Source organism: Globicephala melas, chromosome 20, assembly GCF_963455315.2.
Source record: "Globicephala melas chromosome 20, mGloMel1.2, whole genome shotgun sequence".
NCBI classification, from domain to species: Eukaryota; Metazoa; Chordata; class Mammalia; order Artiodactyla; family Delphinidae; genus Globicephala; species Globicephala melas.
This window is the reverse complement of record NC_083333.1, coordinates 28,360,465-28,482,360: the sequence shown is the minus strand read 5'-3', so window position 1 is coordinate 28,482,360 and position 121,896 is coordinate 28,360,465. Positions and strand designations below refer to the sequence as shown.

General features: G+C 52.1%; 8 protein-coding genes and 1 non-coding gene across 22 annotated transcripts; 7 read left to right on the top strand and 2 right to left on the bottom strand.

Annotated features, from left to right (window-relative positions):
- The first annotated feature begins 478 nt into the window (after positions 1 to 478).
- On the top strand, positions 479 to 17,357 carry EVPL (envoplakin). The gene is made up of 22 exons (XM_030837727.3): positions 479 to 728; positions 3,043 to 3,142; positions 3,479 to 3,633; positions 3,744 to 3,870; positions 4,625 to 4,750; positions 4,951 to 4,989; positions 5,124 to 5,285; positions 5,366 to 5,473; positions 5,670 to 5,765; positions 6,728 to 6,850; positions 7,527 to 7,673; positions 7,983 to 8,137; positions 8,300 to 8,397; positions 8,704 to 8,876; positions 10,205 to 10,383; positions 10,471 to 10,609; positions 10,741 to 10,934; positions 11,484 to 11,634; positions 12,392 to 12,475; positions 12,623 to 12,733; positions 12,839 to 12,931; positions 13,661 to 17,357. The coding sequence occupies exons 1-22, from the start codon at positions 631 to 633 to the stop codon at positions 17,099 to 17,101; spliced, it is 6,099 nt and encodes a 2,032-aa protein (XP_030693587.2). The 5' UTR covers positions 479 to 630; the 3' UTR covers positions 17,102 to 17,357.
- A 320-nt stretch (positions 17,358 to 17,677) lies between these two features.
- Positions 17,678 to 21,360, bottom strand: CDK3 (cyclin dependent kinase 3). Of its 2 annotated transcripts, none has more exons than XM_030837733.2 (7): positions 21,058 to 21,360; positions 20,638 to 20,715; positions 20,438 to 20,558; positions 20,173 to 20,343; positions 19,989 to 20,090; positions 19,517 to 19,720; positions 17,678 to 18,514 (listed from the first exon to the last, which is right to left on the bottom strand). In XM_030837733.2, exons 1-7 carry the CDS (start codon positions 21,222 to 21,224, stop codon positions 18,365 to 18,367), a joined length of 993 nt encoding a protein of 330 aa, XP_030693593.2. In that variant the 5' UTR covers positions 21,225 to 21,360; the 3' UTR covers positions 17,678 to 18,364. The 2 variants fall into 2 exon arrangements, with proteins under 2 accessions (XP_030693593.2, XP_030693594.2); XM_030837734.2 differs by having other exon boundaries at positions 17,678 to 18,381; positions 21,058 to 21,355.
- Positions 21,361 to 21,384: 24 nt separating this feature from the next.
- Positions 21,385 to 37,945, bottom strand: TEN1 (TEN1 subunit of CST complex). Of its 2 annotated transcripts, XM_060291258.2 has the most exons (5): positions 37,691 to 37,945; positions 32,000 to 32,096; positions 28,265 to 28,422; positions 27,881 to 27,937; positions 21,385 to 22,211 (listed from the first exon to the last, which is right to left on the bottom strand). In XM_060291258.2, the coding sequence occupies exons 2-5, from the start codon at positions 32,089 to 32,091 to the stop codon at positions 22,090 to 22,092; spliced, it is 429 nt and encodes a 142-aa protein (XP_060147241.1). In that variant the 5' UTR covers positions 32,092 to 32,096; positions 37,691 to 37,945; the 3' UTR covers positions 21,385 to 22,089. The 2 variants fall into 2 exon arrangements, with proteins under 2 accessions (XP_060147241.1, XP_030693596.1); XM_030837736.3 differs by lacking the exon at positions 27,881 to 27,937 and having other exon boundaries at positions 21,392 to 22,211; positions 37,691 to 37,937.
- On the top strand, positions 37,695 to 60,540 carry ACOX1 (acyl-CoA oxidase 1). Of its 3 annotated transcripts, none has more exons than XM_030837730.3 (14): positions 37,695 to 38,194; positions 38,470 to 38,629; positions 43,240 to 43,400; positions 51,978 to 52,085; positions 53,267 to 53,386; positions 53,527 to 53,642; positions 54,056 to 54,225; positions 55,144 to 55,306; positions 55,899 to 56,089; positions 56,357 to 56,536; positions 56,675 to 56,780; positions 56,914 to 57,057; positions 57,204 to 57,410; positions 58,411 to 60,540. In XM_030837730.3, exons 1-14 carry the CDS (start codon positions 38,086 to 38,088, stop codon positions 58,459 to 58,461), a joined length of 1,986 nt encoding a protein of 661 aa, XP_030693590.1. In that variant the 5' UTR covers positions 37,695 to 38,085; the 3' UTR covers positions 58,462 to 60,540. The 3 variants fall into 3 exon arrangements, with proteins under 3 accessions (XP_030693590.1, XP_030693589.1, XP_060147240.1); XM_030837729.3 differs by lacking the exon at positions 43,240 to 43,400 and adding an exon at positions 49,225 to 49,385 and having other exon boundaries at positions 37,697 to 38,194; XM_060291257.1 differs by lacking the exon at positions 37,695 to 38,194 and adding an exon at positions 49,225 to 49,385 and having other exon boundaries at positions 38,490 to 38,629.
- A 2,866-nt stretch (positions 60,541 to 63,406) lies between these two features.
- Positions 63,407 to 89,443, top strand: FBF1 (Fas binding factor 1). 9 transcript variants are annotated; one of them, XM_060290342.2, is made up of 31 exons: positions 63,410 to 63,537; positions 63,973 to 64,038; positions 65,093 to 65,176; positions 65,881 to 65,908; positions 66,704 to 66,745; positions 68,893 to 68,986; positions 69,616 to 69,676; positions 70,575 to 70,625; positions 72,487 to 72,628; positions 73,157 to 73,234; positions 73,776 to 73,895; positions 74,273 to 74,375; positions 74,500 to 74,633; positions 75,231 to 75,330; positions 75,600 to 76,034; positions 77,338 to 77,436; positions 77,781 to 77,869; positions 78,039 to 78,097; positions 78,919 to 79,074; positions 79,217 to 79,317; positions 79,445 to 79,651; positions 80,333 to 80,440; positions 80,522 to 80,661; positions 80,745 to 80,863; positions 82,197 to 82,319; positions 82,454 to 82,639; positions 83,087 to 83,263; positions 83,343 to 83,480; positions 83,593 to 83,710; positions 84,074 to 84,183; positions 84,777 to 89,443. In XM_060290342.2, the coding sequence occupies exons 3-31, from the start codon at positions 65,174 to 65,176 to the stop codon at positions 84,858 to 84,860; spliced, it is 3,405 nt and encodes a 1,134-aa protein (XP_060146325.1). In that variant the 5' UTR covers positions 63,410 to 63,537; positions 63,973 to 64,038; positions 65,093 to 65,173; the 3' UTR covers positions 84,861 to 89,443. The 9 variants fall into 9 exon arrangements, with proteins under 9 accessions (XP_030693578.1, XP_060146325.1, XP_060146324.1 ...); XM_060290341.2 differs by having other exon boundaries at positions 74,237 to 74,375; positions 75,603 to 76,034; positions 84,777 to 89,442; XM_070044442.1 differs by having other exon boundaries at positions 74,237 to 74,375; positions 84,777 to 89,442.
- LOC115842801 (U6 spliceosomal RNA) lies at positions 81,192 to 81,296 on the top strand. Its single transcript, XR_004035481.1, has one exon. It is a non-coding gene; the product is annotated as a U6 spliceosomal RNA (small nuclear RNA).
- An 805-nt stretch (positions 89,444 to 90,248) lies between the features above and the next one.
- MRPL38 (mitochondrial ribosomal protein L38) lies at positions 90,249 to 95,246 on the top strand. Its single transcript, XM_030837714.3, has 9 exons — positions 90,249 to 90,386; positions 90,503 to 90,682; positions 92,020 to 92,154; positions 92,234 to 92,442; positions 92,992 to 93,064; positions 93,235 to 93,280; positions 94,180 to 94,338; positions 94,528 to 94,664; positions 94,887 to 95,246. Exons 1-9 carry the CDS (start codon positions 90,320 to 90,322, stop codon positions 95,021 to 95,023), a joined length of 1,143 nt encoding a protein of 380 aa, XP_030693574.1. The 5' UTR covers positions 90,249 to 90,319; the 3' UTR covers positions 95,024 to 95,246.
- A 148-nt stretch (positions 95,247 to 95,394) lies between these two features.
- TRIM65 (tripartite motif containing 65) lies at positions 95,395 to 101,839 on the top strand. Of its 2 annotated transcripts, none has more exons than XM_060290609.2 (6): positions 95,395 to 96,924; positions 98,429 to 98,524; positions 98,771 to 99,004; positions 99,089 to 99,263; positions 99,400 to 99,465; positions 99,988 to 101,839. In XM_060290609.2, the coding sequence occupies exons 1-6, from the start codon at positions 96,586 to 96,588 to the stop codon at positions 100,560 to 100,562; spliced, it is 1,485 nt and encodes a 494-aa protein (XP_060146592.1). In that variant the 5' UTR covers positions 95,395 to 96,585; the 3' UTR covers positions 100,563 to 101,839. The 2 variants fall into 2 exon arrangements, with proteins under 2 accessions (XP_060146592.1, XP_030693572.1); XM_030837712.3 differs by having other exon boundaries at positions 95,395 to 97,200.
- Positions 101,840 to 110,338: 8,499 nt separating this feature from the next.
- On the top strand, positions 110,339 to 114,752 carry TRIM47 (tripartite motif containing 47). The gene is made up of 6 exons (XM_030837710.2): positions 110,339 to 111,031; positions 112,057 to 112,152; positions 112,424 to 112,654; positions 112,829 to 113,027; positions 113,471 to 113,545; positions 113,820 to 114,752. The coding sequence occupies exons 1-6, from the start codon at positions 110,339 to 110,341 to the stop codon at positions 114,458 to 114,460; spliced, it is 1,935 nt and encodes a 644-aa protein (XP_030693570.1). The 3' UTR covers positions 114,461 to 114,752.
- Positions 114,753 to 121,896: the final 7,144 nt, after the last annotated feature.

Sequence of the window (121,896 nt, the reverse complement as noted above, 5' to 3'; positions counted from 1 at the left end):
CGGTGGAGGACGTGGAACAGAGACCTGGACGCCCTGGTGGTGAGCAGAGAGCCCGGGGCCTCCACCCACCCTGAGCTGGCAGGGAGCAGCCCCCCCACCCACCCCCGGCAGGCTGCGAGCCGTGGGCAGGGGCGTGGGCAGGTTGGAGGTGTTTATTAACCTGGAGCCCAAGCTCTGAGGTCGCCTGGGTCCCTGAGCCTGCGCGTGCATATGCACGCACGTCTGTCTGGAGCCCTGTCCCTCCTGGGCCCCGCGATTTCCGCATCTGGGTGTGATCTCTGCCGACTCCCCTGGCTCTGGGCGTGTGAGTGTAACAAGTCCAAACCTCCTCTGAGAGTCGGGGAGGCTCGGGCGCCCCACCCTCTGGGCTGTGCCCTTTCCTCCCAAACTGGTTGTGCAGGAGCAGGCGTGAGTGGGGTGTGGGCAAGCGTGGGTGCATGCGCACAGCCCCGGCCACTGGCCTGCCTCACCTGCAGGGAGAGGCCGCACAAAAACCGCCTGCCCAGTGCCCGGCCGCCCCACCTCGCCAGAGCCCAGCTGAGCAGCCAGCGAGGACTCACACCTGCTGCCTGCCACCCGCCTGCCATCACCGGCCAAGCCCAGCCCGAACCCGCACCTTCCTTCACGACCATGTTCAAGGGGCTGAGCAAAGGCTCCCAGGAGAAGGGGTCCCCCAAGGCCTCCCTGGCCAAAGGCTCCCCCAAGGGGTCCCCCAACAAGCACAGCCGGTGAGTAGGGCCGGGGGAGGGGCTGGGGCCCGGGTGGTGCCAGACCCAGGTGCTCCAGCCACCTGGGGGAAGCAGCCCAGAGCTGGGGCCAGCCTAGTGCCGGCATTAGGTGTCCTGAGGCCGAGAGCCTGGGGCTGGACTCTCTCTCACCGGCGCAGGCCAAGCTCCAGCCCCGGCAGGAGACCAGAGATGGCCTGGGGCTCCCCACGTTCTCCAGGGGGCCTGAGGGCCACGGGTTAAGGCTGCTCTGCAGACGTGCTGGATGGGGGCCTGAGCAGCTGCCTTCCTCTGCTGGGAGGCTGGGGGACTGTCTCCCTGTCCATGGCTCTGCCCTCAAGGCTCCGCTTGGATTGTGATGACCCTTGGGACCTGGGCACAGCACAGGGTGGGCAGAAGGACTGAGGCTGGAGAAGCCGAGAGGTGGCAGATGGGGTGCCCGGAGGCAGGGCTGTGCTGCCCCCACCTCCAGGCTGCAGCTCTCCCCACCCGGCTCACGCCTCGGGCCTTGAGAGTTTTATTAGAGTTGAGATGATACCTTCACCCTGTGGGTGTGTGGAGGGGGTGCTGGAGGGAAGGCGGAGGGGCCCGTGGGCCCCGGACATCCTCAGAGCCTCTCTCAGTTCCCCCAGCTCCCGGCAGGGTCCAGCCCGGCTCTCCAGAGCTGCACAGTCTGCAGACTTGGCTGGCCTTCTCCCACTCACTGGCCATCAGGCCCCTCTGCAGGGTGGAGGTGGCGGCTCGCGGGGTCCTGGGTGTGGAGGCGGGAGCGGAGATGAAAGGCCCATCACCCCAGTAGGGATCAGGGTGACGACTCCGAGGCTGGGCTTCTCGGCAGACGGGAAGGACGGCAGTTAAGACTCACTGGAGTGAGCTGTCCTCCCTGGGGCTCCTGGGCCCTGCCCAGGGTGGAGTGTGCTTCTCCCAGGGCTCAGGACCCAGAGCTCCCGTCCCCAGGGAGGCTCCCAGGCAGCTCGGTCCCTAGGGCCCTGTCCTCTGGCTGCAGCCACCCCAAGAGGGCTCATCATTCCCCTCGTGCAATCTGCTTGTTCAACACATATTTATTGAGCACCTACTGTGTGCCAAGACTGTTGTAGGCCCCGGGGATGCCATCGTAAACAGAACCGACAGGTCCCTCCCTGCCTTCAAAGCGCCTACATTCTAGGGGAATAAAAACTAACACTTACTGGGTGTTGACTCTGCACAGGACACTTCAGATGAATCAGTTCTCTTAACACAATGACATGGTGAGGTAGATATTACTAGAGCCTTACTTTACAGGTGAGGAACCTCAGGCACAGAGAGATTAAGTAACTTGCCCAAGACCACACAGCTGTAGTGGAGAAGGATAAAAACCAGGCTGTCTGTCAGAGTTCTTTCAGGCTGTGTCTTTGCGTCACCGCCCCTCTGCTTGGAGGAGGCTTATCCTTTGCCCCCTCGTTTAAGGCCCAGCTCGTGAAGGTTTACCTTCCCCAGGACTGTGACCTCACAGGGTGCTGTGCTCCTGAGGCTTAGACCACTCTGCCTTTTATTAGGTCTGCTCGAGCCTCTGGGCTCCAGAGTGAGCTCAGTTCCACAGCAGGCGCCCTACAGAGGCTGGGAAAGGACCCTGGCAGCCCGGTTCAGGCTCATACTCTGCTCCTGGCTGTGTGGCCTGGGGCAAGTCAGGTCCCAGTTTGGGCTCTGAACCCCCAAATCTGGAAAGGGTTGGGGTGCCCTGGCAGTCTCATGGCTTCCCCCTGCCCCGGTGCTGTGTGTCTCCTCTGGAAGCTTGTTAGCCTGGGCACAGGAAGAGCCCAGGGCAGCGGTGGGGAGACAGGGTTGGCGTGAATGGAAGTTGGGCTGGGGGACACGCTGCTGCTCCCCTGTCCCCAGCCAGCCCAACTGCCCCTCCCCAAGATCCAGCCATTCCATGTCAGGTATTAGGGGCTGAGCCAGTGATTCACTCACTCCCCTGAGGGCTGCCTGCCCTCCATCCAGAAGGAGCAGCAGGGAGCTAGGCGGGGTTGGGGACACACTTCCAGGACAGGGAGGTTGGTTGGCTCTGCAGTGCCGCGCACACCCGGGACCCCCATTTTCTGAGCCTCCTGTGGAGGCAGCGCTTACCCGCCCAGAACTGGGTATCTCACAGAGCTTCCTACAGAGAGGCCAGAGCTCCCCAGGTCTTGGACTCCTCCCTCCAGGGCAGTGAGCCCGGCTATAGGGCAGGACGGGGCAGGCGGAGGAAGGGACACCACCCAGGTGGGCAGACCTCTGCCCAAGGGAAACAGAGGGACCTTCTCTAACCACGCTGCCCTCTGTCCCCACCACCCGTCAGAGCTGCCACCAAGGAGCTGGCCCTGCTCATCTCTCGCGTGCAGGCCAAAGCCAACCAGGTGGAGAGGGACATCCTGGAGACCCAGAAGAGGCTGCAGCAGGTGAGGCCTGGGGGCAGATGACGGGGCGTGGGCACGTGGGAGGCCCATGGCCATGCCTGGCGGTCCCTCCTGTGCCCACTTGTCATGGTGAAGGTGGACAGACAGTCCAGTCCTTCCCTGGCCACTCTCCAAACACAGTGGGAGAGAGGGCTTATCCCTCCTTCTCTGTCGGGCTCCTAACCTGGAGGGTCAAAGGGGCGGGGCCCAGGCCTCCCCTGTGTCCTGAGTCCGCCCCGCAGGTGCCCATGCCCTGCCCTCTGCCAGTGTGGCCAGAGTCCCTCAGGGCGGGGCTCAGGCAGCAGCGGCGGGCAGTGAGGATGCCATCTGCTGCCGCAGGACCGGCAGCACAGCGAGCAGGGCCAGGCCCTGCAGCACCAGGGGGAGGTGGGCTGTAGCCTGAAGGAGGCCGAGGAGCTGCTGAAGAGCCTCTTCCTGGACGTGGACAAGGCCCGGCGGCTCAAGCACCTGCAGGCCGAGGAGATCGAGAAGGAGTGAGTGGGGTGGGGGCGGCGGCGGGGGGCTGGGGCTCAAGGATGGAGGCGCCGGGGGTGCGGGGGGAGCCCCGGGCCCAGCTCCGACCTGTTGGCCACTTCCTTGGCAGCATCAAGCAGCTGCATGAGCGGGTGGCCCAGGAGTGTTCCGAGTACCGCGCCCTGTATGAGAGGATGGTGTTGCCGCCAGACGTGGGGCCCGGGGTCGACTGGGCACGGGTGCTGGAGCAGAAGCAGGTCAGGAGCCATCCCCAAAGTTGGAGACGCCTCAAGGAGCTGGAAGTCACACCCAGCAGCAACCACAGGGCAACCCAGAGCTGCCTTTCGTCAGGGGCTGATGCGTGCTTGGACCTGGGGGCAGCTAGCCATCTGGGAAGGGAGTGGGCAGAGGCGACGGTGCAGTCAGGGAAGGCTTCCTGCAGGTGGGAGGGCTCGGTTGGGTTGGGGTGAGGTGGTGAGGAGAGGACATTCCAGAGAAAAGGAAGAGACCTGGAGGAAGCCTGGGGTGCGATGGGAAGTGGGGTTTTCTGGGCAGGTAGGCAGAACCAGGTCACGGGCACCCTGAGCATCACGTGAGGAACTGTGCTTTGATGTCACGACAGAAGGGGTGCTGTGATAACAACGAGGGGACAGGGGAGCATGGACAGGGCAGGGTGTGCACAGGCTCCTGGAGCCAGGCTGGAGGTGTCCCAGCAGGAGGCAGGGCAGAGCGTGGAGACTTTTCAGAGGCTGAACCCTGAGTCCTGGGGACCAGTGAGATTCAGGGTCCTCAGTCATGCAATGCTGAGGCCTCGGCCAGGGCCACTGGAGAATAGCATGTTCCCCAGGGTGAGCTGCAGCCATTCACCCAGGCGCCCACCTCTCCACCCTCTGCCCCAGTGACCAGCTCCACCTCTGCCGATGGGGATGCCAGGGGCCAGGGGGAGGGTAGGTGCAGGAGGGCTCCCGCCCCAGGCCCTGCAGCAGACCTGAGCGGCCAGCCTTTCTGCAGAAGCAGGTCTGTGAGGGCCTGTACGGGCCGGGCATGGTGGAGCTGGAGCAGCAGGTCGCCGAGCACAACATCCTGCAGAAGGAGATCGAGGCCTATGGGCAGCAGCTGCGGAGCCCCACAGGACCGGTGGGTGAGCTGTCGGACGCACATCCCTGCTTGGCCCCAGTCCCAGTTCCCTTTCTCCCATCCGATCCTGAGTGAGGCCTGGCTGGCCCTCTAGGGCCAGGGATGGAGGAGGGGGCACGGGAGGCCCAGGACGTGGGGACATTCTCCCCTGCACCCCATCTCTCACTACGCTTGTGTTCTCTCTCCCTTGGTCGAGGCAGGACGCGGCCAGCATCCAGAGGCAATACCAGGGTCTCCTGGTGAGCAGGGCGGAGGGACAGGCTGGCGGGCTGGCGGGCTGGTGGGCTGGCGGGCTGGCGGGCTGGGAGTGGGGCACAGCGTGACGGTGCCTCTTGCTACCCCTTCTCTCTCCCTGCCTCTTGCCCGAGCACAGAAGGCAGCCTCGTGGCGAGGGCAGAGCCTAGACAGCCTGTACACACACCTGCAGGGCTGCACGCGCCAGCTGAGCGCCCTGGCCCAGCAGCAGCAGCACATCCTGCAGCAGGACTGGAGTGACCTCATGGCAGACCCCGTGGGCGTGCGGAGGGAGTACGAGGTCAGTGTGCGCAAGTGGGGGCGAGGTGGGGGGACGAGGACATCCTCGTCCTCACCGCCCGCTCCCCAACTCTCTCCCAGCACTTCAGGCAGCACGAGCTGCTGAGCCAGGAGCAGTGCGTGAACCAGCTGGAGCGTGACGGGGAGCGCCTGGTGGAGCTCGGGCACCCGGCCGTGGGGCCCATCCGGGTGCGAAGGCCCACACACTCCCTGCTGCCTCGGGGACCCTAACTCCCTCACTTGGGGAGCTTCCCAGGGAGGCTGGGAAGACGGAGAGGGAGACACCAGCCGGGTGGGGGACAGTGGGCAGGGCCAGCAGAGTGGGTGGGCGGGTGGATGGACCAGGTCGGGGCACGGTCTGAGGACTCCGTGCTTCTGCCCCCAGGCCCACCAGGAGGCCCTGAAGTTGGAGTGGCAGAACTTCCTGAACCTGTGCATCTGCCAGGAGAGCCAACTGCAGCACGTGGAGGATTACTGCCGGGTGAGCCTGCGGACAGGGCCGGGCAGGGGGACGGGGGTGTGTCTGGAGGACGCCGGAGGACACGCTCTCATCTCGGGTGTCAAGGCACCGAATAAAAAAGAGAGCTGTGTTGTTGTGACTAGTTCCCAGGGGGAAAATAATGTCACACATACATTCTCAACAGGGTGATATCACTCCTGGGGGATGAAAGTTGGTTCTCGTGGGCGGAAAAAAAAAATCTTTTTTTATGCATAAATCACAGATATACATACGTAAAGGATATACAACATATCTATAATACTAAAATTTCATGGCGACAATGGGGAAAGTAAGGAAAAAAATGTCTAAAAAACTCCTTAGAAGGGACAATAATGAAACAAGGGTTGACAAACATTGATATAATAGACTTACAGATAGAAAAAGAAAAAAAGAAAAAAATTTAAAAATGTATATATACAACAGGGACTTCTTTTTTTTTAATAATTTCCAGCTAAAATGGTTTATTATACTTTGAGAAAGACAAAATCCAAGGATTTTTTTCTTCCCTTTTCTTTTTTTTAAAAGGCATTTTTCTATATATCCACAATACCAGTATCACACCCACTGATGAGAATTCCGTAATATCACCCAACTGTAGGATGTTTCTTTAAAGCACACTCCCAGCTTCTACTCTGAGGCACCCTGGGCACCCGGGGTCCCAGCCAGGACTCCAGGTGCTAGAGTGAGGCGGGAGGGGCACTGCCCTTCATCTGTGCAGGAAGGACGAAAACCAAAGTGTTTTACGACACTAAAAGAAATTAAGTTCAGTGACCTCAAAATGCCTGATTTGCAGAGCACTTTAGTTAAAAAGACTGCACTGCCTGGGTAGAAAGACCGACAGCAAGTGGCAGTTTGGGTTTAAGCGGTTTGCATTTAGCTGCTTTGCGGGGTGCCCTAGGGCAGCGGGTGCCCCAGCTCTGCCCCTGACCACCCACCGACCTCAGTTCCAGGAAGAGGCCGACTCTGTCAGCCAGACCCTGGCAAAGCTCAACTCCAGCCTGGACGCCCAGTACAGCCCTGCCCCGGGGGGCCCACCTGGCGCCCCAACAGAGCTGCTGCAGCTGGAGGTGAGATGGCCCCACCCAGCCCCTGCACCCACTCCTGGGAACGGGGCCTGCCTGTGTGTCTGGGCCTCAGGCCTCCCGGGTACGTAGTCCTGCCCGGAGCCCCAGCCTCGGGAGCAGGAGAAGGAGGTCTGCTGCAGCAGGAGGAGCCTGGTCTGTTACCACCTCTGGACCTCAGTTTCCTCATCGGCAATGTGACAGGGGCTGCCCAGAAGAGCTCTGAGGCCCCTCCAGCTCCCACTCTGCAGGCCTGGGTGATGCTGGGCAGCCCCCTACCCCACCCCACCCCAACCAGCAGGCCCTAGGATCCTGGGTGCCCTGGGAGGGGCTCCTTTTACTTTGCTAAGAGACCCTGTCTTGGGCTTCCCTGGTGGTGCAGTGGTTGAGAGTCCGCCTGCCAATGCAGGGGACGCGGGTTCGTGCCCCGGTCTGGGAAGATCCCACATGCCGCGGAGCGGCTGGGCCCATGAGGCATGGCCGCTGAGCCTGCACGTCCGGAGCCTGTGCTCCGCAACGGGAGAGGCCACAACAGTGAGAGGCACGCATACCGCAAAAAATAATAGTAATAAATTAAAAAAAAAAAAGAGACCTTGTCTTCATGAGGGCCAGACCCCTCCCCGGCCCTCCTGGGGGGCACGTATGGGGCTGGCCTGAGCCCCCATTGTCTGGGTCCCTGCAGGCAGAGGAGAAGCAGCTGGCTGTGGCCGAAAAGGCTGTTGGGGACCTGCAGCTGCGGAGCCGGGAGGTGGCCCCTCTGCCGCAGCGGAGGAAACCACCCCAGCAGTCCCTGCACGTGGACAGCATCTGTGACTGGGACACGGGAGAAGTACAGTCTCTGCCTGCCCAGCTCCTCCGGCCCCGCCCACCCCACCCCTGCCCCCTCCAGTCCCTCCCCTCCCCATCCTACCCACTCCTGCCACTGTCCCCGCCCCCCCACCCCCCACCCCTGCCCGAGCACTACCCCTCTCCAAGCCCTGTCCTGCCTCTAGCTTGTCCCTGTCCCTACCCCAGCACCCCTGCCCCAGCTCCTGTTCCTCTACCTGTCCCCGTCCCCAGCCTCTACCCACCTTGGCCTTGATCCCTTCTCCATCCCGGCCCCTGAGCCTGCATAAGCCCCTCCCCACCTGCCCCCTAGGTGCAGCTGCTGCAGGGCGAACGGTATACGCTGATGGACAACACTGATCCGCACACCTGGCTGGTCCAGGGCCCGGCAGGCGAGACCAAATGTGCCCCAGCCGCCTGCTTCTGCATCCCAGCTCCGGACCCTGAAGCCGTGGCCAGGGCCTCCAGGTGAGTCTGCCTGGGGATCCACAGGGGCAGGAGGCAGGCTGTGGGCCCAGAACGGGCCCTGTGGTTTGAGGCCATTGCCCGGCCTTCGCCTGGACCAGTGACTGCTGGGGCCGAGGGGAGAGAGTGGAGGGACGTCCTTCTCTGATCTCCTCCTTGTTCCAGGCTGGCCTCGGAGCTGCAGGCCCTGAAGCAGAAACTGACCACAGTCCAGAGCCGCCTGAAGGCCAGTGCTGCGGAGCCCTTACAGCCTAGCCAGAAGGGTACCGAGGGCTGGCCAGGGAACAGGGGGAGGCACTATTGGGACAGAGGGAGTAGACTCGACTCTGGTCACTGTGAGGGCTGCCATGGGCAGGGGGTGACCCTGAATTAAGGGTTTCTGCTCTGGGGATTCCATCTCCTGGGTTGGCAAGCCCCTGGGGATGTCCCTCCCTCAGTTAGGCCCTGCCCATGGCCCTCCCACCCTACCCCACACAGGACCCTCTGCAGGCACTCAGGGAGGGGCCAACCAAGCAGACAGGCAGACGTGAGGTAGGCTCTGGACCCTCACAGGCACTCTTTTCCCCCAGCTCCAACCAGCTCAGCCCCAGCCGACCCACAGGCCCAGAAGCTCCTGACACAGATGACCCGGCTGGAGGAGGACCTGGGGCAGATAGAGAAGCAGATGCTGACCTGGATCCGGGCCCCGTTGAGCCACACCACACCACTGGAGGACCTGGAGGGCCGCATCCAAAGCCACAAGGTGGGTGAACCAGGGCAGCTGGGATAAGAAGTGGTCCGGCCCTGGGGGCGTGCACAAAGTAAAGACGAGGCAAGTGTGGGAGCAGCCATGGGGCCCCGAGGTGGAAGAAGGGAGTGGACAGTCCATAACTCACGCAAGCTGGTTCCCATCCTGGCTCCTCCACTGACTGGCTCTGTGACTTTGGGCAATTCACTCAGCCTCTCTGGGCCTTGGTTTCCTCATCCCTGAAAAAAGGCACAATAATACCCAGCTCGTCTGGGTGTCCTGAGGATGAAGTATAGCAAGGCCCAGGAAGGTTCTAGAGGGGCAGGGCTCAGAGTAAAGGCCCTGTACCCCACGCTGGAGGGGTGTTCTGGCGAGAGTCCTGAGAGCAGCAGGAAGCCTGGAGCATCTCAGGGGTGGTTTCTCCCGGGTGGCTGGCAGGGAGCCTCCCTGGAGAGGCTGCAGGAGTATAAACATGATCACAAAAGGACTCAGAAGTGCTAACAGTAAAAGCTGCCCCTCCCCCCACCTGGGGGGCAGCAGTTTGGATTGTATCCTTCCAAACCGGTTTCTACTCAAATATATCGTTTGGATATAGTTTTTAAAAAGTTGAAGCACGTTCACGTTATTGTGCAACTTGTTATTTTCACTCTGCAGTGTTCCGTAGCATTTCAGCTGGTTCAGAGCGCTGGCTGGGGGCGGGAGGGCTCCAGAGGTGGGAAAGGTGCTGCAGATGGGGTCCTGGGGCGGCACGGGGAGGAAGCAGGAGTGGCAGAAGGAGGCACTGTGTGGTAACACGGCCTCAACGATGCCTCTGCCCACGCCAGGCCCTGGTTACCACTGCGCTGGGACATGGCAGTCTCCAAATAGGTCCTTAGGTTTTGAAGTCACAGCGTCAGGGGTGTCGGGGGTCCAGTTTACCTGGAAAGGAGGCAGTGCACGGCATGGAGTCGGCACCAGTGGCTTATGGACTAGATGAGTGAATAACTGATAACAGAATCAACGCAATAACCCCAAGTGGATGGAGCTAGGGCTTTGCTGCCTGACCTGGAGCGAGGGGGCAGGGAACTGAAGGTTTTGTGAACAGGAGAGTGACATGAAGACCAAGGTGGGCAAGAGCTCCTGACTCACAGGGTCTCGTCTCAACCTCCCATCGAGCATTCTGTAGATGAGGAGACTGAGGGTCAGAGAGGTTAACCGCCCACGGTCATCTACCTGGGAACTGAGACTGAGCACATCCGCACCACACTCTCGGGCCTCATGGGCAGAGTTAGGTTGACATGGCAGGAGGGCTGGGTGGAAGCCACCCGCCCAGAGCAGAGATCCTGAGCCCCGCCCCACCCCAGGGCATGGCCCAGCGGCTGCAGAGCCTGGGAGCAGAGAAGGCGGCAGCCCAGCAGGAGTGTGAGGCGTTTCTGTCAGGGCAGCCTGCGGGCCCCGCCGCCCTGCACCTACCCGTGGTCCTCAGCAACGTCAAGAACAAGTACAGTGACGTGCAGGTTCTCTGCAGACTCTACAGGGAGAAGTGAGTGCTCTGGGGATGGGGGCCGCTGGGCGAGGTCATATGGGTGTGGCCAAGGGGGTGTCTGACCCTTGGCCTCCTCTGTGGCAGAGCCAAGGCTGCCCTGGGTCTGGAGCGGCAGATCCGGGATGCGGACAGGGTCATCCGAGGCTTCGAGTCCACCCTGGTGCAGGAGGCCCCCATCCCTGCAGACCCAGGCGCGTTGCAGGAGAGGGTCAGCGAGCTGCAGGTGAGGGGCTGGGTGGCCCCCTGGCAGAAGGGGGCCACAGCCTGACCAAGCATTTGAGGGCAGGTGGAGGGTGGACGTGGCATACGACCGAACCATAAGGGTGCCTCGCGCTGTGTCCCCTCCTGCCCCAGCGCCGGCGGAGGGAGCTGCTGGAGCAGCAGGCCTGCGTGCTGGGGCTGCACCGCCAGCTGAAGGCCGCCGAGCGCACGTGCGGCACGCTGCACAGTAATTTCCATGAGTTCTGCCAAGACCTGCCGCGCCAGCAGCGCCAGGTGCGGGCCCTCACGGACCGCTACCACTCCGTGGGTGACCAGCTGGACCTGCGGTGAGTGCTGGGCCATCGCGGCTCATGGCACAGCCCCACGGGGCACGGTGGCCACGGCTGGTGAGCTGTGTAACCTTGGACTGGCGACTTCACCTCTCTGAGGTTCAGTTTCCTGACCTCTAAAATGGGATGGAGGACTTCCCTGGCAGTCCAGTGGTTAAAACTCCACGCTCCCGATGCAGGGGGCCCGGGTTTGATCCCTGGTCGGGAAACTAGATCCCACGTGCCGAAACTAAAGATCCCGCATACAGCAACGAAGATCCCATGTGCCACAACTAAGACCTGGCACATCCATATAAATTAAAAAAGGAGGAAAAAAGGGATAATAACGGCACCGACCTCCCAGGTGGTACCTGGCAGAGAGTGTCCGGTCCATCTCTGAATGCCCAGCTCCAGCACAGGGCCAGAGTTAGGGGATCGGCATGGTGGGTCACTCAGCCCTCCTGACCTGTCCCAGGGAGGGAGGCACCCACCAGCCTCCTCCGTGCACCCCTCACCTGTCCCCTGAGGGCAGCTCTCACCTCTGCTCTGGGCCTCGTCCTCCTGCAGGGAGAAGATGGTGCAGGACGCTGGCCTCACCTACCAGCGGTTCAAGAACTGCAGGGACAACCTGAACTCCTGGCTGGAGCACCTGCCCCGCAACGAGATGCGGCCCAGAGACGGGCCCAGCCAGATTGCCTACAAGCTGCAGGTGCAGAAGGTGAGGATCTGGGGCTGCAGGCGACCTGGGGGCCGGTACCCAGAGCTGGGCCCTCAAGCCACATCCCTTTCCCGGGCCACCTCCCCATCAGGGAGAGCTGCCTGTGTGCACGTGGCCCTCTAGTGGCCAGTGTTTTAATGACCTCAAAGCTCAGACCTCAGAGGCCTTGTGTCACACCCGCCACCCCAAATGCTCCAATTTGCCCACAGAAACAGCCAACCCTTCTCTGTCTGGTCCGAGGTGGACAGCGGGCCTTATGCTCCTGAGGGTTCCAACTCCTACTGCATCCTCTTCCTCATACTTGCCAAGCCCCTATTACATGCTGGTAATGACCCAGGGGCGGGGGTACAGCCCGGCCCTCGGGCAGCCCCCAGTCTGAGGCGGAGGCCGGTGCATCCCAGGCCGGTGCATCCAGGCCCACTGCTAAGTACTTTGGTGGAGAAGCCAGAGCGCTGTGGGAGCCCATTGCGGGACATGCAGGGGCGTCGGGGCAAGCAGTCTGGAAGGAACTGACACCCAGGCTGAGGCCTGAGGAATAACTAGCATGGCCAGGTGTGTGTGTGGAGGGGTGAAATGTCCTGAGCAGAGGCCACGGTGGAGCACACCGGGAAAAGGCAGTTTCCCGCAGAGCCCTTCCCGCCTCTGGGCGGTGCTGGCTGCCTGAGGCCCTGGAGGCGCCGGGCTGGAGGAGAGTCCAGGTGAGTGGAGGAAAGTCCAGGTGAGCGGTGTTTCCTGAATTTCCCTTCTGCCTCGGCAGAGGCTGCTGCAGGAGATCCAGGGCCGAGAGCAGGACAAGGCCATGGCCTCCCGCCTCTCCCAGCAACTGCAGGCGGCCCTCCAGGTAAGCAGTTACTTCAGCTTGTCCCTTTTATCTCCCACCCACCCACCCTCCCTCCCTCCCTCCCTCCCTCCGACAGTCCCCTCCTCCCCCTCCCCCCACCTCCCCCACTGACGGCCAGCCTGTTGTCCTTTCCCCCCCGCTGCTCAGGACTATGAGCTGCAGGCAGACACCTACCGCTGCTCCCTGGAGCCCACCCAGGCGGGGTCGGCCCCCAAGAGACCCCGAGTGGCTCCCCTGCAGGAGAGCATCCAGGCCCAGGTGAGCCCGGGCTCTGTATCCCTCATTCCTCAACACCGCCGGGCTCCGCAGCCTCTCAGGCGGGAGCTGACACCGCCCTCCCCCACCTCCCTGTGGCCTCTCCAGGAGAAGAACCTGATGAAGGCCTACGCTGAGGTTGCAGCCGTGCACCAGCAGCAACTGCACCAGCTGGAGTTCGCCGGAAAGATTCTGGAGAAGGTATGGGGGTGAGGCCCATCCGCTCCCGCACTAGGCAGCCTGGCCCGGTGGCTGACCTGGCAGACGCCCCTTCCTCCCCCCACTGCAGCCTGCAGCCCCGGGACAGCTCAGCAGCCTGAGGGAGGGGCTGCTTCCTTCCTCCCCCAGCAGCTCTTACAGGCTGGTGACCATGTCAGAGTTAGTACCAGGAGATGTCATTCAGTGCGGTCGCAGCTTCGCCACTGGGCAGTGCTCCGGTGGGGACGGGAGAGAATCCCCACGAAGTCTTCAGCCTAGGATCCAGCCCCAGTGGGCGAGAGGCCACCTAGGTCTCCATCCCTGAGAGACCAGGAGCCAGGTGCTCTCCGTGACTCTTGGTGACTGGCCAAAGGACTGGCCAGCTTCTTCCCACCCAGAGGTGTACTCCAGGGTCCCCCAGAGGAGTGCAGGCCCATTTCTGGGAGCCTGGGTGGAAGTGGAAGGGGGAAAGTTGAGGAAGGGAGGACCTTCCTATTTGCACGTTCTAGTGCAAACGCGGCCTGAACGCTGCCTTGAATCCTAACATCCTGGGCATTGATGGAGCCTCTCAAAATCTCGCCTCCAAGCATCCCAGGTCTTCAGTTCCACCTCCCAGGACCTACTAGGAAGTCTCAGGAAGCAGGGGAGGGTCCTGATCTCAGGAGGGTGTGGTGGGCTTATCCCTTTCCTCCCCTCACCCCAGGACTCCCCCCTCTTCCTCTCACCCTGCAGAAGGAGCTCAGTGAAGACATCCAGGTGACCCGTGACTCACGGCAGGGGTCCGAGAGCCCAGCCCGAGCCCGGAGGGAGTCAGAGGCCCTGAAGTCCCAGCTGGAGGAGGAGAGGAAGCGGGTGGCCCAGGTGCAGCGCGAGCTAGAGGAGCAGAGGAACCAGCTGCTGCAACTGAAGACCCAGCGGCCCTTGGAGAAACTGGAGGAGAAGGAAGTGGTGGAGTTCTCTCGGGACCCCCAGCTGGAGAGCAACCTGTCCAGGGTGAAGTCCCAGGTGGAGGACGAGGGCAAGAAGCGGGCTGGCCTGCAGGCAGATCTGGAGGCGGCGGCCCAGAAGGTCATGCAGCTAGAGAACCAGAGGAAGGCCACGCAGCCTCACCTGCTGACCAAGGAGGTCACCCAGATCGAGAGGGACCCTGGCCTGGACAGCCAGGCGGCCCAGCTCAGCAGCGAGATCCAGCTCCTGCGGGGGGAGAACTCCGCCGTCTTGGCCCAACTGGAGGCGCTGAAGACGGAGCTGCTGGCCCTTGAGCAGAAGGAGGTGAGCGTGAAGGAGAAGGTCGTGCTGAAGGAAGTGGTCAAGGTGGAGAAGGACCTGGAAATGGTCAAGGCAGCCCAGGTCCTGAGGCTGCAGGTGCAGGAGGACGCGGCGCAGAGGAAGGGGGCGGAGGCAGCCGTGGCCGGGCTGCAGGCTCGCATCGCGGAGCTGGAGCAGGCAATCCGCGCCGTGCAGCCGAAGGTGATCGTGAAGGAGGTGAAGAGGGTGGAGCAGGACCCAGGCCTCCTCCAAGAGGCGTCCAGGCTGAGGAGCTGCCTGGAGGCGGAGAGGCGGGAGAACGAGGCGCTGGCCGGGGAGCTGCAGGAGCTGCGCGGCAAGCACAGCGCGGAGGAGAAGCAGAAGCCCAGGGTGGATCTGCAGGAGCGTGTCCACGAGATCTTCCAGGTGGATCCGGAGACGGAGCAGGAGATGGCGCGGCTCAGGGCCCAGCTGCAGGAGACTGCCCGCAGGAGGGGCAGCGTGGAGGAGGCGGCGGGGCGGCTGCTGCCCGAGCTGGCGGTCCTGCGGGCGCAGAAGCCCGTGGTGGAGTACAAGCAGGTGACACAGGAGGTGGTGAGGCATGAGAGGAGCCCGGAGGTGCTGCGGGAGATGGACCACCTGAAGGCCCAGCTCAACGAGCTGGTCAACGGCAGCGGGCGGGCCCAGGAGCAGCTCATCCGGCTGCAGGGGGAGCGCGACGAGTGGAGACGGGAGCGCTCCAAGGTGGAGACCAAGACGGTGAACAAGGAGGTGGTGCGCTATGAGAAGGACCCGGTCCTGGAGCAGGAGGCCCAGCGGCTGCGCCAGGAGCTGCGGAAGGCGGCCCAGAAGCGACGGACGGCCGAGGACACGGTCTCCGAGCTGCAGAACAAGTACCTGCTGCTGGAGCGGAGGCGGCCCGAGGAGAAGGTGGTGGTGCAGGAGGTGGTGGTCACCCGGAGGGACCCGAAGTGCCGCGAGGAGCACAGCCGGCTGAGCCGGAGCCTCGATGAGGAGGCGGGCCGGCGGCGGCAGCTGGAACGGGAGGTGCAGCAGCTGCGGGCCGCTGTGCAGGAGGACGAGGGCCTGCTCAGCTCCCGGGAGGACTGCGGCAAGAAGCTGGCCGTGGAGACGGAGCTGCGGCAGCTGACCCTGAGGGTCCAGGAGCTGCAGAAGCGGCCTCCCGCAGTGCAGGAGAAGGTCATCATAGAGGAGGTGGTCCAGCTGGAGAAGGACCCGGACCTGGAGAAGTCTGTGGAAGGCCAGCGGCGGGACCTGGACCAGGAGAAGACCCAGGTGACCGAGTTGCGTCGGGAGTGCGAGAAGCTGCAGGTGCAGATCGACGTGCTCCAGAAAACCAAACCGCAGGAGAAGACCATCTACAAGGAAGTGATCAGAGTGGAGAAGGACCCGGTCCTGGAGGGGGAGCGTTCCTGGGTGTGGGAGATGCTCAACAGGGAGCGCGCAACCCGGCAGAGCCGGGAGGAGGCGGCGAGGCGCCTGCGGGAGCAGATAGAGCGGGCGGAGGCGCTGAGGAGGACCTGGTCGCAGGAGGAAGCCGAGCTCCAGGAGGCCTGGGACCAGAAGAGCCAGGAGTGCAGGCAGCTGCAGGAGAAGCTGCGGGAGCTGGAGACGCAGAAGCAGCAGCAGGTGCTGAGCCTGCAGGAGGAGTCGAAGCTGTTCAGCCGGAAGGCAGAGAGCGAGCGGCAGAGGGCAGCCCAGCGGGGCCACGAGCTCTCGCGGCTCGAGACGGCCATCCTCCGCGAGAAGGACCAGATCTACGAGAAGGAGAGGACCCTCCGGGACCTCCACACCAAGGTGAGCCGGGAGGAGCTCAGCCAGGAGACCCAGACGCGAGAGACCAACCTCTCCACCAAGATCTCCATCTTGGAGCCCGAGACGGGGAAGGACATGTCCCCGTACGAGGCCTACAAGAGGGGCATCATCGACCGAGGCCAGTACCTCCAGCTGCAGGAGCTCGAGTGTGACTGGGAGGAGGTCACCACCTTGGGTCCCCGTGGGGAGGAGTCTGTGCTCCTGGACCGCAAGAGCGGGAAGCAGTACTCCATCGAGGCCGCCCTGCGCTGCCGGCGCATCTCCAAGGAGGAGTACCATCTCTACACGGACGGCCACCTGCCCATCAGCGAGTTCGCCCTGCTCGTGGCCGGGGAGACCAAGCCCTGCTCCCCGCTCTCCATCGGCACCATCATCTCCAAGTCCCCACTGGCCTCCCCGGCCCCCCAGAGCACCAGATTCTTCTCTCCCAGCTTCTCTCTCAGGCTCAGCGAGGACAACTTCCCCATTGCCGGCGTCTACGACACAACCACGGACAACAAGGTCACCATCAAGATAGCCGTGGCCAAGAACATGCTGGACCCCATTACCGGGCAGAAGCTGCTGGAGGCGCAGGCAGCCACGGGGGGCATCGTGGACCTCCTCAGCCGGGAGCGCTACTCCGTGCACAAGGCTGTGGAGAGGGGACTGATCGAGAACAGCTCCTTGCAGAGGCTGCTCAATGCCCAGAAGGGCTTCACCGGCATCGAGGACCCCGTCACCAAGAAGAGGCTGTCGGTGAGCGAGGCCATCCAGAAGGGCTGGATGCCCCAGGAGAGCATGCTCCCGCACCTGCGGGTGCAGCACCTGACGGGAGGGCTCATCGACCCCAAGAGGACGGGCCGCATCCCCATCGCGCAGGCCATGCTCTCCGGCATGATCAGTGAAGAGCTGGCCCAGCTCCTGCAGGACGAGGCCAGCTACGAGAAGGATCTGACAGACCCCATCTCCAAGGAACGGCTGAACTACAAGGATGCCATGGGGCGCTGCCGGAAGGACCCCCTGAGCGGCCTGCTGCTCCTCCCAGCCTCGCTGGAGGGGTACCACTGCTACCGCTCGGCCTCCCGCACTGGCCTGCACTCCCTGCGCTGACGGGGGCCAAAGCAGTCACAGGAGCGTGTGTGAGGGGGGAGGGTAGGATGCATGCACCCCTGCCCCCAGAGCAGCCCGATCGAGGGGCTGGGTCTTCCCTCTGTCTGACTCTCGGTGTTGGGCTCCCGCCCCTGACTTTGGTGCCCAGTCCATCCCCTGACCTGGATGGAGATCAGCAGTTCTGTTTTCCTCTCTCCTCCCTCCTCCCTCAACCCAGTGCTTCCAATAAACGAATTCTCCTGGCGTCTTGTTCACATCTGGGAACATAAGAGTCGATTCGTCTGCAGCATGAGCACGAGGGACAGCACTGCTTGGGTCCTGGGGAGTGGACACGCCCAGCTGGCCCTGCTGGGGACGGGGTGCTTTCGGAGGCCTGTGGCTCCTCTGACTCTAGGAAGGACCCGACGGGGGCAGGCCACGGAGGATGATGCCCTCCCCCCTCCCCCTACCCCCACTCCCCACCGGCTCAGGGCTTCTCAGTTCAGGCCAGGAACTGTCTTCAGCCCGCTGTCAACCTCCCCCTCGTCAGCAAGTCCCTGGTGTCCCCCTGAGCAGAGAAACACTGGAAAACTCAGGAATGCATCAGTTTTATTTTCTGTTCTTAAAGCCAGAAGCAAACAAACGTTAAGCATATCCCAGGTGACGAGACAACTAGTTAGAACACCCAGCCTGCCCCAGGATCAGGAAAATGTCCTCTCTCCCTCACCCCGCTTTCTGTTTAACTTGGGACCCTTAACTGGAACTCAACTCTTCCCCAGAACATTTTAAATCCAGAAGACCAGCCGGGAGAAACTCTTTCCCCCGGGGTCTGGCTCTGCAACTGACGGCCGGGCAGCGGAAGGGCACTAGGAGGGCTTGCTGGAGGCCCGGGCAGGTTTCCTACTCTCCTTAGCACCTGCCATTCTGGTGCCAGGGGACCCAGCCTCTGACAGACCCCCTCGGACATGGCGCTTCTGTGCCCCCATCTTGAAACGGCACCGGCAAACCCAACAAACCCAGGAACTCGCTAACCTGCTGGCAGGACAAACCCAAACTCAGCCCTCTGACGGCTGACGCCAAATTGCTCTCTCCCCAGATGTGTCCTCTTTCTTGGGAAGTGAGTAGGGAGGCAGGGGGGCAGCAGCTGGAGAGAGGCTTTGAGGCCTCACACCTTCTCAGCGGCAGAAACCCTCCAGCACACACTAGCGCGGGGCCAGGGAGGCCTCGGTGGACGAGAAGTACGGATGCACAAGGGCGGCCTTGGCTGACATGCGCCGGCTGGGGTCATACTGCAGGAGTTGCTGCGGAGGAAGAGACAGACTGGGCCCGGGGGTGGCCAGGGCCCCAAGCCCCAAAGCAGAGCTGCCGCCACACCCAGACGGCACAAAGCCAGTACCTCCCAGCTTGAGAACCAGTTCTGGACGCTCCCGGAATCTGGGGACAAAGACTTCATTCTAGTCCAGCCCTAAGTCACCCCCTGTCTCCTTCACATTACTGAGGCCGAGTCAGGCTCCCCCCTTCCTCAGGGAGCCTTCCAGGCTCCAGCCTAGTTCTAGTTGAGACACTTTTCTCTAGGTATCAGGATGAGGGAACCAAACCTGTCCAGGGAGCATGTTGAGGGTGGGGCAGAAACACAAAAATCCCTAAACCTGGCCAGGCTGTGGAAGGACCCCCCTGCCTTAGAGTAGCCAGGATGGAGGGCTAGGAGGCTCCATGGGAAATCCACTCCATCCTCCTGGCCCTGGGTTGGGAGACGCACACAGCCCTCTGGAAAGCTGGATACAGAGCCTGAAGATGAACCTCCTGCCCTGCCTTCCTCTGACCCAACACCAGACTAAAGAGAGAAACGTGCTCTGAGTCTTTGTGGGCAAGAATGGCTAGCTCTGCCTGAGGCCCTCTGGGCAGCCTGGCCTGGGCCAGCCCAAGGGGTCAAGAGGGTACAAGCAGAGGGGTGAGTGAGGACTGGGGCAGGGGCCGTGGCGAGCAGCGAGCAGCCTGCTCTGAACAGCCTCGTGTGAAGAGTAACCGCTGTGGAACGCACTGCGGGAGCACCGAGGCAGTGGGCGGTGTGGTCCCTTCTGGGAAAGCTTACAGCTTAGATGGGGTAATAATGTCCACGAGAAAAAATTACCAAAACACAAGGCAACTAAGAAAAAGGGCACATAGCACAGCATAAAAACAAAGCTAACTAGAGGAGAGAAGTTTTAAAAGGGATGATGAACGTTGGACCTATCATGGGAGAGGCTTCCAGGTGGAGCAATGGATACACATGGGGACAAGCGAACTCTGTATAGGGGTCAGCAAAGAGACGAGCTGGGACTCAGAAGGAACCAGGGCTGCATAAGAGGCTGGATGACAAAGGGGACACTTCTAGCAAGAGCAGCAGCTGGCGTGAGGAGGTCTTTCTCAGCCTCCCTGCCGCCCACCTGTACCTACCATGAGCAGGTCCTTGCCCTCTGGCTCCAGGTGGGGCACGATCTCCTCCAGCCCCTTCCTGGTCCACTTGGGGAAACTGCCCTTATAGTCAGGCAGCTGGGTGACTCCTGGCCACATGGCTTCATTGGGTGTCCCCAGGGTCCGAAAGATACGAAAGAGTTGGTCAATCTCAGAGTCGCCAGGAAACAGGGCTTTGCGGGTCACCTGGAACGGGGAAGGGGAGAAGGTGTGGGGTCTACTCCCTTGTCATGCAGAATCCAATACCAGAAAAGAGGCCAGACCAGGGAGGCACCTCCAAGATATCTTTCCCAGGGCTGTGCTAAAAGTCCTGGCCTTTTCTGGAAAAAGACCTTAGCCAGTCCCAAACACCCCTTAATCCACTTCTAACAGGAGAATCAGAGCCCCTTCTACCCCCCACCCCAGAGGACCCTGCCTGTGGCCTCCCTGGGGCCATGTCTGGCCCTCTCTCTACCATCTCTGCAAAGATGCAACCAATGCTCCAGACGTCCACAGCTGTCGAGTAGAACCTGCTTCCCAAGAGGATCTCGGGGGCACGATACCAGAGTGTCACCACCTGTGGGGACAAGAAAACAGCGTCATTCAGGGTAGCTGGGTGCACGGGTGACATCCCTTCTCTCCCCTCTGTCCTGCGGTACCTCATGGGTGTAGGAGCGCAGGGGCACCCCAAAGGCCCGAGCCAGTCCAAAGTCAGCCAGCTTGATGGCTCCCAACTCATTGATGAGCAGATTCTGGGGCTTCAGGTCTCGGTGGATGACCCGATGCGAGTGGCAGAAGTTCACCCCCTGCAGCAGCTGGAAGAGGTAGCTCTGGAACAGCAAGCATGAGAAGGAGCTGGCTGAGCGGAGGCGGGGCCGGCTGAGCAGGCGTTCGCCGCAGGTTGCCCCGTCCCGCCCCTGGTACCTTGACTACATGCAGGGGGAGCTTGGAGGCTGGGGTGGAGTCCATGTACTTCTTCAGGTCCTGGCTGAGGAACTCAAACACCAGGTAAAGCTTCTTCTCGCTGTGCACCACATCCAGCAGCCTGGCCAGGCGACACCAGTCAGCATGCGGCTCCCAGCCGGGCTGGGAGAGGCCCACTTCCCCGCTCCTTCAGGCCTCACCTGACGATGTTGGGATGCTTAAGCTCTTTGAGCAGGGAGATCTCCCTGATGGCAGTGCTTGGGACCCCCTCGGTCTCCCTGGAGAAGAGAGTGGTACAGCAGTGGAGGCAGCAGCTGAGCAGGCCCTTCTGCTGGGGGGCGGGCGGGGGGTGTCACCTGTGTTCCTTATTCCCTAAGGATGCCCACCCCCTCCCCAGCGATGGGGCTCTGTGCTCCTCGGCACACACCCATCACCCCCACCGGCCGGGGGCAAAGCCTGGTCGGGGTGAGGACGCATGAGGGCTGCACCTCCGTGGCCCCCGTGTAACTGGGGAGCACTCGGAAAAGGAGTGGAACACAAAACCCTGTGATGAGGGACGGATGGGTGGGCTGTGGGTCACCCCTGGACCAGGGGGTCTCAGAGGCCGTCCCAGAACTCACAAATCCAGCCTGATCTTCTTGAGAGCCACGAGCTGCCCGGTCTCCTTGTTCTTGGCCTTGTACACCACCCCATAGGTGCCCTCTCCGATCTTCTCCACCTTCTGGAACACATCCATGCTCGCAGAGCCGCCCTGGAAACAGAAGGCGCCTGGGGCGTTCGCCCCCATGCCCAGCACCCCCGCTGCCCCTCCAACCTCCGCGGCACAGCCTGTCCAGGGCCCCCAGCCCCGCCCCCCGTCCCGGCTCCTGAGGCCTGGGGCCCCCAGGGCTCACCCTGCTCTGCCTGCCAGGCCGCCCAGGCCCAGGCCCGGCTCCCACCACCCACCAAAGCCCCAGCCCCAGCCCCAGCCCATGCCCGAGAACCTGGTGTGGCGCAGGGATGCCCCTCGCCCAGCCCAGGCCAGGCAGAAAACCCCAGGCCCCAGGAAGCAGCTGCCCTGAACCGGGCTACGGAGCACAGGAGGGCCCAAACTTCTTCTGCCCCAGCCCCCGCCCCTGCCCAGCCAGGCCTGGACCCCGGGGGGAAGAAGGCTGCCCAGAGGGGCCGCCCAGGGGGGGCCGGGGTCAACTCAGGACAGAGGTCAGAACCTTGGCAGGAGCAGCACCCACTGTGTCCCGGGCCCCCCACCAGGTCCTAAGCGTCCCCAGCGCCCTCCCGTCAGGCCCCCAGCCCAGAATTCACCACAAACCCTGCGCTCCCGCAGCCTCACTGCCGGGCCGGCTGCCTGCTCCGAGGTTCCCCCTGCTGGCCCCTGCCGGCGCTGCACCACGTGCACGCACTGCTACGTCACACCACATGGCTTTATTCACGAGGACCTTCTGCAACCCTCCAGGATCCACACGGGGCCCATCCCCCAGGGCCCCAGAGCGCGGCCTCTGATCTCTAGGCTTCCATTTCTGGGGCAATCCCATTGAACAACCCCTCCCCTCTTCTCTCCAGGAAGCTCCTGCATCTTCTCGGCGGCAGCTCCAGCGCGGGGGCGGTGGCGGGGAGGGGGTGGGGCGGTTTGCCAGGAGCTGCTGTTTCGCTTTCTACTGGCTGCTGTCCCTCTCTCGTTGGTACAGCCTCTGCTCCCGGATGGCTTGTTCTAACAAGGGGAGATTCATTCCTTCCACACAAGTCAGCACCCGGGCCTTCACCACGCAGTCTCCATCTGAAAGACACAGACACCAAGGCACAGGCAGTGTCAGCAACACACCCTGCAGATGCATTCCAGCCGTTTCCCCTCGACTTGTTCTCGGGCTTGGGTTTTGACAGAAGAGTCTGACAGGGCACAGGTGAGAAGGATGGTTTACAGGATGATGACCATTTGTCTACTTGGGCCTCAGAACTGCGGGCCCACCATGCACTACAGGCACGTGGCTGAAACTCAGGGGGTAGCCTGAAAATTCCACTCCGGCCCAGAGAGACGTAGCCTCTACTTCCCTCTTCTGTCATCTTAACTCCTGCCAGCTTCTCTGTAGCTCCCAAGTGCCCAGAGTTGAGGAGCAGTCTCAGTCACCACCCTAGTTCCCCATTTGTACCAGGGGAAGGGCCCCTTGGCTTCGTGGGGCTCACTGGCATTGGAAATTGGAGCAAAGAGAACCCCATATTTAATCAATCCAAGGGGAGAGTCTGGGCAAGTCATCCCACCCTGGCCAAGGGGCTGCGGGCGCTTCTAGCAGATGCTGTGGTGAGCTGATGGAAAGGTTTGTCAATGTTCAGGTGACACCAAATAGGAAGGACATCTGGGGTTCGCCCTTATAGGTTGTTGTGGGGTTTTTTTGCACTATGTTCTCTCTGCTCTCTGGGCACGTCAATGAATACATTCAGTGTTCTAGAACATTATGCCGTCCTCTTTTGATGCCATTTTGAGATAGAGGCTCTCCCTGGTTAAAGTCTATGCCTAACTTTTCCTCTAGTCTAGGCCACTTTACTGATTTAACAGAGCCCGGGGGCAGAATTCAGAGAGCTGGACTGTGTAGATTCCAGGCTTCAACACAGAGAGATGAACTCATTTGAAACATGAGGTTGCCTGTGTGTCGTCAGCTTCTGTCGGCCCCAGCGCTGGACTGCAGGGGCTGCATGGCCTAGAGTGGGGTGGGGGGGAGGGCATGGGACAGTATGTGGATCTGTGGATGGATGTAGACTGTTGATTCTCATCACTCAGGCCTCTTCAGGAATAACTGGCTCATCTATACTAATCAGTCAAACAGGATATTTGCCTAAACTTCATTTGGCACTGAAAGGCCTAGACCTTTTCTTGTGACACATGTGGCCCTAAATGGTTTTCACAGAGCAGCTGCATGTGTTCAGGATGACACAGGGAAAGCAAGGACAAAATCAGAGTGCTCTAATTCGCAGTTAAAAATCTCAAAATAGAAGCATAGGTCAAATGTTTCCAAACTTCCTGTATGAAGATTTTCTTAGTATTGGACTTAATTTCACAGAACTTTCCTTACAATAATAATGCCTGTCAGCTCTTTCCTCCCCTCAACCTGGGGAAACGTTCCCTTCGAGATACAGATAGTGGAACACGTTTCTTCCCGTGAATGAAGAAAAGTTATTAAAAATGGAAGTGAACTGTAGAAGTATGATTATCACAGGAACAAATTTGGCAATTCTGTTAGTCCATCTGCAAAAGGTCTGTGTAAATGGAATAAAAGAACGGCATTTGAAGAGTGCTGCAGGGGAGGAGAAAGGAGTTTATGAAGCCAGAGAAATAGCCATTTAGGGGAATCTCTTCTTGCAAAGAAAAAGAACCTGCGGCAAAGGAGAAGGGCTGAGGGAATTCCCTGGTGGTCCAGTGGTTAGGACTCTGCGCTTTCACTGCCGAGGGTGTGGGTTCAATCCAGAATGCAGCGGGTTGAGGTGTGAGTCTGAGATAAGGAGGGGTGATGTGGAGAACAGATCTTCTTTTAGGAAGTTTGACTGTGGAGGGAGGAGGGTCACAGCTAGGTAGGGATAGAGCTGAACTTGACATTATTGTTGCTATTATTTTAATACAGAAGAGGCTTGAGCGCTTTATATGCTGGGAGGGAAGAACCAGTGGTATCAGGTTAAAGATTCAGCTGAGAAGGCAAAGCCCCTGCAGGAAGGCAGGCATGCATCACAGCACAGGGGCTGCACCGCAGGCAGGAGGGACCCTCCTCTCTCCCAGACTGGAGGAAAGGGGCTACTGATGGGTGTGGATGCATATAATTTTAGGAGAGGCTGCAGCTGTGGCCTCAATTTTACCTGGGATGTAGGAGGTGAGGTAATTTGCTGGAAGGGACAGGGAGGTGATGACGAAGGGGGTCCTGCGTGAATGCCTGAAACAGCTGTTGCGGGTCAGGGGGAGGGGGGACCAGCCAGGACATGTGGAAGGAATTCTAGGCAGCGTGAAGGGCCCGGAAGAGATAAGAGACCTTGAAACCGTTGTGCTAGGAATCCCTGGAGCTTTGTGAACTTTCTCCATCAACAGTTGGGTGGGACCTGAGAGGGTGGGGATTGGGGTTTAATCAGGGAGGAATGATGGAAGACGAGTTGGAACTTCTGCCAGGAAAGTGGTTGAAATGATAGTGAGGTCAAGCTGGAGAGGAGAGAAGGTGGTCCCGATGGGTGACGAGGCAGGATACTGAGGGTGGAACCTAGTTTCAGGCAGCAGAGGGTCCGGGTAAGTCAGGCAGCAGTGGGGCAGAGGTGGCAGAACTGGTGCTGCAGGAGGAGCTGGCAGGATTTCCACCCCACCTCTGGGTTCTGTAATGGGGCCTGGGAGGCTCCACATGGGAGGGCAGGAGGGGAACTGCTGCCTGGGGGGGAAAGCCAGGTTTCAGGCAAGTCCCAGAGAAGAGGGCTTGAAGGTTTGAGAGGACACAAGGAAGGCCTGTGAGGGCAGGAAGCAGTCAGGTGAACGGAAACCAGAACAGGTGGGATTTATGGTGAGAGCTCTGGGGCAGCTTCTTGCTGTAGGCGAGTAACCTTCAGCCTGGTATTCCACGCGGGCCCCTGGAGCAGAGCGGGGCCGAGGCTGTGTCCTCACATCTTAATCCCTGGACTGGAAGCCCTCGGCCCTGCGGGGTGTCCTGGCCAGCTGGTGTTGGCACATGGCTGGCATTTCTTCTCTTTCGTGTGCAAACATTTCAGAAAGGTGCCTTGAGGGGGCCTCTAGTCCATCCTCAGAACTGCCAACCTTGCCACGGGGCAGGATCCGTGTGTGGTTGACCTTTGTGTCCCCACAGGACTTCAGACCTGGCCGGGGGCCAGACAGGCCACTGCAGGTTGGAGGTCAGCGACGGCTGCCAAGCTCAGCCCACACTCTGCCCTCCCTCCTCACCGTCGTCTTTCTTTCCTTGTGCCAGTCTCGAATGACAAGCATGTAGTCTCAATTAGAAACTGAGGGGAAAAATTTTTTTTAAGGAAAAAAAAACCCTACACATTGTGATGAAAATAATGGTGAATGGTAAACTTGCCAGAGCCTAGGAAGAATCCTGCTGGGTCTGAGGCTTGACTACTGAGGTTCCATGTTTTTTGTTTTTTGGCAAGAACACGTCAGAGCAGTACTGTCTGTGCTCTCCTGGTGCATCACACCAGAGGTACACGATCGATCGGTCCGATTTTTGTAATGTTTGATCACCTGAGCTACAGTGTTCCCGGCAAGCTTCCACCTAATGGTTTGAGCGGCCAGTGATAACGATCGTTGCCTGGATTTATTATTTCCTCGGGGCTTTTAACATGGTGACTTTAGAATTTAGTTGTTTCTCCTGCCTTTATTCACTGTGATTCTTCTCTAAAGAACGTTCCCTCCTCCGAACATTTGGTTTCCCTGAAATACAATCTGTTCAGAAAAAGGTAGGATAAACTCAAGGGAAGGAAGAGCAGGTTTAATGCAACCAGGAGGAAGCAATTAGCTAATTCCAGACCCAAGTTCTCCAATAAATGGCATTACCAAAAAGAAAAAAGGAAGACCAGAACCATTATAGAGACTTGGGATATGTAACCCAAAGGCAATGCACGGACTTTGCCTCCTGCTTTTAAACTAACTTTTTGTAAAAAGCCATTTTGGGGCCGAGGAGGGGAATGAACACAGACAAGGTATGTACTAGAGTATATTAAGGAACAGCTATTCATTTTGTTGGGCGTGATTGTGATGTTAGAGATAGACATTGAGGTATTTATGGGTAAATGAAATGATGTCAGATTTGCTCTAAAATACACCAGCAAAATAAGCAAGTAAATGCGGGCGATGATGACACAACAGCGGAATGTGGATCACTGCTGAATTTGGGTGACGGGGACATGGAGGCTCATTCTACTTTTGTGCTTGTTTGATTTGAAACCATTAAATTGAAAAAGTGATATGGGTTGAATTTGTAAAGTTTTTTCCATTTTTCTTCCCACAAATAATTCTAAATGTCTTGTCCACGTCCCACCCTGGTCCTGGCCTGATGTCCCACCTTAGTATCAACCCCTCTCTGTATCTGCAATCAGACCTTTGAGTTACAGATACTGGGCAGTTGGCTCCTGAGAGCTCCCAGGACTCCCTGTAGGGGCCAGGAGTGCAGGAGAGAGTCTCAGGTGAAGTGGGCTGCAGTCAAAGTGGAAATGATTTATTCAAGGCCCTTTGTACCCATTTCCACCCCTCCTCCTGATACTTCTCTCAAATCAATGATGAAGGCAGGGACTCTGAGCTCAAAGGCTTAAGCCTGAATAAAGATTAACTTTTATCAAATCAAACGTAATTAAAGTAAGCACCGTTTACTTTTTTTCTAGTGCATTTCATCCAGAGTTAAAAACCACTGCAACTTTTAGAAGGTAAGTTGGGAGTGTAAATCAAGAAACATAAATGTTCATATCTTTTAATGTAGCAATTCCACTTTCAGGAAACTACCCTAAAGAAATCATCAGCAAATGGACAAAGTTTGGGAATAGTTAAAGGCTATTAACTACAGCATTTTTAATATATATCTAGATAGATTGTTTAAACTGTTTTTTCCCTCTGGCTATAAAGCAATACATTTTCATTGTCAAATAATAAAAGTATAAGGAATCCCACAGCCCCACCACCCAGAAATAATTACTATTAACATTTTGGTAAATAATATTTCAAACTTTTATGTGTATAAAAAATGTCTAGGGCTTCCCTGGTGGCGCAGTGGTTGAGAGTCTGCCTGCCGATGCAGGGGACACGGGTTCGTGCCCCAGTCTGGGAAGATCCCACATGCAGCGGAGCGGCTGGGCCCGTGAGCCATGGCCGCTGAGCCTGCGCGTCCGGAGCCTGTGCTCCGCAATGGGAGAGGCCACAACAGTGAGAGGCCCGCGTACCGCAAAAAAAAAAATGTCTGTTTAACAAAAATGAGATCATATGATACATACTGTTTTGTAAACTGCTTTTTCTCAGTAAAATACTACGAACATCTTTTCATGTCAACTGATATAAATTTACAACACCGTTTTTGATGGCTGTATAATATTCTCCTGGCTGAATATCTCATAGTTTCTTTAACCAATTAATGTACAGTGTACTTATAAGAGCAAAAAATGGAAACAATACAAATGTCTAATGCTTGTGTGAATTAGTGCACACATCTAATCTGTAAAATATTATATAACCATTAAATACTATATCTAGAAAAAATTTTCAAGACATGGGGGAATGCTTATGATATAATGTTAAATTAAAATAACCAGATACAACATGTTATAGTTACATAAAGCATGTGAAGGAAAATGGCACAGGGACAGCCAGAGAGGGAAGCAAAGAATACAAGTACCTAGGTTTTAAAGGGCAAGCTTCAACCCTTGATGCCATAGAGATTCTCCCAGGTTGCTTCTGTTCCTTCCCTTGTGTTTTATTTCTCTTACCCTGACTTCCTGGCCTGTTACTCCAGCCCCATCCTCTCCGAGCCTTAGTTTTCTCACCTATGGAATAGCCATAAGATGACTCATTAAGGGCTGGTGAGCAGATTCGAAAAGATTTAAGCAAACCTCCTAGTACCAGGCCTGGCATGTTGTAGGCCTTCAGAAATTAATGATTTCTCTCCCCGCTTTCTTGCTTCCCTACGGCAGGTCCACCTCAAGCCCAATCACGTCTCTTTCCTATGAGTCCCTATAACTCGTGGGCTGATTTGGAAGGAATGTTAACCCCAATGAGGGACCCCTGCTGGGTCAGAAGCCAAGCCCAGGCACCCAAAAGACTGCCCCACTCAGGACCCAGAGTGAAAAAGGGTGTGTGAAGCCAAGGCTTACCCTTCTGGTGCTCCAGCTCCCCAAGGACCATGTAGAGGGAGCCCACCTGGGCTTGGAACGGTTCCACCAACTTGGTACAGACGAGGATTGGGTGCTGGTCAGATCTGTGCTGAGCCATCAGGGTCACTCGGGACTTTGTCATGTCGTAGCTGTACAACCTGGAGGTCAGGTAAGTGTGATCATTTCCATCCATAGACAGAACCAACCCAAAGTTCTAAAGGTTCTGGGAGGCCAATACATCCATTGGAAAATGTTCAGCCTCACTCGGATCAGAGAAATTAAAGTGGCAGCAACAGAAAAGGTTAATTAGGTCTACATAACTGAGGTATAAATTACATGCATTAAAAGGGACCTGTTCATTGACTGTTGACAGACGTATACACTGTGTAACCAGCACCCCCATCAAGCTTTGGTACATTTCCATCACCCCCAAAAGTCCCCTTGTGCCCCTCTGAACTCATTTTCCCACCTCCCACCCAAGGCAACCACTGATCTGCTCTTGGTCTCCACAGGTGAGTTTTCCTACTCAAGCACCTCATGTAAATGGAATCCTGACAGCATGAATTCTTCTGTGTCTAGCCTCTTTCACTCAGCATAATGCTGTTGGGTAAATCAGTAGTTTGTTCCTTTTTATTGCTTGGTAGCACTCAGTTGAATGGATCAATAAATTATTATTATCCTCACCAGCTGATCTGGTTTGCTTACGGACTTGTGCTGACATATGTTTTCATTTCTCGTGGGGAAATACCCAAGTGGGATTTCTGGGTCATATGGTCAATCTGTCTGTTTAAAGGAAACTGGCAAATTGTTTTCCAAAGTGGTTGTGCCACTTTCCTTTCCCCCCAGCAACATATGAGGGTTCTAGTCATTCCAAATCCTTGTCAGCACAGGATACGGTCAGTCTTTTTAATTTTAGCCACTCTAGTGGGCATGAAATACCGTACCATTGTGGTTTTAACTTGCATTTCCCTAATGACACATGATGCTGAACAAATTTTCATGTGTTTATCTGCCCTCTGCATATCTTCCTTGGCAGTGTCTTGTTTAAATCTTTTACCCATTTAAAAATTAAGTTCTTTGTCTTCTTATTGGGTTATATGGGTTCTTTGTTTATTCTAGGTACAAATCATTTGTTGAATATAGATAATATACACACACATGTTCACTTATTTTTTACCAGTTCGGGGCTTACCTTTTAATCTTCTTAATGGTAGCTTTTGATGAGAAGCTTTTAATTTTGTTGAAGTCCAATTTATTCATTATTTTTCTTTTATGGTTTTTGTTTTGGTTTGTTTTGAATATGTATTTATTTATTTGGCTGCGCCAGGTCTTAGTTGCGGCCTGCAGGATCTAGTTCCCTGACCAGGGGTCGGACCTGGGCCCCCTGCATTGGGAGCTCTGAGTCTTACCCACTGAACCACCAGGGAAGTCCCTATGGTTTTTGTTTTCTGAGTCTAAGAAATCTTTGCCTATCTCAAGGTGTATGTGAAGGTTTTCTCCTGTTTTCTTCTAAAGATTTTATAGTTTTAGCTTGTTCATTTATGATCCAGTCAGAATGATTTTTTTTTTTTTTTTGGTATGCTGTGGGGTAGGGATCAAGGTGTTTTTTTACCCCCATAAAAATATCCGGTAGTTCCAGCACCATTTGTTGAAATGACTATACTTTCCCCACTCAATTAAATTGATGTCTTTGTTGAAAATCAATTGCTTTTGGTTAAATAAATAGATGTGGTTAAATAAATTATGGTATGTCTATGCAATGAAATAAAATGGATCTATTTAAAGTGATGATATAGATTTACATATTTGGCATGGAACTAGGTCTACCATACACAGTTAAGTATGGTACAATATAGTAATATAATAGGATCTCATCTAGCTTAAAATATTTATACATGTATGTATATATATATGTCTCCAAGATGGTCCGCAATGATTCTTATCTCCTGGCATCCGCATCCCTGTGTAGTCCCTACCACCCTGACTAGCGCTGACCTGTGTAACCGATAAAACATTGCAGAGATGACCTAGAGTGATTTCTGAGGTTAGGTCATTGACATTGTAGCTTTCTCTTTGCCCTCTCTGTTGAGTCACTCCTTCTGGGGAAAGCCAGCTGCCATGTTATCAAGACGCTCAAGCAGCCATATAGAAAAATCCGTATTGAGGAAGTGAGCCTTCAGGTCCACGCCAGCCTTCAGATGCTGGCAGCCCTGGCTAACATCTCGACTGCAATCTTCAAAGTCAATCTGAGACAGAACCACCCAGCTAAGCCACTCCCACATTCCTGACACTCAGTAAGTCTGAAAAAATAAGCATTTATTGTTATTTTAAGCCACTTAATTTTGGGGTGATTTGTCACACAGCAATAGGTGACTAACACAGTATATATGCATATACACATATTGTGTATATACACACCCACCCACATATACACACAAACACACATGAAAAAGCAAGTAATCACCAAAAGGTTAGTGGTGGGTGGTTGTCCACACAGTGGAATTACAGGTGATTTTTACTTTCTTTCTTTCTTTCTTTTTTTTTTTTTTTGCTGTACACGGGCCTCCCACTGCTGTGGCCTCTCCCGTTGCGGAGCACAGGCTCCAGATGGGCAGGCTTAGCGGCCATGGCTCACAGGCCCAGCTGCTCCGCGGCATGTGGGATCTTCCCAGACCGGGGCACGAACCCGTGTCCCTTGCATCGGCAGGCGGATTCTCAACCACTGCGCCACCAGGGAATCCCTTTACTTGCTTTCTTTACACCCTTGTGGATTGTCTACATTTTTTACAATGAATATGTATTAATTTTTTAGCATTTAAAAATTATTAGGGACTTCCCTGGTGGCGCAATGGTTAAGAATCCGCATGCCAATGCAAGGGACATGGGTTCGATCCCCAGTCCGGGAAGATCTCACATCCCGCGGAGCAACTAAGCCCCTGCGCCACCAACTACTGAGCCTGTACTCTAGAGCCCGCGAGCCACAACTACTGAAGCCCGCGCGCCTAGAGCCCGTGCTCCGCAACAAGAGAAGCCACCGCAATGAGAAGCCCGCACACTGCAACTAAGAGTAGCCCCCGCTCGCCGCAACTAGAGTAAGCCCGCACGCAGTAACGAAGACGCAATAAATAAAAATAAATTAAAAAATTTATTTTGAAAAACAAAAATAATTAGATAAAAGTATGACTATTTTAATTTTTAAAATATTTTTTAAAATATATAATAATAAATAATTTAAAATGTAAAAATAAGTGATTTTTTAGTAATTAAAAATATGTACTTTAGGGGACTTCCCTGGTGGTGCAGTGGTTGGGAGTCTGCCTGCCGGTGCAGGGGACATGGGTTCCAACCCTGGTCCGGGAGGATCCCACATACTGCAGAATGGCTGGGCCCATGCACCACGGTGGCTGATCCTGGGCAGCCGCGGGCCACAGCTGCTGAGCCTGCGCGCCACAACTGCTGGGGCCCGTGTGCCTGGAGCCCGTGCTCCGAACGGGAGAGGCCACCGCAGTGAGGGGCCAGCGCACCGCAGCAAGGAGTGGCCCTGGCTCGACGCGGCTGGGGGGAGCCCGCGTGCAGCGGCGAGGACCCAACGCAGCCAAAAATAAATAAATAAAATAAATTTATAAAAAAATATATATATACTTTAAAAATAATTTTTAAAATATTATAATTTTTAAAAAAGACTTTTAAATTTTTTTAAACATCCCCCCCACCATGTGAAAAAAACATTCTCACCTGCCAAACGTTCTCAGTGTGTCCCCATCAGGAACTTGGCCGGCACTGACCTCCCAGGGGAAGTAATAGATCCCAGGTTTGGGCAGCATCATTGCTCCTGTAACCAAATAGTTGAGATGGGTTTTTGAAGACTCCTGACAAACCAAGCCAACCACAAGATGGAGATTAACAGACACGAGACCAGCAACAACTGAAAAGGTAGTTCCAGGGGATGATGTTTTAAAATTTAAAAAGATTTTTTGATAGGTTTATGCATTCACATATTAAAAAAAAAAACCAATATACAAAAGATCTCTGTGGAAAGTGTATGATTCCCACTCTAACTCCCATGTGGCCCGTTCCCTCCCCAAGCCCCTAAACCTGGGATCGGTAAAAAGGCAGACAGTGACATATGACCTCTGTCACAACTACCAAACTCTGCCATTACAGTATGAAAACTCGCAAAGACGATAAATAACGAATGCGTGTACCTTATTTCCTTCAAACTTTATTGACAGAAACATGTCGTGAGTTGTCTTGGCCTTTGCTGCTGTTTGCCAAGCCCTGCCCTGAGGGGACCATTTCCATCAATTTGTATTTAGCTTTTCATTATGCAAATAAGGACAAGTATGCATATATATTTATTTCCCTTCTGTACTATAGTATACATACTGTTCTTGATTTTCTTTCACTTAATATATTTTGACACTTTCATAGTTGTATATAAAAGGAGTCTTCACGTTTTTTAAATAAACTTTTTATTGGAGAATGGTTTTCATTTATTTTTTTAAATAAACCTGTAAAGAGGGTACAGAGAATTCCTATAAACATCACACCCAGTTTTCCCTATAATTAACATCTTACATTAGTATGACACATTTGTCACAATTAATCAGCCCGTATCAATATGGTACTATTAACTCAACTCCATACTTTATTTGGATTTCACTGGTTTTTCCCTAATGTCCCTTTCCTGTTCCAGAGTCCCCTCCAGAATCCCACATAACATTTTCTTTTTTTTAAAATAAATTTTATTTATCTTATTTTTGGCTGCGTTGGGTCTTCGTTGCTGCACGCGGGCTTTCTCTAGTTGCGGCGAGCGGGGGCTACTCTTCGTTGCGGTGCGCGGGCTTCTCATTGCGGTGGCTTCTCTTGTTACAGAGCACGGGCTCTAGGCGCACAGGCTTCAGTATTTGCGGCACGCAGGCTCAGTAGTTGTGGCTCTCGGGCTCTTAAAGCGAGGCTTAGTTGTTGTGGCCCACGGGCTTAGTTGCTCCACGACATGTGGGATCTTCCTGGACCAGGGCTCGAACCCATGTCCCCTGCATTGGCAGGCAGATTCTTAACCACTGCGCCAGCAGGGAAGTCCTAGAATCGTTTTTAAAGTAATTTTTCTACTCTCACCACGTATAAGCTAAGCTATAAGTAACTATATCATTAAATTTATTTTTTTAAATTACCATGCAGTAGCATTTGACTCTTTGTGGGGTTAGGGTTGGGGGAGATACTCTTTTGGAAATTTTAACCTCAATTTCTTCTTCAAACAAAAGCTGCTATGTGTTTGTGAAGACACTTCTGTTAAATAAGCACAGCTGGCTCCATCAATCATTATCCATACATTATCACACATTCAAGAAAGTTTCTGAGAAGACATATCAGGACAGGCTTCTCTTGTGGGCCAACTGGATTTCAAATACTCTCTCTAGGAGTCTGAGTAATGGTACAACCTGTACTTCAAGCCTTGCCCTTTTCATTCCCCAAGGCAAAATATTCTAGGAGAAAAAAATCCCTGGTATGAAGAAGAGAAATAGGCTTCTTTTTAACAACTGGGAAGTTTGAAAATGCTGTACAGGAAGGACGGTGAACCAATCTGACTGCTGCTTTCATCTTTTCTGAAGAAACTGTCAAGATTGCTGTAGTGGGATTGAAGGTCAGAGAAGTAACACTTATAACTAAGTTCATCATAGCTTTTATCGGCTTTGGGTTTGTTTCTTGGGGACAAGAAACTTGATGGTATATGTTTACCACCCCAGAATTAGAATAGGTTACTGGTTTATCATAAAAGGATATAATTCAGGAACAGCCAGAGAGAAGAGGTGCATAGAACACGGTAGGTGGGGAGGGGTGTGGAGCTTCCATGCCCTCTCTGAGCTTTGCCACTTTCCCAGCCCCTCCCTGTGTTCACCAACCCAGAAGCCATTCATCAATGTGTTTAAAGTTACAAGTCTTTGTTAGTCTATATTATACAATGAATCCCCAACATTAAAACTCGAGTGATGCCACATGATTTGACCTATGGCCTCAAAAGATTCTATCACCTGGGGATTATTTCCAATTTTAAGTGTAATCTCAACTAAATGAATTTTACAGTAACCAAATAAAATGATTATTTTACTATGCCTTTAAAAGTTTTGCAATCACCAGAGTAAAAATGAATTCAGGGAAGAATCACCACTGGATGCAAAAAGTACTGGGTAAAAGTTTGATGAAGAACCGGCATATTTACATGGTCTCAACAGTATCTCCCCCACCGATTACTTATTAATTACAAAGGAAAAAATGGTCCACTTCACAGTGAAGAAAATTAGCAAATACAGCCTTCATGTGCCTTCTGCATGTGATGCACTAAGAAGGACACATTGTTTCTGTGATATTCCTGTAAAAAAAAAAAGTATAATCTGAATCTAATCACCAAGAAATATCACACAAATCTGAATTGAGAGACATTCTACACAGCAACTGGTTTATATGCTCTAAAAGTGTCAAAATCACAGAAGATAAAGAAATTGCTCCAGTTAAAGGAGGCGAAAGTGATAGGACAACTGTTATGGGTGGAACTGTGTCCCCGCAAAAAGAGATGTTGAAGTCCTAACCCCCAAGGACCTCAGAATGTGACCTTATTTAGAAAGAGGGTCTTACAGAGGTAACCAAGTTAAAATGAGGTCACTACGGAGGGCCTAATCCAATATAACTAGTGCCCTTATAAAAAGGGGAAAGTTTGGACAGAGACAGACATGCACAAAGGGAGGAGGCCAGGTGAAGGTGAAGGCAGAGATTGGGGTGATATGTATACAAGCCAAGGAAGGCCAAAGATTGCCAGCAAACTATCAGAAGCTAAGAGAGAGAGGCACAGAGCACATCTCACTCACAGCCTCAGAAGGAAGCAACTCTGCCGATGCCTTGATTGTGGACTTCTGGCCTCCAGAACTGTGAGACAACAAATTTCTGTTGTTTAAGCCACCTGGTCTGTGGTACTTTGTTATGGTAGTTCCAGCAAATTAATACAACTAAATATAATTCATGATCCTGGATTGGACCTTGGCTGGGAGAAAAACTTGTGATAAAGGACTTTATTGGACAATTGTAAATCCACCGAAAGGTCTGTAGATTAGGTAATAGTATTGTATCAATGTTAAGTTTCCTTAATTTGATAACTGCTGTTCTCCTGTTCCCTTCGTCCATTTAGGTGGGTCCTTGGGAGGGAGAGGACGTAGACACAGGAGGACGATGTTTTAACCAGAACCAAGTCCCATGGCTTTAATACCACCTCCAAGCCACCCTTCTCCATCCCTGATCTGCTCAAGCCCAGGAGTCATTCTTTGTTTTTGTTTTTTTTTTCCAGGAGTCATTCTTGATGTGTCCCTCTCTCTCATGGTTGCATCCAATCCATCACAAATTTCTGTCAGTTCTACCTCAAAATACATATTGAATCTATCCACTTTCCTCCATCTCCATGGTCACCACTCCATCCAGGCCTTCACCACCTTTATAACTGGTCTGTTTCCACTCTTTTCCTTCTACAGTCCATTCTCTTCATAACAACCAGGGTGATATTTTATTGTATTTTTTAAATAAATTTATTTTTTATTTATTTTTTATTTATTTAGTTTTGGCTGCGTTGGGTCTTTGTTGCTGCACACAGGCTGTCTCTAGTTGTGGCGAGCGGGGGCTACTCTTTGTTGCAGTGTGTGGGCTTCTCATTACGGTGGCTTCTCTTGTGTGCAGCATGGGCTCTAGGCGCTCGGGCTCAGTAGTTGTGGCTCACAGGCTCTAGAGCACAGGCTCAGTAGTTGTGGCGCGCGGGCTTTGTTGCTCCGAAGCATGTGGGATCTTCCTGGACCAGGGATCAAACCGTGTCCCCTGCATTAGCAGGTGGATTCTTAACCACTGTGCCACCAGGGAAGTCCCCAGAGTGATATTTTAAAATAGAAAACATGCCACAGGAGTATTTTTTCCTAAAGCCTCAAGCCTGAATCTTATAAAGCCTCTAGATCTAACCAACAGCTTATAGAAAATACAGAAATAGAGGAACGTGTTAAAGATATCACAGAGAGGGAAATTGTGGGCAAGTCACAAGAAAAACAACCTAGTTTTTTCAATAAATAAATCGGAGAAAAAAATCAATGTCTAGTGGAAACCTATACATTAAAAGAAGCTTAAGATTCTTACCAGCCAACTGCAATATGTAGACCTTGTTTGGACCCTGATTTGAACGAACCAACTGCAGACAATTTTTTACAAAGCAATCAGAGAAATCTGAATACTGATTGGATCTGTTGAGGAAGGAGATAGATGGGCCCCTGCGCCGGACAGCTGGGGTTTGTCAAGTGGAGTAAAACTGAATCTTTGTTCTCACCCAGGCACTCCAAGAAGAAAGCTAGTGGCAGAAGCTGAGCTCTGCTTAAGTAAAGAAATAAGATGACCACTCCTGAGGTCAAGGAAAACTTCCCTGTCTGCACATGCGCAGGAAGGCTCCTTGGGATTCAAAAAGGGAAGGGGTGGCGCAGCGGTTGAGAGTCCGCCTGCCGATGCGGGGGACGCGGGTGCGTGCCCCGGTCCGGGAGGATCCCACATGCCGCGGAGCGGCTGCGCCCGTGAGCCACGGCCGCTGAGCCTGCGCGTCCGGAGCCTGTGCTCCGCAACGGGAGAGGCCATAACAGTGAGAGGCCCACGCAAAAAAAAAATTGATGCGTCAGTTTTACAAACAAGTTTTTTTAAAACTATTAACACTATTAAAAGTGTATAGTTTTAAAACGGGATTAGTATGTTGTTTAAAGTTACAAAGGTAAATGAGAGATAAAGGAGATGGGTAGCGTGCCACATCTTCGTTACCATGGCATGAGGTCAAAAGGTAACAAAAATGAGCAAATCAAGAAATAGCTTGGAAGAATTTTACTTCGATGTTCTTTAGGAAACAAAACTAGAAACAATTTATTATGGTTAAAGTGGCTGCCTCTGAGGATGGGGAACTTCTGCTTTTCATTACAAATCCTCTTATACTAGCTTTTTTCAACGTGTGCTTTTACTACTTTGATGACGATAATTGTGAAAACAAAAAAGTCTCCTTTCAAAGACCTCTAAGCACACTGCAACTCAAGTCCAATTCCACACTCAGCTCCCCGCGGCCCACGCCTCTGGCAGCAAAGATGCCGTTATCTTAACAAACGATAGTTGGAGCCTCTACCCGGTGCGACCCTTGTTCCCGTCCATTTTTTCTCCAATCTTGGAAGGTTTGGGGAAACGCTACAACCTCCCCGATAACTCCGACAAGCACGAGGGTTCCCCGCCCCAAGCCTTGAGTTTCCTCCCCCATCTCATTCCAGGGGATGCCTCGGCGCGCGGACCCGGAAGCGGCGGCGCGGCCGCGTCCCGAGGCTCAGGCGCAGTCCTCCTCAGCCTCGTAGTCCCGCCCCTTCCCAACCACTCGCGAACCTTTCTGGGCCTCCTGGCCTTGGGTTCCCTCTTTCCGCCCAGCGTGGCCACGTGACGAGGGAGGGGCGGGTTGCGGAGAACGCTTCGCTTTCCCCCCGGGGCAATTTCTTGATCTTCTTCCAGGGTCTCCTAGCTGGGCGCCGCTCAAAGGCTCCCCTGGCCGAAAACAGGGGACCCGCCCGCCCCGGCGCCGCCTCCGCCTCGGCCGCGCTCTGTCACGCGCGGAGGGGCCGCGGTGAAGGAGAAAGGGAGGGCCGGGGCGGGCCGAGGCGAACGGGGCGGGGACTCGCGGTGTCCTGGGGAGGCTCTTAGGGCTGGGCCCGCTCTGGAGGTGCGGACACTCGCTGTCGCTGCTGCCGCCGCCTCGGCCTCAACTGCCTCTGCTGGCCGTCACCATGAACCAGGACCTGCAGAAGGAGCGGGCCGCCGCCAGCTTCAACCCGGAGCTGCTCACGCACGTCCTGGACGGCAGCCCCGAGAACACCCGGCGCCGTCGAGAGATCGGTGAGGGCGGCGGGCCAGGCCTCCTTCCTTCCCCGAGCAAAGCTTGAGACTCCCTCCGGGAGGAATCGGGGGACGCTGTAGGGCGTAGGCCGCAGCCTCTGGTCCAGCTTTAGGGGAGCCTGGACCCCCATTTCCAGGGGCGGCTGTGGCGGGGGGAATCCCCTATAACGAGAGGGGACCTGTGCCCGTGAGTCTGAAACCTGCTGTGACCCAGGGAGCTTTAACGGAGCCCTGAATTTCTGTCTTCCTCTTGATATCCTTTAACTCCCTACCAGAGAACCTGATTCTGAAAGACCCAGACTTCCAGCATGAGGACTTGAATTTCCTCAGTCGTAGCCAGCGTTACGAGGTGGCTGTTAGGAAGAGTGCTACCATGGTGGAGAAGATGAGGAAGTTTAACATCGCAGACCCTGCTGAAATCATGTGGTTTAAAAAGTAGGTATGCCTTAGCTTAGATCGAGTGCCTAAGCCAATACTTCAAATCCGCAATCTGCGGTGTCCTTTTTCATCGTGCTTGACGTTTGAAGACTCGAATTGGCATATTTTCACGCCATTTTAAAGTTATTTGTGTCGAAAATAATGTTTACTTTTGTATTTAAGCCTTTGAAAGGGGTGGCATTTGTAAAAAGTTGATCGTGGAAATGCTATAATTTTCTATCTCAAGAATCATACAAATTCGGTCCAGATGTCTCAATTTTGAGTGATTTAAATACAGAATGACTTTGCTTTTTGTAAGAAGGAGGCCTGCTAAATTTAGAAGCTGCATTTGGAAGGATGTTTTCAGTTGCAAGGACCAAACATTAAATATTTTGGAGCAGTAACAGGTCGTATTTTCATATGCGTGTAGATCTTGAGTTTAAAATAATGGAAGATGTGGGTGGAGGAAGAAGAACTTTAGTCATACCTTAGAATGAGTATAAAATTCTAAGAACCCAGCATTGTTGAATCTGGTGATGGTATTTAAATGGCTCCCCTGTCATACAAGACCTCATAAAAACATGCCTTGGTCCTACTGCTGAAAGAGTATGTTCTTTTTTCAGACCATCTGCTTTTTGTTGTGTTTTTAGAAATAAAACACACTTTTTTTTTTACCTTTATGTAAATAAACAGTATAATTATATGATCTTAGTACAAGATTTCTTTGACTTTAAGCATCTCTTACACTTCTCACTTATTCCTGGGCATTTCCTGTTTTAGGCCTCTACATTTTAGAAGAACTCCAATATTTTCATCAATAAAGAATAAATGGTGTGAATGGTACATATTTAAGAGCCAAGAAAAATGAAATATGTTACAAGTTCTGCCTTTATGTAGCAATAGGCATTCCTCCCCATACTACTGCTGCAAATACATATGGTATATAATTATTTTCTATTTGACCTGGTTATTATTGTCAAGAGGAAATGATTTACTCCAGCCCTTAGGACCACACTCAGAACTCCTTTCCATTTTAGTTACAAAAATACAGTTAATTTGGTAGTCCAGTCAGAGTACTTATTAACTTCCAAATGCTTTTTTTTTATTTTTAAAGTTTGTAACTCATGGCTGTGAGGATATTGAGGTGGAGTAACTCCTAGAAGATTATGTTTCTAATTTTCCTGAGTTCGGTCTGTGAACTTTAAAAAATTAGTAAGATTTTATTCTTCCTTAAAACAACACAAAAGAGGAGGTTTGTTTTGTTTTACTTTAAAATGGCTGATGCCGTGTGTTTCAGAGTTGGTTAGAAGATTTCATGATCTGTGGTGGTGCACAACGTGTAACCAGACTCCGGTGAAGTCACAATGAAATAAAGTCTTTTATGTGAGTTAAAGATCAGTGGACACCAGCCAACTGTTTTGCGTATCATTTTGTATGACACAGACCTCACTATTGGCGAAATACAAAGTACAAACTTTGGCATACCCTTTGACATCTTTCCAGTATTTCTGGGATGTGACAGGGAGATCCATGTATGTTAGAGAAGGGGATTGAAAATTAGTCTTGGCAATTACTGAACGCCATCGATTGTCACTCACACCCATGTCTTATGTATCACTAACAAAGTTAACTATGATGTACCATTAATTGTGAGATGCATCAGATTTCTTAAATGCTAAAATTGGCTGTGAGGAGAAGGATGCTATAATTAATGAAATATAGTAATATTTCTCTGGGAATTTGGGGCATTTACTGGTCTCTTTTACATCCAATTTCTCTATCACAAAATAAAACTCATGAGAGTATGTTGAAATTGACTAAAGTATTAGTAAAGTACTTTGAGATTTCTCAACTTGAGCAGTGAAAGAATTCATCTCTCCATTCCTTGAGAAAATAAGACTTTGCTGTTTGGGGAATAGGAGTTACTTTCCTAATCCCCTTTCCTGTAATTTTGTCTTTTAACTATACTATTTGCTATGCAAAAACTGTAAAATATTCTTAAAAGTACTTTAAAATTCTGATGAAAATCATCCATGGTTTCTGTTATCCTTATTAGGTTTTTAAAGCTAGTTGCTTGAAAAGCATCTTCAGGAGGGATTAAACATAACTTAAAAACAAGCACTGAGATTTTGTTCTTGAGTTAACTTTCTTTTTTTTTTGCGGTACACGGGCCTCTCACTGTTGTGGCCTCTCCCGCTGCGGAGCACAGGCTCAGCGGCCATGGCTCACGGGCCCAGCCGCTCCACGGCATGTGGGATCTTCCCGGACCAGGGCACGAACCCGTGTCCCCTGCATCGGCAGGTGGACTCCCAACCACTGCGCCACCAGGGAAGCCCGAGTTAACTTTCAAGTGGCTTCAAAAAAAAAAATCTCAGTATGTTTATGAAAACATAAGTATTTGACAGTCTTTATTTTGTGTCATATATTTTTCCCTCTCAGTTTCCTAGAGTTAATTATTTCGTGTCAGTGTCATCATTTTACCAACCCAGAGCCTCCTCAATTCCGTCAAGGGATTGGGAGTGTCTTATATTGCCACCATTTTTAGCACCTAAATTACTGGTTTTATTTCTCAGAAATTCTCGCAGGTTCATTTCCTCCTTTAGTAAAGCATGGTTGTGAGGGAGTGCTGTGGTGCCCTTGCCGTTGAGAGGCCAGTTTCTACATTTATCTCCTCGTTACTTGTCTCCACTTTAGTGATGAATATGTTTTGCAAAGAGCCTTACTTCTCTTTGTAGTACAGCAGCAGGAAGTTGCTGCGGATTGGTATTCCTATACCTCCTTTCCCCTCTTTCTCTCCTTTCAGTTTAAGGTTGTTTTTTTTTTTAAGGTATTTTTTTTAAATTTATTTAATTAATCTATTTTTGGCTGCGTTGGGTCTTTGCTGCTGTGCGTAGGATTTCTCTAGTTGCGGCGAGTGGGGGGCTACTCTTTGTTGCGGTGCACGGGCTTCTCATTGCGGTAGCTTCTCTTGTTGCAGAGCACGGGCTCTAGGGCGTGCAGGCTTCAGTAGTTGTGGCACGTGGGCTCAGTAGTTGTGGCTCACAGGCTCTAGAGCACAGGCTCAGTAGTTGTGGCACACAGGCTTAGTTGCTCCACGGCATGTGGGATCTTCCCGAATCAGGGCTCCAACCCGTGTCCCCTGCAATGGGAGGTGTATTCTTAACTACTGTGCCACCAGGGAAACCCTCAGTTTAAATTAATATTTGATATTTGTGTGAAAATCATAGAACCTTAGGGTTAAAAAGCATTTCTGATGTTGACTAGTCCAGGCATTCCTTGGATGTTTGAATCTGTCCCCAGCACCCCTGAAAGGTGGTGGGATGGTTTCAGGGCCTCCCCAGATGTGAATTGGCAGCCTACCCGCCCCTTTCCCTTAATTCATGCTCTGCTTGTTGTACAAGCCAGGATAGGCTGGCAGTGACACTGCTTCCAATCCATCCCTTGAAAAGTCATGAGGGTCAGTTAGGTGGTACTTACTTTGTACCCTAAGCTCTTTTATTTTTTTTTTAAATAAATTTATTTATTTTTATTTTTGGCCGTGTTGGGTCTTTGTTGCTGCGTGCGGGCTTTCTGTTGCGGCGAGCGAGGGCTACTCTTCCTTGCGGTGCGCGGGCTTCTCACTGCGGTGGCTCCTCTTGTTGTGGAGCACGGGCTCTAGGCGCGTGGGCTTCAGTAGTTGTAGCACACGGGCTCAGTGGTTGTGGCTCACGGGCTCTAGAGTGCAGGCTCAGTAGTTGTGGCGCACGGGCTTAGTGGCTTCGCTGCATGTGGGATCTTCCCGGACCAGGGCTTGAACCCATGTCCCCTGCATTGGCAGGTGGATTCTTAACCACTGCGCCACCTGGGAAGCCCCTGAAGCTCTCTATGTAGATAGATCTGACAGAATAGACCCCTAAAAAAGCTACAGCACAATGTAGCCGAGGCTGACTAGTGTACGTAACTCGTATTTTGATCATCTCACAGATTCTCTTTTGTGAGAAAATCGTTGAAGACTGAATTTCATTATGATTAGAGTTCCCTTAATCTGGAATAATTTTCAAAGACCGGTTGTGATAAATTTTTAACACTCACATTACCTACTTAGCCGTTTCTAAGCTCTGAAGACCTGTAGAGATGTGTGCTTTGGCCCCAGAACGTATATGTACCATCCTGGACATTTGCTTCAGTTACTAGGGAAAGATAGTATAAATTATTCTTCTTTGGGACATTTTGTTAACAGGTCAACAAATAAGTGTTCTGTGGAGTGTCTTTTGATTTTCAAAACAAGTAAAACCTGAAAATAATCCAAAAACAAATAGGCAGACCCTCCAAAAACTCAAACCAACAAATAACACCAACAGTATGATAAACAAAAGGGGGTTGAGGCTAAAACATGGTAGAATTTGCTTCCTGGATTAAGTATGAAATTCAGAATTCTGGCCCTGAAATGACTAGGGGGAGAAGAGATTCCACTAGATTCTGCTGTTGGCTTTTTAGGTAGTAAATGATAAATATTAGTCTTAATTTCCTAAGAAAGAGGTTTAAATTTTTCTAACCTTCATCCTCAGGGCCACAGCCATCTGGCAGGATTGGTAGTAGAATGCAGTTTCCAGAGTAAGGCTGAGATCCTTTTCTTTTCTCTCCCGTAGACTACATTTGGTCAATTTTGTGGAACCTGTGGGCCTCAATTACTCCATGTTTATTCCTACCTTGCTGAATCAGGGCACCACTGCTCAGCAAGAGAAATGGCTGCTTTCATCCAAAGGACTCGAGATAATTGGCACCTACGCCCAGACGGAAATGGGCCACGGTTAGTCCACGTTTGAGGCTCAGCGGGTAACCCACCTCAGGACTGCAGTTAACAAATGACTCCTGGCAAAACGAACAAACAAAAATGACTCCTGGCATTTGACTTTTTTCTGCTGCTACACATTTGGGGTTTTATTTTTAAATTGTTAAATCTTAAATAAAATTCAGCCTCTTATTTTCTGATAGTTTCTTTCCCCTTAAACTGGTCCAAGACTCTGGCCTGAAGCATCTGTCATTGTTATTTTTTAAGGCTCGTTACCATTGCTGCATACATCCGTTAAAATGGGTGTTGAGCAGTTTGGAAAGATGGGGTTGAAAATACGGCAAAGCGCCCCATTGTATTGGTGTCTGATTAAAGACTTAGTTGCAAATTCTTAAGAGGGTTCATGCCTCAGCAACATCTGGAAGATGCTCTGCTTTAATGAAGTTAAAGATGTGGATTTTAAAGGGGCAGAGGGTTAGAGTGGTGAAGGTTGTGAGATGGTTTGGGAAAAAGTCCACGATGCTCTTCATTGCTTTTTATTCATTTTTCTGTTCATGTCCATGGACTTTATATTACCAGTAATTCTTGGTTAAATTGTTCCTAAAAACCTGGCTACTTTCAAAAAGTTTTGTGTTTAGTCTTGTGAAACAGGTTTGTTTTCATAGATGAGGCCACTGACAGGTTTGAGTGTCTTGGAATTTGAGCTGCCCGGTTCATAATGCTTCCCTTATGTAAATAAAGGAAAGTAAAGAAAAAGAATGAGAAAAGGATGCAGATATCAGGAAGACTTCATTTTTGTGTTTGATTTGGTGCTTTTTGGTTTGCAAATTGGTTTAAGGAAATGTTCTTTCCCATAATGCCTGTGGGAACTGCAGATTCTGGTCATGGTACAGTTTTATGAACACCCTGCCAAACACCCATGGCCATCTTCAGGATGGTCAACACTGAGATGACAGACCTGAAGGAAGGTATCCTAACGGAAGGAATATCACATTCCTACAATGTTCCTCTCTTGGAGTGTGCCCTCGTGTTTTGTTATCTTGAGATAGCTTTGAAATAGGGGGCATAAGATGTAAACTGTTGTGAGGCTAAGTGAGTCTGATCTGTGTATCTCTTGTTGGTCTAATCCTTCTGCCTCTATCTATAAGGTACATTTCAAATGTATATTTGAAGGAAGAGAGGAGGAAATGAAGACTTGAACTTCACTGGTTTGAGGAGCCCAGAACGTTGGACTGAGGTCCTTTGTTGCTCTGGGCGAGTTTGTATTTGTTAGAGTTTTCTTTCCCTTATTCCTTCTAGTTTTCGAATGCTTTTTTGTATTCGAACCAACTCTGTCTCAATCTTTATGGTTTATTTAGAGAACAGAGTTTTAAGATTAGGTCTTGTTTCTTGCTGGAACTTTGTCAGTTCATATTAGTTGTGCTTCACTGACTGCTGTTCTTTTCCAGAGAAGCCAGTCAGTTTGTTGGCTAATTTGCATCCTGTGACAGTACGGTCTTATGTAGAATATATAAAAAGTACTTCAACACCAACGGGATTGGAAATAGAGCAACTTGTACAGGATGAAGATTTGACCATTTAAATTCTGAGACTTTGGAACATTGGTCAACAGTGATTATCTAAGTGTTCTCACAGAGTTGGCTATAACTTCGAGTTTGGGATTCTTTCACCTCTGGGTAGCCGCTGAGAAGTGAGAGACTCAAAATTTCTCAGGCTTATTCCAGAATCCTCAAGAATCTTAAAATTCAACCACTTGCAGAAAGTCTAGGTCACCAGTTTTCTCTCTTCCCTCGAGAATTGTGTCTTCCCTCCTCTAAATACACACCTGTCTGTATAGGCACACAAGCCCCAACACACATGTGGTCTGTGAGTGCGTGAGCCTTAATCAAAGGCAGAGGCCTGGGCCAAGGAGGGCACCCTCTTCCTGGGGTTCTGGTGTTAAAGGGACAGTCTGGGACGTGGTCCAGGGGTATCATCCTGACCATACGTTTCTCCAGGTCACAAAGCAAGTAGTGTGTTTGGTCTTCACAGGTATTTGATCATTTCATGTTCTGGCCACGTAATAGGAATTCTTCTTGCCTTTTCTATTATTGTTATTGTTATTTTAATTATTAAGGAAAATAGAGCTTATGTAGTACATACTTACCATCCTTGAAGATGGTGGTGCAGATTCTTTGCAAATTCCCATCACTAATACTCAAATGTGAAAATACTCTTCCTTTGAAACTTGAAAAATAAATAGTAAACTCGATTTTGTAAGTCACTAGTCTTTCTCTCCCTGTATCTCACTGCTCTGTCTCTCCGAGAGTCTCCTGTCTTCTTTTTCCAGGAGGGATTCTCTTACCTTTATGGACTTCCCATGAGACTTGCTCCTTGGGTATTCTAATTTCCCCACTGTCAGTAATAACAATATCAGTCTCTTTACAGAAACTGTGTTCTTTGGGTTATGCCTTTGGAATATCTTTCTCAGAAATGAATTACTACATCTGAAGGGAATGAACACTTCATAGCTTCTGTTGCTCAAGACATGGAACAAGTTTTGATGTACTTAGTGAGTTCGTGTCTCCATAGTCCTATCAACGTGATTACTTTGTTTTTTTCTACTTTTATATATATCTAAGAGTTAAAGTTTTAATTCTTCCAGTGCTATGAGCCTGGATGTTACATGTTTAGCTTACTGTAAACTGGGTTTTTCTCCTTTGAGTATTGAATACATAGAATCTGCATATTGATCTTACAAGATTTTATTGTATCCTTCCAATATTTCTTTCTATTGCCTCTGTTTGATTAAGCATTTTGGCCTTATGTATTCAGTGCATCCTTCTCTGAATAGGTATAAGTTTTCTTTTTCCCGTATCTTGGATAATTATCTTCTATTTTATTCCCTTTTTTGTTTGTTTGATTTGTGTTTAATGCTTTGACTTGTGTATGATACAGAGATGAGTGAACCCCATACTATTTTTGTGTTTATTAACTAGTAGCTCTTTCCCCTCGTTATGTTCTTTCTGGTTCATCTTAGAGTTTTGTAATAGTTTCAGTTTATTTATGGAACCTTAAATATATTACATTAATTTTTTTCTTTATTTTTCTCCTAGCATCATAAGCTTGGCTCATTGTTGCTTTTTAAGATATTTAAAAATCTGATAGAATAAGCCTACTATTGCTATATTTCAATTTATATGTATTTGGTGTCCTTGCATACTTATTCTCCTAGATGAATTCTGATTTCAATTTGCCAAGTTCGAAAACATATCCTGTAGGAATTTAAAACCCATTGCCTTAAATCCCTGTATTTTCTTGGGAAGTATTAATTTTATTTAGTCCTCTCAGCCAAGAATTAGCAATTTCTTTCCTATTGTCCATTTTCATATCTTTTATTCATCCTGTTAGGCATTTATATTTTCTCTTAATTAAATCTGTAATATTCTGAGCTAAATTACTTAACAGATTTTTTAAATATTTTGTTGCTGTTATAAATCACCTTTCTCTTTACCAGGGTTTTCTATTTGAATGGTTCTAATGGATAAGAATGAGTGATTTTTTTTTTTAATCCTGGTTTTTCTAAATTCATTTATTATTGATGGTGTTTTGTTTTTGTTGATTTCCTAGGATTATAATCATATTGTCCGTGGAGATGCTATTTTGATTTCTTCCTTTCTCATATATTATTAATCTAATAATTTTGTCCTCAGTATTGACTGCTAGCCTTCCCAGCCCTGTATCATGTAGGAGAGCCTGGGAAGGCCTTCTGGTGTTACGGTTTTGAAAGAATCGACTCCAGCTCTTTACCAAGCAAAATGTTGGTGCTTTGCAATTTTAAAATAAATTAATTAAAAATAATATATGATCTTTATCATGCATAAATGGTATAGCAAATACTTGATTTAAATCAAAAACTATCCAGGTCACTTTCTCCTTGTAACATTTCTGCATTTCATCCACTTCTGAATAATCCTTATCCTAGTCACAAGAGACATTTTTCTCCTGAAAACATTTTTTTGCTTCAAGACAGTTTCTGATTATAAGTAGTTTTACCCCTGCCCTCCTGAGTGTACTCTGTGGTAACCCTTGGTGCCCCTCATTATTCCCGAATACACGCCCACCCATGACGAGTCTGGGCGCCTCTGAATGGCCTCTCCTTCACCAGGAATCGCTCTGGTTTCTAGTCATGGAAAGTAGCCTCTCAGCACCGTGAGTGGCTGGCCCCAGGCCACAGCTTTCAGTCCTACTTCAGAGTTTTCTTCTTTTAGCTCCTAGGCGCACATTAATTTTTCTTCCTACACATCATTCTTTTAAAAACAGCACAGTTGACATTCCTGTCTGTGCGTGAAAAGTACTCTCTCATCCCTGGAATGTGTTTTTCCAGGGATTTCCACTTTTTTTCTTTTTTTTAACTTTTTATTTTGAAATGATTACAGATTCATAGGAAGTTGCAAAAATAGCACGGAGCCGTCCCGTGAACCTTTCACCCAGTTTGCACCAGTGGTGACATCTTACAGGATTTCCACTTTGATGCTTCCGAGTCTAGCTGTGATTTTGGCAAGTCTTTCTAGTGTCCCCACTGTTGTCCTCAGCCCAGGTTGCACTAGAAGACGTGATTAGGAGATGAGATTCTTGTCCTTGTTTTGCCATTATCTTTTTGACCTGAAGACACATAATTCACCTCAGCTTTAATTTCTCTGTAAAATGAGGAAGTTATTCATGCATTCTTCAATCTTTATGTAATTGGTTAGCTGAAAGCTCAGCCCACCCCCCGCCCTCTTTGGAAAACATCACATGTCAGCCCCTGCCTAGAGCACCCTGTCCTGATTATTCTCCTCCTCAAGTGGAACAGTTGGAGAAATTTTGAAACTGAAATGTTTAGGCTCATTTCTAAGATAATGAGCACAGGAAGAGTAACATAGAATTGATTAATTTTGAGCTGGAAGTTAAATAAAATGCCAGTAGCATGCAACAATACAAAGCCATATAGAACTATTTCCTATTAGAAATAAATTCACATAAAAGTCTAAGGCACCTGCAAATTTTAAATGGAAAAGAATGACTTTAGAAAGTGGATTTAAAATGACAACTAACATGTTTATTATCATTTGTGATAATTCCCATATAATTGTAATGGAGAGCTTGTTATGCATGAATCTGTTATTTGTAAATGTTACGGTCTTCACTAAAAATCACATGTCTTTTTATTTCTGAAATTAATTATTGGGATGAAGAGCACTGTCAATTTTTGTATTACATTGTTTCAGTAGCATGTGGCTGGATATTTGTGATGGATCCAAATGAAATGACCAGAATTATGTGAGGAATGCGGATTAATGCTGGATGCTTTATGGACAAACAGAAAAGATTCTAGCCTAGAAGCATTATTGGAATTAGATCCTGGAGAAACTTTTGTCCAAGAGAACCACTGTGTTCTCCTGTCTCAACTTTTCATTAGACTAAATAAGTCACTGTACAACTTAAATTCTCCATTCCATCCAGCCTTCTCAGGTTTTTTATTTACTTTAATTGCAAGGCTCGAATCCTCTGCCTTGCGCACATGGTCTTATGCTGCACAGGCTTTGGCATCGGTAGCCAATCCCTACCAAGATTAATTAATTTTAGAGATGAGTAGCCTTAGAAAATACTTCTCGCCAACATAAGAAAAATGGAAATTGCTAAGAGTTATAAAGTAATACAGACAGGGCAGTGCTCCCATCCATAATAAAGTCCACCCATTAATTCATACTTAACAGAAGGGTTTTTTTCCTCCTTCCCTTGCTCTGTTTGTTCAAATTGCTGATTCTCTCACACCTGATGACTCTTCTCTCAAATGCCCATCCTTGGTATTTCTTTGAAGCCTTGTGCACCGAGGGCAGTCTGGGCCTCTGGATCTTCACTTGGGCATGTTCCTGCCCACCTTGCTTCACCAGGCAACCGAGGAACAGCAGGAACGCTTCTTCGTGCCCACCTGGAACTTGGAGATCATTGGCACTTATGCCCAGACAGAGATGGGTCATGGTATGGTGCATTCAGTCTACCTTCTGGGTTGGGCGGGGCTCTTCGAGCTTAGCATGCATGGAGTGTCCACCACGTGTCAGCAGTGGCATATCCACGTGCTGTGTAAGATCTGTTTAAATGCAGTCTTTCTGCAGCGGCCAGGGTTTTCACACATATAAGTCTCGGCATAGACAATGCTTTGGTCGGTGGAAATAAAAGCTTATATTATCACAGACATGCTGATTGATTATTCATGGTTCCCCTTCAGAAGGTCAAGAATTACAAGTCAGGCCTTACTTAATAAGTGATTTTTCAAGTTTACTGAAGTTGTATGGAATTTGTGTGTATATAGAGCCTGAACCCGTCTCTTTTTCTTCATTACTATCTGGTTATCTTTGCTACTGATACCTTAATGAACTTGCACAGATTGCAGAAGAAATACAGATTAACAGAATGTGTGCTCTTTGACTTGCTGAAGGGAAATGAGTGGCTTATATAACCAAAACATGCAGCATTTTGTACCTTGACATTATTTGTGCCTTGATTCAGTAAATTCAGTAAAGTTCTGAAAGTGGCTTTGGCCACAGTTTAGAAAAAATAAGATAAGTTGTACTTCCGGGCAGTTGATTTCATATTCTGTATGTACTGCCTTTCTGCTTTTTAAAATATATATATATTTATTTATTTATTTTTGTCTGCGTTGGGTCTTCGTTGCTGTGCATGGGCTTTCTCTAGCTGTGGAGAGTTGGGCTACCCTTCATTGTGGTGCATGGGCTTCTCATTGCGTGGCTTCTCTTATTGTGGAGCACGGGCTCTAGGTGTGCGGGCTTCAATAGTTGTGGCACGTGGGCTCAATAATTGTGGCACGTGGGCTCAGTATTTGTGGCTCGCAGGCTCTAGAGCGCAGGCTCAGTAGTTGTGGTGCACGGACTTAGTCGTTCCGCGGCATGTGAGATCTTCCCGGACCAGGGATGGAGTCTGTGTCCCCTGCATTGGCAGGCGGATTCTTAACCAGTGCACCACCAGGGAAGTCCCTGTACCACCTTTTTTTTTCTTTCCATCCCTCACCTGTCTTTTCCTGTGAACTGGATGGGGCTGGAGGTGGTGGCTGTGCCTGGTAGCATCCGTTCCACATTGGTATCTGTGTTTACCATTTGTTTACTTCTGGCTTCTCTTTTCCTACTCAGACATTTCAGAACAGCTGGTCTAGTGTATATTTTCCACTTGCTCCTTATTCCTGTACAACTTCATCTTCATTTGATTGCTAATTTGGCTTTCAGCTTCCATGGTAAATAGTATTTTAGAGGATTTTCCTAAAACTCGAAGTGGAATACTGTTTGATTCAGTTGTGCATTTGAAAACGTTTTGTCATTACCTGTTCTGTTTAATATGCTACCTCGTTTTCTATAAAAGTTTCTTCTTTGGTGAAAGGAGTCTTAGTGTCTGATTCCTTGATTCCCACACAGGGAGAGGTTGTGGATCACACATAAACTGTCCATTTCTGTTATTTAACTCGGGAGTTTCTAAGTGTTTCACAGTTTAAGTGTTCAATGAGATCTGGCATTATCAAAGCAGTTTGGTAAAAGGTTCTCAGCATTGGCTACAGGATAGTATTACTAGGGAGAGTGTCACTTAGAACATTTTTCTGTAACTTTTTTCAAATAATTTTGGCACGTTTGTATTAGGATTTAAAACACGAATCCCTGTCTGTCTCCATTATACATAAAATGGAAACTCTTCCTAGTCACACTAGTGAACCAGCCAGGAATAAGTTAAGGCTTAGTGTTGAGTCTGCAGGGTGAACTTGGACCTTATTATTGGACTTTTAGAAATTAAAAAAAGTGACTGTTCCAGGTCTTTTCCGCATAATGATTATAACTTTTTTTTTTTTTTTTTTTGCCGCACTGCAAGGCATGTGGGATCTCAGTTCCCCAACCAGGGATCGAACCCGCGCCCCCTGCATTGGAAGCGCGGAGTCTTAACCACTGGACCGCCAGGGAAGTCCTGGTTATAACTTTTTAAGTTCTTGTTTTCCTTTCTAGCATTCATTCTGAAATAAATTCTCAGTTTACAAGAACTTTAGCCGAGTCTCTTCCTGTCACGTGTTCTCATTCTTTGTTATAATACAGAATTCCAGAACATTGCATTGGTGTGGTAGACACAATACCAATGAGTTGAAATTGGCACACTAACAGCTTAGATATGCCTTTAAAAGGTCAGTTAACTTCCCTGTTAAATTCGTATCCTGTGACCTTACGAAACTATGATTCTAATCTGCCTTTATTTTACATTTTCTTTTGGTTGATCTAAATAAATGTTCCATGTCCACTGCCACAGAAGTGCACTAAATCAAGTACAGAAATGGAATATCCTTGACATTTGTATTTTCAGCTTAATAGGAACAGATCAGGAAATTACATATTAATTAATTAAGCTTATGTAATTACGTATCTTGGTTATTAACCATTTGTAGTTCATCTACAGATGTTTTATTGTTGTTAGATTTTGTTACTCTCTGAGATGCTAGAGCTTTAAAGGACTGGGCAGGAGATTTTACCCTGTACCTGTTTTTTCCTGTATTCTGTCTGAAGTAGGTGTAATTCATTTTCTTAGGAACTCATCTTCGAGGCTTGGAAACCACAGCCACTTATGACCCTGAAACCCAGGAGTTCATTCTTAATAGTCCTACTGTGACCTCCATCAAGTGGTGGCCTGGTGGGCGTAAGTGAATTTTTTAACAGTTATTGGATGTTTTAAGATTTATTATAACGTGTTTAGAATGTAGAGCTTATATGAGAATATAATTTTGAAATATAGAAAAAGCTTCTTAGAGCTTAAACTATTCTAAGATATTTCACATTCTCTTGTGTTGCATGTTACAGATATTTATATGTTTTACAAAGCGTAGAAAGGGCAGCTATCTTACTCTGCTTTTCATGGTTTTTCATTTAAATATTCTCGTGTGTTAGCATAGTTTCCATAGTCATCATTTAAAGTAATTTAGTTTTCCCTGTTTGGTTAGTCATTTCCATACTGGAAAGCATTTGAGTTGTTTTCAAATTTTTATTATAAATAGCTTTGACATGAAATTTATTTAATATCATCTTCCATTCTGAGTTATTGTTTTAGGATATATATTTCAGATGAGATTAGTGGTTGAAGGATTTTGTTATTCACGTTATATATTTTAATATGGGATGTTACGTTTTGCTAGGAAGAAAACTAGCATGCAAAAAAAGAAATATTTCTGGATGCACTAACCAAAAATCTCTTAAAGCAGCTGTATCCCATAGTACTTTCTGCAATGATGGAATATTCTCTGTCTTTGCTGTTCAGTGTGGTAGCTACTAGCCACTTTCAGCTTTTGAGCACTTGAAATGTAGCTAGCTGACCTGAGGGACTGAATCTTTAATTATAATTAATTTAAATGTAAACAGCCACGTGTGGCTAGTGGCTACTGTTTTCGAAAGCCCTGCCTTAAGGGAGAAAAAGGATGTAATTTAAAGTAATGTTCTAGAATTATCCTAAAAATTTATTTATGTAAATGAATGAAAAATAAGTAGAAAAGCCTACTTTTTAAAAATGCTATCAAATTAACATACTGTACACTTTAAACTTAGACGTCATATGTCAATTACATCTCAATTAAAAATGTGTTTATATATATTTAAAAAATGAAGGATCGCTTTGCCAAAATTCAATGAATTTTAATAACTATCAGCTTAACTGGATTTCCTTCTGAAAACTAGGCATGACACTGTCATAAGAAAAGCTCTCTGGGCACACTTTATTGATGGAATCTAGTGTTATATTTAACATATGCTTTTTTCCCCCTCTTTTGTTTCTATGAAAATGTAAAAATGTTTGCTCACTTCCCTCTCTTGTTCTCTTTGATGTTGCAGTTGGAAAGACTTCAAATCATGCAATAGTACTCGCCCAACTCATCACTCAGGGGAAATGCTATGGATTACATGCCTTCATTGTACCTATTCGTGAACTTGGGACGCATAAGCCTTTACCAGGTTAGAACTGTTCATCTGATGTTGAGGTGAAAATTAAACCAATCACTTTCTTCTGCAAAAAGTATAATACGTAACTAAAGAAGAGGAGGGAAGCCAGGAATTCCAGAGCATAAACACCTTGTGACTTTCATCTGCGGTAGGTATTACTGTTGGAGACATTGGCCCCAAATTTGGCTATGATGAGATGGATAACGGCTACCTGAAGATGGACAATTATCGCATTCCCAGGGAAAACATGCTGATGAAGCACGCTCAGGTATATTTAGACAGAAAATAGGAGGAGAGGTATCAGACGGGGATTTCAGTGGCTGTTGATAATCACGGGGTTAGAAGGATCTGTTCTTTTAGAAGGTACTAACAGATTTTTACTTCTGAAGCTGCTTTTATTATGACCATGAAATCAAAAGCAGTTGGCAGGTATGAAGAGCATGTTTTGTTTTGCAAAACCAGTGGGGCTCAAACTTTAGCATGCATTAGAATCACCTGGAGGACTGGCTAAAACCTAGAGTGCTTGGCCCCCAGAGTTTCTGGTTTAGGAGGTCAGGGTGGGGACTGAGCATCAGGTGATGCTGATGCTGCCTTTCTGGGGACCACACTTTGAGAACAACTTGCCTAAACTGCCACTTGGTTTTAACAGAGGGAAGCATCCATCTCATGTTCTTTTTCCAGGTGAAGCCTGATGGCACATACGTGAAACCCCTGAGTAACAAGCTGACCTACGGGACCATGGTGTTTATCAGGTCCTTCCTTGTGGGAGAATCCGCTCGGTGTCTGTCTAAGGCATGCACCATTGCCATCCGCTACAGTGCCGTGAGGCATCAGTCTGAAATCAAGCCAGGGTAAGGGTGGAGTCGGAGATGAGCTTGGTACTGAAGACCTGGCTTGGACCCCATCCAAATATCAAAATTCCCAAATGTGTTGTGGAGAAAGTGCATTTGCTGTAAAATTAGCTAGGATGGCAGTGTACTGAGTCTGAGAACCTAGACTTCCCTTAAGTGGAAAGTTGAGAATAACCACCTAATTATTACTTTTAACCTTCTAAGAAAAACAGTAATATTATTTGAGCTTTATAAATGAAATGTTGAAAACACTGAAGGTGGTGTGAAGATTCTAGTTGCTACTAACAGTTACAAATCGGGTATAGTGAAAGTGACATTAAACTTGATTCTCTGTTGTGTTCGTGGACATGGTTTATTCTTACAACTGCCTATTACTTGGGCATGACTCTTTGATAAATTTTTTACTCTTAAAGAAGGAATAAAGAAATTGATAAGAGCAGACCTGCTTAGACTTCAAATATTTAACTCAGTGCATTGGGTCTCCTCAAATTGTGGTCAGAATATAGTTTATTCAGCCATCTAGACCCCTTTAATGTCTTCCTCCTGTGAAGTTAATGAACTTTGGTTCCGGAAGTTGCCATGAGATACAATTTTCTTAGATTGGAAAGACTAAGAAAAATATGAAAGTCAGCTAGAAAATCCTGTCCAACTAAGGCAGCTCATCAAGGTGGTTAAGCACGTGGTCTTCTATAGCCAGATACCCTAGATTTAAATCAAGGATCTGCCACTTATTAGCTCTCTAGGTTCTTAACCTCTCATTTTCTCCATCTGTAAAATGGGGGTAATAAAAGTTACCCTCACAGGATCTTTATAAGGATTTGATAAATTCGTCTTTCAAAGTGCTTAGACCAGAACCTGGCACATAGGAAGCTCTGTGTAGGCATTTAATTTTTTCTCCCCTTTTTTTACATGCTTTAGTGAACCAGAACCACAGATTTTGGATTATCAAACCCAGCAGTATAAACTCTTTCCCCTCCTGGCCACTGCCTATGCCTTCCAGTTTGTAGGCGCATACATGAAAGAGACCTATCATCGGATTAATGAAGACATCAGCCAAGGGGACCTGAGTGAGCTGCCTGAGGTCTGCGTCGTGTCTTGCTCCCTTGTGGGCACCCTTCTAGTTCACATTTGCCTATTGGATCATGTCCAGAGAAAATTAAACATTGGGATATCTTGAAAAGAATCCATATATTCTCAAAATACAGAGAGAGTTTGCTAATTGAGAGTGGATCAAAGGTGAAGATGCGTGGGTTTGTTTTTAAGTTTCAGAATTACTGTACCATGTTGGTCATTTATTAATCAAAGGAACTTAAGTGGCGCCACTTTTGCCATGTAGAACAGTTCAGAAGGGAGTGGGGGAATGTTGCTGGCCCAGGCCAATCAGATGAGCTTGCTTTTCAGTTTACATGGCATAGCAAGTGATTTTGTTTGCTGTTTGGTTGGTTGGTTTTTTTTTGGCTACGCCACGTGGCTTGTGGGATCTTAGTTCCCTGACCAGGAACCCAGGCCCCTGGCAGTGAAAGCGTGGAGTCCTAACCACTGGACCGCCAGGGACGTCCCTGCCAAGTGATTTTGAAAGTGACAAGTGCTGTTAAGTGAGGCTAAGTGTGTCTCATTGGAATGCGGGCTGTCAGCACCACAGATGTTCTGATGGCCTGTGCTTCCCCCTTCAGCTTCACGCCCTCACTGCCGGGCTGAAGGCTTTCACGTCCTGGACGACTAACACTGGTATTGAAGCATGTCGGATGGCTTGTGGCGGGCATGGCTATTCTCACTGCAGTGGACTTCCAAATATTTATGTCAATTTTACCCCAACCTGCACCTTCGAGGGAGAAAACACTGTCATGATGCTACAGACGGCCCGGTGAGAATCTAATTCATGATTTCTCATATGTGTTCTCAAGAGTGTTTGAGTCCTTTCCGTTGGTTCTTATTCCCATGTTTTCTCTTCTCATTATATTTGTTCCAGAAAGATGTCATTTTTGCCTTCCATCCTGACCCACGGTTTTTTCTTGGGGTCAGGCTAGTATGAAACAGTTGTCCCACAGCTTAAAGTCATTTCAGGAGTTCGTTTTATTTCTGTTTCACGAGAAGCATAGTTGCTGAAAGCATGTGTCCTGGTGACTTTCAGGTTCCTGATGAAAAGTTATGACCAGGTGCACTCAGGCAAGTTGGTGTGTGGCATGGTGTCCTACTTGAATGACCTGCCCAGCCAGCACATCCAGCCACAGCAGGTGGCCGTCTGGCCAACCGTGGTGGATATCAACAGCCCTGACAGCCTGACAGAAGCGTACAAGCTTCGTGCGGCCAGGTGAGTACACCCTCAAGAGCTGGGACAGGGCCACGGGGGCCTCTGTGGCCAGGGGCTTGATGGGAGAGGCGGGAGGCACAAGTCCTAGCGATCACTTCCTTGAGCTCCAGTTTTCTAGTTCTTTTCTTTTTTTAACAGATTAGTAGAAATTGCTGCGAAAAACCTTCAAGCTGAAGTGATTCACAGAAAAAGCAAGGAGGTAGCATGGAACCTAACTTCCGTTGACCTCGTTCAAGCAAGTGAGGTCAGCGATGGTCCTCTCTCCCCCTCCCCTTCTCCGTCCTTCACCACCCGCCTCATTTTCTTAGTGCAGAAACTGTATCACTGTTGAGTCTTTTTCAAAGGTTCTTGCACTCTGGTGTTTTCTTTTTTTCTAGGCACATTGCCACTATGTGGCGGTTAAGCTCTTTTCAGAAAAACTCCTCCAAATTCAAGAGAAATCCATCCAAGCCGTCTTAAGGAATTTGTGTCTCTTGTATTGTCTGTATGGAATCAGTCGGAACGCAGGGGATTTTCTTCAGGTATTTTCTAAGTTTAAGTCCTTTTATTAATGTATTTCTTAATTTTTTATAGAAAAATAATTGTGGTTTACTTCGTGGTTGTATGTGTATATATACACGTATGAATAGATTTATACGTACCTATGTTGCTTGCTTGTTTCTTTTAGGGGAGCATCATGACAGAGTCTCAGATCACCCAAGTGAACGAGCGCGTAAAGGAGTTACTGACTGTGATTCGCCCTGACGCTGTTGCTCTGGTTGATGCATTTGATTTTCAGGATGTGACACTGGGCTCTGTGCTTGGCCGCTATGATGGGAATGTGTACGAAAACTTGTTTGAATGGGCCAAGAAATCCCCACTGAACAACACAGAGGTAAAAAAAAAAAAAAGTCTTTTCACCTTTTGAAATTGTTCATTTAAATATTAAGGCAGGAAAGGCCTCTGACTGATCATCTGTGAAAGCTTTGAAAGCTCTCATGGCCACTTCGGACAGTCTCTTTATTTGAGCAGCAGGTTCTGAAGGGAACAAGGTCTTCCTGCAGTGTGCAGGTTTTTAGTTTTCCCCAACTATTTAGCAACAATTGAAAAATTTCAAATGTATACACAAATAGCATACTCCAGTGCATCTCCCCCGTACCCTTTGTCATGTTTCAGCAACTGTCTGCTCATGGCCAGTTGCATTTCATCTGAACCTCCCAGCTAAGAATTATTTTGAAGCAAACCCGAGATATCAGATAATTTTATTCATAGATATTTCAGTATGTATCTCTAAAAGATAAGGACTCTTCTTAAAAAACATAAACACAATGCCATTCTCACACCTAAACAAATTAACAGTAATTCTTTAATATCATGAACTGCTACCCAGTCAGTGTCCAGATTTCCCCAGTTAGCTCAATTCTTCTTTTCTCCCCACTTCAGATTTTTTGAATCAGGATCCAAATAAGGTTCAGATAATTTCTTGATTAAAAGTATGCTATTTTATTTTATTTTACTAATATATTTATTTGTTTTTGGCTGTGTTGGGTCTTTGCTGCTGTGCGCAGGCTTTCTCTAGTTGGCGGCAAGCAGGGTCTCTTCGTTGCAGTACGCGGGCTTCTCGCTGCGGTGGCTTCTCTTTTTGCGGAGCACGGGCTCTAGGCACACGGGCTTCAGTAGTTGTGGCTCGCGGGCTCTGGAGCGCAGGCTCAGTAGTTGTGGTGCATGGGCTTGGTTGCTCTGCGGCATGTGGGATCTTCCCAGACCAGGGCTTGAACCCGTGTCCCCTGCATTGGCAGGCGGATTCTTAACCAGTGCGCCACCAGGGAAGTCCAGGTATGCTATTTTAAATTGCAAACTCCGTATCAGTAATTTTTTCTCTCCCTTCCCTGCAGGTCCATGAATCTTACTACAAGCACCTAAAGTCACTGCAGTCCAAGCTCTGAAGTGTCTTGAGGACAAGTTCAATCTCCCGAAAGTAACTGTACTCTACTCCCCTTATACCTGTCACACAAATTCGTGTGGAATCTGTATCAAATTTAGAAAAGCTAGAGCAAATGATAAATTGACCCTTTTCTCTTTTTATAAATGAAAAAAAAAAAAGAACAGATATGAGATTAAAGGAAAAAAACAGTTGTGTTTTACAAGTGCAATTAACACTGAAAGAGACCTGTTAAGCATTCAGAAAAAGCTTTAAGAAATGCCGTGTGATTTCCCTCTGTAACGCTGCTGATCCCAGGAGGCCAGGACTTTTGATAATTCGTAGAATTTAACTACTAAGTAGTTAATTATTTTCACATCTTAATTGCTAATCACTGGATATGCAAGTGTTTTTAAGCAAAGGTATTTTTTAAGTGGGGGTAGAACCCTTCCAAGCTTTCCTGCTAATTGTCCTACCACTCCTGCCGTGGGCGCTGGCTAGAAAGCAGGACTGAAGAAGAGGGATTGGGGAAAGAAACTAATCAGGAAACTTGGGGGGTGTGTGTGTGTGTGTGTGTGCGTGCGTGCGTGCGTGCGTGCGCGCGCGTGTGTGTGTGCGTGTGCATGCGTGCGTGCTTGATACATTGACATATTTCCTGCCTGCTTGCCCTCCTTTGCTGGTGTATAGTTCCTGTCTACCTGTTCACAGTAGCATTTTTCTAACACAGGGATTTCTTCAGCACAGGCTGCTGCAGGGTCACTGCCCCATGTGATTAGGAGCTAATCTTCCATTGGAGGGTTTCCCCAAATTGTTGCTCTTGTAGCAGTACAACTCCCTTCGTCCCGACTTCTTGGGCAAAGTTATCTCTACATATAACTTTCGGCAACTGATGGGACCTCCAAATCAGTGGTTTTGATCTCCCTCTCTCCCTCTCCCTCTCTCTCCCTCTCCTGAGAGAGATGCAAAAAAAAGGAGAAAAGGAGAGTCACATTTCCTTCTTAGTAGAATAAGGGCAGGAAGAGCTATCAGTTATGGTTACTGTAACTTTGGTGACCATATTAACTAACTTTCCTGGAACAATCCAGATTCCCTCTATTCTGTCACTTTGGTGCAAGCTGTTAAAATGCTCGGTGGTTACAGTGTCTGGCCTCACAAAAATAAAAGCACCACTTGCCGCCTCTTACACCCAGGAGTTGCACAGAGAGATCCTTTGACAAACCACGTGTTCTGATTTTTGGATCAGAAAATATAATCATTGAAACTGTGGCTAAAGGATAAATGGAAGTTCCATAGAAAATCCGTTTCTTATTGTATATCTGGCATTATTTTCAGTATGTTTCTGGGAGCTTTTTCTGACTTGCTAAATTGTCCTTTCAGCTGAAATCTAATTTATACAATCATTCTATATTTAAAGGCTAAACATGTATCTCTTAATGAATTTTTTCTTAAAATCAGTGTAAAACAAGTCACTTGATTTTTTGTTTTTGTTAACTCTTTGTGACATCTGCCTCATGAAACCAGTTGTTCTAACATCAGTCTTGAGAATGTAGTATGTAATTCAGTGGAAATGTAGTTCCTATCTTGGGACCTGCCATAAAATCTATCCCAATGGAACGGGTAATAGGAGATAAGGTCCAGCAGAAGAAATACTGTCAGTTGACACAAGCCGTAATCTTTCCACCAGGAGCACTGATTGGTCATTGTGTTAAGACTGAAGTGAAAAAGCACTGTGTTAATCTCATTTGGGTGTATCTTTGACTAGATCAGATTCTGGGAAATAACAGAGAGTAAATTCAAATTCCTTAATATTGACCTGTTAAATGTAGAATAGTTTCCAATTAGGGGTTAAAAATCTTATTCACAGAGGGATATCCATAGTCAGGATCTAAGGGTGTTTGAAATGACACCCACCCAATCCAGCTGCATAGATCTGGGATCTAAGCAGGTTGGAACAGGTGGTGACTCTGCAGAGCCACCTTCAGTCCAGCACCTTGAGTTTCATTTAAAAACAATCTAATATTGACAGTATTTTTATTCGCATTGGAATGTTTTGTCTTGAACTTTGTCCTCTGTAATTAAAGAATAAAGATATCGTAAAACCTCACTAATTTGTTACTATCAAGATGGAAAGAACGTGCCACATAACTAAACATAAGTTTAAATTATGAAGAATTTTAAGATGCAGGTGTAGGTAACACTAAACAAAAAAAGGAAGGAGTGAGAACTGCCTAAGCAGATAAGGCTGAATGGGCCGTGATGCTGTCATTGCAGCGTATCTGAGTGCTCTGTCCGTGCAGGAATACAGGTTTCTTGGCTGCTCGTAAGGAAGCAGCAGACCCAGCCTGCTGTCCCTTAGAAGCCAGACTTTGCCACAGATAAGTTTGGTTCTGTTGGGTTCTTTTATGAGCCGTTTTCACAAAGAGTACAGATAAATTTCAGCCTAATCTCCAAAATGATGATAAATCTCAGTAGAATTAATGAGATTTTTCTGTTAGATGATACTTATATAAGCCTTTGAAGTTTCATAGAGGTTTTTTCTATTTGTAATGGATGAAGGTTGATACTTCCTCACGTATTTGGAGTTCTACTTCATGCTCTACTCAGTAGATACCGAGGTGTACTTAAGTGTTTGGATATTGGTGACCTCAAAGCACAGTTGGCCCCAAAGCCTTTGGGGGCCTTCACGTTCTTGTCTTCAGAACATAGTACTGCTCAGTAGCAGCTTATCTTCAGAACATTCACTTAATTGCAACATTAACCACATTCAGGTACTTTCTGAGAACTCACTGCTTGTAATTTCAGATGCCATATACCTAGAGGTGTTTAACAGTTCCTAAAGTTACCAATGTTAGATCTTAATTCTTGGATTCTTGTCAGTGCAGGGCATGGTCGGGGAAATATATCCAGGTTCATCATCCTCGAGTCCTCTGGGGAACAAAAATTCCTTAGACGATTGACTGTTGGTCAAAGTTCCTCCTACCCCTTTCTGAGTTTTTTCCATCCATCCTAGTAGAAAGGGAGAGGATTAGATGCAGATGGCCTGTAACACCCACTAATCTTTTTATACATGTGGAAGGAATTACAGCTTTTCTTCGAGCAGTAGCTCTGCTGCAGCTGGAGAGAGGACCAGTGCCAGGAGAATGATGATTCTGCTTGAGAGAAGAGTTTTTTTGAGTCTCCTCAGATAAAGGTTTTGATCATTTTCATGGAATAACAAAGAGATCATCTCAGCTAATTGAATATTTACTGATCCATTCCTGGAGGATTAGACCAAGTCATTGTAAATGACGAAAATGTATTTTCATTTTAAAATATTGGTGGAGTTTTGCTTATAGTTGTCCAAACTAAAACTTTCAGTACATATTTTTGTGGTCCATGATAGTAAACTTAGAAACAAAAGGAAATTTTAGAGTTACTGGATGTTAGCTGTTGCAGACCTGCAAATTCCTAGATTTGAAGGGATTTTTGTTTGATTTTGATTTTGCCTTAAATTTAAGTGAGCCACTGATTATCTCTGGAAGATCATGGAAAATTGGGAGGGATTTTAAGAATTCCAAACCAGGGACTTGCCTGGTGGCACAGTGGTTAAGAATTCGCCTGCCAGTGCAGGGGACATGGGTTCAAGCCCTGGTCCTGGAAGACACCACATGCCGCGGAGCAACTAAGCCCGTGCACCACAACTACTGAGCCTGCGCTCTAGAGCCCGCGAGCCACAACTGCTGAAGCCCGCACACCTAGAGCCCATGCTCCGCAACAACAGAAGCCACCACAATGAGAAGCCCACGCACCGCAACGAAGAGAAGCCCCTGCTTGCCGCAACTAGTGAACGACGGCGCGCAGCAACAAAGACCCAATACAGCCAAAAATAACTAAAATATAATAAATTTTTTAATTTATAAAAAATTCTGAACCAAAATAAATTGTTTTGCCACATTACTGTCAACTGTTTCACAGATTAGGTAACAAATATGTGATCTTACGCATAATATTCCAACTGATGATTGCTACTTTGTAAACACCATTTTATTTCCAATTGCTGTGGATTCGAGGAAATGACTTGTATCTTTTGGAATGTGTAAATTACTTTGCTACCTTTTTCCCCTTTAACTCTTGTGGTTTGAGTTTGGTTCCTAGCTGACGAGATGCATTTAGCATGTATTGTTACCCATCCCTGGCAGGACGTGTCAGTGAGGGTGGGGGTACCAAGGAGGCGCGGGGGGTCCAAAGCGTGAGAATCATGGTTGGACAGCAGTGACCTACCAGCTTTGCTGGGCCTGCGAATAAGCCAAACCACTAACCTCTCCTTCTTTTGTAAAACTGAAAAACCCTTAATAAAATCTGTAATCAACACAAAAAGTGTCTTTATTAGGTGATGGTGTTGGGTTTCATTCTGGCTTCCCAGCTTTGATTTTCATAATTGAACAGGAAAGTCACAGCTACTTTCCTAAGCTTTGGGGTGTGGAATAAATGCATATTTATAGTTTCACCACGTCCGTCTTCCACTCTTGACACATTTCTCACGCCCTCCACCTCTCCGCAAGTCAGCGCTCAGAAGAGAGCTGGAAAAAATTGATTTCCGTGCGCAAGGGGGATGCTAGTTCCCCGACCAGGGATCGAACCCATGCCCCCTGCAGTGGAAGCGCAGAGTCCTAACCACTGGACCCCCAGGGAAGTCCCTGGAAGTGTTCGGTCGTGGAGCCCAGGCCCCCGGCAGTTCCCCAGGGAAACCGGGAGGAAGAAGCTCACCGTCCTTGGATCCTGGTAGCGACCGCTTCGCAAAGGAGCGTTCAGGCAGCTCCTAGCAACGTGTCAAGCCGCAAACAAGAGGACGGGCGCCAACTAACGGCCGCGGCGAGCCACCCTGGGAAATGTAGTTCATCTCGGTGCCCCAGGTTCCCTTGGCTCCGGCAGGTGAGCGGGTCTAGGACTACAACCCCCAGAATGCTTCGCGCCTTGCCTTGCTTCCGGAGGCCGGGCGACTGAGAGATTGGCGATCTAGAGGCTCCGAAGCGGGAGGCCTGATTGAGCTGGGCTCGAGTGGAGCCTGGAGCAGCGGATATGTCTGGGACACGTCCAAGCGGCTGCGCCTCCAAGGGGAATGGCGCGTAACGGGGGGGATTCAGGGGCTGGAAGGATCGTAGGTTGCGCTCGGAATCGAGACGGGCTGGGCGCGCGGAGGGGATGGCGCATGGAGGGGCGGGGAGTCTCGAGACCGAGGGGGTGATTCCGGGAGGGCGCTAACTAAGGGGCGGCCTCGGGATCTTAAAACGCCTGGCACGAAGTTGGCTGAGCAGATGCAATGACGCGATGGTCTTTGTGGCCCTGAGGCCTTTGCAATGCTCCCTTAGAAATTCCCACGGTCTGGGAGGCTGGAAGAGGATCGCTAGGAGATGGCAGACGCCCCTGGATGTGATAAGAGACAAAACGTGTTGAGACTTGTAGGCCGTGAACATTGCATTACAGAGAAAGAGAAACACAACCATTCAGAGTGGCCCCTATACAGTAACCTCACATAAACTTTGCATTCTAATAACAGGACAGGCCGACACCAGAGAACTAGAGAGGCCCACCTCCCACTCCTTTCTTCCAAGCTGTGCCAAAGGTCAGTTTTGGCAACGTTGAGGAGGAGGTGGGAGAGAATGATAATTCTGGGGAAAACAGTTCTCTATTAATGGAGTGAGTCGGATTTACAGTTAGTGTGAAGGGAAATTTTTCCACCGACAGTGAAAATACTATCAAGGAGTAACCAGCATTTGCAGCCGCTCTTTGCTCTGAACGCTGCCAGGAAAGTAGTCAGGGTGTTGCCTGGGAAGGTGTATTGGCCTTAGTGCTAGGCACCCACCTCCTTCCTGAGATGGGTACCTGCCATTTTCCGCATTCTCTTTCAGAGTAAGGGATGAGGACCACTGCACTTTTTTCGAATAATCTCCAGGCCTCAAAAAGTTACCAAGGGGACTTCCCTGGTGGTCCAGAGGCTAAGGCTCTGCGCTTCCGATGGAGGGGGCCTGGGTTCGATCCCTGGTCAGGGAACTAGATCCCACATACCGCAACTAAGAGTTCCCATGTGCTGCAACTAAGACCCGGTGCAGCCAGATAAATAAATAAATATTGAAAAGAAGAGAAGAAAAGAGAAGAGTTACCCAGAACACTTCGCTTCTCATCTGAATTGCTCACCCTACAAGGAATTTTTTAATTTATTTTTGTCTGCGTTGGGTCTTTGTTGCTGCATGCGGGCTTTCTCTAGTTGCGGCGAGCGGGGGCTACTCTTCTTTGCGGTGCGCGGGCTTCTCATTGCGGTGGCTTTTCTTGTGGAGCACGGCCTCTAGGTGCATGGCCTTAAGTAGTTGTGGCACGCGGGCTCAGTAGTTGTGGCTCGGAGGTTCTAGAGCGCAGGCTCAGTAGTTGTGGCTCACAGGCTTAGTTGCCCCACGGCATGTGGGATTTTCCCGGACCAGGGCTCAAACCCGTGTCCCCTGCATTGGCAGGTGGATTCTTAACCACTGCGCCACCAGGGAAGCCCTACAAGGAATTTTTAATTGATGGAAATGTTTTGATCTCTTGAATGGGTAAAGTGAGAGAAGGCTTGATCAACCTTGGACTCAACCACTGTTAAATCCAAATAATTTTTAAGCAGCCACTTTAATTTTCTTCATTAGGGAGGATGAGCCTGATGGGCAGAATTCGAATGAGCTGGACAGCGCTGTGAAGGAGCTGCAGGCAGCCCCCAGAGCCTTGAGATGGTAGGCAGAATGCAGAGTAGGTGTGTGGAAATGGGAGCCTGCCCTCACCCCTACTCCCACCTCCAAGATCTTAACTGCATGAAGTACTTTGGGGGCTGGGTGGCCCCAAAGAAGAGTGATGGTTAGGAGCATTGATAGCAAACTTATTAATGGGACTTCCCTGGCGGTCCAGTGGTTAAGACTCCACGCTTCCAATGCAGGGGGCGTGGGTTTGACCCCTGGTGCAGGGAACTAAGATCCTGCGTGTCATGTGACACGGCCAGAGGGGAAAAAAAAAACTTCTTATTAAACAGTAAGCAAGCATCTTTTTTGAGCCTCTGAATGTTCATCTGAAAGCATCCTTACATGTCTGTCACTGGTCCTGAAGAGTCAGGGACACGGAATAGAGGAAAACTTTACATCCTGGCTGGCTGGGAGGGTTTGCGTGTGGCGTCTGGAAATCTGAGGGAAAAGGAGAGACTTCTGCCTACCGGATGGCACCCACAGTGGTGTCCACTGCTGGTTAGTGGGGGCCCTTTTCATGCTCTGAATGAGTCTATTCTCAAAACTCAGAAAACCATAAAGGGCCTCTGTCTATAAATGCCATTGGTGCGCCTTTTCCTCTGGTGACTTGGCGAAAGGCAGAACAGTTCATTCTGCATTGTTGGTTTCAGTACACGTTCACTGTCTCATCTTGTTAATGTGATTTGTTTTTCCCATTTTAGGCACCAAAAACCAAGAAGGGATTGAAAGGTGAGTGGAGATGGAACACCACCCTTACGCCAAAAATATTTCCCCCACTTTGGGTCCACACATAACTTAGACGTGTCTGTCTGAATGTTCTCAGTGTGAGTCTTGCTGATTTCCCCATAATCCCATAGGCAGCTTTGGTTTTCCTAGGGAATTCCTTATGCTGCCTCATTGGCCCTTGGAGTAATTCAGAAATAAACAACAGATGGGACTTGGGGAAAAAAAATCCTTCTTGTTGAAGTATTTGTATCTAGAAGTATACCGTTGGGGTTAAGGGTGGTAAAGGCACTGAAGCTTGAGCTGAGAACTAATTCGGTACTCACACCTGGGTTTCCCCTACATGCTGCATCGGAAAGTGGCCAAGGTGGTGTGTCTTCAAACCAGCTTGGCAGGGGCGGGCGCTCAGCTGGAAGGGGACAAGGAGACTGGTGGTATGAAAGAAGCTTGTATATGTGCCTAGAAATCCTGAACACTTTTCCCAAAGAAGCATCTGGGCTTTGTTCAGAGTCTGCAAGACTGGCTTGTTGGCCAGTGTGTCACGTAGCATGTAGGTTCTACTGAAAAATCTTCACCATCATCCTTTGAGAAAGTTATTTTCAAATTCCACCCTGGGGTCTTTCAACAAAGCATTGTGGCTTGTTGCCAGGAGTTAGAAAACATCTCATGGCCAGTGAAGAGAGAGCCAAGCCTAAGTCCCAACCTCTGAGGGCTCTGAGGTCCCGGATGAGGTCTCAAGACATGAGGCCCTAAGGACCATTCTTTCCTCCTGAAGTCACAGTGGCCCCTTTTCTGTTCCAGGTTCCATCGATGATGTCCTTGGTGACCTCCTGGGAGATGAGAGTAAGTGCCCCTTTGCTGGAATCCCCTGATTTAGGCTTGCTCTTTTTTTTTTGAATTGAGATAAAATCCAGTCCTTGGTGACCTCCTGGGAGATGAGAGTAAGTGCCCCTTTGCTGGAATCCCCTGATTTAGGCTTGCTCTTTTTTTTTTTGAATTGAGATAAAATCCACATAAAGTTCACTTTTTTTTTTCAATTTATTTATTTTTGGCTACGTTTGGTCTTCGTTGCTGTGCGCGGGCTTTCTCTAGTCGAGGCGAGCGGGGACTACTCTTCGTTGCAGCGCACGTGCTTCTCATTGCCGTGGCTTGTCTTTGCTAATGGAGCACGGGCTCTAGGTGTGCGGGCTTCAGTAGTTGTGGCACATGGGCTCAGTAGTTGTGGCTCGCAGGCTCTAGAGCACAGGCTCAGTAGTTGTAGCGCACAGGCTTTGTTGCTCCGTGGCATGTGGGGTCTTCCTGGAGCAGGGCTCGAACCCTAGTCCCCTGCATTGGCAGGCGGATTCTTAACCACTGCCCCACCAGGGAAGTCCAAAGTTCACTCTTTTAAAGTGTACAATTCAGTGGCATTTAGTATATTCACAGAGTTGTGCAACCATCACCACAGTCAAATTACAGAACTTTTTCATCACCCCATGAAGAAACTCCATACCATTAGTGTCACTCCTCATTCTCCCCTCCCCGACCCCTAGGCAACCACTTACTGAACTTTCTTTCTCTATGAATTTGCCTAGTCTGGGCATTTTACGTGAAATGGAATCATACAGTGTGAGGCTTTTGCATTTGGCTTCTTTCACTTTCCATAATGTTTTCGAGGTCTGTCCACATTGTAGCATTCCTCTCTTCATTCCTTTCCACGGCTGGACGATAATATTACATTGTATGATATATCTCGTTCTGTTTGGTCATTCGTCAGTTGATAGACATTTGGGTGGCTTCCACATTTTGGCTAGGCTATTATGAATAATGCTGTTATGAACCTCCAGGTACAAGTTTTTGTGTGGGCATATGTGTTCAGTTCTTTTGGGTGTGAATTTAGGAGTTGAATTACTGGGGTATGTGGTAACTCTATGTTTAACTTTTTGAGGACCCGCCAAACTATTTTCCACAGCACCTGTATCATTTTACATTCCCACCAGCAGTGTAAGAGGTTTCCAGTTTCTCCACATCCTTGCCAATACTTGTTATTTTCATTTTGATTATAGCCATTTTAGTGGGTGAAAAGTTGCATCTCGTGATTTCCATGGGCATTTCCCTAATGACTAATTGTTGCTGAACATGTTTTCATGTGTTTCCTGGCCGTTTATATCTTTGGAGAAAGGTCTATTCAGATCTTTGCCCAGTTTTCTTTTTTTTAAATTTTTATAAATTTATTTTATTTATTTTTGGCTGCGTTGGGTCTTCGTTGCTGGGCGCAGGCTTTTCTCTGATTGCGGTGAGCGGGGGCTACTCTTCATTGCGGTGCGCGGGCTTCTCATTGCGGTGGCTTCTCTTTGTTGTGGAGCACGGGCTCTAGGCGCAGGGGCTTCAGTAGTTGCGGCACGCGGGCTTAGTTGCTCCACAGCACGTGGGATCTTCCTGGACCAGGGCTCGAACCCGTGTCCCCTGCATTGGCAGGCGGATTCTTAACCACTGCGCTACCAGGGAAGCCCTGCCCAGTTTTTAAATTGGGTTGTTTATCTTTTTATTGTTGAGTTGTACGAGTTCCTTCTATATTCTGGACATTAGTCCCTTACCCTGTGTGTCCGTGTCTGCTGCACTGAGAAGCAGGGCTTCAGGGTCATGCACAGCTCACCAGGGACAACAAGGCCGAGGTTCCCCGCACCTGGCCCATAAGAACCCACAAAGCACAAGCCCGTGGACGATGGCAGTGCCTTGCTGTTCCTGCATTTCCATGGGGCTGCGGTGGCATGGGAGTAGCCTCTTCATTTGGCACCAGTTGGGTTGACTTCCTGCTTGGAAACATACCGCTCCCTCCCCCATTCTGGCTTTTAAGGGACCTGCCTACAGGGCCAGTTTCCTTCCTCCAAAAAGGCCCCTCTTTCAGTAGGAAGGTGTGGGAGACAGCTTGGTGGGGAACTTGCAATCCTTTTCCCCTTGACTCCAGTTCTCTGTGACCGAATCACATCTTTTGTTTTCTTTTTTTCCAGCGACACCGCCTGAGAAGCCTGTTAAACTAGCTTCACGTGCCAGAGACGCCACAGGTGCAGCTCAGGCGCTCCCTCCCTCAAGGGCTAGAGCAAAGTGAGCACACGGGGCTGGCCTGGGCATCCAAGCCCCGTTTCAGGCCCAATGCTCCTCCCCCTCCCCCACCCACCGACCACTTTCCACTCACTGTGGGCCCCGCTTGTAGTGTCACCACCTCCCGGTCCTCCCGTCAGCTCCTGGGCAGTGAAGGAGCCTGGAGGAGTGTGAAGAGAACTGAACTGGAGGTCGGAGGTTCTGGCTTCTAGTCCTACATCGGTTATTTACTGTGTCAACTTGGGCAATTCCTGAACCTCTCTGAGCCTCAATTTTCTTACCCTCAGAATAAGAGGATAGGCCTAGATAGGTGCCTCCCAGATTGTGTCTGTCCTCCTGAGAGTTGCGAGATAGGGAGACACTTTGTGAGCTCTCTGCCCTCCACCTTCATTTTAGCCCAAGCAGTTCTGTTTTTCTCTCTTACCTGTTGTTTTTAAAGGGCTCTACTGCTTTAAAAAAGTTTTAAAATCACTGCATTAGGTGACCTGTGAAATTCCTTTCAGCAACTCTGTTCTTCCAGAGAAAAGTCTATTCAGGTTCACTTGGACTCTTTAAGCCACTTCTTCCTCCTTAGAATCATCTAGTGCCCTGGGGACCATTCGTGGGTGGGTGCTGACTCTGCCCCTTTGCAGGTCCCTCTTGGAAGATGATGCCTTCAGCACCAGGGCAGGCCTGGCAGGAGCTGATGCTGAGGTGAGCCTGGCGCATTCCCTGCTCCTCACTGACCCTACTTATCCCCAGAGACAGTGAGATGAGTGTTGTGCCGAGGGGCTGCCCACGGAGGTTTAGAAGTCCCTGCGAAGCCAGTTCGTTCTTCAAAGGGCTGCTGGGGCTTCCCTGGTGGCGCAGTGGTTAAGAATCCACCTGCCGATGCAGGGGACACGGGTTCGAGCCCTGGTCCGGGAAGATCCCACATGCCGCGGAGCAACTAAGCCCGTGAGCCACAGCTACTGAGCCTGCGAGCCACAACTACTGAGCCCTTGTGCCACAACTACTGAGCCCATGGGCCACAACTACTGAAGCCTGCGTGCCTAGAGCCCGTGCTCTGCAGCAAGAGAAGCCACCACAATGAGAAGACTGCGTACTGCAACGAAGAGTAGCCCCCGCTCGCCGCAACTAGAGAAAGCCTGTGCACAGCAACGAAGACCCAACACAGCCATAAATGGATGAATGAATGAATGAATGGCTGCTGAGTGGACCCAAGGCAGCATCCTTTTCCTTTCTACCAGTGAGATGAGCTAGAAAGTAGAGCTCCGAGCAACTGCTTTAGGCTCGATGTTGCCACTTCTAACTGTGCTTCCCATAATAAACTCCACGCTGTCCAATCACGTGGCTGGAAAGTAGCCTAATTTGAGTCCTATGATGGCTGTGCACTTACTGCTGGGAGGACCGGAAAGTGGCAGTGCTTCCTGGGTGTCCACAACTGGGCAGGCTTGACTTCCTACAATACCTGAGCCCCAAGTGAGGGCAGGACCCTCCAGTTTATGCCCCCTGACCCAGCTCTGCTCCTGCCCTAACAGAAGCAAGGCAACAAGGGCCCTGAGCTTTGTTGGACCTTGACTAACACGCCTCGTTACCTCCCATCTTGTAGGTTTCAGACATCTCCGATGCAGACCCGCAGGCTCTGCTCCAGGCCATGAAGGTAAGGAAACAGCTTGCACGATGCGGGGAGCCAGGGACCCGGGGTGGGATACTATTTTGTGCCAAGCCTTCATTCTCCCTCTCATTTCTTCTTTTACAATTTGTATTTCTGAGCCCCACCTCATGCAAGAATGGCATTCATGAGCTCTTGCCCTCCCTGCCCCTCTGGGTATAAATCAGTTTTCCTAGTTTATGGAAATTCACCCACCCAGAGACACAGTCACGTCACAGGCCTCTGGCGAAATGGGGCTGCCTCCCCCCGTGAGGAAAGGGGGAGACCGTTTCCCCTAAATCTTGTTCTTTTTTTTTTTTTTTTTTTTGGCCACACTGCCCTCACCAGGGATTGAACCCGGGCCATGGCAGTGAAAGCCCAGAATCTTAACCACTGGGCCACCAGGGAATTCCCTCCTAAATCTTGCTCTTAATCTTTCTCCAGATTTCTCCTCACATCCCTGGCCAAGTCCCCTTTAGTACAGCTGTCCTCTTGTCAGATCGAGCCCCAAGCTGATCTTTGCAATGGAATTTTAAGACATAAATTCATAAGCACCATCTCATGGGGCTCGGGTGGCCTGGCTGGGGTCTAAAATGTTGAGTGGTCCTGTTTTCTCCCTCCCCTTCTGTCCAGCAGCATCCTCCCACCTGACCTCCACTTCATGTCCCTTCTGGTTAACCCATGCTGCCACAGGCCAGGGCTGAGCGCTTGCTTTCAGCCCTGTGGGGCCCTGAAGGGTTGGAGTCTGTTTCCTTCTTGGCTCCGGAATCAGCTTCTTTAACCTCAGTTTGAAATTGCTCCTCCCCAAGACCAGGCAGCTGGGCCCCCTGGGCGTGACCCTCGAGTCCTCTGACTAGTCGATAGTGGTGGCTCTGAGTCTCTCATTCCAGGACCACGAGCTGAACCCTCCACCCACTCTGCTTACCTTTGGTTCCATTATCTTTCCCAACTCACCTTTCTTCTGAATAGTTTTCTCATTCTTTTGTTTCCTCACATTTCTGCCAACCGCCCTTGGAGCACCAACCACACTTATCAAAATCGCCATGCTCCCAGTCTGTACCAAGGGCTTGTGGCAACCAGGGAGTCCCCGACCATCTTCCTCTCCCAGCTTGCTTATGGTGGTTTTTAATGCCCTTACCGTAGACCATTCATTGACCCAGAATAGCATCCTTCTCATACCTCTGCCTCTGTTGTCAGTTTGCTTCTCCTGACCCAGGCAGGCTAAAGAATCCAGATGAAAAAGACATTTTTTTAAAGGCTTTGTATTTTGCAGGCTTCTTCATGCCTCTTTTTTTTTTTTTCCAGGCCGAGCTGCTCGGCTTGCGGTATCTTGGTTCTCTGACCAGGGAGCGATTGAACCCGGGCCCCCTGCAGTGGAGGCGCGGAGTCCTAACCATCAGACCACCAGGGGATTCCTGAGATCAAATTTTTCTTGACTTTGGACAGAGGGTTATCTTCTTGCCTCAGGTCCCTTGTCACTGCCCGGTGGTAGTCCCTTGGGGAGTCTTAAACCCCAGGATCCTGCTGTTTGGTTTCTACTGCAAATAGCTTTGACATTCGCTAAGCCTTTGTGAGAAGCTGCTGAAAGCAGGTTTTAGGCACCCTCTCATCCTAGCATCAAGGCAGGAGCTGCCGGTGGGGCTGATAGGAGTACCAACCTGAGACCTTTCAGCTTATCTGAGATCGACTATGTTGAGTCTTTGGGCTTTGGCCCTGCCTCTGTCCTTGTTCAGTCCCCCACCCCAAGTCCCCATTTGTTCCATATGGAAGTTGGAGGCAACACCCTCACCAGGCTGCTCAGAGCATGAGGGTGTTTAGCACCCGCTGGCTGAGCCCCTGTGGGGATTCCTCCCCCTCCCTGCTTTTCCAGGATCTGGATGAAATGGATGCTGACCTCCTGGGTCTGAAGAAGTCTAATCTAGCCTCAAGCAAAAGGTCTGCAAAGGGTTCTGGGAAAGAAGAGCAGCCTAGTCCTCATAAACCTGCTGGTGTGTTAACAGCCAATGAGAAACGTGAGTGAGACATAGGTCCGCGAATCAAGGGACATTTTGGGGATGTGGGCGGTGCTTAGAGGGTAGCTCTCAGCCCTGTGGGTTTTCTCTGCCTGGATGGAGAGGCCAGGAGCTCACTGTGTGCGTGTGTGTTAGAGTATTTATAGTGGGGGAGGGAGACAGGTTGAGCTTTCCTCCTTCCTACGGCTCTTGCAGTCCCTCTAAGTCCAACATGGCAGCTCCTGGAGAAGACATTTGAGTTAAATTGGAGAATTTTATGGTAGCCTGTGCATCTCCCAAACCTATGTCCCTGTTGGAGCAACTTGTGAATAGGGGGCCAGAGGTAGCTTCCAGACCACATTTCCTGGCCAGAAGCCTGTTTGAGAACCGGAGAGGTGTAGCCCCATCCCATGGCTGTGTCCACGGCCACAAGCCCTCAGCCTCCAGGTAGAAGTGTGCGCCAGCCCAGTGGTCCCAGTCTTGGTCTGGCAGAACGTAGGCCAGGAGAGATCCAGGCCTGTGACCTTGCCTTCTCTTTGCGCCCTGCAGGAGATGCCATTCCCACCAAGAAGCTATCTCCCTCTCCCACCAGCCTTGGGCATCAGTACAGGAAGTTCTCCTTCGAAGGTACCACAGACCCTGCAGTCACACCTCTGGGGTGCTTCAGTGTTGGGAGTGCAGTAGGCTGGGCGATGCTTAGTTGCTTGCCCGAGGCCGGGCCACTGTGTATGTCAGAAGAGGAGCAGAGAGCTCGTGCCGCTGGTTTTGTTCCTCATGAATTCAGGGAGGGACTAATTATGTTCTACTGGCTGGCATGTCTGGGGCACTTATTTGCAAGGACTTTGAAGCCAGGTGTCAAACTGAAGACTTTATAAAGTGTGGGGAAGAGTTCCTTTTCCTTCATGAATGCGTGGAAGTTTTACTTCTCTTCTCATGCCTCAGTGCAGGCCCTGAAGCCTGGGCCACTCTCCCTGCTTCCTCTCCCCTGGCCCAGCCTGGTCTGTGTCCGAGCCCCGCTAACCCAGGCCCCCAGATGCCGAGCGGCTTGTATAGATATCAGAGCGGCTAGAAATCTCCAGTAAAGCAATAACTCCCCTAGCACAGCACAGCGCTTGTTTTCCTGAACGAAGTGTGCAGTCTTCCCTTTGCTTCCCCTTCTGGCCGTGAGACTTGGAAGACCCGTTGGCAGGACTTCTCTCTGATGATGAGGAAGGAATCGCCAAGAAGCTGCCGGAGACGAAGAGTAAAACAGCTTCCGTAAAGAGCCCAGCCCCGGCCAGAGATCAAGGTGGGGTGGGCGTGTTACCCATTCCCGGGGCAGGTGCAGTTGGCTAACTGAACTTTGCGGTGCAGAGCCAGACACCCCACCAGGCAGGGACCACAGGTCTTAGATCCTGGACCAAGAGGTTATCAGTCTCTGGGAACGGGGAGGGGGGATGCAGGAGCCCGGGGGTGGGGCTGTGGGAGTGGGGCTGGGGAAGCTGGGTGCTGTGGGCAGACCAGACACTGCCATGCCCGCTCTTCCACCCAAAGGCCAGGGTTGCAGGGAAACGCCCCCCTCGTCCCATTCAAACATCGCCGTTGCAGCCAGAAGGCTGTGGGCATTGTGCCCTGTGTTCTGTCCCTTAGCGCCCTCTATCACTCTAACTCCTGGGAACACTCCAGTCCGAAAGAAAGAAGAGTTGCTCTTTGACGATGGGGACGACATCATGGCCACCCTGGGGTTTGGAGACAGTCCCAAAGCAGAGAGGAGGCACACGGGAGACCAGTAAGGGTCCCTGTGAGCGGAGAGTCCCTCCCTGGCCAGGGAAAAGTGAGAGGGAGGGTACAGTGGGGGCCCCCCCAGGAGCCCCTTGTGTTCACATGTACCAGCCCTATGTCCCATCCTGCAGGGAAGGGCCCCTCCCTGCCCGCTCCAAGCTGGATGAGCTGCTGGGTCGGGGCACTGCCGCCAAACTCCTGGCCCGTCCGGGCACCAGGGAGCACAGGGAATTCAAGCTGGACAAGAAGTATCAGCGGCCACAGGGTGAGGAGCTTGTGGGGCAGGGGCGGTGGGGAGTGGACCCCCAGAACAGATTTTACCACAAGCCATGATAAGAAATAAGCTTTACATCATGACACACCTTTAATTATTCACGTTTATTACTGAGACAAAAAATGTCAGGAAATAATAGTCACCACATTCAGTGTATGTGTTCTTTGACTAATAAATACATTGGTTGCCACTCATTCAATTAGTATTTCCACCTGCTAATAGGCAGCAGCTCACGGTTTGAAAAACACTGCCCTGGACCAGTGTTCCTCCGTTCAGAGCATCGGCCCACGGGCCATCTGTTGAGAATCACGCTCGTGACACGCACGGCTCACCACGCCTCACCTGCAGGGGGTCTGCGGCAGGGCCCGCTGGTACACTCTTAACAGCTCCTGGGTGATGTTTTGTAGGCTGGAGCCTGAGTGTTGACAGACGCCCAGCCCCTCACCCTGCTTTCTCCACAGCAGCTTCCCTATCACTCGTCTTACCCATCAGGCTGCCAGTTCAGCTTTTCTTAAACAAAGAATTCTGCAGCTACAGAAGAAGGGTTTGAGTCCCCCTGCTCTAGATCACAGGTTCCTTCATTCACAGACAAAGAAGACCCCGGGGGTGATGAGAACTTCACCTTTGGGGCCTATCAGCCCACCGTGGGCTCCTCCGAGGGCCGGCAGTCCCGCCGGCAGTCCGTCAGGTAAGTGGGGCCTGCAAGGAGCTTGGCCTTGGAGGCAGGTTGCCCGCTGGGAAAATGGGCGGAATCCAAGATGTCTTTCATGGGTGTTCATGGTGTTCTACGGACATCACTCAGCTTGCCGCGGCTCTGGCTGTGCAGGGCCCCGGGCATCACGACTTCTTAGCATGGGCCCCATAGTCACCCCCAGCAGTGGAGGGAAAGGCCCGTCAGGGGCCTCTTGGGACAGGCTGCTTGCCCTGCCTTAGACCCCCCACTTCTCTGTCTTGAAGTAGGTTCTTTGAAGGCGGCACAGACCCCAAGGGAGAACCAGGCTCCAGACAGAGCACCCCAGCAGCATCCAGCCCTACCCAGCCCAGGAGGGGAGGTGCTGACTGGCTGGGCCTCAAGGACGAAGGCCTGGACCTGCTCCCTACCTCCCCGACCAGGGAGGCTCGGAGGGGCCCCCCTCCCGCCAGCCAGCATTCTGCTCCCAGCCACCACTCTGCCCCGGCCGGGCTGCCCTCCTTGGGGGCACAGCCACCAACCGAGGGTACCGGTTCTCCTGCCGAAGGCAGCCAGCCTTCCCAGCCAGGAGCGTCTGGGAAGAAGGAGGAGGACTGGCTGAGCCATGCCCTGTCTCGGAAGAAGTCCCAAGGTCTGTCCGGAGAGGAGCACGACGCAGCCTGTAAGGGCCAGCACTCGGTAGGGGCGCTGCCTTCCGACAGGTAGGAGCTTGGGCTGCTGTCCCTTTAATTTTCTTTTTTTTAATATTTATTTATTTGGCTGTGCTGGGTATTAGCTGCAGCACGAGGTATCTTTGTTGCCACGTGCGGGATCTTCGTTGAGGCGTGCGGGATCTTTTTTAGTTGCAGCACGCGATCTCTTAGTTGCGGCAAGTCGGATCTAGTTCTCTGACCAGGAATCAAACCCACTCCCCCCTGCATTGGGAGCGCGGAGTCTTAGCCACTGTGCCACCAACGAAGTCCCAGGGCTGCTGTCTCCAGTGGAAGGAGGACCCTGCTGTCTCGGTGCCTCGGTCGGGAGTGCCCACAGCGTGCCTCAGAGCAGAGCACCGCCTCTCGGCCGTGCTTCTCCCCTTCTTTAGGTGCTGGGGAGAGTGTCCAGCTCCCTGCCTTTGCTCAGATGAAAGCACGAGGGAGCTGGGGGGCTGCCGACGCTCACTCCCTGACTGCTGTGGGGACAAGTGCTGAGCTGATCGGGCAGGAGACCAAGGGCGCCCTTATGGCAAACACACAGCCATCCCGGTGCCTCTGAGCAGGGGCTCTGTCCACAGCGCCCTTGGGCTGGTGGGACACCCAGTGTCCAACTGCCCTGCTGACCGAGCTAAGGCAGGCGATGCGTGCGCGGGTCGGAGCCGCTCGTGCTCCTGGGGACCCGCTCGTGCTCCTGGGGAGTGTTCGAGAAGGGGAGGCCGCAGGATGTGAGCGGCCCTGAGGGGGCTGGCGAGGCCGGGACTGTCCAGAGGAAGCAGCAGGATGCTCTGCGGCTGGAGCGAAGGGGAGGCGAGGCGGGGCGCTCATGTGACAGGCCAGGGATGTCGCCCAGCCCTGGGGTTGGGGTGAATGAGGAGGGTGGTTTGGACCTGGACCTGAAACCGAGGTGATCCCGAGAGCCGAGAAGGAAGGGGGAGCACCAGACAGGAGAAGCGAGGAGCCCAAAGGGTGCTGGAGCCGGCGGGAGGGTGAGTGAGCAGGCCCTCCGCCGAAGCTGAGCGAGCCGCGTGGCCCGGCGCACGGCCTTGCTGCCCGTAACAGGCCCGTGGTCGCTCCTGGGACATCCTCAGGTGGTCCCAGTGAGCACTGAGGCCAGGACGGGCTACGGAAGGCCAGGCGCTCAGACTTGGGAGGAGAATTACCAAGACGGGATGGTTAGGAACAGGAGGAAGGCTGAGGGGAGGCGGGAGGAGGGGTGGCCACACAGCTTCACTCGTGGGCTTTGTCCCAGCCCGTCTTGGTCCAGCCTAACCCGGACCTTCTGCCTCCTTCACTTTAACATTTACTTCCTCAGCCAGCCTACTGCCGGCACCCAAGGGCTCGAGCCAGCAGCCGCCGGGGGGACCCCAGGCACGGCAGCACCGAGGCCGCCTGCCCGGCCTGCCGCCTCAGGGTACATTCATGGCGGGGCTGCGGCTAGGGGAGGTGCGGCGGGGTGGCCCGGGCCCCCTTCCCTAGAGCGGCAGACGGCTGTGCTGGGCTCCTCGTGGTCAGCGTGGCGTGTGGTATCCCAGACCACGTAGCAGGCCCACGGAGTAAGGGGCCCACAGAGTAAGGGGGTCCCCGTCCCCTTTTCCCAGCTGAGACCTCACTCTTAGTAAACTACCAGCCTCCAGGCCTTTGCAGTCAGTGACTTGAACCTGACATTTTCCTTTCCTGCTGGGCCAACCCTCCCCTGCTCCCGGCGTCCTACACAGAAGGCTCTTCAGCTTGCCACCCCCATTCCTGTGTCCTCAGGTCCCCCGTGACTTGGAAGCCCGCTGCCTCGGCCCTCCACGCGGGTGACCCAAAGAGGGGAGCAGCCCCTGGAGATTGCTCCGGCACTGGTTTGTCTTCTGCTTTGCTCGAGGGGTGTAACTCTGGGTAGAGAAGAGACACTGAGAGCTTCCTTCGGGGGCCCTGGCAGACGAGGGAAGCTGGGCTCTCCCGAGCACACACCCAGCCCGCGGGCCCTCCCTGCACCCCCTGCTCATTGCTCTGCTGTTGATTTTTCAGAGCCTGCAATTGGTTTCCCAAGCTCCCAGGAAGCCCCAGGGCTCTCTGTGCCTGTCCAGGTAGGGAGGGTGAACCAACAGGTGTAGGTTTCGGGCCCATGGAACAATTCTCACGTGCTCAGAGGCAACACCTGCCAAACCCGACAAGCTGCTGGGAGGCCCGCGTCGTGCTATCAGCTGGCTCCCCCAGCGCTCCCCGCCAGCACTTTCCATGCCACTCCCGGGCAGGTTTGGGCGCGGATTCGCCAGCATCAGTAGGGAAGTGAGGTGGCACCCAGGTGGGGGCAGCTGGGAAGGCTCTAATCAGAAAGCAGGGCCGCGGGTGTCCTGCTGCTCTGTCTAGAAAGCCTCCTCCATCCTTGCCCTCCTCCCACTGCACCGCCTCTGTTTCCCAGGTGCAGCGGCGCCGGTGACCCCCGGGCCTGAGGAGGCCTAGCCCCACGGGGGCACCTCCCGGGTAACCCGGAAGTGCCTTTGAGAGGGTGGGTGGTGGGCAGCCTTCGGGAACCAGAACGGCTGTCCGCGTTGGGGCTTCAGGCCTGACAGAAAGGGCCAGGGTCACAACCTTTTGTTGTAGCCAAGGCTCTGCTGGGACTCGGCTGTTTATCCAGGGATCTGGAACCCTTTCTGGGAGGACGCTGTTCTGAGGGCGGAAGGGAGACTCATCTTCCCCAGCGAGACCTGTGAGGGGAGGGGCAGTGACCATTTGACGCTCCCGGGCCTCATCCTTGGCCTCTCGGTGTCACGACCTTGTCCCCGTCTACAGCCCCAGATCAGACACAGGGCCTGGGAGGTCCAGTGAGTGAGGGCCAGAGGTGGGTGAGCTCAGCTGAGTCCCTGGCCCCTACCTGACAGGGAACATCCCTCCCCTTCTCCTCCAGTCCCTGCTCCCAGAGTCCCTGGCCTGGAGCCTGCTGCCCGGCTCCGAGTACCAGCAGCAGCTTCTGACGGCACAGGCTCAGCTTCAGAGGGGCACTGCCGAGCTCCAGGCCGACCTCCTGCAGAGCCAGGCCCGGCTGGCGGAGCTCGAGGCCCAGGTGCGGGGCAGAGGGGCAGCCGGCTCCGGGGGCAGGGCTGAAGTGAGAGCGGGCCACGTGACGGCCGGACGGCTTCCCCAGGCGGTCTGAGGGACCCTGCCCCCCACAACACACACAACCCGTCCCTCCCGCCGTCTCCCAGGTGCGGAAGCTCGAGCTGGAGCGGACGCAGCACCTGCTGCTGCTGGAAAGTTTGCAGCAGAGGCACCAGGCAGACCTGGAGCTCATCGACAGCGCCCACAGGTACCCCCCGCCTCTCCGGCCCGGACTTCCGGTGGCTCATGGCCGGCCCCAGCTCCCGTGCTCTGAGAGGCCCTTCGGGTGGCCGCCGGCACCTCCTGAGCCCCGTGATCGGGTGTGCTGTTGGCAGGAGCCGAGTCAAGGTGCTAGAAACATCGTACCAGCAACGGGAAGAGCGTCTGCGGAGAGAGAACGAGGAGCTGTGTGCCCAGTATCTGTCGCGCTGCCAGGAGGCTGAGCAGGCCCGCGCCGAGCTCACAGCCCAGCACCAGCGGCGCTTGGCGGCCACCGTGCAGGAGAAGGACCAGGAGATGGAGCGGCTCCGGGAGCTGCAGCGGTGAGGGGGAGGCCCGGGGGCAGGGGGGCTGCCTGCAAGGGTGGCCAGGGGAAGCCAATTGCTGTGAGACCCCAAGCCATGGACTCAGCAGCCTCTGGACCGAGGCTCGACCCCTTCCATTCTGGGAAAGGACCTAGGCCGAGCTCACTGCCCCATCGCCCCACAAGTGGGGACCCATCACTCCTACAGAGCGGGGAGGGCATACCGGCAGGGCCCAAGGTCACTAGCTGTTCGGGCAGGGCCTGGCAGCAGCAAGCAACCCGAGGGCTAACTCAGCACCGGTGAACCCACTCACCGGCCCCATTTCTCGAGCCTAGTAACTAGTTGGCCCTGGAAAAGGTCGTGCCTGGCGCGTTGATCTGGTTACCTTTCTAGATGAGAGCAAAACTAAGAAAAAGCACGTGAGGGAGTTGGCCGACGGGGTAGAGCCGGCCTTTTCACACGGCTCAGACTGGCCAGACATGAAAGGGTTGTCGGCACACCTGTCGAGTGTCCTTTGCTGCATAACAAGGAATCTGCCCCCAGAGAGTGGATGTGACACTGAGGCAGCAAGACAGATAAGGCAGAGGAGCCGGGGAAAGTGAGGCCGTGCCCGGAGATGGGGAGGAGAGGCCCACGGAGCATGGAGCACCCGGAGGCAGGCCCCTCCCACGCAGAGCCGCCCTCCCCGCTGCCCCCCAGGGCCTCCATCCTGGAGATGCGCAAGGACCACGAGGAGCAGCTGCAGCGGCTGAAGCTGCTGAAGGACCGGGAGATCGACGCCGTCACCAGCGCCACCTCCCATACGCGGTAGGCGCGCCATCCAGGCCCTGCCCGCCTGGCGCGGCCCTGCTGGGCTCCACAGGCCGCCGTGACCTGAGCCCCCCGCAGGTCCCTGAATGGCATCATCGAGCAGATGGAGAAGTTCTCCAGCAGCCTGCACGAGCTGTCCTCCCGCGTGGAGGCCTCGCACCTCAGCACTGCCCAGGAGCGGGAGCTGGGGATCCGGCAGCGAGACGAGCAGCTCCGAGGTACCGCAGGCCACACGTGCCTCTCTCCTGTCCCCCGTGGTGGGAAGGTGGGCGGGCAATGAGTGCCCTGTGGCCGCCCCCAGCGCTGCAGGAGAGGCTGAGCCGGCAGCAGCGGGACATGGAGGAGGAGCGGGGCCGGCTGCAGGAGGTCATCGGGAAGATGGAGGCGCGCCTGGGCGAGCAGAGCCGGCTGCTGGAGCAGGTGGGGCGCGTCCTCCTGCCGCAGGGCCTGTCTCCCCCTGGGCACCCAGGGGATGGCAGCTGTACTCTGACCTCGCCTCCTGGGCCTCGGGACTCTCCTCTGGAATGTCTCTCCTGCCCTTTCCTGCCTCTGCAGGGGCTCCCACCTCCCCACCTCCAGAAGCGCCCCAGGCCTACCCCATCCAGCTCCTACCTGCTCATCAGGGATGCCTGGGACTTTCGGAGAAGTGCTCTTGCCTTCTGAGCTGTAACAGATAACGTATTTAAACTCCCTACGTATCTTCCAGGTATGAGAGCGAGCTTCGTTCTTTAGAAAATCATGGCTTTTCGTGCTCACTTCAGCAGCACATTGTACTAAAACTGGCACAACACAGAGAAGATTAGCATGGCCCTGCGCAAGGATGACGCAAATTCGTGAGGTGTTCCGTATTTTAATAAGCGTGCTTAAACAGTTGGCTGTACTTATGGGGACTTCCCCGGTGGTCCAGGGGTTAGGACTCCATGCTTTCACTGCAGGGGGCCCGGGTTCAATCCCTGGTCAGAAAACTAAGATCCCACAAGCTGGGCAGCACAGCAAAAAAAAAAAATTAAAATAAAACAATTGGCTGTACTTATGAAAAAACTCAAATTGACCCCTACCTTATGCCAAACAAAAAAGCAATCCCTGATGGAATTGATCCAATAAATATTTGATGAATTCAGAAATAATAATACCTTTTCCTTTTCTGTACAAGGTTATAAGGTGATACATCTCATTGAACATATTAAAATAACAGGCAACAATAAAGAAAATAAAAATTACCCACTAGCCAGAGATAGCCATTGATGACATCACATATATCCTATAGACATATCAGTACATAGACACAGATGTTTTTACATCGTGAACCATATTTATTCAGCCCTTCATTCGGTGCTGTATTCAGCGCCTGTCTCGGGCCAGGCTTGTGTGTGCCCTGAGTCCCCTGGCATACGGTGTCATGCCCACCCTGGTGCTCTTTCCCTGTTGGATGACAAGAGACAGGCGGGCAGTGCTGTAGTTGGCGATTCAGGGAGCAGGGATGTTGCTGTTCTTTGGCCCTTTGGAGCCACAAGGTGCCTCTCTCAGCAGCGGTTCCCGAGCCATCAGCCTCAGCACAGTTAATCCCAGCAGCTGGGCCCCGGCAGGCCTCGGGCTCCTTCCCATTTTCACTGCTCAGGAAAGGATGTGTTTGTGGGAGAAGCCAGAGGAGGGCGGTTTGCACGGCTCCCCAGGGCACGTTCCGGCCTGAATGAGGGCAGGCGGAGCATCCAGGGGGCGTGAGCCCTCAGCCCTGACCCTGCCCGGCCCGCAGGAACGCTGGCGGGTGAACGCCGAGCAGTCCAAGGCCGAGTCCGCGCAGCGCGCTCTGGAGGAGCAGAGGAAGGTGGTGGCCCAGCAGATGGCCGTGGAGCGGGAGGAGATGGAGAGGGCCAGGGTGAGCCTGGCCACAGCGCGTTCAGCTCCGTCCCTGCCACTGCGCCCAGGGGTGCTCACCTGTGCCCTCACGCCCTCGCCCCAGAGTGCCTGCGCCCAGGGATGCTCACCTGTGCCCTCACGCCCTCGCCCCAGAGTGCCCTGCTGGAGGAGCAGAAGTCCGTCATGCACAAATGTGGGGAGGAGCGGCGGCGCCTGGCGGCCGAGTGGGCCGAGTTCTGTGCACAGCAGAAGCTGAGTAAGGAGCGGGCCGAGCGTGCGGTGGAGCGGGCGCTGCAGGTGGACACCCAGCGGGAGGGCACCCTCGTCAGCCTGGCCAAGGTAAGACCCAGAGCCTCCCCGGACAGCGGGAAGCCCAGGCAGCCCTGCCCCTCTCCCCACCCCGGGGCCTCACAGCCCCTCCGTCAGGACGTGTCAGCTTAGGAAAGAGCGCAGCGGTAACGGGAGTATAGGAATTAAAACAACAGTCATCGTAATAACTACTTCCGTTTATCGTATCATCGCAGGTACTTTCTACACATTTGCTCATTAACTCCTCATCACGTTCCCGTGACTTAGATATTCTAGAAATCGGATTCCGAGAAGTTGAGCGCGGGGGCGAGGGGCTGCAGCGGGGCTTGGCCCCAGGTCTCCCACCACCTCCTCCCAGAGTCAGGGCGGAGCCGAGCCACAGCCATGAGGCAGGGCGGCCAGCGGGTCCTCGGAACCCTGAGCAGAGCCCAGTTCAGCTCCGGGGAGGAGGCTGCAGAGAGGCTTTGCTGTCTCCAGGAACAGGCAGAGCTGAAGCTCAGGGCAAGTGAGCTCCGGGCCAAAGAGGACCAGCTGGCGGCCGAGAGGGAGGCTCTGGAACAGGAGCGCCGGGAGCTGCGGCTGGAGAAGGAGAGGGTCAGCGCCGCCGCCCAGCGCATCAGGCTGCGCGCTGAGGAGGTGGAGAGCATGAGCCAGGTGCCCAGCAGCTCAGCCCCTGGGCGTGGGCAGTGCACCCACCCCGCCAGCCCAGCTGACCCAGGCGGCCTCCCCGCAGGTGGCCTCGCAGAAGTACGAGGAGGGGGAGCGGGCCCTGCGCGAGGCCCGGCAGGTGCAGGCGGAGCAGCAGGCCCGGCTGCAGCTGGTGCAGCGGCAGCAGGAGCAGCTGCGGCAGCAGGAGCGGCACGTGCACCAGGCAAGGCTCTTCCTGCCTCCCGCTCCCCCCGCTCCCGGGGCATCCCTACCCCCACCCCTGCCCCCAGACTTCTGCCCTCACAGCTGTGTCCTCTCTGGGGGGACGGGGACAGGAGAATCTGAGTCTGGCCCAGCAGCGGCTGCAGCTGGATCGTATCCGACAGGACCTGCCCTCCGGGCCCGTGGGGCTGCTCTCCAGGGCCCAGGGCTCGGCAGCCTCTGGTCTGAGTGGTAAGTGGCTGCAGGCGGGTGGGACGTTGGCTCGGCCGGCCCACTGGGCAGGGCAGGGCCAGCAACACCCTGCCCACGCCTCCTGTGTGCTCAGGTTAGGGGGCAGCTGGGTTTTAAAGTCATCTTGGGTTTTTTGTTTGTTTGTTTATTTATTTCTGGCTGCGTTGGGTCTTCATTGCTGTGCGCGGGCTTTCTCTAGTTGCTGCGAGCGGGGGCTACTCTTCGTCGTGGTGCGCGGGCTTCTCATTGCGGTGGCTTCTCTTGTTGCGGAGCACGGGCTCTAGGCACGCGGGCTTCGGTAGTTGTGCCTCAGGGGCTCTAGAGCGCTGCAGTCCCTGACTCCGTCCTCCTTGGCCTTTACAGCCATCATGGCTCCTGTTCCCCCGGCTCCTCAGTGCAGCCAGCTGCCAGCCAGCCTGGGCCCCTCGCACCTCTACGCCAAGCTGGTGCTGCTGAAACACACAGCTGAGCAGGTGAGCTTCCCAGAGCAGATGCCGCCCCGGCCCAGGCCCACCTACTCCCCCTGGACTTAGGGCTCCTCGTGTTCACACTGGGGACAAGCAGCTCAGGCAGAGGCAGGAGGGAGCACAGCCTGGCCCCGGGGAGGGCTGAGCCCACCCCCTGGAGGAGAGCAGCAGCGCAGACTGCTTAGAGGACACGTCTCAGAGATGCTCACCGCGTCACTGATGGAGCATTTCCTACATGCCAGGCTCTGTGCCGTGCCTGATAAGCTTGTACCCTCCCACAGCCCTACCAGGCAGGTCATGTTATTGTCTCCAGTTTACAGACAGGCTTAGAGGGATGAAGTCACGTGCGAACACGTGGCCCCACTGGGCGTGAGCGCTGGTGTCTCACTCCAGTGCGTGTGCTCGTTCCCTGCCTCACCCCCACTGACTCCCAGAGCCAGGCTGAGCTAGGATGCGAGTGAAAGGGGCCCCGAGGGAGGGCTGCTCGGCTGGCATCCAGGGTCCAGCTCACTCTCAGTCCAGCAACCCCGCGTCCCTGCGCACAGAAACGGGGCAGGAGGGAACCAGAGGGTGGCTGCTCACTCAGCCCTGCCTTTCAGGACCGTGACTTCCTGGAGAACGAGCAGTTCTTCCTGGAGACCCTGAAGAAAGCCTCCTACAACGTGACGTCGCATTCAGCCTGAAGGCCCCACTGCCTCCTCAGCAGAGGCCTGACTCTAGAACCGTCCCACTGCCCACTGGCCTCCAGCGCCGAGCAGGGGGGCCAGCCCAGGGCCTGATTACAGCTCTTCCTGTGGACAGGGTGCCAGCGCGTTCTTTCCGACACTCCGGCCCGTGCGGAGGCAGGCAGGCGCCCCCGTGCCTCTCAGACTCCCCAGGAGGCAGCAGCCTCTGGGGACACGCGAGGCTGAGGACATCTCAGCCCCACGACACCGTCAGCGACGGCATCGGTGCTCCAGCCCCGCAGACGTCCGGCTCAGGGCCCAGCGTCTGACTGGGCTCTGTGGGCCCCTCGGCCCCTCAGCCCATCGATGGTCTGGGGATCTTTTCGCCTGGGCCTCTTCTGAGGCGGGGGGTCTTCTCGACTCCCTTGCCACAAGGAGTCTGCTGCCCTCCCTGCCTGAGAGGCCAGCAGAGGGAGCGCCGGGTCTCCTCCCTGATGGGGACATAGAGTCAGGCCGCAAATTTTCAAGAGCCTTCTAGCCTCCTGGCCAAGGGAGTGGGAGGTGCTGCAGGGGCAGGAAGGGCGCTGTGCCCAGAGGCTTTTACCTCACAGACTGACCTGCCCTTGGGACTCAGCCAGCCCTTCTTGCTCCCAAGCTGGCACACAAAGCCCCCGCCTTGTTCCCAGCTGCCGCGGCAGCGGACTCACCAGCACAGACGCTGGCCTCATCGGCGTCTTCTAATGCGCTCCGCAGAGGCAAAGAGGGGGCTGCGGGTGACAGTGAGGTGTGGGGAGGGACAGAAGGCTTTTCTCCATGCTGTTCACTTGCCACAAAACCCCGGCCAGTGGGAACAAAGATGACAGAGCAAGAGCCCCTGCCTTGGAGGATACAGAGCGCCGAGGACCATGAGGGGCCGCACCCCGGCTGCTGTCCCGGGTGGGGGGCTCCGCCCTTCTCCACGTGTGGGCAGAGGGCCAAGGCCGGCCAGAGGGGTGCCAGGAGAGGGGTGGGAGGATTGGTAGTTGTCTCCTGCAGACCCAAGGACTCAACTAATAAAATCACAATTAACCTCTAGAGCGGCTTCTCTCACCTCCCATCAGAGGGGACCGTCTGGGGAGCAGGAAGGTGGTGGAGGAGAGGGTAGTGCCGAGTGGGGTGTGAGCGGGCACAGGTGCATCTCTGCTCTGTTAGAGCAGCTTGCAGAGGGAGCTCATTTATATACAGCCTCTTGGACCCACTAAATTGCTATGTTCTTTTTCTTTTTTTTGGCCGTGAGGCTTGTGGGATCTTAGTTCCCCAACCAGGGATTGAACCCGGGCCCTCAGCAGTGAAAGCTCAGAGTCCTAACCACTGGACTGCCAGGGAATTCCCTAAATTGCACTATTCTTAATGATTGGATTCTTAGAATCTGCCATGGCTCATCAGAGTTTGAACCTATTTCTTGGAAATGTTTGCTCTGTAGGGCTGTTATTTGCTGTAATAACTCTCCAGCCCCATACTCCCCTGGCTGGACCACAAGCAGGAGAAGGGTGCGATTATCACCCCTACTTCGCAGATGAAGGGACTGAGACTCAGAGGTTCAATAATCTGCCGAAGGTGACGCAGCAAACAGCAGAACCTGGATTTGAGTTCTGCTTGGACAGATTCCAAAGCCCCAGGCGCTCAGCCACATCACTGCTAGCTCCTTCTAGAAAAGCTGCTGCACACGGTGCTTCTGTGAAGTAGAAGATCCCCGAGCCGCTGCGTGGGGTGGTGCCCACACAGAGGAGGGAAGCATTCGCGTCCCATTAGAAGCCTTGTCGAAGCTTGGAATTCAATCCTCTCAACACACACTTAACGAATTCCCACCTGTGTGAAGGGCCGGAGGTGGGTCTAAGGTTGGGCCCAGCCTGGGAGCAGCTGGCATTTAAGCAGTCACCTGACAGATATGTGGGCGATCACAGGCACATATTGGGGGAGGGTGCAGGGAGACCCAACAGGAATGAGTTTAGAATTAGGGGGCAGGTCGACGAGGCTCTGTTTACCTTGTTAAAGTTTGAATTTTTATCTTCAGGGCAATGGGTATTCATTGAAGGGTTTGTTGTTTTGTTTGTTTGTTTGTTTTTGCGGTACGCGGGCCTCTCACTGTTGTGGCCTCTCCCGTTGCGGAGCACAGGCTCTGGATGCGCGGGCTCAGCGGCCATGGCTCACGGGCCCAGCCGCTCCGCGGCACGTGGGATCTTCCCGGACCGGGGCACGAACCCGTGTCGCCTGCATCGGCAGGCGGACTCTCAACCACTGCGCCACCAGGAAAGCCCCATTGAAGGGTTTTAAACAGGGTGGAACCATCTTTGTGTTTTAGAAAAAGTACTGTGGCTCTGGGTGGAGAACAGACCAACCGGAGTGGGGCAAGAGTGCGGGCAGGGAAGCGGGCAGAAGGCTGTCTGCCGTGGTATAGGGGAGACGGGACAGTACAGCACCGGGCGTGGCACTGAGGGACCTGGTGCCTGACATGCAGGCAGGGTCAGGAAGGAAGATGTGTCGAGGACGACCCCCAGGTTGCTGTCCTGGGCAACTGGGTGCCCATGGAACAGCCAAGTAGACACGTTCCACGGCCACTTAGTTACGGTGACACATCACCCAGTGCCTGTAACTGCTCTGGATCCCTGTCACTGGCGTTGAGGTGTGGCAGGTGGCTTACACACCCCCTTTTCATTAACGTTCTCCCACGCCACAGGTGGAAGACGGCTGCACACAGGAGTGAGTGTTAACGTATCTGCTGATCTTTCTTTTTCCCTTCAAAATTATAAACAACTCCTCAAGGTCATAAACCCAGATGTTCCCTGTAGAAAGAGAAATATTGGTGGAAAGTAATGATGATCAAAGACACTGGCTGGACTAATACTTCCAGTTTCAAGAGTTATTCATGTTTATTATTTGCCTCAAGTTGATACCAGTGGGAATCCCTGCTAGGCCTTTCAAACAGTTAAAATCCCAGCAAGCCCCATTCTTAGAGGGTTCTAGGACAGCGAGAGAACAGGAGTGTTTTTCAAAAGTAAGGAATAATGGACAAATAACAGTCATCTGATTGACTAGCAAGCCCTGTGCCTCTGCCCCGGAGGTCCCATGAGTCTTCATCTCTAGAGGGGCAGGCTGGGGTGGGGGTGGGTTTAGAGGCATGTAGAAGAGGATTCAGAAACAAAAGGAGAAGATAAAATAGCAAAGGAGGCCAGATTCAAACACACGCAGGACATCAAGCATACAGGAACCCCTGTGCTCCTCCCGGCCTGAGGCACAGTCCTGGTCTGCTCACAACCTTCAGCTCTGCTCTTCCATCAGCAGAATTTCACAAATTAATAAGCAGTGCCTCCAGGAACTTCCCTGGGGGGTCCAGGGGTTAAGACTCCACGCTTCCACTGCAGGGGGTATGAGTTAGATCCCCGGTCGGTCGGGGAACTAAGATCCCACATGCCACACGACGCGGCCAAAATAATAAAATAAGTAACATCTGAATAAAAATGAAAATATTAAAAATAAGCAATGACTGGGTCTTACGGGCCTTAACGTACAGTAGCTGCGCACTGATGGGTGAGTTGGCAGTGACAGTGGGTTTAGCTGTTTGGTTGCTGTTTATGAAAACCAAATTCAAGGTGTGGCCACTTCCTGCTGAATTAAGAGACCCCGCCCCCCCATGCCATTTCAGTGTGAATGTGAGGGTCAAGCTTCTGCTAGTACCAGAGCAACTGAATGGGTCAGCAGCCCTGGTTGAGACATCAGGGAAGGCGTCCTGGAGGGACCACTTCACGGGGCCTAGGAGGTAGCCAAGCAACAGGGGGAAAGGTAAGGAGTGCAAGGCAGAAGAAACAGCATGTGCAAAGGTCCGGTGCCAGGGGGAGAAAAGTGCTAAGTAAGTGAAAAATGTGAAACCGAGTCCCTGTAAAACCATGTTCCCTTACCGAGTTTATGATTAATCTCTCTATCCAAAACTTTATTCCCTTTCTTATCCCCTCTGATCTCAATCCTGTGCTAACTGAACAGTAACCAACCAGAGTCAGATGACTAAAACTGCTGCTGTTGATAACATCGTTAATGTACTAAAATTGCTATTATTATAGATATCTCTATTCATGTGCAAACTCAGGCCGTTTCTCCAGGGCAAGATGAGCTCACAGACCCCCAAGCCATGGACTACCTGGCCAGAGAGTCGTAAACCAGAAACATCCTGATTCCCAAAACTTTGATTAAGAAATGTAGGGACTAAAAAATAAAAAAATAAATAAAAATAGAAAATAAAAAAAAAAGAAATGTAGGGACTTCCCTGGTGGTCCAGTGGTTAAGACTTCGCCTTCCAATGCAGGGGGTGCAGGTTCCATCCCTGGTCAGGGAGCTAAGATCCCAAATGCCTTGCAGTCAAAAACCAAAACATAAAACAGAAGCAATATTGTAACAAATTCAATAAAGACTTTAAAAGTGGTCCATATTAAAAAAAAAATGTCAAAAAATGATGATTAACCCCAGCTTCCTTTTTCCTCCCCTAAAAAAACCCCCACAAAACAAAACTCAAAGACCAAGTTGGGGTGGATCTGAGGTTTGTCTCCCACTCCCTTGCTTGGTGTCCTGCAATAAATCTACTCTGCTGCAAATCCAGTGTCAAGAGTCTGGCTTTCTGCATCACAGGCACAAGAGCCCTTTGCTGGGTTACAAAAGGTTGGTGTCACAGAAGCTTGAATTCCAGGACAGAGGGACCAGAGCAGAAGCGGGTCCAGATCACCAGGGGTACCAAGTTTCATCTTGTTAGAACTGAATCCCAAGAACAACACAACCCTGAAAAGGTTTAGGCAAAGGCAAAAACTTGGAGGTGATCAAAAGCTAACACATATCCCACAGTTAAGTGCTTTATATATGTTAATTAACATTTAATCCTTCTAACAATCCTATGAGGTAAGCACTATTACTACGTGCTTTTTTTTTCCAAATGAGGAAACTGCAAGGGCGACAGCAAGGTCACAATCTGGAATCTGAACCCAAGTAGGAGGACTCCTGAATCCCTGCTCGCAACCCCTTCCCCTGCCCGTGCTGCCGGGGGTGCTCAGGATGCCGCCTTCAGGGACTGGGTGACCCTTGAGAGAGAGCAGCACCCAGAGCCCCGCAAAGCGCCTACCTCGTTGAGCCGAGGTGGCTGCGGGCCCGGCCGACCGTCCCCAGTCTGTGCCGCCCCCTGGTGGCTGGACGCGGGAAGGGGTCCGGACCGCTCGCAGCTCCGCCTCGCCGTTCACCGGTCACTTCCGGAGCCAGGGCGCTCGAGGTCCGCAGCCACCTCCCGGAGGGAGGAGCTCGCGGATCCCAGGAAGTAAGACTGCTGGGCCTAGGAGGGGGCGTGGCTCCTATGATGCTGGGGCGGGGCCTGAGGGCGGGGCTTCCGCCGTGCGCTCAGGCGCTGCTGCGGCCGCCTCTTTCGGGTCTTAGGAGCCGCGGTGGCGACGGCGGCTTGGGGGAAGATGGCGGCGACCTGGTGGCGAGTCGCGTTGTACGGGAGTCGGAGGTGGCGGGGCTTCAGCACCTCAGGTGAGGGCTCTTGGAGGTCTCCGTATAGCCGAACCCTGGGGATCGAGCCAGCTCCCGCCCCCGACCTCCGTGGGGCCGGGCCGGGGCCGGCCTGACGTCCCGCTCTCTGCCCGCAGCCGCCCTGAGCCGCCGGACCGCTCCTCTGGGGCCGATGCCCAACGAGGTCATCGACGTGAGCAACCTGGAGCGGCTGAAGAAGTACCGCAGCTTCGACCGCTACCGGCGCCGGGCGGAGCAGGAGGCGCGGGACCCGCACTGGTGGCGGACCTACCGGGAGCATTTCGGAGAGGAGTCAGGTGCGGGGCGACAGGAGCTGCGCGGTGACCCCGCCGCCTTGCGACTCGGGGGGGCCCCGCCGGCGTCCTCCTCGAGCTTGGGGGAGGGGGCCTGCCAGCGGTCCCGTGCGCACCGGTGGCGATTTAGTCCCACCAGGATTTTTCACACCTTTCGGTCCCCCTACTTTGGAACATTCCCTTCTCTCATTATTAGAGTTCCACCTTGGATATTTCTACACCTAAAGCCCTTTCCTGACCAGCTCCCCACGGCCCAGTTCCGGGTTAGAACGCCCCTCTCTGCTCCTACAATACTGTTCATGTAGCCTTGGCCACACCGTATCCTGACTCTTTTCGCTGCCTCCCTCCCAGTTCATGAGCTCCCTAAGGGTGGGGATCCTGCCTGTCTTGACCACCATTGGATCCTTGCACCCGCACAGTGCTTGGCACGTAGGTGTGCAATACTTTGCTGAATTAAATTGAAAGCCCTGGGCAAGGTGACTCAGGGACCCTGCTCCTGAGAGACTGACTACACTTAAGGAGTTTGTTCTTTGGAAAGCGTTTATAAAGGAGTTTTAATGATGGTTAAGGGCACACATGTGGAATCTTACTTAAACCCAAGTCAATCTCTTGGGAGTGACTTCCCTGAGGTTCAGTTTCCTCAACTATAAAATAAAAAGATTGTGTCTGTGTCACAAGATCGTTGTGAGGATTAAAGGATACAGTTAATCGGAATTCTTAGACTAATGTCATTCTTGATGTGGGCTCAGTGTCTGTTTCTTATTGTCATAGTCTAACATAAATGGGAAAGGGTGCTGGATTGAAAGTTTTCTAGGGTCTTGCTCCTCAGAGTGTGTTCTGGGAACAGCAGCATGGGCATTACCTAGGAGCTTGTTAGGAATGCAGAGTGTCAGGCCCCACGCTAACTTGCTGATTCAGAATCTGAATTTAAACAAGTTTCCCAGGTGACTTGTGTGGTTTTGTGCATTAAGTGTGAGAAGTGCTTCTTTGCTTCTAGCTTCAGCTCTGAATTCTGCCAGGTACACAGGTGCGAGTCCATGGCCAGCTGTGAACAGGCTTGAAGGTGATGCCAACTATAATTGGGATGGCCATCCGCCTCGATTTCCCATGACCGAGACAGATGATGTAACCTGGTTTAGGGATCAGTCTCAAGTTGTACCCAATTTGCTTAGCAACTGGACCCTGTTCATGTCTGTGAAGCTGACTACACAGTATATTTTAGTTTTGTGAATTAAAGGGTAAGCTTTAGCAGCAGAGCTTGCCCAGTGAAAGGAAAGGTATGGACAGGCAGCTTAACCAAGACCTGATCTTACTTTCTTTAACACCCCTTCCCTCCCCAGATCCCAAAGACAAGATTGACATTGGGTTGCCTGCACCTAAGGTCTGCCGGACCCAACAGCTGTTGGAGCGGAAGCGGGTCCTCCAGGCACTGCGGGCCAATGTGGAGGAGGAACGGGCCGCTCGCCTCCGCACAGGTAAGCCTTCCCAGGGGAGAGGGTCCTGGGTGTGTCCCTGCCCTGACCCTGCATCCCAGCTGGCATCATTCCTTCCCAGCACGCATCCCACTGGAGGCAGTGAGGGCTGAGTGGGAGAGGACCTGTGGCCCCTACCACAAGCAGCGTCTGGCTGAACACTACGGCCTCTATCGAGACCTGTTCCACGGGGCCACCTTCGTGCCCCGAGTCCCCCTGCATGTGGCCTACGCTATAGGCGAGGACGACTTGGTGCCTGTGTACTACGGCAATGAGGTCACTCCAACTGAGGTAACTGCTGGCCTGTGCCCCTCCCCGCCCTGTGTACACAGACATATCCCACCATGGGGCCACAGACAAAAACTCCTTTTTGAAAGTATTTATAGAGGCAGTTTTTATGGTGGTTAAGGACACAAGCACGGCATCTGTGTAGACTGATCTGGGGTCTTCTTGTTCTCTGTCTCCTCTTTTTGATTTCCTGATAAACAACACCATGATACAGTAATTACAAAGAAGAGGATGTAAAGTGAAAGGAAAAGAAGCCGCATCTTGGCATACTGCTGTGACTGACCCTCTGTCTTCAAAGTGCCCTCCTAGCCCCTGGTCCTTGGCCTTCTTGTGGTTCAGATCTCGGGATAGTCAACTCTGTAGAGTTCTATAAGTCTATAAGTCTCTGTTTGCCCACCTGCCTCTCAAGGGGCTGTCATGGGCATTTGTTTCAGAATGGACTCTTCTTTCTCCAAGGTTTCTCAGGCTCCTGACCTCCAGAACGAAGGTCTGTTTAGAACAGCTTGTCCATCCCTGATGGGGGTGACAGCTCCATCGTTCTTTCCCCACCAGGCTGCCCAGGCCCCGGAGGTGACCTATAAGGCAGGCGAGGGCTCCATGTGGACACTGCTGCTCACCAACTTGGGTAGGTGTCTGGGGCTCACTGGGACTCCTGCCTCCTTCACCTCCCGGGAGCCAGGGCCCTGGGGAGCTGGGGGAGGGGCCAGATGGAAAGCTCCAGCCCCAGCTCCTTCCCAGGGAGGAGGCGGGAAGGGGCGGCAGTTCCCGCAGTCAGTGGGCTGTGTTTATGTGCAGATGGGCACCTGCTGGAACCGGATGCCGAGTATTTGCACTGGCTGCTGTGAGTACCTGCGGTAGGGGAATGGGTCAGAAGCGTTCCAGGAGGCCCTGGCACCCTGGAAAGATCTGCACCTGCATTTCAGTCGTGGCTCCACCATGGATTAACCACCACCTCCCATCCCTGGAGGTGGTTCGTCACGTCTGCTTCCTGAGGGTGTCAGGGGCCCTGTGATCCAGTGGCTGAAGACAGGTGCAGAAGGAAAGCAGTGGGCCTTGGCCTCTCCCACAGGCCTCCTGGTCTCCCTGAACTCCTTTCCTTACCTGTAAAACAAGGATGATGCCACCACGTGCCTTAGCCACCCTGAGGGGCTCTGTGACAATCAAATGGGAAAGGAGTCCATGAGAGGCCTCCGGTACCTGTGGGCTGCCTCTTGTTTTCTCGGTGGCCTTTGGTTCTGAGCACCAGGCCAAGGGGAGGAGGTCAGGCATTTTTATTCAACTGCAGTTACCAGCCTGTGTAACAGGACCCTCTGGGGAGTTGTACCTGGGGCAGGTACAGCGGCCATCCCAGTGCCAGGCTGGGCAAACACTCCCTGACAAACCTAGAGGCTTTGGGAAACCGGGAGAGAAACAGCCCAAGGTCGCATGGCTCTCCCGCGTGCACAGCTGTGGCATCCCCACAGCTCCCCAGGGCCAGTAAACAGGCTGCTTGACCTAGCTCTCATCTTGACAGTTCCTGGGGCCCTTGTCGGCCTCTGAGCCCCTACTGTTCCCTCCACAAGTTTGCAGTCCATCCGAGGGTTTACAGAGCTCTACTTCCTACTTGATTGTACAATAGAGATCATTTTAGGGTCTCTCTTCCCGGGGAGGTATATCAGTCTCTAGGGAGCACACGGGTGGGGATGTTCCTGCTGCCACCTCCCGCGAGTGGTAATTAACAGATGCTTTTTCTCCCACCAGAACCAACATCCCAGGCAACAGGGTGGCTGAAGGACAGGAGACGTGTCCCTACCTGCCCCCCTTCCCTGCCCGAGGCTCCGGCTTCCACCGCTTTGCCTTTCTGCTCTTCAAGCAGGACAAGCCAATCGACTTCTCTGGGGACACCCGGCCCTCACCCTGGTAATCTGTGCCCCTCCCCCCCACACAGCTACCCCCAGCCTCAGGCCAGCTTCCCAGCAGTGGTCAGTCTTTCTCAGTTCTCTCTCGTAACTTGAGCTGTGCTAGGCAGACCCTAAGGGGCTTCTCAGCATTGCCTGTGGGGCTCTGGTGCCCCCTTCCCCACTCTCTAATGCTCCGCTCTTCCTCCAGCTACCAGCTTGCCCAGCGGACCTTCCACACTTTTGATTTCTACAAGAAACACCAAGATGCCATGACTCCAGCTGGCCTGGCCTTCTTCCAGTGCCGCTGGGATGACTCGGTCACCCACATCTTCCACCAGCTCCTGGGTAAGGGCAGAGTGGGCTGGAGGAGGGGGCGGCTGGCCTGAGCTCACAGACCTCTCCTGACTTGCCAGGAGGAGCGCCTGTCAGGAGAGGGCCACCAGCAGGCATGCCACTCCTGGGGTGGGCTGGCTGGGTGGTGCCAGCCTGGGCAGTCCCACCTGGCAGACGCGAGAGGGGCTCAGGCCAGCAGCAGTCTACACACACGCCCCTTCACTCTTCTTGCAGACATGCGAGAGCCTGTGTTTGAGTTTATGCGGCCGCCCCCTTATCACCCTAAGCAGAAGCGCTTCCCCCACCGGCAGCCCCTGCGCTACCTGGACCGGTACAGAGACAGTCACGAACCCACCTATGGCATCTACTGAGTGGCTGGAGTGCCACCCCCCTCAGAGAGTGGACTGGGCCTCTCAGGCCACCCTGTCAGGCTCCGCAGGCGGGAGCAATAGAGACACAGTGCCAAGGGGGGCAAGCATTGGGGTTCTCCGGCCTGCCTGAGGCAGCCCCTCTGCTGCCCTCCCAGCAGGCCCAGGGCTTGGAAGTGAAGAAAGTTGGGGAGTTGGGGGTATGAATATATTGATTTTTGCTGTAGCTGGTCTGGGTCTGTGTTCTGGGAGCAGCCAGAATGCCCCCTGGTGGGACTCTTGCTTTATGGGTGGGAAGAAGGCTGTCTCCCACCCCAGGAGGTGACCCCTCACCTCTGCTTCCTGAGGGTGTCAGAGGCCCTGCGATCCACTGGCTGAAGACGGGTGCAGAAGAAAAGCAGGCAGTGGACCCTGGCTGCTCCCACAGGCCTCTTGAAAGAAATTTGCCAGCCCTGGGCATTGGCCCCTTGCCGGCTGTTCACAGGCTCCTGGCCTCCAGATACTTTGAATAAGAAGCCTTGTCAGGTGGGGCAAAGGCAGGTCTCAGAGATCTCTGGGCACGCCCCCTGCTCAGGACCCAGAAAGCTCCCGAGTGCTTGCTGGATGGTTAGGGTATTTCTCCTCTCTAAAGGCAGAGACTGCCTAGTAGCCAGTCAAGAGATCAATGCACCTTGTCCAGCAAGAGAAACTTCACATACTGTCACCCAGAAGACAATACGCTTGCTGCATCAAAGGGAGAGGACGCCCCGCCTCAAAATTAGGCCAGCTCCTTTGGAAAGAAAGAGTTAACCCTCCTCCAGCTCACGCTGGCCCAGCACACACTGCCCCCAGGGCAGGTGGGTTAGCAGTCAGGATCCTTCTGTGCTCAGCTGCAGGGGAACCACCTCTCTAAAAAGTGAGGTTCCAGAACAGTTGGGACCTGCAGACAAGGAACTCTCCCCAGCAGAGGGCTGACACCCAGAGGGGCTTCCAAGTGCAGGTTAAGCTTGCTTTAGTTTCCATTAAAGGGGGTAGGAAGGAACCACTGTTTTTTGGTCTCTGTCTCTTGGTAACCAGAAATTTCCACCTCACTGTTTGCTTTAAAAGAACCGAAATTAGGCATAACCTAGAGAAGGGAGACACCCTAATCCGGCAAGTGCCTGAAATTCAGCTCAAGGAAAAAGTGCAGCAGGGCCCCTCGGGTCAGGAGAGAGCATTTAATGAGCACTAGCTGTGTGTGCCATGCTCATTGCCAGGCATTCCCATGTGCGGTCCTGTTCCATTTAATCGCCAAAACCCCTGGGAGGTAGATAACAACAGCCCTTGTTGTTAGTAGTATTTGCATGAGATTTTCAGATTAGGGGCTCAGAAGAGGTTCTGGTGGTGGCCCTCAGCCAGGAGGAGGCCAGGAGGCCCGACGGGTTTCCCAAGCCTCTTGTGTCCAGATTCCCTGCACGGGAGCTGCTGGACTGAGGATCTAGGGAAGCAGGATGGAGGTCCCAGAGAGAGCTGGACCCCAACTCCCAGTTTCGGGTGGTAAAAGGCAGGCAGGGGTGGCTCGGAGTTGATAGGGGCCGAGCACCGGAATGGGAAGCCAATCCCGCAGCCGTCGGCGCAGGGTGGAGCGAGCGCACTGGGAGTGGCGGCTGGTCGGGGCGGAAGAAGGGCTGTCAAGTTCGTCTTCCCAGGCGGGTCCTGGCTCCGCCCGCCGCACCCACACCCGGGCGCCGGCGGTCCCTTTAAGAGGCCCCGGCCTTCCGCCCGTGCGTCTGGGGCCGCGCGCCGCCGCCATGGCCGCGCCGTGGCTGGAGGACAGGCTGACCTGTGCCATCTGCCTGGGGCTCTACCGGGACCCGGTGACGCTGTTCTGCGGCCACAACTTCTGCAGGGCCTGTATCCAGGACTGGTTGGGCCGCAGCGAGAAGGTGTGCCCCGAGTGCCGGGAGCCCTTCCCCGACAGCGCCGAGCTGCGCCGCAACGTGGCTCTGAGCGGCGTGCTGGAGGATCTGAGCGGCGTGCTGGAGGATCTGCGCGTCCGGCCGGCGCCCGAACCCGGCCCCGGCGCGTGCTGCCCCCGGCACGGGAGGCCGCTCGAGCTTTTCTGCCGCACCGAGGGCCTCTGCGTGTGCAGCGTGTGCACCGTGCGCGAGTGTCGCCTCCACGAGCGTACGCTGCTGGACGCCGAGCGCCGAGAGCGCGAGGTGACCCTCGGGGGACCCCGCCCTGCTCTCTGCGCCCGGGCGGGGCTGGCAGCTTCAGCAGCTTCGCTTGGTCCTGTTTTTATTCTGGTTTGAAAGGAGGTGGTGGTCAGAAAACAGATGCTTGGAATAGAGATGTTAGAGCTGGTGACGAGTCCAGGGTGAAGTTACAGGGGTGAGTGGCTGAGATGGAATGAGGAGGTCAAGCAGCCCAGAGCCAGAATGTGGAGGATAATCCCTGTGGCTGCTGAAGGCACAGAGTAAGGACAGGGTGTTACTGCTTGTGGGACCAAAGACCTTGCACTAAGCATCGAAGTTTGCAGTGGAGGGCAGCAACAGGGAGAGAGGGAGGAACAGGTGGCACAGCCGGCGGCAGATGCACTGCAGGAGCTATAATTTGGCTAGGGAGAGGGGAAGTGACGCTGGGGTGTGAGGGGCTGGATGTGTGCCCTTGGGGGAGAGTCAGGGTGAACCAGAAAAGTCTGCCCTGCCCCCTCCTACGTTCAGCATGTTTTACCGTGCCGGAGGCGGTGAGGCCTGAACAGAGGCACAAGTGCTGCACTTAGGAAGACCTGATTACTTTGACCAAGTTGTCAACTTCTCTGACCTGTGAATCGGGGATAATATCAGTCCTTCCATCAAAGTGTTGCTGGGACAAGAAGAATCAAGACAGGCTCTTGACCTGGTACAGGGAACCAAATCCTAGCAGATGCGCAGTCCTGAACTACGAGAGTATAGCATTTTGATCCTCGAGGAGACCAGACAGGTCACAACCAAATAGGGGTGCCCCCTTCCCCCTCATGTCCAAAGCTGGGCCTGAGGACTGGCCAGGCATTTGGAAGAACCCAGCTTATACCTGCGGTGCACTGCCCACCTGTCAAAAAACTTCGGTGCTTTGGGTCGTCGCCCCTTCCCCTCAAGGCCGCGTAAGCTCCCATTTATTGACTGGGGGTAGTGGGGGGCTGCTCTGCCCCAGGTTGCTTGTCTTCAGCCCAAGGCCTCTGCACCACCCTGCTCCGGGTGGGGAAGGGGCCTTGTCCAGGCCTCCCTGGGACTCTGACCCAGTTCTCCCGGGGCACACACCAAGGCTGATGCTCTGCGTGCTGGCCTCACCTGGGGTGGCATGAGGAGGGGATGCCCAGCATCTGCAGGTGTTTTGACTGGCTGAGGGGGGAACTTCACAGCCGATCCTGGATCTCTCTTGTTACTTGTCCCCCGGTGGGCACCACAGGCCCAGCTGAGAGCCACACTGGAGGTCACCCAGCAGCAGGCCACCCAGGCTGAGAGCCAGCTACAGGAGCTGCAGCAGCGAAGCAGCCAGATCCAGGTATGAGGCCTGTCTGCTCCACGCCCCCCACGTCCTCATGCCGTGTCCTTCGAGCAGCCACTGGCCGGTTCCTGGGACACCGGGCAGTAGGTGTAAGCTGCCTTGAAAATGCCTCCTGGCAGCAGGAAAGGAAGGGCTGAACAGGGGGAGAGATTCCAGGGACCATGGCTCCCCACATTCCCACCCCTCAGGCCAGCGGGCAGCCCAGGGACTTGGCTGCCCTCGACTTCTCCTGTGCCCACCCAGAGCTCAGCCTGCACCCTGACCTCCGTGATCTCTGGCAAGTTCAACCGCCTGCTGCAGGCCCTGGAGATGCAGCGGAACTTGGCCCTGAGGAACATCGAGGTGGCCAAGACACAGGCGCTGGAACAGGCCCGGGACGAGAAACAGCGACTGCAGGGCCACCTGGAGGCCTTGTCTTGCTGTGACCACAGGATTCGCAACCTCCTGGAGCAGTTGGACGACCGGACCTTCCTCCAGGTACCAGGCCTTGGGGCGGCAGGGTGGGGACTGGGGTGCCTGCCCCTCGTGCTCCGGCTTACTGCAGCTGTCCCCGGGGCTCAGGAATCACAGCTCCTGGCGCCCCCAGGCCCGCTTGGGCCACTGACTCTCCCGCACTGGGACGAAGATCAGCAGCTGGGCGGCCTGAAGGAGTCCCTGAGCCAGCTGTGTGCCCTCCTCCTGGAAGAGGGGGGCCACCCCGGAGCACCAGCCGAGGCTGCTGACTTTGGCTCCATGGGTAAGGCTGACCCCAGATCTCTCTCCACCCCTCTGGGCCCAGCTGTTCTTCCCACTGGGGTGGTAATGGAGTCAGGGCCCAGCCCCCATGAGCTCCCCTCCAGGTCACTCCCCTAAAACACTGCTTTGCCCCCTAGAGGCCCCGGGTCCCCCGGCACCAGTCGCGAGCCTCGTCTGTCCACTGAGGAGGAAACTCTGGCAGAGTAAGAAGGCCCATCGCATGTGTGTGTGCACCTGTGTGAGCGTGTGCGTGTGAGTGCGCTGTGTGTACACGTGGGTCTGTGCGTGTGCACGGCACGTGCTATGACTGCTCTGTACAGGAAGTCTGTTTCCCTCCCCTCCCTGGGGCTAGCCTGGCCCCTCTGCACACCTGTTGCAGGATGCACACCTCTTACACGTGCAGCCCGTGTAGTGTTTAAGGAGATTCTGGGCACGCAAATCTGGGATTGATCACAGTTCTTCCACTTTACGAAGTTAGGTGACCTTTCTGAACCTCCGTTTTCTCATCTGTGAAACGAGGCTGATGGAAGGTTCCACCTCAGGGGTTGCATGGAGGGTCGGATGCTGAGATGATGTCCTCGTTAGCTCAGCTTGCAGTCGCCCCGGCAGATGTCTGGCGATCCGCCCGTGGACCTTCAGTTGCTGTCTCTCCCCTCTGGGGACAGGATGGTGGCCAGGCACAGGCACCCTTGCCCGCTCACCTTCCATCCATCTCTGCCCAACAGATTATCGCAACCTGACCTTCGACCCCGTCAGCGCCAACCGTCACTTCTACCTGTCTCAGCAGGACCGGCAGGTAAAGCACCGTCGCAAGCCCCGGGGCCCAGATGGGCCAGGCAGCTTCGAGCTCTGGCAAGTGCAGTGTGCCCAGAGCTTCCAGGCCGGGCAGCACTACTGGGAGGTACGTGTGTCCAACCACTCGGTGACGCTGGGCGTTGCCTACTCAGAACTAACGAGGCGCAAGCTGGGGCCCCACACGGACAACATCGGCCGTGGGCCCAGCTCCTGGGGGCTCTGCATTCAGGAGGACAGCACCCAGGCCTGGCACAACGGGGAGGCCCGGCGCCTCCCGGGGGTATCAGGGCGGCTCCTGGGCATGGATTTGGACCTGACCTCTGGCTGCCTCACCTTCTACAGCCTGGAGCCCGAGACCCAACACTTGTATACCTTTCATGCCATCTTCTCCCGGCCCCTCCACCCCGTTTTCTGGCTCCTCGAGGGTAGGACCCTGACCCTGTGCCATCGGCCCGAGGCCAAGCTCCCTCCAGGGCTCCAGGAAGAGGCCTCAGGGCTCAGCTGAGGAAGGCACGGGATGGAGCTCAGGGTCAGGACCGGGTGCCACCAGGCCTGTGGGCCCAAGAACTGCCCCAGCCCCTGGCCTGGGGGCCTGAGGCCACAGCTCTAACGGGACCAGTTGGTGGCCAGAAGACCGAGTCAGGACCAGGCTGGGCCACTTGGAGAGAGAGGTGGGTGGAGCCTCCAAACTGGAGTTTACTTTTTCAGCCTCTCTGAACGGGACAGGGGCTAAAGGAAGTAAAATGGGAGCCCAGTTCTAGGCACTGCCTGGACCTCAGAGGCTAGTGCAGTGCCCAGGGCTCCTGGTCCTTCAGGAGAGCGAGTGTGGTGCGGGACACACCACAGGGTGGGACAGACAAAATCATACACGCAACAGCCCCAGAGGAAAAAACGATTCCTAGAGGAAATCTTGGGAAAATTGATATTTACCTTTTCCCTCCTCATCTTTCTCTCTTTTCTTTTTGTTATTTTCCTTAACATTTCGTATAGTTTGGTCTTTTTTTCTTTTACTTTGTACATCCTTGTGATCGTATTCTATAAACAATTGTGTTTTCTGCGTGTTTTACTTAACAAGCATTTTTCACATTGTTATAAACTTTTCTCTGAATGACTACAGTATAGACAGTCATTCTAATGACAAAGACAAATTCTAATCAGAATTTGTTTACCCATTATTGGACATTCAAAACGTTTTATTTGAGGGCTCTAAAAATATGGCCGTGATGACTGTTTTTGAACAGGAAGCTTTGGCCATATTTATTGTTACGTACGTAGGCTACATTTCCTAAAGAGGAATTGCTCAACAGAGAAACAATGAACACTTGAAGATTTTTTATTTTTATACAAAGGACCAAAATAAAGAAACCTTGAGTCAGACCAGCTAGTGCCCCTGCCCCCCCCATCCCACCAGGCAAGTTGTTGTGGCAGAGCCTCAGCTGCCGTCTTCCCCACCTTATCCCCAGCGGGGGTGTGGGGATTAAGCACAGTCATTCGTGTAGGTGCCAGCACACTGCCAACTCCTTTTATTTTGGTTTTTGCTCTTTGGAACATGTTTCCGCGAAGATCCTTGTACATGTTTTTGCTTGTGTTTCTGGAAGTGAGGGTGCTGGGCCACAGGGGAGCAGTCGTTTTGTACTTGAAATGTTCCACTTCTTGATCTGGGTGGTGGTTCCAAGGGTGTTTGCTTTATAACTTTTCCCACTGCACACACATGTTTTATGTACTCACGTGTAAGTATCTGACAATAAAAGTTTTATTAAAGGATAACACATACTCCAAAAGTTACAAAATATTTTTATATAAAGTGTACCTCCCTCCCCACATGGTAACCTGGCCTCGGCCGCTGCCACAGTCGCAGACTCCATCTTGTGGCCTCACTCCTCAGCCGTTTGGCTCTCTGTTCAAGGGCAGGGCCAGGCCTCTGATTGGTGCAGCCTGGGCAAGGAGCTTCCGGTAAGATTCCTAAGGTGGGGAGGTCCCCAAACATGGGAAGGAGGTTGTGACACTGGGCAGCCCAACAGTGTGACAGCTGGGTTAACAGCAGGAGCTGAAAGGCCGGGCAGGGCAGGATGCAGGACTGAGCTGGCCAGGTAGCCATCATCACTGGCTGTCCCGGCGCACAGATTCTAACTGTCCCTCTTGATCCCAGAGCCCCAGCACCTGACACAAGTGTCCAGCCAGCCGAGCCCATGTTCTGAAAGGGGCAGAGAAAGGAAGAACAGCCCCCTTTCTGCTTCCATGGTGGGGAGTGCCTTGGGTCATTTATTCTGTGGATTTACTTTTTTATTGGGTTGTTAGTCCTTTCCGTGTTGCCCTGTGGGAAGGTTCTATATTGTGATCATTAACCTTTGTTTACATATAACACTACTGCCATTTTTCTTTCTTTTTTTTTTTTTTTTTTTTGCCGTGATGCTTGTGGGATCTTAGTTCCCCAACTGGGGATTGAACCTGGGCCCCCGCAGTGCAAGCGCTGAGTCCTAACCACTGGACCACCAGGGAAGTCCCTATTTTTATAGAGTGGTATGGAGAAGTGCTTCCCAAGTAGGTCTGGAGGCAAGCATTGACAAATCTCCTGGACAGCTACTTCAGATTAAATTCGCTGGGTCCTCCTGATTCTAACAGGACTCTCTGCCTCCTCTCCAGGAAAAATGCCTTGGTGTAGAGGGAGAAAGAAGCATGGGCTTTGGGGTGTAACTTTTATAAAGAGGACACATTTGATGAGCCTAGGGGTGTTGCCAGCATCTCTGCCCCACTCCTCACGGTTTCTGGGTGTCTGTGAGGCAGAATCAGCAGGGTGGGCACAGGGACAGAAAAGAGCAGGGGAGGGTGGGAGAGATTTTAAAAGACAGGGGCCTCTGGGCCAGTGGAGTTGGAGGGAGTTGGATTGGAGGCCAGAGAGGGGAGTGGTAAAGAGAATAAGAGGCTGCTTTTGCCCAGGCAGTAAGGGATGGAAGGGAGCAGCGTGGTGACAGTAGGAAATGTGGCTTCAAGTAACAAGGGGCTGGAAGCTAGAAGACAATGGAGCCAGGCCATTGAGACTCTGAGGGGGAAAGATTTCCATTTAGAATTCCATACACAGGACTTCCCTGATGGTCCAGTGGTTGAGAATCTGCCTTCCAATGCAGGGGACACGGGTTCAATCCCTTGTCGGGGAACTAAGATCCCACATGCCACGGGGCAACTAAGCCCGCGCACCACAACTGCTGAGCCCACATGCTCTGGAGCCCGCGCACCACAACCAAAGATCCCGCATGCCACAAGAAAGACCCGACGCAGCCATAAATAAATAAATAAATATTAGAATTCCACACGCAGCCAAACTGTCAATCATGGGCAAAGCCTGAACCAAGACATTTGCAGACACTTCCGCATCCATTCCCAGGAAGCCCCCAGAGCACCCACTTTTCAAAAATGAAAGAAATCAGTGAAGGGAAAGGGAGACCTGGGATCCAAGCAACGGGGAGCTCAACACTAAGGAGAAGCGATAAAGAATCAAAATTTCCAGAAATACGAGCACAGACATTCACGTATTCAAGGCTTATAAGCACGTGCTTTAGAGACGAGGAGGTAAGTGCTGGAAGAGACGGTTAAGAGTTGAACCTGGTTGTCCACGGGAGCAAGAATCTGGAGGAGGTAGGACATGGGACTGCCAGTTTTTGTTATAAGCCTGATTAAATTGTTTAGTTTTTAGATACTCCTAAATATAGTACTTTGAAATAAACAAGTGTTTTAAAGCACGTCAGTAGCATAAAGAAGAAGTGCTACTGTGGGACATGTCTTGGATCCCATTTCCATTTTTTTTCAGAGATGCAAGCAAAGCTAGGCGTGGCTTGCTAAGTACTATCATTTGCTCAACTGCTTTTGCTTGTTTGTTTTTGTTTCTGTTTGACTTTTTTGTTGTTTTTTTTTTTTTTTTGGTAAGCAGTACTGCAGCCAGACAAGGTCATTTATGATATGAGGTTTAGGATTACTTTCAGGTTGCACCTTCTGGGTTTAAATTCCACCTCCTCCACAGGACTAGTTATGTGACCTCTGGCAAGATATGTAACCTATTGGAATTCTATTTCCCCTCCTTCGTGACAGTCCTGGCAAGGGCAGAGTGAGATGCAGGCATGAGCAGAGTGTCAGTTGCCCTTTCCCCTTAAGAGCCAAGTCATTTCAAGAATAATGAATATATTGGGCAACTTAAAGCTACCGTAATGGAAATGAAGTGTCAAAATGCAGCCACCCTGGCAAATCACATCTCCAAGCTTTCCTGAGGGAGCACATCTTCCTGAACAGGCTGTGGGGTGGGGAGCAGAGGGCTGGCTGGGCCTCATCCCTGAGCACCCCCAAACCTGAGTGGCACCCTTCTTTCCCCTCCAGAGCCAGGCGGGTCTGTGGTCTCAGCAAGCCCAGGCATCCTCGCTGCCAGGCTGCCGAGCAGGGTGGCGCTGATGCCTGAGCCTCTGAACTGTTGCTGGGTCTCGGCAAACAAGGGACCGTCCAGATCAAGTGCTCCTTGTGGAAACCAACTTATGGAACTCATTACCCGCCTTCCTGCCAAACTAGGCACACCCAGCCTGGGTCCCTCTGCTGCTCTGCCCAGAAGATCTTTTCCCACCCTAGTTTCTGCATGCCTGAGCCCTAGCAGTGTGTGAAAGCCCAGCTCAAATGCTACTTCCTCCATGCAGGCCTTCATGGTTTCCTGCCCTCCCCCCACTTCCCACAAATCCCCCAGGAGTGGATCCCACCTCTCTTAATACGTAATAGATCTTAGTTTTCTTCTCTCTTTCCAGGAGGCTCTGCATAGCATCTTTCTAAATTAGACTTTTTTTTTTTTTCTTGGCCATGCTGCAGGATCTTAGCTCCCCAACCAGGGATTGAACCCAGGCCATGGCAATGAAACTGCCACGTCCTAACCACTGGACTGCCAGGGAATTCTCCCTAAATTAGACATTTTTAACCCGGGGTCTTAGGGGGGAAATCCTCTTTATTTTCACTGTCCTCTAACAGATACTTAGCATTTCTATTACAAATGGAGAAAACACACTGCAGTGATATTAGCAACAGCTGTGACTTGTCACCAATAGAAATTACAGATTTTTTTCAAAAAATACCTAGAGACAAATTACAACGAAAATACGATAATCCAAAACCTATGGGATGCAACAAAAGCAGTTCTAGGAGGGAACTTTATAGCAATACAAGCCTACCTCAAGTAACAAGAAAAATCTCAAATAAACAATCTAAACTTACACCTAAAGGAACTAGAGAAAGAAGAACAAACAAAACCCAAAGTTAGCAGAAGGAAAGAAATCATAAAGATCAGAGCAGAAATAAATGAAATAGAAACAAAGAAAACAATAGCAAAGATCAATAAACCTAAAAGCTGGTTCTTTGAGAAGATAAACAAAATTGAAAAACCATTAGCCAGACTCATCAAGGAAAAGAGGGAGAGGACTCAAATAAAATTAGAAATGAAAAAGGAGAAGTTACGACACTGCAGAAATACAAAGCATCATAAGAGACTACTACAAGCAACTCTATGCCAGTAAAATGGACAACCTGGAAGAAATGGACAAATTCTTAGAGAGGTATAACCTTCCAAGACTGAACAGGAAGAAATAGAAAATATGAACAGACCAATCACAAGTAATTAAATTGAAACTGTGATTAAAAATCTTCCAACAAACAAAAACTCCAGGACCAGATGGCTTCACAGGTGAATTCTATCAAACATTTAGAGAAGAGCTAACAGCTATCCTTCTCAAACTCTTCCAAAAAATTGCAGAGGAAGGAACACTCCCAAACTCATTCTACGAGGCCACCATCACCCTGATACCAAAACCAGACAAAGATACTACAAAATAAGAAAATTACGGGCTTCCCTGGTGGCACAGTGGTTGAGAGTCTGCCTGCCAATGCAGGGGACATGGGTTCATGCCCTGGTCTGGGAAGATCCCACATGCCATGGAGTGGGGCCTGTGAGCCATGGCCGCTGAGCCTGTGCGTCCAGAGCCTGTGCTCCGCAACAGGAGAGGCCACAACAGTGAGAGGCCTGCGTACCGCAAAAAAAAAAAAGAAAGAAAATTACAGACCAATATCATTGATGAATATAGATGCAAAAATCCTCAACAAAATACTAGCAAACAGAATCCAACAATACATTAAAAGGATTGTACACCATGATAAAGTGGGATTTATCCCAGGGATGCAAGGATTCTTCAATATATGCAAATCAATCAATGTGATACACCTTATTAACAAATTGAAGAAGAAAAACCATATGATCATCTCAATAGATGCAGAAAAAGCTTTTGACAAAATTCAACACCAATTTATGATAAAAACTCTCCAGAAAGTGGGCATAGAGGGAAACTACCTCAACATAATAAAGGCCATATATGACAAACCCACAGCAAACATCATTCTCAATGGTGAAAAACTGAAAGCATTTCCTCTCAGATCAGGAAAAAGACAAGGATGTCCACTCTCACCACTATTATTCAACATAGTTTTGGAAGTCCTAGCCACAGCAATCAGAGAAGAAAAAGAAATAAAAGGAATACAAATTGGAAAAGAAGAAGTAAAACAGTCACTGTTTGCAGATGACATGATACTATACATAGAGAATCCTAAAGATGCTACCAGAAAACTACTAGAGCTAATCAATGAATTTGGTAAAGTTGCAGTATACAAAATTAATGTACAGAAATCTCTTGCATTCCTATACACTAATGATGAAAAATCTGAAAGAGAAATTAAGGAAACACTCCCATTTACCATTGCAACAAAAAGAATAAAATACCCAGGAATAAACCTACCTAGGGAGACAAAAGACCTGTATGCAGAAAACTATAAGACACTAATGAAAGAAATTAAAGATGATACCAACAGATGGAGAGATATACCATGCTCTTGGATTGGAAGAATCAATATTGTGAAAATGACTATACTACCCAAAGCAATCTACAAACTCAATGCAATCCCTATCAAATTACAAATGGCATTTTTTATGGAACTAGAACACAACATCTTAGAATTTGTATGGAGACACAAAAGACCCCGAATAGCCAAAGCAGTCTTGAGGGAAAAAAACGGAGGTGGAGGAATCAGACTCCCTGACTTCAGACTATACTACAAAGCTACAGTAATCAAGACAATATGGTACTGGCACAAAAACAGAACTATAGATCAATGGAACAGGATAGAAAGCCCAGAGATAAACCCACACACCTATGGTCAACTAATCTACGACAAAGGAGGCAAGGATTTACAATGGAGAAAAGACAGTCTCTTCAATACGTGGTGCTGGGAAAACTGGACAGCTACGTGTAAAAGAATGAAATGAGAACACTCCTTAATACCATACAGAAAAATAAACTCAAAATAGATTCGAGACCTAAATGTAAGACCAGACACTATAAAACTCTTAGAGGAAAACATAGGAAGAACATTCTTTGACATAAATCACAGCAAGATCTTTTTTGATCCACCTCCTAGAGTAATGGAAATAAAAACAAAAATAAACAAATGGGACCTAATGAAAACTTCAAAGCTTTTGCACAGCAAAGGAAACCATAAACAAGACGAAAAGACAACCCTCAGAATGGGAGAAAATATTTGCAAATGAATCAACAGACAAAGGATTAATCTCCAAAATATATAAACAGCTCATGCAGCTCAATATTAAAGAAACAAACAACGCAATCCAAAAATGGGCAGAAGACCTAAATAGACACTTCTCCAAAGAAGACATACAGATGGCCAAGAAGTACATGAAAAGCTGCTCAACATCACTAATTATTAGAGAAATGCAAATCAAAACTACAATGAGCTATCACCTCACACCGGTTAGAATGGGTATCATCAGAAAATCTACAAACAACAAATGTTGGAGAGGGTGTGGAGAAAAGGGAACCCTCTTGCACTGTTGGTGGGAATGTAAATTGATACAGCCACTATGGAGGTTCCTTAAAAAACTAAAAATAGAATTACCATATGATCCAGCAATCCCACTACTGGGCATATATACCCAGAGAAAACCATAATTCAAAAAGACACATGCATCCCAGTGTTCATTGCAGCACTATTTACAATAGCCAGGTCATGGAAGCAACCTAAATGCCCATCGACAGAAGAATGGATAAAGAAGATGTGGTATATATGTACAATGGAATATTACTCAGCCATAAAAAGGAACAAAATTGAGTCATTTGTTGAGACGTGGATGGATCTAGAGACTGTCATACAGAGTGAAGTAAGTCAGAAAGAGAAAAACAAATATCGTATATTAACGCATGTTTGTGGAACCTAGGAAAATGGTACAGATGAACCGGTTTGCAGGGCAGAAATTGAGACACAGATGTCGAGAACAAACGTATGGACACCAAGGGGGGAAGTGGCGGGGGGTGGGGATGAATTGGGAGATTGGATTGACATGTATACACTAATATGTGTAAAATAGATAACTAATAAGAACCTTCTGCATAAAAACTAAATAAAATTAAATTAAAAAATTTAAAAAAAACTTACAGATTTTTCATTGCACATTACAGAGGTGACAGAGGACTTGAAATATGTTTACATTCATCACTATTTCAAAAATACAGTAATTCTTAGGCCTCCATCAGATCTTGTTATTTGTTCTTGTGTTAAAGAAACACATATATTACTTTATCACAAATTTCTTTCTTTGTATTTTGAACCTGTATTTCAATGTAATTGGTTGCCATGGAATCTTCTGCATTTTATTTTGTGCATTTAAAAGCATTATTCTGGAAAGGCTTCTGAGACTACACCAGGCTTCAAGAGGGCCCCCTGGCAGAGCAAGAAAGGCTAATCCCCACCTCTAGGTGGATCAATCCTCTCCACCACTTTATTCCTTCCACTTTGGCCTCTCATCAGCAGAAGTCTGCAGGCCTAGGGGTAGGAAGCATTGTCCCAATTAGCTATATTCCATAATTCATTCAAATTGCCTTAGTTTCCCGCTAACATCCTTTTTCTCTCTCAGGAACACGTCCAGAATACACATTACATTTAGTTATCATGTCTCCTTGGGCTTCTCTTGGCTGTGACAATTTTTCAGACTTTCCCTGCTTTTGTTTGATGACCTTGACAGTTTCAAGGGGTTCTGGTCAGGTGCTGTGTAGTCTGTGTCTTATTGGGATTTGTCTAAAGTTTTAGTCATAATTAGAGTGGGATTATGGACTTCTGGGTAGGAAGACCACATCATATCAAGGGTACTTACTGCCGACATGACTTATCACTGTTGACGTTGACCTTGATGTGGTTTTCATCAGGTTTCTCCATTGTAAAGTTACTCTTCTGCTCCCTTTGGAAGAAAGTCACTATGCACCGTCTATACCTAAGGAGTGGGAAGCCATTCTCCACCTTGGAGTATTTACCAAAACTTTTTGGAATTCCTCTGAATGGGAAATTTGTCTATTCTCCCTCATTTATTTATTTATCCAGTCATTTATTTACACCAGCATGAACTCATGGATGTTTATTTTATACTTTGGGTTACAACCCAATGCTACTTTTGTTATTTTGTTGCCATTCTATTTTTTAAAATTTAACATTATCGAGGTATAGTTTACGTATAATAAAATGCACCATTTTGAGTGCATAGTTGAAGGAGTCTCAGCAAACGCCTCCACTTGGGGAACCCACATCCCTAGCCCCAGGCACACCACATGAGTGTCGGTGGACCGTAACTGAATTCCCAGGACGTTGGACCTGGAGGATATCAACTTCCCATTTCAAGTTCAGAGAAGCCCAAGTTTCCCACCCGGGTTAAACAGGGGCAAAAACATGCGCATATCAGCAGTTTCCCCCCACCCCCGCCTTCAGCAGCTCAGCAGCTTTGCTTAAAGGTGCTGCGGAGGGGTCTGGAGTGCAAAGGTGCCTGCGGAACACAGTGGGGTCACCCAGCCCCTCCTGGCTGGCCACGGGGTGGGGGAGTTTATGGGGGGTCATGGAGGAGTGAACTCCTTCCCTGCTTTCAGCGTGTCCCCCGCATTGCCTTCTCAGCTCTCTGCCCTCTCTCTCTCACAGCCCTTTCGTCCAGGAACCCTTAGGGGTCAGACGGGGCCCAGAGGCCACTCCGCGCTGTCCGGGCTGGGGCTGGGTGTCAGGGCCGGCGGGCGGGCCTGTGGCGCTGGGGGGCGGTCCGAGCCGGGCGGCGGGCGGGGGCCGGATCCTTGGCCTCGGTCCCAGGGGCGGCGCCGCATCGCGAACAGTCCGGGTCCCTCCCAGACGGGAGCAGCACAGGCGGTGCCTCGCGACCGAGGAGCCATGGACGGCAGCGGCCCCTTCAGCTGCCCCATCTGCCTGGAGTCGCTCCGGGAGCCAGTGACGCTGCCCTGCGGCCACAACTTCTGCCTCGCCTGCCTGGGCGCGCTTTGGCCGCACCGCGGCGCGGGTGGCGCCGGCGGGCCGGGAGGCACGGCCCGCTGCCCGCTGTGCCAGGAGCCCTTCCCCGACGGCCTGCAGCTCCGCAAGAACCACACGCTGTCTGAGCTGCTGCAGCTCCGCCAGGGCTCCGGCCCGGGGCCCGGCCCCGGCCCGGCCCGGGCCCCCGAGCCGGTGGCGCCCAGTGCGCCGCCCAGTGTGGCGCCCAGTGCGCCGCCCAGCGCCCCGGAGCCGTCGGCTCCCTGTGCGCCGGAGCCGTGGCCGGCGGGCGAAGAGCCGGTGCGCTGCGACGCGTGCCCCGAGGGCGCCGCCCTACCCGCCGCGCTCTCCTGCCTCTCCTGCTTCGCCTCCTTCTGCCCCGCGCACCTAGGCCCGCACGAGCGCAGCCCCGCGCTGCGCGGACACCGCCTGGTGCCGCCGCTGCGCCGGCTGGAGGAGAGCCTGTGCCCGCGCCACCTGCGGCCGCTCGAGCGCTACTGCCGCGCGGAGCGAGTGTGCCTGTGTGAGACCTGTGCCGCCCAGGAGCACCGGGGCCACGAACTCGTGTCGCTGGAGCAGGAGCGCGCGCTCCAGGAGGTGGGGCGCGGGCGCGGAGGGCGGGCGGGCGACGGGCCTCGCGTGGCGGCCGAGGGCCGGGGACCCCTCACCCCATCCTTAATTCCCTCCTCTAATCTGAGGATTTTTGCGGTCCCTTCCAGCCCTGACGGCCTCCTCTCGCTGTGGGACATTGCGCTCGAGACAAGAATGGGGGTTGGAGGGACCCAGTGAGAACTCGAAAAAGATGGGCGGGCTGGGGGCCTGAGGCTGGAGCGGGGCCCTTGGGGGTTTAAACAGCCGGGAACCGGGTTAGGCCCACGTGGTCCCAGGCGGCTGATTTCCGCCGCGCAGCTGCTGCGCCGGCCGAGGTCCTGCAGATCCCCGTTTGCCTGGGCTGAGGGTTTGGATGGGTGTGGCAGGCGAAAGGAGTGCTGCAGAGGGTGGTCCGAGCACACAGACCGCTCTGTCCAGCTGTTCCGGGGGCCGTGGCGGGAGCATGTACAAGCTGCCTGGCCGGTTACCTCCACCTCCAGTTTCCTTTGGCCCCCAGCCCGGTCTTGGCGCCTCTGCCTTGGGATTTTCCGTCTCTCCTGCCTGGAGTGGTGACTCATAAGGCCCAGGGGATTTGCCCGGAATCCCTATTTTTCAGGCCTGGGCTGGGGGCACAGACTCTTTGGGGACAATGATGTCCGGGACAGCTGAATGCCATCTTGTGCAGGGCCCCCTCCTCACTCTCTTTCTCTGCCTCTTCCCCACTGAAGGAAGTTCTCAAATGCATGTGAGCAACACTGAGGACCGTAGATGGCCCTCTACTTGCACACCAGTCAAAGGGGGGAGGCAGGCAATCCACAGCTGGCCAGCCTGCCCTCTCCCTGGGCATTCGGGAATGGCACCAGCCTGGGCTTGAGGCACCTCTGGCATATCATGGGCACTCCCAGTCCCACCTACACCCAGATACCACTCCCTCCCAGGTCACCCCTCTCCTCCCCCCTTGGTGAGACCTGGGACCCCAGTGTAGGGTTGTGACCTCTGCCAGACCCCATACTCAAGGGTGTCATTCACAGGCCGAGCAGCCCAAAGTCCTGAGCGCTGTGGAGGACCGCATGGACGAGCTGGGCGCGGGCATCGCACAGTCGCGGCGCACGGTGGCCCTCATCAAGGTCCGATCCCATCCTAACCCCCGCCCCCGTTCACTCCTGCAGTATCCTCCTGGCAGTGTGAGCTTTCAGCATGGTACCGTCCACTCTAAAGAAGCCCACGCTCAAGGCATTGCCCGGCTCCAGTGAGCACGAGTGTCTCCCCTGACCTGACATAGATCCAGGGCAGCTGGGGCTGGTGCTTCTGTCCCCCCGAGAGGACAGGGGGGGAAAGTGGGGTATGGGAAGTGATGTTCTTTGCCTTCATCACCGCCACCTCTGTCCTCCTGTGCAGAGTGCAGCCGTGGCAGAGCGGGAAAGGGTGAGCCGGCTGTTTGCCGAGGCTGCAGCCGTCCTGCAGGGGTTTCAGGCAGAGGTGCTGTCCTTCATCGACGAGGGGGAGGCGACCATGCTGGGCCGCTCCCAGGGCGACCTGCGGCGGCAGGAGGGACAGCGCAGCCGGCTCAGCCGGGCCCGCCGCAACCTCGGTCAGGTCCCTGAAGCCGACTCGGTCAGCTTCCTGCAGGTGAGGGCAGCTCTGCAGGCCAGAGAGGACGTGGAAGGGGGTAGGCGGGAAGCGGAGGGAGAAGGCAGCGGGTGCCTGGGCTTCAGGGCTGTGCCAGCCCCCTGGCGGCGCCGTGTCGCCCCAGCCAGGAGGAGCTGTGGCCAGCAGGGCCTTAATGGGCTTTGTCTGGCACAGGAGCTCCTGGAGCTCAGGCTGGCCCTGGAGGAGGGGTGCGGTCCCGGGCCCGGGCCCCCAAGGGAGCTCAGCTTCACCAAGTCATCCCAGGCCGTGCAGGTGGTACGAGATGGCCTGGCTTCAGCCTGCACCAGCCAGTGGGAGCAGCTGCAGGGGCTGGGCAGCGACGAGGATGGGCTGCAGAAGCCAGGCACGGAAGGTGGGTGCCCCCCGCAAGTGACTCATCCTTCCCCAGACTCCCCGCACGGGCCCCCAGGCCTGGTGCCCATTCAGGAGTGGAGGATGGAAACTGCCAGGCTCAGGGTGGGACCCAAAATCCTGCCAATGGCTGGAGCACAAGTCAGCCCCTTTGGCCACAGCCCAGGGGGCAGAGCAGGCCTCTCCTAGACCACCCTCTAGCTTCAGAAGGGCTGAGGCCCAGGGAGGAAGTGGAGCGGGGGCAGAGCCCGAGGACCAGGCATGTGTGTGAACACAGTGTACCATATTTGGGGGTGTACCTGTCCCCAGGTGGCCTGGGGTGCTGGGAGGAAGGGGGAGGAGGGGAAGTTCAGTCATAGGTTCGGTGGGGGGCGGTCACCTTGCACAGCGGCCCAGCCATGGGCAGCTGGGGAGACCCCCTCTGCACTGTCTCTTCTTCTGCAGCAGATGCTGAGTCCCAGGACCCCGAAAGCGCCAACAGCCTGGAGAGTGAGGCTCCCAGGGATTACTTCCTCAAGTGTAAGTCGACACCTGGGCTCGCCCCACTGCTCATAAGGGGCCCTCCCAAGGCTTCTGGGCTGGGCCCTGGCGCATGAGGTCTTCGATTCCTGTTCCTCATTCATGCAGTGAACTAGGTTAGCTCATGGGGTGCTCCCCAGGGTGGCCTGCTTGCAGAGGGCCAGTTGCAGAGGAGGGGAGAGGCTGTGTTTGCGGAGGTGGGCCCCTAGGGGAGGGACTGTCCCACCTGACCTTGGACCTGAGCCCTGCATCTCTCTCTGTTCCGTGGGAGCAGTTGCGTACATCGTGGACCTGGACAGCGACACGGCAGACAAGTTCCTGCAGCTGTTTGGAACCAAGGGTGTGAAGAGGGTGCTGTGTCCCATCAACTACCCCGAGTCGCCCACCCGCTTCACCCACTGCGAGCAGGTGCTGGGCGAGGGCGCCCTGGACCGGGGCACCTACTACTGGGAGGTGGAGATCATTGAGGGCTGGGTCAGCGTGGGAGTCATGGCTGAAGACTTCTCCCCGCAAGAACCCTACGACCGGGGCCGGCTTGGACGCAATGCTCACTCCTGCTGCCTGCAGTGGAACGGACGCAGCTTCTCCGTCTGGTTCCACGGGCTGGAGTTGCTCCTGCCCCACCCCTTCTCGCCCACCGTTGGGATCTGCCTGGAATATGCTGACCGAACCCTGGCCTTCTATGCCGTGCGGGATGGCAAGATGAGCCTTCTGCGGAGGCTGAAGACCTCCCGGGCCCGCCGGAGCGGCACCCCAGCCTCCCCGGTTGACCCCTTCCAGAGCCGCCTGGACAGCCACTTTGCGGGGCTCTTCACACACAGGCTCAAGCCCGCCTTCTTCCTGGAGAGCGTGGATGCCCATCTGCAGATCGGGCCCCTCAAGAAGTCCTGCATATCCGTGCTGAAGAGGAGGTGATGCAGGGGGCACGGGGCCTCCTCCCGCTGCGGTCGCAGCTCCTGGGAAGCTTGCTTCTCTGCACCCCTGCTTTGCCCCAGGGAAGACACCGGCCTTGGAGTCCCACACATTCCCCAGGCTTCTCATTCCTAGAGGCCTCCACCTTCCATATACAAGGCCTTCCACCTCTCAGGGAGGAGGCTCCCCAGACCCTGTCCCCCTGCAGGCCTTGTTTCTGGGAGAAGGGTTACCCCGACCCCTCCTCTCCCAGGTTCTTGGGACAGTGCCTGGCACATAGTAGGTGCTCAATAAACAATTGTCGAATGAATGACTCCCTTTTCTACCCTTCTCTCCACCCACCAAGGATTCCCAATACTTCTCATCTTTCAAGAGCAGGTCTTGAAAGGCAGGACAAGGGAACAAGCCCCTAGTCCCAGATTCCTATTGGGAGGGAGAACCCTGGCCCAGGAAGAGGAGGCTGAAATGGGGTGCCTACCCTTCGGGGCACACCTGCTTCCTGGTTCTGGACAGGGAGAGGTAGAGGTGGCTTCTCCCGGAGGGGTCCAGCCCCACAGTCATTCTGGCTGCCCGAGTGTTTGCTCCGGACAGCCTGGTTCCCACCCACTGTTTTCATCCTTGATACCACAGCCTCGTTCTGGACCTGCCTAATGGTGTTTGTGCCCAGGAGTAAATACAGACGTCACATCCCCCAAGAGCAGGGCGTAACTCCTGGGCATGGGCAAGAACGTTTGAGACCTAGAGCTTCTTTCATACACATACCTTCTCAGCCCCTGAGAGATGTGGTTGAACTGACCTCCGGGTGCGGCTGGAGCGGAGAACGTCTACGCTAAAATGACCTGTGTCCTCCTTTGGAAGCTGCCTCCCATCTCCGCACCAGCTGTGCGGCTGGAACGGTGCTTCGCCTCTATGGGGGGGGAGACCCTGGGCCCTGGGCCCCAGCAGAACCTCCATCTCTCTCCCAAGAAGGCCCAGTGCCCCTGCTGCTCCAGAACCCCCATCCTAGCTTGGGATGCCCGAGTTCTGCTTTCAAGGCGAAGGCTTGCTCCCTGAGGCTACGAGGTGAGTGTGTTCCCAGGCCAGCCCCCTCCTCCTGGGGTTGTCTGTGACTCAGGTGCACCCCAGGGAGGGCCATGCCTGGAGAGCAGAGGCAGGCAGAGAGCCCAGGGTCGGGTGGGACAATGGGTGAGTTATGCAGCCAGACGGCAAGGCCATACAAGTCCTGCCCTGGCTGCCTCACCAGCTAAAAATAACCCCTCCCACAGAGCCTGCTGGTGCCCCAGAAGCCAGGATGTTGTTTTTCCGGGCGGGGCCTGCTGGCTTCTGGGGCTCTGTGTTCTCAACACGGTTTCCTTGACAGCCAAGGGCCCCAGCTCCCCGGGCCTGGGGCGGATGGGGGAGGCTGCTCCTGTTGCTGTCACAACGTGGACCAATGGGAGCCTCCCACCTTTCCCAGAGCCCCTCCCACCCCCCCACCCTGGCACGCCCCACCCCACACACTCCCCTTACAGAGAACCCTCGGGTCCCTGATCCTGCAGGGTCTGGCATGTCACGGAACATGAGTTAGATGGACATGGCCCCTGCACAGGACTGGCGCTTCCTGGTTGGAATTCGGGCCTGACTAGTCAAGTCTGCAGCCACAAAGGCCCTGCCACTTGCAGACTGACTGCTAGCTTCCAAAGACTCATGGAACCTTGTGCATCTTTTTTTTTTTTTTTTTTGGCTGCGTTGGGTCTTCGTTGCTTCACGCGGGCTTTTTCTAGTTGCGGCGAGCGGGGGCTACTCTTCCTTGCAGTGTGCGGGCTTCTCATTGCAGTGGCTTCTCTTGTTGCGGAGCACGGGCTCTAGGCACGTGGGCTGCAGTAGTTGTGGCATGTGGGCTCAGTAGTTGTGGCTCACAGGCTCTAGAACTCAGGATCAGTAATTGTGGTACACGGGCTTAGTTGCTCCGAGGCATGTGGGATCTTCCCAGACCAGGGCTCGAACCTGTGTCCTCTGCATTGGCAGGCAGATCCTTAACCACTGCGCCACCAGGGAAGTCCCGAACCTTATGCATCCTAATCCTACTTCCCAGTGTTAACAGATTTACAGCTCAAAGCAGGGGACTGGCTCACCCAGGGCTGCACAGCTCGCAAGGGGCTGGCTGAGCCCGCCCCTAGGTTTCAGTGTTATCTCCAGAATGGAGTGTTAGCTGCAACCCTGAACTTCCTCTGTGACTCTAGGAAAATACTAGAGCCGGAGAGATGGGGTGTATGTGAGAGTCTGTGTGTTTTCGGGTGTATCTCTTTGCCTATGTGTGTGTTTGTGTGTCTGTGTGTATCTATGTTATGTCTCTGCCTCTGTGTGTGTGTCTGTGCTTGTCTGTTGTGTGTGCATTAGTGTATAGGTCTTCATGCCTGCCTGGGTGTATGTCTGTGTATTTGTGTGTGTGGATCCAGCCCAGTGACTTTTCAAACATGCTCTGAGGACACCTGGAGTTCTGAAGAGGTATAATGAGGCAGGGCAGGCTGGAGGGGTGGGAGGGGAAACCGGGGGTCGAGCCCCTCACTGCCCCTAACAACATTTTAATCAGAGCAGATTTTACCCAAGATGACTTGCAAAAAGAGAAGCTGTTAAAAAGACGAAAGTTTAGAAAACCATCGATCTAGTCCAAGTCTTCTTTTACCACTACCGTTTCCAGATGAAGAAATTGAGGCGTGTGCTTAAAAATGTCCAAACACACATGCACACACGCGCCCGCGCTGCTTCCCAAAGCTAAGCCTGTGTAAGAGCTGCCCTCGGCCCAGTTTCCACGGCCACCAGAGCCCTTCCTCCAGAGCTGCCTGAGGATCTGTGAGCCCCGCCAGTCACAGACAATGGCAGTGTGTGAAGAAGGTGAAGGGTCTTCTGAGGCTGTGCTGCTATTAGCTGAGTCTGGCTCCTTTGGGCCAGGCGGGGAGCCAGCCGCCACTTGAGCTTTGTTTCTGTGGGAAAATGAGCTCCGGAATTCCAAACGACAGACTGACCAACAGACTTGAGCATCTCTCCCCTCTCGGCAACTAAGGACAGCTGGGTCCCATACCCCTCACCCCTCCCACTATCCCCCCCCAACCCCCAACTCCAGGAGGAAAGGGACAGACGCATCCTTTCCCCTCCCTCTCCTCCTCCGACCCACTCAGGGGACTCACAGAAGTGCCTTTCTTCACCTCCCCTCCTCCCAGGCACAGGGTGAGGCTGGACTGAGACTGTGGCTAAAAACGAGGGCCTGGCCAGGAAGATGGGGCTGAACTGGGAGGGGCAGAGGTTTGCAGACGGCTCTACTGGTGCTGGGTTTTCTCCCCTGGGAAGAAAATAGCATTTAGCTGCAGGGTCTGTGACCCAGTCAGCCCCACACCCAACACACACATTCCCATTTGATGCCAACGTTCAAAATGTGGAACACGAGGTCACTCCCTTTCTGCACCATCACATCCTCCAGAAGATGCCTGAGAACTGCAGGAGGCCGTGGGTGGTCCTCATGGTCTCCACCTGGATAGAAGCCTCAACCTCCTCCTTCCCAGCGTCCTCAGAGAAGGGGCCAGGGAGGGAGTTCACACCCCGAGCACTGAGGCAGGTAGGACACATTCTTTGCTGCCTTGTGTACTTTGTCTTTAAATGACATTCAATTTTTGAATTTTACTCGGTAATATCTCTGATTTTGCTTTAATGTAAAGGGCAACACTTCTCTGCCCAACAGTGGAGAATGGTTTTTGTGTGTGAGTTCCGGAATCAGAAAGTCTTGGCTAAAAATTCCACTTTAGCCATTTCCCAGCTGCTATGGCTTTGGGCAGGGTGCTTAGTCCCCTCCATGCCTCGGTCCCCTCACTTGTAAAACAGGGATAATAATAGAACTGCAAATACAGAGACAGAGAACAAACAGGTGGCTGCCAGAGGGGAGTGGGTTGGGGGAGGCAAGAAACACGTGAGGGAGATACAGAGTAAACTGCCTAGGGTTATTTTTTTTAAATGAAATAAAATTATGGAATATAGTTTTTTAAATTTTATTTATTTATTTTTGGCTGCGTTGGGCCTTTGTTGCTGGGTGCAGGCTTTCTCTCATTGTGGCGAGCGGGGCCTACTCTTCGTTGCAGTGCGTGGGCTTCTCATTGCGGTGGCTTCTCTTGTTGCGGAGCACGGGCTCTAGGCCTGCGGGCTCAGTAGTTGTGGCACACGGGTTTAGTTGCTCTGCGGCATGTGGGACCATGGCTCGAAACCGTGTCCCCTGCATTGGCAGGCGGATTCTTAACCATTGCACCACCAGGGAAGTCTGTGTTATTTTGAGGATTAAATGAGGTAATTTAGGCAAAGTGCTTGTCACAAGTCTGGCACAGAGTGAGCTTTCAATAAGTGTTATTGGTATTCTTCTTCTCTTGAAGGATGAGTAAAATTGATATTCTTGGAAGTTTCGTCAATCCTTGGGGGAATCCATGGATTTGTTCTTTGGGGGCTAAGATTAACCCAGACCTAAATTCGTCAGGATACTTACATTTTGCCCCACCCACTAAGGTTGGACACTTTCACTCATTCATTCAACAATGTTTATTCAGTGTGGTGTACTGTTCTCCGGGGCTGCGGATACAGTGGTGAGTGACCCAAACAGAGATGCCTGTGCCACACAACCGGCTGTGTGATAATTGCAGCTGTAGTAAGTACTGTACAAGAAAAGGGCAGCAACTCCACCCCTGCGGATACACCCCAAAGAACTGAAAGCAGGCACTCAAACAGATGCTGGTACACCCACGTTCACAGCAGCACTATTCACAACAGCCAAAGGGTGGAAGCAACCCAAGTGTCCATCAGTGGACGAATGGATAAACACAATGTGCTCTGAATATACAATGGCCTTAAAAAGGAATGAATTCTGACACATGCTATCACATGAATAAACTTTGAAGACATTATGCTAAGTGAAGTAAACCAAAGGCAAAAGGACAAATCTTGTATGTTTCCACTTCTATGAGGCACCTAGAATAGACAAATTCATAGAGACAGAAAGTAGGAGGGGGGTTCCCAGCGGCTGGGGGAGGGGGGATTGAGGAGCTCGTGTTTAATGGGGTCAGAATTTCAGTTTGAGATGATGAAAAAGTTCTAGAGATGGATCGTGGTAATGGTCTCACAACAATGTGATTGTACTTAGTGCCACCGAACTGTACACTTACAATGGTAAATTGTATGTGATGTATCCAGTGTATTTTACTACTGAGGGGAAGAAAAGTTTTGCCTCTGCTATATTACAAAACAAAACAAAACACAAATTTCCCAGGGACAGAAATTAAAAAAAAAAAAAAAGAAAGAAAGAAGGAAAAAGACAGTGGTCACGAGAAGGGGCCCTATTGGGTGTGGGGCAGGCTCATTTCCAGGGAGGACCTCCCTGAAGGGACAGCTGAGGCCTGGAGGACAAGGAGTTAGCAAGACAAAGAGGATGGGTGTGCGCTCTGGAAGGGGCCAAGCACTCCAGGGGACCAAAGTGTTTTAAGGAAGGCAAGTGACATGAGGTGGCAGTGCAGAGCCTGGTAAGGATTCTGGACTTAGGAGGAATGGGAAGCCAAGGCAGGGTTTCGCATGGGTAAACAATACAATCGGATTTGAAAGTTTAAAATCACTCTATAGGGACTTCCCTGGTGGTCCAGTGGTTAGGGCTCCACGCATCCACTGCAGGGGGCGCGGGTTCGATCCTTGGTTGGGGAACTAAGATTCCGCATGCCACACACAGTGCGGCAAAAAAAAAAAAAAAAAAATCTGTAATTTAAGTGAGAAATGGGTTTAAGGAGGGATAAAAGAGGATGAGAGAGACCATGCATGTTTCCAGTGAGATGGAGATGATCCCACCCACCCCGGACTGTTGGAAGGAGGACCCAGAAATAGCAGGGAAGGGCCCAGACCCACTAGAGCCCCTCCTAGCCCCTCCCTGAGCTCCCTCCTGCAGAAGGGTCCCTCCAGGCGTGGCTCCTCCCTGCTTCGAAGGTGATGCCTGTGTCTTTCTGGCTTTCTGGGATCACGGAGGGGAAATGGACAGCAGGGGCGTTGTGTAAACACTCCTACAGCAGGAATCACTCAGAACAGGCCTTGCAGCTGTGCCAGGGGATACTGAACACCACAGAGCGGGGAGGTCTGGACTGGGAGCCACTGGGTGGGGCTCATCTCCGTAGCAACCAGAAACAGCCCCAGACAAGCCCTGGCTGGGCTTACTGATGGAGGAGCAAGGAACTCGTGTTACTGAAATACCCGTGGCCAAAACGACACGCCCTGAAATAGCTCACTTTCCCATCACCAGCGCCCCATGTGGCATCTCCCACTCTGTCTTCGAAGCCCAAACAAACAACAGCAAATGGCACAAAGTTGAGGGTTACCAAGAGTTTTCTTTCTCTTGCTGGCTTATTGGAAGATGAGGACTGGCTGAGTGATAAAAAAAAAAAATACGGTGTATCAAGCATGAACTGGGTCCATACACTCAGGTACAAAAAATGTCAAATTTGGTATTTTTCCTAAATCATAAAATTTGATTATGAGCTGCCCTTTGCCAAGAGGGAAAGGAATTCAACCTCAGGCATGTTTTGGGGTTGGGGTCTTCTGTCCACTGGGGCAGCTGCTGAGATTGCCCGGTGTCTGAGCCCAAGTGGTCCTTGTATGGAGAGCTTCCTCTCCCTTGAGCCAAGCAAGGTTTAGAGATTGTGACCAGCTGTTGTCTTTCTGCTCCAGCCCCTTTGTGTTAGTCTGCTAGGGCTCTCGTAACAAAGTATCACAAACTAGGTGGTCTAAACAACAAAAATGCATTGTCTTCCAGCTCTAGGGAGGCCAGAGTCAGAGATCAAGGTGTTGGCAGGGCTGGTCCCTCTGAGGCTTCGAGGCAGGATCTGTTCCAGGCCCCTCCCCTAGCTTCTGGTGATTTGCTGACAATATCTGGCAAAATCCTTCTAGCACTCTGCCGTTGTCTTCATGTGGCGTTCTCCCTGTGTGTGTATCTGTATCCAAATTTCCCCTTTTTAAAAGGACACCAATCATATTGGATTAGGGCGCACACTAATGACCTCATCTTTAATTATATCTGCCACAGCCCTGCTTCCAAATAAGGTCACAATTTGAGGAACTAGGGGTTAGGATTTTGACACATGAATTTAAACGGGGGACAAAATTCAACCCATAATATCCACCCTCTAAGCTGGGCTCCGTGATACAGGGGCTGGGACTCTGCATTTCTCCACTACCTGCTTCTCCCTGCCGGGCTCTGCCATCAGGGGGCGCTAGAGGGCTTGCAGGGCTGAAGGAGAAGGGGCTGGCGGCTTCCCAGCTGCTGGCGGTTCCATCATCACTGGAAGGCTTCTTCACTGGGGCAGCTGCAGTTCCTTAGCGGCAACTAAATGCACTTTGTAGTTTTTCCGACCCTTGCAGAACCAACTGCCTGGAGCCCCCTTCAGAGACAC

Excerpts from the sequence above, each read along its gene's own strand:
- MRPL38 (XM_030837714.3), top strand. The coding sequence starts at position 90,320 with ATGGCGGCGACCTGGTGGCGAGTCGCGTTGTACGGGAGTCGGAGGTGG. Across the intron at positions 90,683-92,019 it reads GCATTTCGGAGAGGAGTCAG|ATCCCAAAGACAAGATTGAC; the intron begins GTGCGGGGCGAC and ends TTCCCTCCCCAG. Across the intron at positions 92,443-92,991 it reads ATGAGGTCACTCCAACTGAG|GCTGCCCAGGCCCCGGAGGT; the intron begins GTAACTGCTGGC and ends TTTCCCCACCAG.
- TRIM47 (XM_030837710.2), top strand. The coding sequence starts at position 110,339 with ATGGACGGCAGCGGCCCCTTCAGCTGCCCCATCTGCCTGGAGTCGCTC. Across the intron at positions 112,655-112,828 it reads ACTCGGTCAGCTTCCTGCAG|GAGCTCCTGGAGCTCAGGCT; the intron begins GTGAGGGCAGCT and ends TGTCTGGCACAG. Across the intron at positions 113,546-113,819 it reads CAGGGATTACTTCCTCAAGT|TTGCGTACATCGTGGACCTG; the intron begins GTAAGTCGACAC and ends CCGTGGGAGCAG.
- EVPL (XM_030837727.3), top strand. The coding sequence starts at position 631 with ATGTTCAAGGGGCTGAGCAAAGGCTCCCAGGAGAAGGGGTCCCCCAAG. Across the intron at positions 3,634-3,743 it reads GCCGAGGAGATCGAGAAGGA|CATCAAGCAGCTGCATGAGC; the intron begins GTGAGTGGGGTG and ends CTTCCTTGGCAG. Across the intron at positions 8,138-8,299 it reads GCCGTGGCCAGGGCCTCCAG|GCTGGCCTCGGAGCTGCAGG; the intron begins GTGAGTCTGCCT and ends TCCTTGTTCCAG.
- FBF1 (XM_030837718.3), top strand. Across the intron at positions 75,331-75,599 it reads TCCCGCCGGCAGTCCGTCAG|TAGGTTCTTTGAAGGCGGCA; the intron begins GTAAGTGGGGCC and ends TCTGTCTTGAAG. Across the intron at positions 77,437-77,780 it reads GCCCGGCCTGCCGCCTCAGG|GTCCCCCGTGACTTGGAAGC; the intron begins GTACATTCATGG and ends CTGTGTCCTCAG.
- TRIM65 (XM_030837712.3), top strand. The coding sequence starts at position 96,586 with ATGGGAAGCCAATCCCGCAGCCGTCGGCGCAGGGTGGAGCGAGCGCAC. Across the intron at positions 97,201-98,428 it reads CCGAGCGCCGAGAGCGCGAG|GCCCAGCTGAGAGCCACACT; the intron begins GTGACCCTCGGG and ends TGGGCACCACAG. Across the intron at positions 99,264-99,399 it reads TGCTGACTTTGGCTCCATGG|AGGCCCCGGGTCCCCCGGCA; the intron begins GTAAGGCTGACC and ends TTTGCCCCCTAG.
- CDK3 (XM_030837733.2), bottom strand. The coding sequence starts at position 21,224 with ATGGGGGCGAACGCCCCAGGCGCCTTCTGTTTCCAGGGCGGCTCTGCG. Across the intron at positions 20,559-20,637 it reads AAGCATCCCAACATCGTCAG|GCTGCTGGATGTGGTGCACA; the intron begins GTGAGGCCTGAA and ends TCGCCTGGCCAG. Across the intron at positions 20,344-20,437 it reads TCCCCCTGCATGTAGTCAAG|AGCTACCTCTTCCAGCTGCT; the intron begins GTACCAGGGGCG and ends TTGCTGTTCCAG.
- TEN1 (XM_060291258.2), bottom strand. The coding sequence starts at position 32,091 with ATGATGCTGCCCAAACCTGGGATCTATTACTTCCCCTGGGAGGTCAGT. Across the intron at positions 28,423-31,999 it reads ACACTGAGAACGTTTGGCAG|GTTGTACAGCTACGACATGA; the intron begins GTGAGAATGTTT and ends CCTGACCTCCAG. Across the intron at positions 27,938-28,264 it reads GGAGCTGGAGCACCAGAAGG|GTGAGAAAACTAAGGCTCGG; the intron begins GTAAGCCTTGGC and ends GCTATTCCATAG.
- ACOX1 (XM_030837730.3), top strand. The coding sequence starts at position 38,086 with ATGAACCAGGACCTGCAGAAGGAGCGGGCCGCCGCCAGCTTCAACCCG. Across the intron at positions 52,086-53,266 it reads CAAGTGGTGGCCTGGTGGGC|TTGGAAAGACTTCAAATCAT; the intron begins GTAAGTGAATTT and ends TTGATGTTGCAG. Across the intron at positions 55,307-55,898 it reads ACCTGAGTGAGCTGCCTGAG|CTTCACGCCCTCACTGCCGG; the intron begins GTCTGCGTCGTG and ends TTCCCCCTTCAG.